Source organism: Lutjanus erythropterus, chromosome 9 (assembly GCF_056507025.1).
Source record: "Lutjanus erythropterus isolate fLutEry1 chromosome 9, fLutEry1.hap2, whole genome shotgun sequence".
Lineage (NCBI taxonomy): Eukaryota > Metazoa > Chordata > Actinopteri > Lutjaniformes > Lutjanidae > Lutjanus > Lutjanus erythropterus.
The window spans coordinates 30,061,149-30,205,327 of NC_139325.1; the positions used below are offsets into that span (position 1 = coordinate 30,061,149).

Sequence of the window (144,179 nt, forward strand, 5' to 3'; positions counted from 1 at the left end):
AAAAGGTCAGTTGAGTTCACCCAAATTATTAAAAAACTGTTTTTCTTAGTTAGGCCTACTTCCATGTCCATGCAGTTTTTATTTCTTAAGGCCTTTATAAACCCACAACCATGCAAATAAATGGAGTGAAATTTAAATGGTCCACTATGTTGAGTGTTTCGAATGTGCTGTTGTCAATAGTAGTCGTTTGATTTGTCAGATGCACACGTCAGAAGTGAAACTTTGGAAAAATCGACCTTGGTCTGACAAAATAAATTCCTTTGTCAATGTGAACACTCACACTGGCTGGATACAGGTTCAAAAAATATATTAATGGAGAATTAATCACATGAAAACATCTGGTGTATAAAAGCCTTTAGTGTTCTGCTATCAGCACTATACTATTGAGGTGAATCAACTTTTGATTGTTGTGTTCAAAGCATTGAACAATCTCCTTCAGAACCAATGTCTTCATATAGGTTACACCAGAAGTGGTACAACAAAATCCATTTGTGCATCCTTGCAAAATATTTGAAGCTTGGTGACTCACAGGTGAAGTACTGTAGCTGGCAAACTAACTTCTACTAATCAGCCAGAGCTAGCACTGTGTTCATGGTGTTGAAAGGTGTGCTCAGTAAGTAGCCTACGCTAAGTGCTGTTTCCTAATGAAAACACCCATAGCAGGTGCATAAGCACATACATGTGTGCATGAATCAATTTATGGAACACTTAAGGGTTCCAAAATGGTTCTTTCAAGACTAAGGGTTCCATTAAAAACACTTTTCATCCAAAAAAAAAAGCTTTTTGGAAGAAGTTTTTGGAAGTTTAGGTCCCTGAAGAACCCTATCTGTTTGTTACATGAACGGTTGTCAGGATCAATATTTTACTGGCCTGAAGACACCATCAAAACTGCTTGTGTTTGCACTGACAAGCTGTCATGGTCTGTCACACTTCTGTTGCCAAACTGTTCACTCAGCTTGCTCATTGCTTACCAACTGTAAAAGGATCTATAGATGATGGTAACTAAACAGTGCATTACAGCTAATAAGCTACTAGAACTTCCTGTCCTGTCAAAATCTGCTGCTTAATGGTGAAATTGAACTTCACATTAAACAATTTACTTTATTTTACACTACTAGGTGTCACACTACAGTATAGCACATTGTATATTATTTAAGCTTTTGGAAAGATGACAAGAAAAAGGGTGTATACCTCACTTCCGGCACACCCATGCAGTGTGCTTGATAGAACGGAGGTTGAGGGAGAGGTCTGTTTGGCATTAGGCGGGAAGCCCAGGGCAGGAAATGGTCCAGGGTTTCATAGACTCCGTCCATCCACGGGGCAGGCAGCGGTCCGACCACCATGAGGGCTAGAATAAGGCTTTAGTGTTCACCCTCACCCCCACCTCGCTCGATGTCACTCGACACAGAGGGGTTGACAGAGACTGAATGAGTGGAGGAATTGCAAAAATTGAGGAGAAGTAAAGGGGTGAGATTACATAAACATCTCAACACCATGGCAACTTGTTATGGCTCTGCCTGCCTCCTCGGTTATACAGTTTCCCTTCCTCCCTACCTCCTCTCCAGCTCTTCCACTTTTCGCCTCACTCAGTTCATGACAGTGAGTTGCCAAAAGTCATGAGGATCCAGGCACTTTAGCTGAACCTCTCACATTCCTCCTGCTCAGCTTATCATGATGATGATCCCGGTGTCAAGTTAGGTGCTATTAAACAGAGTGAGGTTTCATTTATTTAAAATGGTGAACATTCCTCACAAAAAAGGAGACAGTGTGTCTGTAGTCTTGTGTATAGTGTTATTTATTTGAGGCGCTGATAATGCAGGAATGTAGGCCTTTTCTACCACTGCACATGCCAACCATGTTTAGCCATACTAGCAGCATAGCTTTAGGGATGGCGATGTCGGCTGGTTGTTCCACCCACCTCTTTGGTTCAGAGAACTTTTGAATGGGTTGTCATGAAATTTTGCGTGTTCCCCATAGTAACACTCCTAATGACTTTGGTGATCCCGTTTCCTCCAGTGCAACCAGCAGGTTGACATTTGTGGTTAAAGCCAGATTTTGAGCCACACAATTAATTTTAGTGTGAGATCAAATTTCAGCTTCGTCCAGCGTTTAGAGAGTGAAGCATGGACCAATTAACTGCTAACAAAAAATCCTTACAGCGCCTGTGGACTGAGAGTATGTACAATAAAACATAGCTAGCTTACCTCCAATTCTCTCTGGAAAATGAACAAGCCATACTGTCCATATATGTGCCAGCACCGCATTCTTTTTAAAAAAAAAATGTTTTGGCACATCGGGTGGCATAGATGATCAAGGCAGCACCTCTCTGCGTTGTTAGCATTATTTCTAGCAAACCAACTTCTACTTGCCTCTGAGTATTGAAACAAATCTTTACTGATAATTGTCAGTAGCCAAAACAGCCTACAATGGGGTGTTTTATTTATTTCATGTGTACAATGTGAACATTCAGATTATACTGTACAGTGTGAGCACATAAATGGTGACCTTTGGCTTTACAGAAGAATTACTTGTTCCATAGGAGTTGGAATTAAACAACAGCGTTTCTAAAATCATACAGTGTATACCCAGTTTAACCCCTCGTCTAGACTGTAAGCCTCACGTCATCATCACGCTCTTGTGAGGCCTGTGTTCACGCTGCATTTCAACATCTGTACACATAGGCTCCGTATTGTCCACGCATTTCAAAGTGCCCACCAGCAAATGAGCAGTCAATCCTTAAGTACAGTCTGCAGTTTTCCTTCGATATGTCTGAATATCCCTGATCTATTTTCCATCAATATGATGCATATGCACCGCAGCATGTGTGTATGTGTGCGTGCAGTGGATGTGGATGAGAAAAGAGAGGAGAGGAGAGGACTGCTGATGGCTGCAGTCAGGACAGACAGGTGTTGGGGATCAGAGCAGAAGGATTAAAGTTTAGCAGTTAAGTTATCTACCGGCGGTAGACGGTAAATAAACAGTTGACCCACAAAAAAATGCAGAAAAAGTTCAATGTGCTGCTAGGTAAAGTGAAGTGAGAATATGTGGGATTAAACCAAAGCAAAGTGAGCTTATCTGGGGCTCTGCTCTACTTTAGTTACAAAATGTGGCTAAAATATGTCTTCAGTTCCTTTTTAGTGGGCACCAGCCTTGCATTTATGCACATATGGTTGAAAAACTAGACTTCAACAGTAGAAATTGTGGTACCAATGCTGGGGGCTCCAGCCAAAAAACTGAACTGGGTTTTGCTTTGTTGCAACACAATGTCACATCATCTGGAAAAGTGCTGCTTTACTCAGTCACATACATGCCAGTGCACATTCCTGTTAGATAACTTTGTAACAGAACACTTTATTTCCACTGTTCACTATATCACAATCATCCTGATGAAAGATAAAATAGTTGCTGCTGTGATAACTTTCCAGAGTTGTACAATGCTGTCTGTGCAGTGTTTGTCCTCTGATAAGCCTTTAAACAAATTAATCTGTTTCTCAAATTGGATTTCTTGGATTGTGTTCCATTGTCTCAGCGGTACACAGCCCTGTGCATTGTTTTAACACAGGGCTGTCTTCAGTCTGAATCCCCACTAAGTCTTGTTAAATGTAGTGAGGCATAAATGCAAAACATTACACAACTGCATGTTGATTCAAAGGAGGACTGGCATATCACTTAAACAATGTTTCTATTGCTGGAGCCGTGCACATCTGAACAACATTACGAAGAGCGTGCAGGAGCCCACAACTGAAACAGCTCTTTTAGAAATCTGTCGTCCTTTGCATATTTAAGAATAGCTCTTTGTGTGCATGCAAGTATGTACTACTTGGAAACTATGTGACTGGCCAACTTCCTTTGACAGCCTTGAAGTGCGGGATGTGGAGGATACAGTGGTAAAGCCTTGCAGTGAATTCCTCTATAAGCCTAGATTAGGTCCAAAACAACAGGTTTATTAACAGCCAGTCACATTAATTCACCGTCAGTGTGCCTGAAGCACACAGAGTCACATCCAGCAGAGAGAAAAATGGTCAGCTGCAGTCAAAGATAATGAGTAATTATTTCCACCTCTGGCCACTTTCTGCCAGCAGCACCACTCCTAGCAACACTGAAAATCCCCCTCTGTTTACACATGAGGCATAATGATGGGCTTTCTTTTACAGGGAACTGTAAAAGATGCTAAGTATATACCCCAAAATAAACATGAACAATGTTACACTGTGTTTATGGCTTCCTTCATAAAATTGCTGAAACTTGAATGGCGACGCTCGGTCACTGAAACACTAGTTTCCATTTCGAGGCAGAGAGCAAGAACACTGGAGCTGTTCAAATTCCATTAGTTATACTTTTTCACTCATTTATAATACACTAACAAGACGTCACAAGCAGTACTTGTTGTACTAATTAGACAAAAATGATCAATATGTTCTATATTAGACAGTATTAGAGCCTTTATTCGATCGTGATTACAGTTTATTGGAGGGTAAATAGGGACACATTAAAACAGAACTGTGCTGAAAACAAACGTGAAATCATATATCTGCTACGTGATACACATCTTCTTTGGATGGTCCCATACAATGGGCAGAGCAGCTGAGACTCACATTAACTGCCTGCAGTATTATAATAAGTTATGGACAATATATTCGTCTGCCTCTATAATATTACCCACTACTTGGGAGATCACATATTGTTTTACAGTTCTGTTGTGATTTGTTCCCACTTACCCTGTAATAAAGTCTGATAAGGGTCTAAAAGTGGGGAATACAGTGAAGTTTACTGTACAGTTCAGTTGTAATGTGTCCCAAATTACTCTCTAAGAAAGTTTAATAATGGCATAAATGCTACTTAATAAAGAACATATTTCTACTTTTTTCTAATGTGACACAAAGTGCAGCTTGTTATAAGCGTACTGTAAAATAAAGCGGGACCAGTCATTTTATAACAATGGATCATTTTGTTGAAAACAGATGAAAGAGTTGTGTGGTTGCATGTGGTCATCCAGGCTGACGTCTGTCCTCCTTCTAAAGGCCCAGAAAATGACTGGAGGGGAATGTTATAAAATACTTGAACTAAAAAGCATTCAGAACTTTTCCAAAACAGACTTTTATTTTGACAGTTCATGTGACACATGACACTTTTCGGTAGCTCTACTGGACGTCACTGAAATGAAAAGTTGAGCTGCCAAGGCAGGAAAATTGCAGCCAGCATGTTTAGAAGATTACAGCTGTTTTTAGAGAACGGAGGAGAATATTATGGGGCATAACCACGGCCACCAACACTTACACAGTATCAAATTTGAGGCTGACACTAAAAACAGCAAGAGTAGTGATTATGGTTTGATAAAGGCATCAGTCCCAGAGCAAGCTGGAGCCAGTTTGCTCTGGGACACACTCACACAGATAGATAGATAGAGACTCAGCAACATAGAGGAAAAGCAAGAGCAGCTGTTAACTGTCAAAATGACAATGTTGTTTTTTGGCCACCACATTCAGAAAATGCAGCTTCTTTGGCCCCAACCTACAATCTGTAACCCTGCCTCCACCCTTGACCTGGCCTCCAGTTTTGCATTGCCTCTTTGTCAGCTCCAGGATTACAAAACACACACACTTTCCAAACAGTTTGAAGGATGGACTCTTAAGAAAAATAGAAACACAATGACAAATGTGTCAGTGTAACAACTGGCTGAGCAAGAAAAACAGAAAGCAACAAGAAAAATGGACAAGAGAGCAGATTTCTCTGCTGGCCTTTAACATTTTGTGTCATAAATAAATTAACTTTATATACATCATTCAGGGGGCATATTGTAGAAACTGAAACCCGACTAACTCTAAGAATCCTATCTTATCCTCCTTAATCCGATTTTATCTAAGGTTAATCCTAAATACTCAATCTAACATTACTTATCATCTTTTATGTTTGTAACCTCGCAATCCATGCTACTTTTCTCATCTTGCCAAACTTAATTTCTAACTTTTTTTGATTTTCATCATTGGGCATTTTACTTAAGGACAGATGAGTCAGAGGTATGGTTACATATGTAGAGAAATCTGAAACTTAAATTTCTGGGAAATTTACAATAATGCTAACCTGGGAGATAAAAGAAAGAGAGTGGGCTAAGATTATAAGACAAACCTGGCACCCATTGTGTAAAAGCAATAAAGAACAGCCACATGCATTAAACAGTTTGGGAAATTTGGACAATCTAAGTTCTCCTAAAGTTTGGAGAGTTTATTTAAGATTTTGGGAAGTTGTCTAATACACTTTTACTGTCTTAAGTTAGGATAGGAGTGAGACGTAGGAACTTTTCCCCTGTAATGGCTCTTTTCTTAAATCAGGTCCTAACCCTAATTACCATGGTTACCAAACAGTTCAGTTATGATCCGCAAGTTAGGAAGTTTTTATAATAAGGCCCCTGATCACAAAAGGAGTTCATCATTTGCAGTCGACATTGTTGACCGAACTCTCACGTCAGGAGGTGAAAATGATCCCAATCCCCCGACATGGAAACATCAGAGACATCAGAATCTATCGTAGATTTTAGATGCATACTTAACACAAAACATTACATCTTCACTTTCTACCGCTCTCATTCTCCTGTTCCCACCGACGTCCAGACACCAGAACACCACACAGGTTGTGAAGGGAAGCTCCTAACTGCAGTGTAGGTGCCCCAGGGCCTTTCAGAGGTACCAATTTACTTTACACATAAACAATTTGGGCCAACTTACAAGACTGCAATTGACTGTGGCCTGTTCTAAATACTTAACTGTTTCTGGGCCACAATGGACATGAAGATTTATAAAGAAAAGAAGAAAAAATCTGAACAGTTTAGGTGGCTCTCTTGTCTTTATGAGTAGGGAAATGATTTGTTGATGTGAAGAAATAAAAGTTAAATACTATAAAAATCACATATAAATGTTAAAGTACTGCCTTGCACATGTTTCACCAATTTATTATAAATGAGGTGTTGACACTTTGTTACACATCTGCTAAACATTTGTAAGAATAAAGCTGCGTATCCAAAAGTTGCACCTGCATGTTGGATCAACAAGAATGTTTTCCCATCTATTTCTGACTTTTGTCTTTATGATCTCTTTTCATGAATTTTAGTTATACATTTTACAACATAAGTCTGCAAATGACACCATGCTGTGTGTAGTACAAACCAGAGGATGGACTAAGTCATCATTTTACAAATCACAAGTGAGTCTCAAGTCTTTGCACTCAAGTCTAAAGTCAAGACTTACAAGTCTCATTTCAAAAATTTAAACTTTGAGTTTTGAGTCCTAAACAAGTCATGAACCGCTCTTCACCAAATTTAATTTACAACAGAGCCACAACTTTCTGTTCTTTGTGGAACCTCGAAAGTTAAATGGAGTTGGAAGTTGTTGCGTCTTCATCCGACATGTTGCTTTAGTATTACTGAGATGCCAACAGTATGCTTCACAGATTACTTTAATGTTCCAGCTGGTAAAGATGGGGCTAATTTTTAATTACTTCATATAATGCTGCATAGCTTAACCTATAATAATATATCATAATTTAGTAGTTTATTTATATTATATAGCACAAAGCCAGGCACTGCTACACTACAGTATCACATAATATGCTTTATAAAACTTGAAATTTGATTTTTTTTTTTCCTTTATCATTTAAAATGTGTCAATCGGCTTATTGTATTTAATAATTTATTCATGTTTACAAAAAGTTGAATCTGAGTATCATTATTTATTTAACTCCTAATTATGTCAAAGCATTACTATTGTTGCAAAACACACACAAACACAATGCTTACATTATCCAGTTTGTTAGCCACGTCAGATCTTGTGCTGTCATCCAAACTTTCATGCGGACACTTTATCTAAATGTCATCATCAAAGAATTTTGTGTTTTATGGGACCCATTAGAAGAACAGAACCTTCCAGTTAACAAGCTCTCTGGGAAAAAAAAGAAGTTGTTTGGCTTCAAAATTAAAGAGTCACTTGTTTAAGTCCAATGACCTCCCGAAGGCTCTGGCCTAAAATCACGTAACGTATCATCAGTTCTTTCTGGCAAAAATTGCATGATGATACAGAGCTAACGGCACAAACAGACGTCTAATGACTGATTCTGTTCTTCGTGCAGAAAGTTAAGGAGATCGATTTTCTTTCCTCTGGATAGCCGCGTGCAGAAGGGGGTCAATCAGTTCATTGTGAAGTAGTGAGATCTTAAAATGTCTGACTATGAAAATAGACAATATTTCTACCCTCATTCACCCTGCCAGTCTCTCTAGCCAATAGTCACCCTCCTGGGACTCAACCTGCCAATCATGTGCCAAATAAATCCACACAGCCCCCCTCCCCTGTGAGCCCGAGCCCCTATGGTATAGCCTACATCCTGGATGCCCAGGCTCACAGTCATCCTCTTTATCAAAATAGACACTCCTGTCCTTGCATGCACTGCACACACACACACACACACACACAGACACACACACACACACACACACACACACACACACACACACACACACACACACACACACACACACACACACACATGCACACACACACATGCAGTGATAGATAGATAGGCTCTTTTAGAATCAAGCCTGAACTATCCCACAGACATGAACTAAAAATACAAGCCCTCACTGGTATTCATGACTGCTGAGAACAAGTTGAAGTGAAACATCAAGCAGAAATGTGGGGCAGGCCGGCATCTCCGCTGTAAACCACAAGCAATTGTGCAGCCTCGGGAGCACGGTGCTCTCAAAAGCCTGCACATAATGACATAGAAACTGGCATTAATAATATGTCAACAAACAAGCTGTTTCCATTCATGCCTTTCCCACAGTGAAGAGCTGCTACGAATATGAAGATACCACACGCAACGGGCTGTACGGTGCACATACGCTCTGTGAAATTAAGGTGGGCAGAAAAAAATGCTCTTAAGACAAATATGTGTTCGTGTGTTTGAATTGTGTGTTGAGAGTATTTCAGCTGTTTAGACCCTAGACGGGCTATATAGATTGTATTGTATAACATTTACATAATGTATGAATCTAAATGTGTGTTAAAAACTGTGAAGAACACCAATGCTGAAAATCAGTACGTCATTATCAAGACTACAGATCATTAAGAGCACTGATAACAGAGGTAAAAATGGCAAAGAACCCAAACATCATTGCTAAAATCATAAAGAACCCAGAAATCAACACTAAATATTGTAAAGAACCACGATATTGATGCTCAAAATTGCCAACAACCACTAAAATGGATAAGAACCCAGATATTAATGCTAAAAAATCCCTGACACCGGTGCTAAAAATGCTTAAAACCCCAGATTACAGCGATTAAAATAGTTAAGAACTCCAATATCACCACCAAAAATCACACAGAACCCCAATATCACTGCTAAAAATCTGAAAGACCCCAGCTATCACTGCTAAAAATGATTAAGAACCCAGGTATCAACAGTGAAAACCATAAAGAACCCACACATGAATGTATGTACAGTATGTGTGTCCAATGATGCAGGCCAGATCCATTAGATGCTGTCTCTCCTTTCCTCCCTCTCATTAAGGTGGAGCCCAGAGGAGTGTGCTGGAGGAGTGTAATCAAGATAATAACACGGTTGCACACACAGCTGCTGATGGGGACGGCAGAGCTGAGCCAGGTTGGAAGTGAACACTGCTGAAAGTCAGAGTGCAGGTTTACTTTGACAGCACATTTCTGAGGACAGGACCCAACAGGCCAGGAGACAAACAACAGTGGGGAAAGAGAAGAGCAGATGTGAAAGGTGGATGAAGCAGTGCCTCCGCATCAGTTTTTGTGCATGTATAAATGGATATTGCTCAAAAACTCACATACTCACTGGTTGTAGGCTTTAGGATGGATCTGCAGCAGTTAAAGTGAATTCCAATAATGATCAAGAAACACTGCAAAAGCACTTGTTAAAACTTCTTAAACCATTTCTGCAGCATAAACATAAGCATACTTTCCCCACAAATAGCTGAATACCAGACTTCTGTGTCACAATATCACCTCTACATATCTTCGCCAGATGTTGTGTACTGGTCAATTTATCTGCAATGCAAGACTTATTAGGAATATACTGAACATTTAAATAGCTGAGCAGTAGATTTCACTGCAGGATGAGTTTAAAGGCTCATTTATGCTTAATGTTAGATGCGCAAGCGGATATAGACGGAGCCTTCTGTCCACGCTCTGCATCCATTTCATCTGTATTTGTCCACATTTTCTGAAATCTTATGGACATGGACAACATGGAACAGTACCACCATTAGTCTAAAAAGTAGCAGTGTAGTGAAGGAAAAAATCATGCTGCAGTGTATTTAACAGTCAAACAAACTTACGTATCTTACTCAAAAGGGTACATGATTACAGTCTCCTCCAGTGTTGCCATGTTTCTTGCTGTCAGAAACTTTTGACTCTTCTTCTTGTTCTTTGGGGCAGAGTTTGACTCTGAACAGTGCCCTCTAGTGGATGTACTGCTTAACATTCATGCCAGCGTTAAAGAGGGAAAGAATGTGGGCAGTGACAGTTATATTGTTTGAAATGGGCGTATCCATATTAGTACCTAAAGGGGGCATTACTGAGCCTTAAGAAATTTCTGGAGGATGATAATACTGAGAAATACTGAGCTATATCAACATAAAATTTGGAGTGATGAGACTGCTGTAAAATTTCAAAATGACTGAATAGTTTATTCAATTTGTTCATTAGTTGTTCTAATGTGAAAGTCACCAACTTAACTGAACTGAAAAAATGAGTCAGACAAACTTAACAAACAAGAAAAGAAGTAAATTCAGCCAATAAAACCCCTAAAGATTTCATTATATCTACAAGAGTTGTTTGATCTTCAGACATGTTCTTTTGTTAACAAGAAGTTTCAAATCTCATCCCGTGTTGTTTAACGTTTAGAGTATTTGCTGTACTATTACAGCCATATTCAAAATAATTTTAATCTATATACAAAGCATGCTGGGTCATAAAAACTACCTATGTTTCAAAACAACTTCATTTCGTTTACTTAGAGTTAAACAATTTTAAAGTACAAGACTTAAACTCATGATTCTGAATGTGTGTAGATACCAAATACTCAGAACTTTGTTTTCAAGACCAGTGAAGATTAGGCAAGTTAGTCTGCTGATGCATGAAAAAAGCAATGGCTGTTTTTACACGTCATTTGTGTGATTATACAACAATGATTACACAACATGAACAGGCATCTTTATTTGTGCAACCACAGTTAGCACGGATTTCATTCTCAGTATAATAAAGTCCGGACTCTGTCATCAGTCCATGTGTTGTTTGCTTTCTTCTGTACCTCCATGCTGGTATGTCTAAGCACAATGAACAAAAAGCAAACTGTTTTGTTGTTGGAGAATTTTAGAAATGGTGGCTGAAATGAAATCCTGCAAGTATTCAACGAATCAGAAATGTTCAGCGCTGCAAGCGTCCCCAAATTCCTCTATTTTTGGAAATTACTCCCCCGAGCAGGGACTTTTTGAAAGGTGATGTTAACGTAGACCCAGCTGGTCCTGCGGTGGCGACGTGTTCCTCCAAATGTTCCTAGACCCTGGGGAAAGTTCCTGCAGTGGAAATGCAGCTTAAGTTTACTGAGTACATGACAAAACATGAGTTAATTACAATCAATTCAATATGAAATTTTCCAGTGACAGTTTCCATCCTGTGCCAAAGAGCAGGCTGTAAACTATTCAGAGCCATCTTTCAAGCCTATAGCCTTGATAGAAATACAGCAGTCCACACCCACATCAGTGGGTAAACGCCGCTCCCTGTTTTTGCCTCTGAATCATTCGGCTATCCGCTTCCTGTTTGCCCCCTCCCCAGAAGCTTAAGCCCCGTGTAATCGTTCAACACCATTGCACTTCCTCTCCTCTGTCCCTCCATCCTGCCGTCCCCCTCTGCGGGGAACTGTTGACTCATGGTTGACTAAATCAACAGTTTCGGGTTAGAGGCATCCATCTGGACCGTGGTCACCGCTGTGGCCTGCTGGTCATTTACCTCTTCACCGGAACAAACCCCTGCAGTCATTGTCAACACGCACTGACACTTGTGATAACAAGCTGAGCTGCTTTTCATCAGAAAACAAGCACTTTGACACCATCGCACAGTCAGTGGAGCAAAATGGTGTTGAAAAGTGAATAAGCAGCTTGTAATTGTGCCAGGACAAGTTTGTCACAAGTTCTGTTTTCAAGACCCGAGGGGCTTTTAGGAAGCAGATGTATTTTCATGCTCAAAACTTTTTCAGCCTGCAGATACATGTGACCTTTTTTTCTCTGAGCAGAAATAAAAGACAAAAAAAAGGGGAAATCTGTTTGGTTGCAATCCATTGGCTCTGTGTCAGAGTGAAGGAGCTCTCAAAAGTTTTCATCTGTCAGCATCTAGTCTTGATCTCCACTGCATGCATTCACACCTTTCAAGTTAGCAGCTAAAGTACTTAATGATTTACTCCTCCTCCCTCTGAGGAGCTGGAGCAAGAGCTGACATGTACAGGACAAATCTCATCTTTTTGTGCACCGCCAGCCCATATCAAAGCTCCCTTTTTACTGTAAGATATCGCTTCCTTCAGGCGCAGCTGAGAATATATTACTGTCATTCAAAATGTTGAGTTCATGAACCGTTTGTTCAGAGCATGTCTGAACACAGACAGGTCAGACTACAAGATGATACGTTTATGTGGATATCCAATGTACACACACACCTTCAAAATTCAAATTTGATCCTTGATTTATGAAGATTATTGGATGTGGGGTTGTATGAGGTAATTACTGATAGTCGGCTACAGTTGATGCCAGTGGGCAGTTAGGACAAGCGGAGAGGGGCACCAGCAAAGAAGCTACGAACTGCTGGGGACAAGGTCAGCAACAAAAGGTATTTTAGCAGCTTAAATTTTCACTCATTTCATTTCAGTCATTTTCTGCCATCATATAAGCCAAGTATTGTTCTCTTCAAACCTAGTTTACTGCTGCCATGATCTGTTAGTTTGTGTTATTGTGTGACTGGTGAATCCAAACTATCACACAATAACACAAAGAAAACAGATCGAGGCAACAGTAGACCAGAAACTCCCATCTTCTGCAAGGTAAAATTACTTTATTATTATTATTATTATTGCCTGTGGAGTTTGGTTTGTTTGGAGAGGACAATATTTGGCTTGAAAAGGCTGTCTGACAGCAAAATAAACAGTGAAAATATTCCAAATACAGCGTACAGTGATATCAATTTTTTTTAGGATGACCTTTTATAAGCAGTTGAAATACCTTTTTTGCTGACCTTATCCACAACAGTACATTTCTTAGCATCCATGCTGGTACTCCTCTCTGCTTCTCCTAACTGGAGGTGTGCTGACCACCATCTACTGCACTGACTATCGATAAGTACCTCAGACAATCCCACATCAAATAATCCAAACTATTGCTTTAAATCTCTAGGGATTTAAATCTCTGCACATGTGGCAGTGCATGAACAGCCAACCTGATAATCTCTGCTGAATGCTTCTCACAGCCATTATTTTCTGATAGAGGCTTCCCTCAAGAACACTGAATATGTCAACACCTGAGAGTTCAGGGAGTGTAATAAGTTCAAGTTCAACTGTGTGTGTGTGAATATATGTGTGCTTACATATATATGAATGCCCTGTGCATGCATGTGTGCTGCATTGCATTTTTCAGCTCTCCCATGACAGGGGAATGCAAAAACATGACTCCCTTGGAGTGGAAACCATCTGCCTTACGTATAATCAGCTTGTGCAGTGTCAGGGTGTTTACACTGAGGCTGCATGCTTGGAAGAAAACAAACGAGCAAGTCTTCATAAATCAGTTTCCTGTTCAAGCCCCCAGAGGTTATGCAGCCAAAGCGTAGCACGATGCTTATCACTGATGAAATGAGTGACCTGCGATTTGTAAAACAGCCAAAATGCTCTGCCCACATGCGAAAGCTGCTCAATTTACTGGTTCTTTTAAGTCTTCCGGATGTTTGTAGATAGAAATTGAGCAGACTAAAAAACAAGGGTATGGTGTCTAAAGTCCATCAGTCCTTGCTGGTGGCAGCTCCGGTCACATTTCCACAAGAGTCAGTTTAGAGATGAAATTGCCCAGTTCTAAAGATTTTATACTGGAATGGTGCGTGGTTCAGCATCCACGATGCATCTCTCATCAGTTCATCATTCATTTCAAGTTTTGCACAGAATATACCTTACTGATATACTGATGATCAGTAATCCTTTAGGTAACCTGTGTAACAATACTGCACCCAAATGTCAAATCTTATTTAAAACATCAAACAGTCTAGAACTAAATGTGCTTTGATTTTAAATTACCTAATTGTTCGGAACACGAAATGCATGTCATTTTTTCTGGACTGGCAGCAGCTAAGTAGGAGGCCACCTCATTCCCTCATTATCCTTCAACATAATGCATAATGGTGCATATGTATGCAGTGGGTGTGAATGAGGAAAAGAGAAGAAGTTTTATCTAGTGGCAGTAAATGTACAGTTTCCCATGAAAACACTGCAGAAAAAGTTCAACAAGTTACCGTAAAGTGAAGGAAAAGTCTGTGGGATTAAACCAGTGCTCTGAAAAAAAAAAGATTTGAAGTCTAAATAAACATTTCAGATCATGTTTACGCCACACAGGCACAGCTGAGACACGAGACACATGGATTTAGGGTAGACAGCTGCACAGACTGAAATGAGAGTGATTCTGTTTGCAGTCAGTGTAGGTTAGAACTTGGATCCTCTCTTTTTTAAATGGCACTCTCAACAGCTCAAATTAGTTACGTGAGTACACATTAAGTGCCTGGTGCAGAATCCTGGAAAAACACCCTAAATTTCTTGCCTTTAGCTTTCCTAATCCAGTGTGCTTAGATGTGGAGCTGCAACAATTTGTCCATTAATCGATCAAAAGAAAATTAATTGTCAACTATTTTAGTAATTGATCAATCATCTCAGTCATTTTTCAAGCAAAAATGTCAAACATTTGCTCAGTCCAACTTCTTCATTTTAAGGATTTGTAGCTTTTCTTTGTGGTTTATTTCTTTGTGGGTTTGGACTGTTGGCTGGACAAAAGAAGCAATTCAAAGACATCACTTTGGTCTCTGGGAAATTGAGTATTTTTTAAAAATTTTTAAAAATTGTACAATTAATCTATTAATCATGAAAATATCGGCAGATAAAACAGTAATGAAAATAACTGGTAGTTGCATGTTTAGTTCTGTGTGCTTTATCTATTGTGTATGTGTTAAATGTGTGTGTGTGTGTGTGTGTGTGTGTGTGTGTGTGTGTGTTAAGTAGGTTAGGTTATTAATTCCTTACTTAAAGTGTCCCTTCTTTCTCCCTTATTTTTTTTTGGAATCTTACATTTCCTGAAGTCACCACATATTTTTGTTTGGTATAGTTTTCTGAACTGATGAAATTAAATAAATGCTTGCAGAAAAGAAAAAGAGCTGGTGATCATGTTTAATGTTTCACATCACCTCACCCACAGTCACTCCGTGGATATCTTGTTTTTTGCTTCACTGGGTGAAATGTAGCAAACATCTCCTCTGAGAGAATGAAATTCCAGTGCTGCAGCTGTGGCGTCCAACTACAAAGCAAGCAGGGCAAGACTGCATGATACCCCCCCCCCCCCCCCAGACGCTTCACCTCCCTCACAGCACGAAGTCTACACACCACTTGCTTTCAGACCCGACTTCTCCTGGATCCAATCTGCAGCATTAGCTGTAACATGAGGATGAAGCCGGTGTATAAACGGGAAATTAAATGGATGGAGTGAAATGTGCCTTCAGCGTCCAAGAATAATGACTATACCTTGAACATTCCACTATATGGACTCCAAACCAAACAGTTTCCTCTGATTAGGTTTCTGCATTGAATGTTAATTAGATTTAATAATAAAGCCTGTTCATTTAAAACAGAATGTGCAGATTTCTTTTCAAATTCCAGTTGCCTTTTCAGGTTCCAAATGTTCTAAAACAAGATTAAAATCAAAATAGTGTTCTTGGTCAACATCAATGTGTATTTTCTGCATTCTTAGTTCCAGCTGACTCATTGCTGTGTCATTTTCAGGCATCCAGAAATAGAACCAAAGGCTCTGTTTGGTTGGACAGTACAGTATAGGGGGTAATGTTTAGCCTAGAGGCTCAGCGAGGCCAGACCTGCAATCTGGAGAGCTTGACTGTTGAGTTCACCCCAGGACATCTGAGTGGGGAAAATAAACCATTACAGGCTCACAAAATATTCACTGGAAGCAATGGGGCAGTTTCTGTGTGTGTGTGTGTGTGTGTGTGTGTGTGTGTGTGTGTGTGTGTGTGTGTGTGTGTGTGTGTGTGTGTGTGTGCATGCGTGTGAAAGAGATATGATGCATGCAAGTATGTAGTGGGAACAATAAACACAGCTTGAAGCCTTGAACTCTAAACCACAGGTTTGCACCAGTTTTCATACATATTGGAGCACGAACACAGCTGACACCTTGTCAAAGATTAAAAGAAATTCCATTAATTTGATTCTCCCAGCACTGAGGGATCGAGGGAGACACCAGTTAATAGGTAAAACACATCATTATGGTGCAAATATTTATGTTTAAGTGTTGACACGTTAAAACAGAAACTACACTCTAAGAAATAGAGGTTTCAAAAGAGTTCTTCCTCGAGGGCTGAGGTTCTACCCAGAACCAGTTGCTTCTAAAGAACTCTTTTTTTTAAAGAAGGGGATTGTGAAGTCCTCTTTGTAAGAAAGAACCCTTTTTGTAAGAAAGAGTTCTTCAAAGATTGTTGAAATCCTTGAAGAACTTATTAATCCAGGGTTCTTTGTATCATAATATACCTAGAACCACCTAGGTGGGTTTTTAGATAAAAACCCATGGAATATAAAAACGTTCTCTGTACAACTCATGACTGCGTTCTCCTGGGATAAAAAAGGTTCTTGGTAGAACCCCTTGAGTGTGTTCTTGTTAGCACCCTTAGAAGGTGGAAAGGTTCTGGAAAGAACCCCAAGAGAGGGTTCCTGGTGGAAACATTTCACCATAGAAAGGTTCTTTGTAGAACTTCTCATAATGCACTGAAATGAATATAATTGCTAATGTTTAACTTAACATCAGACTGTGTGAACGATAGCTGGTTTTTGATCAGTGAACTTACAAAAACTTAAACAACACAAGTTAACCAATTCATGTGGACACATTATTTGATCACAAACTATAGTTCTGTCTTGAATTAGACTTCTTTCTGAGTCACTGTGACAGTCCCTGTCTCTTTTCTATCATGCAGCAGGTGTCTCAGGTCTAAGTTGCCCAGCTGGAAACACCTGGGCCCAGTGCTTTCCTGCTATATAAACCCTGCCTGCTGAATTAGCGTTTCTCTCTTCCCGTCCACCTCTCCTGTGCATAGGTCCCTTTTCTGTTTGCTGCCACAAAACATCTCCTCACCTCATTAAATTTCACACTCAAGCACACAAACACACCCTCAACACTGATCTCCACACCTCATCTTAACTTTAGTTTATTTTGTGTTCACTCTTTGTTTCGTTGTCTCAATAAATTCATTATTATTTGCCTTCGTTATGTGTCTCTCTTGCATTTCCCACGGCTTTAAAATAGGACTGTGACGAACAGGGGGCTCAACTGCAAGAGGAAAAATCTGGAAAAGATGGTGTGATGTTGGACATACAATACTGAGAGAGACCTAACTTATGTGCTTTTACTGAAATAAGGATAGCAGGTTTAGGAAATGGGCTGTAAGTTGTTAGAATCCAAAAAATAGAAAGCATTACATTATTTCAACTGCTACTAAAGCATACTTTTTTTTTTTTTTTTACACTGCATTAATCTGATCTTCAGAAAGAGGTTTGAGATGTTGCTGGTTCACACTTACCTTTCTGAGTTATCCCTTTTATCCGCTCTGTAACCGAACCTTCACAACTCTCTCCCCGGACATTAATCTCTCCTGTCTGAATCCCCGCTGCTGTTCTCTTCCTGATCCAGGTGTTTGGAATAAAGGCCTCTTAACCTGCAGCTGAGGTGGCCAGTGTGCAGACGACGGAGGAGAGGGATCAGCTGGAGCCTAATAAATAACAGTCAGGCCCTCTTAAAGCCTATTTTACAGTACAGGGGATCATTTACAACGAGAGCACTGCTGCAAATGTATAATCTGGGCTTTGGTGCAAAGCATTTCTACAGATGGAAGAGAAATGACTGTTGTGGTCAAAATGGGGGTCCAGGTTTCATTCTGACTGTGTGGAAAGACTTCAGACATTCTAGTTTCTGTTTCATTCCTGCCTTCCAATTCTTTATTGATCAAGGCAGGGAAAAGCAATTTTGTTTAAGGAAAGATTTTCAAAGTGTTTTACATAAGACATAAAAAGGCATTAAGCATGATTTAAAAGAAGCAGAAGGCGATAAAAAGACACGTACTGTATAAACTCAACAAAAATATGTTGTGTTTTCACTTGTGAGTTAAAAGAAAATATCTAGGATTTCTTCTATGCATACAAAAGGTTTCCTCTCTCAAATCTGTGTTCACAAAATCAGTATTAGTGAGCACAGTGACGGCAGTTTTATCATTTTATGTCTATTTCTCACAGGGTTGCAGATACCAATTGTTTTTCCTCAGTAGGGCAAAGTAATGACCTACCCCACTCTGCCTCTGATTGGCTCACCCTGATATAACCAACCTAACAATGAAGGCAATGAGTGCAAGCCAATCAGAGACAGAATAGGGCAGGTCATGACTTTGCCATCCTAGGAAGAAAAAAAAGAAGCCCTATCTGTTGCCTTATGTGAATGGTTCAGTGCTTAATAAAGGTCTTTTCCCAGATAAAACAGCACAGTGTCCTTTAGTGTTGTGTTTATGTATTTTTGTTGAGAATAAATAATAAATAAATAGAATAAAACCGAATTAAACATAATAAGGTTTTAGGCTATTAAGAAAGCAGAAATTACAATGCAAACAAAACAGTTTTAAAGGAGCAATATGTAACCGTTACACAAACAAAAATGAGCTTTGCAGCTGTAGAAGATATATTAAAAAAACTGAAATCCTATTTAATATATCATCTATGGCTGAAGTGACTTGTTTCCCCCGGCTCCCTCCCCGTCATCCTGGAAGCAAAAACTGCTCTGGGGTTGGAGCTCAGTTACTGCATGCCTCACTGTCAGCCAGACTCCATTAACATATTGCTTAAATTAACCACTCTAAACATCCAGTGAAAATTCAGCATTAACTTGAACTCTAATAATGGACCGAAATAGAAATTTCAAAGGAAAACATTGGAGCTGTAGTGTTGTCAGAGAAGTGAGTATTTCAATTTAGCATCTTTCCTTGATCTCTGATGAAATAGCACGGTCGTTTTATGATTTATGAAAGAAAATATGTGACGGGTTTATCCTTTAAGCCTTCATTTGAAAGAATTATGAGTTGGAGCAAGTTACGTTTTCTGTCAGTTTGATCCAAAAATGTGGTGCACAGAAACTGAATGCTTCTCCACACTTCATTTTGACTCTAGGGATGGTAATCAGACCTGTCCCAGACGACCTGAGAGGTCTGCAGAGTTCATAATGTAGCGGCAGATCACAAATGCCTTTTGGCCCGAAGCTATTCAGCACTTCATGACCCAGCAGTAGTATTTTAAAAGTAATTTAAAGGCTTTTTAGAGAAGCCTATAAAGACACATTTACAGTAGTCAAGCTGACTGCTGAGTCCTTTAATTCGTGATATATTCTTAAGATAATAGTAGGCCAATTTTGTAATTGTCTTAATGTGAAGGTTTAAGTCTGAGTACACAAAGATTTCTACCTTGGAAGCAAAAAAGTGGAGCTGACTTTCTTCTTTCTTCTTTTTCTGTTTGACCGCAGGAAATTTTGGACATTCAATCAATGGTTTGTTTGCTCAGTAATAGATAAAAACTTTTACTAATATCAAACCAATAATTAAAAAATAGTAAGTGTTTGTGTACAGCTCAAATACTCAACAATGGGTGCAGAGTTTAAAGTGTTCCCAGGGTCAAAATGTCTCTTTTGGTATCTGAATTCAATTAACACAGGAAGAGATGTTATCTGTGTAATATTCAGGCTTCTGAAACTGGTCCTTTATCCGTGTTATTTCAGTATACTTCACACAGAACGCTGTGCGTCACTTCCAGAAAAAATAAAATGATATAGCTTTGCTGCCACATTTTTTAAATACGTTCATTTTCTCAGGGGAAATGATAGCCTGTCGGGGTTTTCAGCCACTGCCGCCGTTAAGAAGAGTGGTATGCAGAGGGCAGAACCCGTTTTTAAAAAGGCATGAAGAGAGCAGGTCTTAATTTTCTAAATCTAAAAAGAGCCAAAGTATACACACCCAGCGTGTGCAGTCATTCATGCTGTAATCTATTTCTGTCAAAATAATAAATGGCTTTCAAACATTAGAAACAGTGTGAGCTTCTCATGAATAATACATGTGACACTGCTTGATGCATGTAAGGGAAGTGTTAACATAACTGTGATGTTAGCAGAGCTTGACAGGAAACATATTTCATTACATCTTCAGATAAAGCAGCTGCACAACAAAAACAGAACATTAACACCAGTGGTGGAAAGTAACTAAGTTTATTTACTCAAGTATTGCACTTATGTACAGTTTTAAAGTACTTGAGCTTTACTTGTGTATTTCTATTTTCTGTTATTTTATAGTTCTGCTCCACTACAGTTGTGAAATTTCCTTTGAGACATACTGTGGTACCTAGAGTAAATATGGGAGAAACAGTGTCCCTCTTTTTGGTTATTGTGCTCTGATAAACTGACTCAGCTCAAGTGTCACAGGCCCAAACTGTTACCAGTTACCACTATTTTTCAGATTCACAAATATGTATAAAACATATATGATAACTTCATAGAATACAGCCCATTATTAAAGATAAACTGGTAGTTATCAGCTTTTTTGGTTTGGTTGTGACCCCATGTCACATTTTAGATGTCTATGAGTTGTTTGCAGTCCTACAAAACAGATTTTTTTTTTTTTAATAATAAATCTCTGAGATGATCTCTTTTAAATCAACAGTTTAAAGATCCAGAAAGGAAAAATGATTAAATAACCTATTTTACAAATCATTCAGATTAATGAAAAGCCCTCAGAATGACTACAGAGTTAAAGGGCAACATAGTCAGCATACGCAGAAGGTCAGGTGGTCTGACGGGTCAAACAAACACATCATTTTCACCCAAGAGGCGGGGCTTTGTGTTCTGTATGACACAAAACATGCTACTTAAGGTTTTAAGTGACATAAAATAATGTGCATCATGTGACTTACTTCATGTACGACATGTGCGTAACATATTTATTTTAACCCCAAGCACGATCTTTTCCTAAACCTACCCAAGTACGTTTGTTGCTGTAACCTCACCTAACTGCGGCCATTTCAGAATGTCAAAAACATGTTTATTTTTGTTACTATGACCACAAAGGTCACCTGACTATGGATCTGCTATCCACAGAAGTTCATTGGCTTGTTTGACATGAGCCAGGCCTACAGTGAACTGATCACTGGTGATTGTCACCCAGTGCATGCTGGTTAGATTTGCATCTGACTTGATCCCTTGCTCTGATGTCATGGACACGTGGTCAACGATATCCTCACGAGGTGATGGCAGCTGCAGTTTTTAGAGCCTGGCACTACTGTTGCTCTCTACCAACTGCAAGTCCAAGGGCATGATGGGAAACGCCTGGCTGTCACCTGATCAGAGCAGAGAGAGAGAGAGAATCCTTTTTTTCTGTGTAACTGTAATATTTAACGCTACATATATTAGTCTTATGTTAATCAATAATAATAATTATGTGTCACTTCTCAAAACGAGCAATTAAAAAGTGTTTTACAAGGCAGATGAGAAAAACAAAGGAAAGTGTAAAAGTGAAGGGATCTCCTCTTCTTCAGCCTCATCAGCAATGAAGAATGTGTACTTGATTATTTCACCCACGGCTCTTTCAACATGGTCTGCAAACTAGATGGACAGGATGTAATATTTCTTTGACTTCCTGTATTTTCTTTAAAGGCTGCTGGAAAATGTCCAACTTGACTGCGGCTTTTTGTCACCGACCGCTGCTGCCTGATCTCGTGTTCTTTCCGGGCGAGACACGGTTCATGTCGAACGAGCCTGATGGGAACGACTGGTATCGCCTGCATGCAAAATTGGACTTAGGTGTACTTATTTACACAAGTGTACAGTTGTGTTTTTATGCATGAAGATTGAAGGGAACGGGTTGGATAAACACATTGCTAACTGCATGGAGACTCAGTGACCTGCCATGATAGAGTCCAGACTGATCCTCGACTAACCAAACCTCTGAAATGACCAACAGCAACCACATGACCAAAACCCCAAATAGCACGCTGAGTAAGAACCACCAGGTATCAGACATAGTGCACCTCCAAACATAATCTTTGCTGACGACAGACCTCTGCAGATTTCAGTCCTGTTTCCTGCCACTGTCACAGCCCCACGCTAAAATATGAAACTGCAAAGCAAACCAGCAGCCCGGATGGGACTGATCCAAACCAAAACCCTGAGGAATTCACATCTGGGCCACTACAGCCAGAGTTTGGTCCAGACTTGTTTCTTCTCCGTGGGCGCCTGGCACCACTTGGGGATCCCTGGTTTGGTTTTAGTGAGTGGCACTCCACCCATGCCTCATTGGGGTTGAAGACACGGCCGCAAGAATTACACCCCGAATGAATGTTTGTCACCCAGTGTCTACTAGAAGAACCACTGTGCACCCACTTCACCCCGACTGAGCGAGAATAGACCTGAGCAGTCAGTCAAGCATTACCCTGGGAAGCCTGTAATGACTACCTCCGGCTCTATTTGGCTTTCTGTGGGAAGAATGACAGTTCAGAGAGAAACAGAAACAACAGGGGTTTAAAAAAAAAAAAAAGATCTGTATGACTGTTAGAGGTGGGTTTTTGTTTTCTATTCTTGATTTTCACTTCTTTTTTCTCTCATGCAACAAAGTGAAAGAATATGTGGTGTGGTTGGCAATGCACTTGGTCAGAATGCGCTGTCATCCAGCAGCTGGAAATAAAAGTATGCATACCCCACAAAGGATAAGATAATGACCTAAACTGAAGACACGCTTGCGAGGCTTGAATTAAAGGACTATACCAAGTTTTATCATCCACCAACCAGTGTACACTTTCAACTACAGACAGCTATTTTTCAAATTCGTGCTATAGTTTAACATGTTTGAGTGTTTTCTTTTTCTGTGCAATAATAAAGCTGCAGACTCTTGAAACTTACTGCAGATATTATATTTTTTTTATACTGATATCCTGAGTAGCAATTCAGTTGTAAATGTAGGTTGATTTGAAACATCTTCTCTGCGGCTTGATTTTCATACCGGGGGCAAAACAACAAAACAAAATAAAGCTGACATTATTATACATCTTTCTTATTATCTTTTCTTACAATGTATATGGCACAAACCCATCCATTCCCAGTGAATATGAATTGTTTAATTTTAGGAATTACAGATTTGGTGCACCAGTAGCTATTTACAGCACCAGGATGTTGTATGTTGGATTGACTCAAAATAAACCACAGTGCCCACATTCATCACAGTGAAGAAATAATATTATTGGATTGTAATTATTAAGCGTTCATCACTTTAATGTTGCAGCTGGCAAAGGTAAAGCTAACTTTACGGATACTTTATCTGCTGGGTAGCTTGTGACTTTCTGCCTAGGGTCCATAAAATTTTGTCTTAATCTATAATATTACATCATAATTTATTTGTTGAATATATTTTGTATTATTAATCTGAATCTGCAAAGTAACTAAAGCTATCAAACTACTAAATGAGGGTAACTCAGAATGAAGATCTCCATCTGGCAACCTGAAAAAAATATTTGGATGTAACTCCTGTGTAATCACAAACATTTTCATCAGTAACTGTAATTAAATGACAGGTAACTAGTTACTCCCAACACTGCTTGTAGGTTAACTTAGCTTAAGCTTAGCAGCTGCATGTTGATGACTTGTGGCTCCTATTGGCTGGATAAGAGAAATGAAGAGTCAGCAGTCAGTATAGATTATATATAGGTTTTTCAAAAATTGTGACTCACCATAACCATGAGTGGTCATTGAGCAAACAGTCATAAATGTGCGCAAAGAATTTTAGGCTGATGAGTCCTTTAGGATGCAAAATTAGTTGCAGACAAGCTCCGGCTTGTAAATTTAGTAAAGAGTGCAGTAAAATAGAAACTGCCTATATTGTGTTACAGAGATAATTTGCTTTGATGGATCAAAAAGCTTGTGACAGAATCATTTCTCTGCAAATGCTGTTTAAATTTTTCCAACTGCAGTTATTCTATGACACATTTAGCACAATGAAGAAATATTTCCTTGTTAGGATCATTAATTGTTTTTTTGGTTTTGTCTTTTTTCCCCTGAGACTTGTGGTCAATAAGAGAAAAATAATATTTTTATCCTTGCTCTTTAAAATCTGAAATATTCTGCAACATGATCAGAATGGCTGTGGTTCTGATTTGCAACTTGGTTAAATCCAATACATGTATGTCGTGAAGTAAATTGGCTAAAATGTGAAGAATCACCTGTAGGCTCTGTTAACTTTTTCTGAACACAGGACACTGTGGGGCCAAGTGGTAACTATATGATAATGGTACTTTTTTTTTTTTCATTTCCTAAGATTCTCTGGAGTCAGGTGATTTAAAGACGCCATTAAATGACCCAATGTCCTGTCAGAAGCAATGGTGTGGTGGTAAAACCAAAAGTGCATAAAAATCAGGAGAATTCTGTTTTACTCCTGATAAATTTAGCTTTTCATTTGTACGAGTGATTTCTTTCACTTAAAGGCATTGTGTAAATGTAGAGACGTTTCATGCAATACATTGCAATCCATTTATTTATCTGTGAATTGCAGAAATGAAATCATAAAGTCCCTCTTCTTGCAAACACTACTCACTCTAAGTGGAGGAGACGTGCACCAAGTCTCTCTCACTTAACCCATCTGCTTCATCCTGTGCTTTGATGTGTGTCTTCGAGATTAGACCGAGCTCTGAAGCTTGACTCTTTGATTGGAGAAAATATTTACAGCACACACACAGAGAAAGAGACACATCTCAACCACCCACACCAAAGCTTGCTTTTGAAGGGGCAGTGAGAGGAAATCCAAGGGCTGTTTGCCACCAACAGATACAGGATGAAGGAGGCTCTCGAGAAGAGGAGGAGGAGGAGGAGGAGGAGGATGTGAGAGTCAGAATTTATTCAAGGTTTTGGTAAATCTGGTATCTTTACTGGCATCGTGATGAGCATACAGCCTTGTGGTTTCACAGCACAGTGCTGGTGGGCTTTATTTTCCTCCACATTCTTGTACAGAAATCACTCGATTTCTGTAAATGATTCAGCTGTTAGACGCCCACACGACTGATGCCAAAACTCATGAATATCCTCCTGAAATGTTCAGCTGACTAAACTTTGAGGTGCTGAAGTGAAAAGAGTAGTTTCACACTTTTTTAAGGTGCTGAAATTATAAAACCCAAGGCCAAAGCAGACCTATTTTTTTTGAAGCATGAAAGCTCCTCTGTGTTCTGGTCAACAGCTGTCTGTGTCTAAATATGCCACAAATGTTAAAAAAAAAAAGTGCAGTCAGCTGCTTTTTGGGCAAAATTTATTGTTTGCAGGAGCAGCCCCTGGAGATATGTTTTCGAGAAGGTTCCTGACATGACATTACATTTCACAATTTATTCTGTGATGCAGATGGTTCATGAACAAAAACATAAGGATATAAGTAAATAAGAACAGATTATAATTAAATTGTTATGGCACTAAATCGTAGATACCAAGACCAAAAGTCTACAGCTATGCTAGCAGCTGTGAGGCTGTGCGTAGACAACGTGGAGCTTTAAAGGAGAAATCTGTAATTTATGCACTGTAATAAATCATAAAATGACCACGATATGTCATCGGAGATCAAAGCTTTTCGCTTCTCGCTTCTCTGACATCAACGCTGCAGCTGCTGTCCCCCTTTTAAATATCTATTCTGGCCTGGAATTTTGTTTGCCTGTTTCACGTTAATTAGAATTAAAATTAACGCCAAATGTTTGCCGAATGAGTTAGCATCTGTTTATGAGTCATAAGAAATCATCAATAATCTTGTAGAGGCTCTAGCTGTTCAGAACGGTTAAACTGAGCAATATGTTAATGGACTCTGGCAGGCAGTGAGACAGCAGCCACTTAACTCAAAGTCCAGGCTTAGAGACATTTGTGTTATTGTTCGACTTGTGGTGTTTTAAAGGGTTAGAAATTAACTGATCCATGCAGTTTTACACCAGACCATTTTACCTACCACTATTAATTTGACTCTGCAAATAACCAAAACTAATATTTGGCACCCTGGTAGCTCAGTTGGGAGTGCACTGAGATCAAATTCTTGCATGTCTTCTCCCTACTCTGTCTCCCCCTTTCCTGTAATGCATTCAGTTGTTCTGTTCATTTAAGACATAAAAGACCCAAAATACATTTAAACAAAAGTACAATATTTCCCTTTGAAATGTTTTGGATAAGTATAAAGTAGCAGAAAATAGAAATACTTGTACAAGAACCTCAAAATTAATCAGCACTTAAGACACAGTACTAGCTGAGGCTGATGGGATGTCAGTGTTGTTTTGCAGGTAGTTGGTCATGAACCTTATTTGACAAATTAAAAAAAAACTTAAAATGATGTTGAGAGCAGTCAGTGTTTCCTAACCCTGGAGGCTCACCGCCCTGCATGTTCTAAATGTTTCCCCTTTTCCCGCACACCTGACTCAAATCAGTTTGTTATCAAGCCTCTGCAGAGACCTGATAATGACTTGTTCATGTGAATCAGGTGTGTTTGAGCAGGGAAACATTTGACTAGATGGAGGTTTTACAACCCTGTTAAAATGAAAAAGTTGAAACCAACTTACTTCACTATTTTTGAGCCTAATTCAAACTCAGAAGTTTTGGAAAAGTTTAACCAACAAATAGTCTTTTGTTGAGATCATTTACTTTTATTCTTTAGATAAATTTGAGGCTTTAAGTTTCAGAACCCCCCCCCCCCCCCCCCCCCCCAAAAAAAAAATTGTATTTCAAAAATTGTCAAATATATGAATTGAAAGTGAATCATAGTTAATAATTTAATACTTTCAGTCACAACCATTTCATTTTCAAGCTCCCACATAATGACACATCAAGTTCACAGATGATGTTTTGAAATAGTTTTTTTGAGTTTCTAAAACTCAAAAGATTCAACTTCATCGAAGTAGAAAAATACATTATCTTCAAAGATTATAGGTTGGCAGCATTTCTAGTTTATTTCAGAACAAAAGAGTTTGATTCAATACTCAATCTAGTAAAGGCAGTTGTCTTGAAATTATGACTTTTCTCTCTGTATCATCTGTCTCATTCTATATAAGATTTCATGGCAATCCATCCAATAGTTGCTGAGATGTTTCAGTCAGGATCAACAGGACTGACTGTCAGGCCAACATTGTCAGAGCTGTGCCAAGAATTTACAAGAAAAACTTTATTTCAGTATTTTAAAAAGCCAGTTTTCAATAATGCAAAAGAGGTTATGCATTGTATGTGTAGCTGCACATTCCTCTAGTCAAGTGAAACCTTTATTTCCCCAATATGGTCTTCACACTTATACTTACCATCTGTACAGCACAGTACAGTATCTGATTTAATAATATGTCTCGACTGTTTATGTCTGTGTGTCAGAGAGAGAATGTGGTGTGAGCTCAAACATCATTAGACACACAGAGGTGCAGACAGACGGCTGAATTTCCCCCAGTTTTTTCAGTATAGATCGGCAGAGCTGCTGCAGTCGTCTTTCCACTGACTGTGCTGAGTGGGGACAGCTGCGAGAGTCGTAATCACCATCGATGGACAAGCAGCTCTTTTCCCAGCTAACACTCCTGCTACCCACAATTGGTCAGTGTGGGATTGGCGTGAGTGTATTTGGGGTTGTGCACATTCAGATTTTGGTTCAGGAACTGATTCTGCTATACTTCAAATTTGGAATTTGGAAAAAACCAAACAGCTTCTTCATTCAGTCCATGTAAGACTGGATCTATTATTCTCACTTGATTTAACACTGACTGAGTCTTCTTTTTTCAGTGTAAAAGAATACATTATCTCATCATCCTCATCACAATTACATTTTGCTCTCTGGCAGGAAATCTTGCTGCACAGGAACTGTCATATTTCAGATTTTAAACCATGATAATTACAGCAAACTATTAAAAAGACTTTTTTTCTTTACAACCTCCACGTCTAACAGTCACAAAAAAGAAGAAGTTGAGCTGCTTTACATGATTTGGGGCGATGAAGCTCTAAAAGTTCAAACAAACTTTCAACTCATTTGGAAACTCTCTATGTAACCGCAGAACAAAATGTGATTGCATATTTGATGGGTTTAATCCAACGGGCAACTGAAAAATGATCTAAATTCTAAGAATTTTCAGGCCAAGTTCTTCAGCGGTGCTTACTGTCAGACACCGGTTCACAGGTAGGAGGAGTGTACTGTCACTACTTCACCAGCTAACAAGGTGCTCAAGAAACAAAGGACTAAATGTCAAAAACATCAACTCGGCAACACTACCTGGATGACGTTTCACCAAGTCCTCCAAGATGTTTCCTCAGGATGATTTGAATCTCATCAGGGTGATTTAAACCTCAACATACACACAGCTAATGATGCAGAAAGTAGATACAAGCTCGCACACAGGAGGCAGCAATAAATGAGCAGTGAATTCATTAGTCAAGAAGATGCATCAGGTGCAATAACGAACAACAGGATTGGGAATAAATGAAACAGGAGGATCTAAGAAAACTAAGAGAATTAAAGGCTAATATTGGAAGCCTGTGCTTTTCATAATAATAACAATTAAACTGCTGGTTCCTCAACATTTTATGTAACTTAAACATGATTTATGTAGTCTCAAATTTGTGGGTACAGAGGTAGTTAGTATGCCAAAATGTAAAGGGAACAGTTTTGCTTCAGAGAGAGGTCTGCATCTTGATTGTTGTAGGGACTTTCCAGAATGAGAAAGGAGTGGGAGAGGGTCAGTAAAGGGGCAAAAGTAAAAAAAAAGTTTGTCATTTTTACTTTGCCTGAGGGCAGGGTAGTCATTTTGAACATTAGGGGAGAGCAGGGTTTTTTTTTTGTACATCTAAAAAAATCAATATCATTTTAAGTGTACGCTATATTTAGGATATTTTCACTGATCTGCCTTTCTGCCAGGCAGCCTTTTCTTACAGGAAACTGAAGCAATATAAGCCAAATATCACTCTCTCTCACTCAGTCAAACTCCACTGCCAGCTCCTAAATACTATCACATGTGACAGAATATTGAGTATTTCTGGTAAAGTTTAGGATACATTAAAAATAAAGTATTTTGCTTGTTCCTGATGCTTAATTGTGAAATTTTTCGCTGTCTTGATCTTCTTATTGGTTATAGCAGATGATCCTTTTTGATTAATCAATTCAGTGCCTTTTTATTGCTGCCACTAACAAAGCATGTGAAAAAGGGCTCAGTGTGCGTGCAGTAATTTTAATATTTTCAGTTGCCTTTTTCTGTCTTTAATTCCCAGCATCTTTTGCATGACACTCAAAGTGAAGGGATGGGAGCATTTTTTTTCATATGTGTTCTCATCAAATTGATGCGAGCGATAAACAGTAACAGTAAGATGAATACTGTCACGCTAAAAGAACACCTACGATTCACAACTTGAGCTGCTTATTTTGTAGGATTGAAGAAAAATATCCATTTAAATTACAGTAGCTCCTTCCACAAATTTGTGAGTGGTAGCGATGCCTGTTAAACATCATTCCAGTATGAACACTGTCAGTCCACACACACACATTTACAACACACACATGCCTCCTTGTTCACCTTGTGGCAGGCCGTTCTCGTGGTGTTGACAAGGGAGACAAGAGCTCCCATTGACGGGGTCGCCCTCCTCCCTGTAGGACCAGATGTTCGGAGTTAGCGGGCAGTTTGAAAATGACACACTCATTCTTGCGCCATTTTGGATTTCCCACTTTGCTCCTGACGGACGCGTCGGAGAGGTGAGGGAAGGTAGAGGAAGAAGAGAGAATTCAGTCAGACGGAAGTTTTAGCTGTAAAGAAGAAAATAGTTCAGAAATAGTGTAAGAGGGACTGTTGAACAAGTGACAACACAAAATGTGTTTGGACCTTATTGAAAAAAAAACTTGCATTTTTGGTCTCCAATACTCCACCATCTGCTGTCCTGGATCTTCTCAGTGTCGTCCTCTTGAGATTTATGCAAGAGCTATTTCCCAACACTGAATAAAGCCATGTGCAGGCAAAATATGCGAGGACTGGACCGACCATCGCAGCTCTCCTGCATCGCATCAAATGCAAACACGCTGAGGACCTGTGACACAACGTATGAATGTCCCAAGATGTCATCCTAAAAGAGACGAGAACCAGAGGTGTTTCATTCTCTCCCAGAAACAGGACAAGGTCACCAGGAGACACAGAGCAGCTGAAAACAATCTGCTGCTGCACACTGATGGGTTTCAGATGATTATGACTAAGAGGGGTTATTCCCTGGGTCTGCATGAGGCTTTAGTAATAATGCTTTCTGGTAAAATTCATCCCCACAGTATATATCAGATTGATCATGACACCAAAAGAGGATAGAACAATACAATAATAAAAAGCATAATACATTTTGAAAAATATTTTCTTTCTTTTCCAAGAGTTAGATGGGGAGTTCAAAATCACCGTCATGGCTGTGTGTTAAGTTTAGAACTGGTACCAGGAGGCAATTGGTTTAGTTTAGGCCACATCCAATAAAGGGTAAGTCTGTACTTACACTTCATGTTCTGAGTGCACAAGTGTGTTAACACAGACATTTACAGCAAAACGAAGTGAACTGCAAGTACCTGGATGTTGTACACAAGACAGCCAAAAAGCTATCTTGTCTATGCAGATGAAGAGGCAGGGCTACCAAACTTGCGAACATTGTGGCCCAGGTGGCCGCTGCGGTGAACACTGAATTATTAAACTCAAAATGATGTCCTCAAATGTCTTATTTTGTCCACAACCCAAAAATATTCAGTTTACAGTCAGAGTCAAAATATTCACATTTAAGAAGCTGAAATCTGAGTTTAGATTATTATTAGATTATTATTAAAAAATGATTAAAAATGATTAATCAAATAATTAATCTTGTCACTTGAAAAATAGGTCCAAACATGTGGACCTATATTGGACCTAGTCTTGTCTGTAATGATTATTGTCATTATCACTCATTTCCTCCATTGATCAATTTGGTATCTGGTCCATAAATTGTCAGAAAATGGGAAAGTTGATCAAGGTTCGGTGAAAAGTGGTGGGAAAGCTCAATTCCAGTAATATGAAATGATTCACTTGAACGTTTGACACATTGTACATTATATTTTTGCTCTTAAAAAAGGGATATTTAGAGGGCTTAGTGCTGCGAGAAACAGTTCATCGCAGGAAAACAATTATTATCTGTATTAGATTTTATCCTCTGATCGCGTTGCTGTAGGGTCCACCATGTGCACGGTGCCACAACAAAGTCCGCGCCTCTGCTGGCACCAGTTTTCAACCACATTTTAAGTCACCGTCTGATACTGCATTACACTGTGCTCTTTAATGTGGAGTGAATATGAGAACTAGTGGTTTTGTTACGTCATTTGTTTTATTGTTTATAAATGAAGGTAGCATGTTAAAAGACCCTCGACGGTATAACGGAACAAGAGCACTGATTTCAAAGTCACACTGCATTAGTTAAAAGAGAACACCATGTGACTGTAAAGTAAATAAAAACAAGGATAAAACAAGGATATCTCGATACTTCAGAGGACTTACATGTTTTCGTGGTCACACTAACTCTTCACGGTGTGGTTGATGATATTGTAACTGCCATGACATTTTCAGATCCTCTGTTTTATTATCTGTTTTAAAGGCATTCAAATATGAGGAGCGAGACGAGCGAGTCAAAGTAACTTAAAGTAAGTGAGGAAAGACCTTTAACAGATGTTCTCCCTCCTTGCTGCTCATATGGGGACCGTATGCACATTCTGTTTTGTGGCCATGACGGCTTGCCAACAAAAATGGACTTAGTTCAGGATGTCTGTGATTACAAATCATAATGCTGCTAATCTCATCTTTTCTCCTTTATGAGTCTTATAGGGTATAAACTAGAATCAAATTGTTCAGTGTTCTGCCTCTTCAAATAGGATATAGTACAGTGGATGTTAAGGTTTTAGTCCCAGCAGGTGATCAATCTGTCCAACCCTCCAGAGCAGATATCTTTGTCACAATCTCCACAGGCCAAATCCTAATGTTTCTGATGACCCCCAAACCTTTCTGTAGCTTCTCCATCAGGCCAAATTCAAACTTATAGAGAAGAAATATCAGCTTCTAAAAGATAGTTTCACTCTTAAATTGCTCTTGGCCAAAATGTTAAACTTGAAGCCCCTTTCACACATGCAGTCTATCCCTGAAATGTTGAGGAACATTTCCTACATGGGTGACTGGGAGCAGGGATCAATATTCAGGAAAATCTGTACAACCAAAGACCAAGTAGCATTCCAGAAAAAAATACAAGCACAGCTGTGTTGTGAATTAAAGCAGTAACACTGCAGGGACGAGCGTGTAATGAACTACATCCATCTAACGAGAGACACTTTCCCATGGAGCGAGCCAACCAATCACAAGACTGCATCAAAGACTGAAGTCACAACAACTCCAATCATCTGACAATATTTCAGTGTTTCTTCTAATATATCGAATGTGATGTGTGTGAAAGACACACACCAGATGGTTTGTTACACAGAACCATCTGGGAAGTTGTCTCTAGAAACTGTTTGGAAATGGCCAGGCACTTCCACAAAAAACACTTGGCAGGTGATTGGACGAACCATCTGTCTATGACGTTCAACACGAACTAACTTCAACCAGTCAGATCAAAGTCTTGCCGAATGCAGTCTGAGGAAGAGCGAAAGCATATTTTCCATTGAGAGTCAGTGCTCTTCTGATATAACTTATCACAGTATCTTCACTAACCTCTTCAGGACCTGCCATTTTTTGTTTGACACGAGTCACTTCCATGGGCTCTTCTTGCTGTTGTCACACCTAAAACCATTCCTGTAGCTGCCAGTAGTCGCTTCAAGGACACTGACTGGCTTCATGACTTATGGTGCGGACACAAACGGATAACTCTAAGCCTGGAAAAATGGATTCTGGCATGATTTTATGATCTCATGATCTTGAGATCTCACGAATCCAGCTTTCGGCAAGGTAAAATCATAACATCATCAGCTGGAGACAAACATTTTTAGCCACTATTAGATAGTGAACGTTCTCACAGATGATGTGGGAGATGACCCTGCACCTGTAAAAGTGCCAAAGGATGTGGTGAGGAAATATGACCATCATTTCATGCAGAGATGAAAGCAAAATGCAATGAATGTCCTGTTTTTGTTGTGTTATTTTTTTCACATTTATTGAGAAAGGTGGTCCTCAAAAATCTCCCAACAATAATAGGTGGGCCTTAAGGTAGAAAAGGTTGGAAAACCCTCCTCTGGGGGACAAACTCTTTATAAAACATTATAAAACATTAGGTGTACTGTTGAGAGTCTAGGAACAGCTAAATTATCACTACTTTGTTTGGCACATTCAGTGCTTTAATTTTGCAGGGTTTAATGTTCATTCCAACCCCCAAGGGACTTTACAAATTAAATTTTTTTATCATTGAGAGCAGACGAAGCACTATATTGGACAAATGGTACATGTCCGGAGGAGGAACTTCCACCAGCCACTAACCACTCAGTGGCATGAAATCTGATGATTAACCCTTTAAGGCTTAGATCATCTGATTTCATGTGGACTGTGAGCATTATATCTGTTTTTCAGTCACATGTTTTGTTTTGTATTCGTACAACACAGTCTACCATTAGTGTGTGTTTGCCGGAGTGCCTTGTCAGGAGAGGCCATAAAGCCTCGGTATGCTGGACACAGCTGGAGACACATTCACACGCTCTGACAGACGTAAACACATAGAGTAATAACTACAAAGCAGATGCAGCTGTTCACTTCAATCAGCTATTTCTAATACATTTTTAACAATTAAACACACTGCTACCAGTAAAGTACACACACATAAAGCTATGACAATACCGCTTCATACACACATCTGGAAATGTGGATCCCTGTTTATCCTTTGTCATCCGTGTCCAGCTGGATAAAGCCCGCTCTTCTCTGGTGAAACTGAGTATGTAATGCTCTCTAAGGTAATTAGGCAAGAGCATTGCAGATGTCTGACGTAGCCTTTAATGAACAGTCGTTTGTTTGAGACACATATGAATCCAGGATGGACCTCCTCAAGGCCAGCTGGTTGTAGTTTATGGGGACAAAGCATCAGAGGAACTTTGACCTCTGAGACTTTTCCACCCAGCTTGACATGTTGGGAGAGGGGTGTAATGATCCGGAGGAGCGGATGTCACAAGGGTGGGAAAGGTTATTTTGAACTCTGTTATTCTTATTTTGAGTGAGTCAGCACAGCATTTTCCCCTTTGGTAACTATTTATTGACAGAAACTGATCTATAATGAGCAGGTCACAGATATGAGCCCCTAATTTGTCCTTCGATGCCACAGTGATTTAAGATTTAATTCCCTGCAGTGGGAGCTACTCGTGCTCTAAGATCTTACTGGTAAAATGTGGAGTCATAGTGAAGGTGCATATCAGTGGGCAGAGATGGGCACAAATACATCAAAAAGTATCTTGTTAAAAATACTTGCTCAACAAATGTATTACAATAGGACATCCACAGATCAAAAACATATGAATTTCTTCTTACCTGTAGTGCTATTTATCCATCTAGATTGTTTTGCTTTGAGTTTTAGAGATGTCAGCTGTAGAGATTTACGGCCTCTCTCAAATATAATGGAACTAGATGAAACCAGTTTTGTGGTGCTCAAAGCACCAAAAAATGGTCCCTTAAAAGAAAATACATATGTATACATATATTTTGTAATTTGAAAATACAAACATATTCAACAAGGACAAAATACAAATAACAACATATTCAAAACGAATTAAAATCGTATTTTAAATACATTTAATTGAAATACTGCCCATCTCTGTCTTTGGGTTATAAAAATGAACAAAAAGGTACAGTGCTGTGTTCAGGGACTGCTCACGCAACATTTGCTCATGCAATTATCACAGATTTAATCCAATAGGTCTGTCAGGCCTGCGTATGATGAGATCTCCATGTGTATCTGTGTGTACTTTTTGGCAGGCGTGACATGATTTCTAATGGAATTAATGCCTCGCTCAAGAGGTTGTGTGTGCGTTCAAAGGCCTGAGGTGAGGTGGGGGGGATCGGCAGAGCAGCCCACAGGGTCCTGCGGTGCTGTCAGAGCCAGTAGGAGGCTTCCTGTTTGAGCACATCTACCTCAGTCTGGTACCAAACCCGACTCGCCGCAAGACTGAGGCGGTACAGACGCACAGAGACTTCTTTATTATATATTCTGTTCGCTGTTCTGTTCAGCTGACCACATCATGTAAAAGCACACACAGATGGCTGGCACTGTACAGCTGAACATTTTCTGTAGATTGTTTTGTCCACATCTGGTAGAGAAATATGTGGAAGCCAACAAAGAAGAACATTCATCATAAGTGGCGACATTAAATCAACTGCTCCTGCTGCTGGCTTCAGTTTCATTTTTTAAGAAAGTGCTCCACCTACTGGTGAAGATACAAACAAAGGCATGACAAAGTTGAATGTTTCCATATCAAAGTTTATTGCTGACATGCATGTAGAGATCTGATGAAGTAGAAAAATATGTTTTTTATACAAACGTGTTTTTCATCTGTACAATTAACGCAGTTTTCTGTATCTAGATGCCCATTGTCCAACCAAGCAGCTTACAACACATTATCCCATTGGGTTTAAACTACACCACGTCATATCCTACACCAAGTTTCCAGTTGAAACAGTCAGCAATATATTGGTTATATACTGAAGACTTAGGACTTTCAGAAGCAGGGTGAAAATCATTAAAAAAAACTGAATTTGAGAAAATTAAGAATAAAATTTGACTAAATGTCCAATTAAGGGGTATGTCTATTTTGCTTGTAGGACCCAAAGGAGTAAATTAACTTCAAATCTTCCATTGGCACACCTTGCAAGTTTAAAGTCATGCAACAGTCACGTTTTACACAGAGTTTAACCTCACACTATTTCCATGCTTTTCAGTCCACATAGCAGTCTATCAATACAACTCTGTAAAACAAACATTGAATGTGGTACAATCCACTAGCTAGAAGGTGAAACACTTTTTGATTGGGGGGGGGACAGAAAAGAACATCAACCTGTAGTTACTAATCTGTAGTTGGGCGTCATGGAAGATGGCTTAAGACACTTTCCACAGACGATCACTTAATGTTAGCATTCAGCAATGGCTACGGTGTCCATTAAACACCCTTTTCTGATGAACAATCTAGACTACTACAATACTGCTGTATACCCATGGAATTCACATTGAGGCGGGAGAAAGCCAACGGCTCTCTTTACATATTATTTTAGCCTCCAGGTGTGGTGGTCGATGGCCAACGTGGCCCATAATGCACGTCAATCGGCATGTGTTGAAACACAGTTGGTGTCTCACTGGGTGGAACTACATACAATATGACTGGCGCAGTCATGATGGTACATATTTACATACTGACCAGAGAGTGCAGCCTTGTGTGTGGGATTTTAGGGGGTTAAAGGGACAGACACACCCTGATCAAAATACTTATTTATCCTCTTATCTGGAGTGCTTCTCATCCATCTAGCTTGTTTAGGTGAGAACTGCAGAGGTTTTGGTGAGATCAGCCATAAACACGTCTGGCTTCTCTCAAATATACTGGGACTAAACGGCACTGCTTGTGGTGCTCAAAGCATGAAAAAATACAGTTGAAAAATTATAAACTTCTTTCTGCAGTAGAACCTGGAACTAGCGCTGCAACCAACGATTATTTGCATGATCAATTAATCTGTTGACCATTTTCTCAAATAACTGATTAGTTGTTTGGTTAATAATAGTCACTGCAGCTCTAAGTAGAACTACTTTCTTTCTCTTAGAGAGAAAATAGTTCCTGCATGAAACTGCCCACAACAAGGTCTGTGGATTATCTTGAGTAATCGGGTCATGATTTCTGGAAAGAGATGTTGCTCTTCAGTTTTTCAAATGGATTTCTGACACTTTAAGCACCAGAAGCAAAGTGCCATTTAGTCCCATTATACTGGAGAGAAGGCAGATATTTCTACAGCCAGTATCTCCAGAAGTCATCACTCTAGATGGATAAATAGCACTGCAGGTAAGAGGAAAATAGGTAGTTTTGATTTTGGGGTGAACTGCCCCTTAATATATAATAATAGAAAAAAAAAAAAAAACTACAAAAACCCCTTCTGTAAATCAAGATAATGTGTATCATTTTGTACTTTTGTAAAAAATAGAACTATGCAAAAGTCAGTCTCGTTATTAGTGTAGCTTAAGTTAACCACAGATTTTGTGGCGAAATGGCAAGAAAATGATTTAGGAAAAAGGAAAAACACAAAAACAGATGCTACTCTTTCATTAATGTGGCTTACGGGATCAAAATGAGAACCACTGGTGGAGTTAACACTTCTTAAAGCTGAGAGAGCAGAGATTTGGGACCTGTTTTGACAGACTACGATAAATGTCTGTGATACAAGCCCCAGTGGTTTGGAGAGTCGGGGGGGGGGGGGGGGGGCTACACAAGTGAATAAATAAATCAACATGAAATTACAAGGAAAAAAGAAGACGTTTGAAAATATTCCAGAGCCTATGTTCATGCAGTCAGTTTGAATATAAATAGAGAGAAGTCTAGAGAGGCTAAAGCAGGTACCAATACGCAAAGGCAAGTTGCAGTGTACAGATGCCTAACAGTCACTGGTTAGTAGCTTTGCCATGGTTTGAAGAAACCCTTTGATAAAAGAGAAGAATGCATCAGCCAAAAACCCAGCAACTAACCTTAAAACCTATGAGTCTTTCATTTCTCTATGAAATATTACAGTTTTGATTACCAGCCACCAGCTGGTCTCTCTGTATGGAGAGCCAACATGGTGCACTGTTATTTAAAAAAAAAAAAAAAAAAAAAAAAAAGTTAAGAAAACTCAAAATTTCAAGGCTCATAATTTCAATCTTTGAGTTTTAGAAAACTGTAAGATTGTTCACAATGAGTTGTGAACCTTATTTGTCATTATTTGGGTGCCAGAAAAATAAGAAAATTACATGTTGCAATTGAAAATATTAAATTATAATCAATTATTCACTTCAATGAGTCTACTCAACAATTTCTGAAATACATTTTTGGGGGTTTCTAACACTCAAAGAATGAAGTTTATGTAAAGAAGAAAAGTAAATCTCAACAAAAGATTATTGGCTACACCTTTTCAAACCAAGATTTTAAGTTGGGGTCAAAACTCAAGAAACCAGAGTAGTTACCCTGAAATTTTGTGTTTTCTCAACTTTTTCTGTTTTTACAGTGTGAGATAATACAAGCATGTACAAGTTGAGCTAGAGAGAGGGCTTGATGTTGACATTTTCCAAAACTGAGAAAGCATTCATGACAATCGCTAAAACATTTAGTCAAGCCCTGTCTTAGCAAAGCCTGCTCTGTTTTTTTTTTTTCACAGTGTCTGCCACTGAGGCAGGCCAGATAACAGAACACAATGATTGGAGGATAGCTTAAAGAGGTCTGTGACTGTCAGAGGTGAACAGCTCGACCACTCTGCAGACTCTTCGTTTGCCTGGCCCGAAAACACACACATACACACTCATAGATACTGCAGACGTATCAAAGCGTAGAATGACAGTTCACATTCATACTGAAAAAAAAAAAAAAAAAAAAAAAAAAAACCTTGTCCCATGATCTGTCTTGATAAAGAGAAACAGGGAGGTTGGAATACCTGGAAGCCATTTGATTCTGAATGAGGCTGTGGGTACCAGTTTCCTTGGCTAAGAGTAAATTTTAAGACATGATTTTTGGCAATAGAAACATGACAGTGCCTGATCTTCACCATAATGGCACTGAGGAAGCGTTACCATCAATATGCCTTGGCGGGGGAGGATCCAACAGTTTTTCTCATTCAGTTCTTGGCATTGTGACTTCCAGGTACCTCACACTAGCTGCCTAGATGCTAAAAATAGATTTCCACAGGGATGAGCGAAAGCAGGAGACATTGCATTCTGCAAATATCAATGGATGCATGTACGCATACTTTGATATTCAGTATCTTCAATCAAAAGGTAGGGATAAAATGCTACTTATTAATGTAAATATGATAAAAAGCTTATTCAGATTTGTTTTGAAACCACTGGGAAGGTTTCAAAGCGTTATCACTCTGACAGAAAACATTAATGCTTTATGTCATTGGTGGCATCAAGACTCCATTGTTACAATCCCTTGTCTCAGAACAGTGAGCATGGTTTACCAACAGAGAAGAAGAGACAGAGAGGTAGATTGATTTGAAGTCAACAGACAGGACCAGTCTAGATCATTTGAGATACAGGAAAACGGTAGAGAGGAAGAGGAAGGAGTGAGAGGAGGAGGGTGGAATGGAGGTATAGAGAAGTGACATCTGTAATCAGGTGATCTGACTTGAGGCAATACCATTAACCACTAGGAAGAGAAGGGGTTGCTACATGATTCTGGTCCTGTATTGCTCAGGGGATCCAGAGTTGACGGGGAAAGTGTTACAGTAGGAGGAGGAGGAGGGATACGGGGTTAATCGTCTCTTCAACACTTCGGGCAGAGCCTTGCGTTAGCCCCACGTGTGACTGTGCCATCAGGTTGAGTGCACAGTGAGATCTGACTGTGGGTGACCTGAGGGCAAGGAACCTTTGGTTCAGATCTTCCTCCATGTTACACTGGAGGATCCAGACATGAGGAGTGAAGTTCTAAATCGGCAGTTTGTTCTGGTGCCCTCCTCACTCAGGCTCCACCTAGCTTGCCCAAAGCCCACCTACGAAAGGGGCCGTCTGCACCCTGGTTTAGGCTGGGCCTCCTGTATGCAAGTTCAATATGGGGGCTTATCCTCGGCAGTCCTCTCTGGACTCCACAGGAGGAGTCTCCTTGGGGAGGTCAGAGAGGCTAAGATGGGTGGAGGTTGGGGACTACTTCCGGAGAAAACGTTGTGCCAGGATGGCGGCATCTAGTGGGCTGACGGGCTGGGCGTCGTGGCCCAGACGCCTTACAGGTGGGATGCTGCCAAACTGGCGCTTGGTGAGAAAGCTCTTGGCCTCGTGGATAGTGTTCTTCTCTTCAGCCAACAGCAGTTGCTGGCGCATGTAGTTCTCAAACTCGTACTGTGAAGACTCTTCTATCACCTTGGCCTGAGGGAAGAAAATGTGTTCTGTTCAATGTGCTGCAACATCTGAGCTGATGAAATCAATACGAGGATTGATTTTTAACCCCGATTAAATCATGGATTAACTTTAAAATATGTTGCACCAAACTTTAAAACAATCTTTAAAAAGATGACATTTAATCCTCTTTACACTCATTTAAGTTTATTTTGTACTCCAAAATGAGATTAATCTAATGCACCGAAACTTTAATTTAAACTGAGATCAATTTACGCTTGAGGGGGTTTACCTTTTAAAATAGCAGCCTTTTTGAGATGGATTGAGCAAAATCTTCTGCTGAGCTATCATTAGTAGGCTAACCAACTTTTAAGCTACTTTTAAGTTAGCAAACAATGAAAAACCTTAAGATGGCTAGCAAATGATAATTTTTTTTTAGCTTTTAGCTAGCTGCCAAAAATGAATGGCTGACAGCTAGGCCCTGCAGCACTCAAAGTTATTTCTTGTGCAGTTAAATTTTGGCAAGCCAGTATCTCCATATTCATTAAACTCTACTTGATTTCAGTTTACATCACTGAACCTGTATTTACTAACCTGAGATTAGCTTCTTATTGTGCAACAGAGCTCTGCTTAATTTTAAATCTGTATTTACTTATTTAAAATGTAGTTTTGCTAAACTCTGTTAGAACTAATCTTCGACTGGGAAGTGTATCTGAGAAGCAATATAAAAATGAGGAAAAACCACAGGAAATGTCAATAACATCAACGTTTTTCCATTGTTGCACATAAATGCATGTAGGTAACTCTCCATCTTATGTAGCTATATTTAAGCTAGCCTGGATTTATCCAGCAGGCTCCATATTCAGATCTGTGATGTCATGTTTCTCTAATAATTTACCTCTTGCAGATGTTCTGGGTGATTGACCTGATCATCAATATCCGGAACCACCTGCAGGGGGCCACTCAACGATGAAACAGACTGCCTGTGATTAGAAAACACAACAAGGATGATGATCAACATCAACAGTGAGCTTCTCAATCTGCAACGACCCATGTGGAGTCATTGTAATTTTTCAAACATCCAGTAGAGGGGGGCAATTACCATGAGGCAATGATGACACTGAGAGACTCCAGCACCTCTCCTGCAGTCAGCCTCTGCTGAGGGTCCAACACCAGCAGCTTTCGGATCAGGCACACTGTGTTCTCAGAGACACGACCGTCCCTGTAAGGAGGTGGAGGAGAAAAGTTTTATTTGCAAAATGTGACTGTAATTCTCAGCTTAACAGAGCTACTATTGAAAGATTTCCTCAGGTCCAAACTGAATATGAAAATGTGGTTAATTCTCAGCACAAAAAAAGCTTAATCCAGCATGAAGTACGCAAAAATAGTTGGTCTAAACTTGTAAACAATGATTCATTTTGTTTGAGGGGGAAAACTGGCAAACTTTCCCTCAATAAAACCACAGTCAATTTCATGCTGTGTTGCAGAACTATGAAAGAATGAATAGAGAATAAACAGACTACAAACTGTACTTTTAATCTTCTGTGACTATTGTGAGAGCAGTGGATTCGATCACTTTGAATAAATCGGCACCAAAATGGCACATATGCAGGACAAGTACTCACTCTGGGATGGAGTACTCAGCAGCCTTGATCTTACGGAAGAGCTCTTGAGGTATGCTGTCATAAAAGGGGAACTGGCCATACAGCATGGTGAACAGGACCACACCAAGAGCCCACATGTCACTGGGTTTACCGCGGTACGGTCGACCTGGAGACAAAAAGGAGAGGGGGGGGGGTAAGGATGAGATCAACAAATGTGGTGTTTGAAATGCAAAATGCTTCACTACACTGCAAAACAGGGCCCAACTGATACTGCACTTTGAAAGAGGTAAAAAAAAGTCCAATGGACGATCTTCCTCACATAGAGATAAAATTCAATATGACAACAGGGCACCTTAACAGTAAACATTTACTTAATGATAATTATTAATAACTATATTTAAAAAACAAAACATAGCAAACTTGTCTGAAGGAAAATTGTGCACGACTTTCCCCAAAGAACACTGCATAGATGCATACAAAAACAGTCCCTCTAAATTATCACCCATAATCCACTAGAAGCGTAAGGTGGTGCCAGCATCAGAGGCCGTGTCCTCCACCTGTACCTTCTTATTTTCTCATGATCTTGCTGTGCTCAGGACACTTCACATACCCAAAATGTCAGTATTTGACATCCTGGGAGTGAGACTTGACAATCAACGATCTCTCCGGTGTGTTTACAAACTGCAGCTGACAAATTCTACTTATTCTACCTTCAAGTAAATATGAAACTGAAAAAAATAAATTCCATCAGGTTCTGTGAAAAATGTCAGACAATACATATGCCAATTATATCATAGCAAATGCATATGCCAGTATTTATATATTTTTTCAAGCACAAAGTCAGTTTAAGATGTCACACAGGCTTACGCTACTAGAGCAAGTTGCAGCCCCCATCAATATCAACAAAGTGAAACAGATGATATCTCATAAAACCAGCACAATCTGTCAGTACTTTGATCATGAAAATAAAAAAACAGGGTGTTTGTAGGCTGTGCATATCACTAGTCAGCTGTAGCAATGTGCAGACACACTAAGCACAGGCATGTGGACGCTAACCTGCAAGAAGAGCAGGCTGCTGGTGCTAGCCCTGCTGACGTTATCCACATTGTGCGACAACTATGTTATGAGGTCATGACACTGTTTACCTGCAAATTGTGTGTTACTGCTTGGTCTATAAATACAATGCATTTAGTTAGTTGTTATGTTATGTTTTGTATGATAGCATTCAATGTTCACACAAGGCAAAAAATGTGAGACATTCCAGCTGCATTTAATATACCATTTGGTTATTGAAGAATGTGATTAACTGCTTCAAATGACTCTTAATACAGGCAGTTTTTTTCTGGGAATGCAACCTTCTTGACTGATATGTCTTCTGAGTGTTTTCTTACTTTTAGAAGTCAGCTAGTCAAAATTAAAATTTCCATTTAATCGCCAGGGAAATTAGTTGCAAGGAACATCCTTAGTTGAAATCAGCATTTGTGAAGTGCAATGACAGTTTTTGCCCTTTGTGACTCAGCGGTGATCAACCCTTTAACAAGTTCAGTTCACGTTAAGTCACCCGGTCTAATGATTAACGAGATGAGCAAACACAAACAAGCAATGACTCCTCATCCATTTTATTTCCTAGAAATTCCCAGCACATTGCTGACTTTGAAAATGGGAGAGCGGTTTTTATAATTAACCTCCAGCCATTAAATCTGTGATGAATAAACTGGAGCTGGTGTGGGTGGAGCATCATGGCTGTGCATGACCATAGGCAGTGCTGTTATGGCCAGGCAGGCAGTAGCAACAGCAGCAGGCAATTATGTTAAAGCTTGTGAGACACACACACACACACACACACACACACACACACACACACACACACACACACACACACACACACACACACACACAGACACACACACAGACACACACACACAGGCGGGGGATGGGATGGGAGGGGACGGGGGTAGATGGGAGTAGTTTCCCTCCAGTGAGTCATCAGTGCGTGAGTCACTGAAGCTCTGTTTAATTGTGTGCCTGTCACGTTATGCTGATATACACGCCCGGGTTTTATCTACAGTCTGAGTGGATTGAGGTGAATGATTTCTGTTTGAAATGATTCTTCTTAATATGCACTGTCCTGGACGATGTTCTCCAAATCATTGTTTAAATGAATGGAATGGGGTTCTGCCATTCAGGTGCATGGTCAAGCATCAACCTGATTGCTGTGTGGCACTCAGGTCTGCACATTTACTTTGACAAATCAGCATTGTGAAGTTTAGCAATAAAAATGGATTTCTGCTTTTTGCAGAAAAAGAAACTGTTCCACACAGACCGGAAAGTAGCTTCCTCTGCAGACACATACCATGAGAAAATGCAACATCACCCTGACTACACAAAGAAAGACAGAAAAAAAGGCTATTCCAAGCTTATTTCAGCCCCAGATTGCAACATCCTTTCTTTATTCTTGCTTAATAACCGGAAAATCAAACACAAGACGGACTGCTTAATGTTTCGCAATACTCTTTAAAAGAATCCCAGGATCCCATCTGGACCCCAATCAACAAAGGTCACTCTTTTTACCAGAATTCTCTGGTATACCACTTTTTGGAAATAGAGAGAACTCAGTTTCATTTGCAGTTAATACAGTTCACAACACTATTTCATACCTTAAAGTGGTCACTATCAAAGCCAAGGCAGTGAGGAAGATTTTCAAACCTGTGAGTGTTGGGGTGGTCAGCATCACCCTTTCAAAAACAGACAATACATGACTGAATATCAGAAAGGATATGCATCTGAAACGCATCTTATTTACTGTACACTGACTCACAGTAATTTTCCACTGTTATTCTGAATGTGTCAATATTCTGAATTTGGTAACAGTCATGTTAGCATATTTTGTTTGGATTTTCTAAATTAGGCCTCATTCTGAATTCAGGTTTTAGGAAAATTGACATGACATGAATATGTGTCTCAATTGACCCTTCACTAAGCACCTCCCTCCTTAGTTACTGTAGCTAAACCTGCCAAGCTTTCCATTCTTGCACTGCATTTATGCAGTTTACGGTGATAACTGTGGCAGATTTAACATTGTAATTGGGAGTAATTGTTGAAACACTGTGATTCCTTAGAGAAGTAAATAAAAGCAGATTCTCATTTCTAGCTGACGACCGCGGATTTTGTCGGCTAAAATTATGACTCACAAGCAGATTTCATAAATGTAGCTGGCTGATGTAAGCTACTGCTAACTTGATTTGAGTCAGCTGAGAGGTCTCCAGCTGTTTTAATGTTTCAACCGACACGTTTTAAAAAAAGAACCCTGTGAAAGCACATACGTAAAGTTACCTAGCAGCAGTATACATGTTATAAAATCAATGCTAAGACTGAGGACGGTCCAAAGGTGGTCGGATGGCAAAATACGGTACGCATATCTACATGATAGATGACAGAAACTCACTCATTTACATGGAAAAGGGAAGTGCAAGGACTCAAACAGTGCAGCGGACCTTGCTCGATATTTGTGGTTGGAAGGAGAAAACATTTACTTTTAAATATTATGAAAGACTTGGACATCACAGATATCTCAGTGCTGACCTTTGGTGGCTGAACAAATAAAACACGAGCACCAGTGGAAAACTTTGAAAAGAATATTTTGACGTGAAACAGAAAGCAGCCCAAGTGGCTCCAGCCATTCAAGTTTTCCGAAATCCAGCTGCATGTAAATGTGAATATATGTGTTTTGTACACATAAACTCACTGTCTTTTAGAAAGAACATGCATGCAACGTATCTGTTTTTCACTCACCACTTAACACATCAGGGCTGATGTAGGCCGGACTTCCTCTCTGGTCTTTCAGCAGGTCGTCCTCACTCACCAGGTGCTTTCCCAGGCAGAAGTTGGTAATGGTGATTCGATGAGTCCTGTAAGCACACAAACACATTTAACAAAGGTTTTTACACTTAAGATTTTAATCAGAATTAAATTCTTCATCCAATAATGATCCAAATACTACCACTGCTTATGAACAACCCTCAAGTATTCTCCACTCCAGCTTGATCGACCCATGGCAAACTCTTTGTAGCAAACTAGTAGCCAAACAGTGTTACTCATAACAAATGCAAGTTTAGAATGTGAAACACTGCATACCCACAGCTCCAAGCATGAAGTAAACACAGGCTGACAGAGACAGGGAGAACTTGCGAGCATGCCTTGTTGTTTTAATAATCTCATGGTTCACTGGGGCTTAAAAATACATCAGTATCCAAGGACTGCCACATGCAAAGCAGTGCACACAGACCCCCTCTTATTAGAAGAGAATCTCCAATCTAGGCCTACTTATGTTTCATTTGCAGTTGAGACATATGTTCATGTCATGAACTCCACTAAACTCTAAAGCTCTCTGCATTAGGAGTTATTGTAGATACATTTCTCTTTAATGTGTTCTTATCTCTTTCCTGTACTGTTTTGTACCTTTCTCTTAAGCTTCATATAAACTCTAAATCACTGTTTGAGCTGATGGCCATCTTCCTTCATCAGGCCTGAGACATTTTGAGGACAAGACCACTCCAGACACAGTGGCGCTTCAAAGTCTGAGAAGACCCACTAATGTTACCAGCGATGTTTGATTAATTTGGTTTCTGTGGAAACAATGTGGCACTATAGGATTTTTCTCTGAGTCATGAAAGTAAATTTAGTTTGCTTGTGGTGGGGAGAAACAGTATTAAAGCCAGGGGACTATGAACTGTTCTATATCTCTGTTCTTTTAGCAGAGAAAGAGAAAATAAAAAAAGCCGCACTTTGACAAACATATGAGTCAACCTGTGGCTTGGGATAATTGTCTCGATGACTCAGCCTGCATGGTGATGGGTTGGCAAATGAATATATAAAGCTCACGAAGATTTAAAATATGTACACAAACACGCAACTTCAAGTGCACCCACACAATCACTCCCATGGTGAACACACGCACACGAGAAAATGTACTCAGAGGCACATGAGCGCACACAAAAGCCACGGTCTAGAGCCCGGGTCCTCTCTGGATCACGCTCCTCACCCACATCCGCTTTCTAAAAGGCCTGAGGTCAACAGCTTCCCCTATTCTGTCTCACTTTCACACCCTGCTCCATCGCACACATTCACTGCTCCCATTACAGCGTCTGGAGCCAATTCCTGTCAAACACTCAATTTTCAAACAAGTGCTCCAATCTCAATCTTCCCTTTAGAACATGTAGTTCACATAATTTCCAACTACTTATGTGATCCGAACCCTCCAACAGCTTTGGTGATCCAAGTGTCTTCTATAACAGTACAGTGGCCTTGTGATGTGCACAAGGATGGGCCAGAGGAACAGAGTGCAATGCTTCAAGGACCCTTGACATAAAAGCTTCCTTCATGGAGTGAGTCTGTTCCTTTGTCTGTATGCATCACGACCAAGGCTTCTATTCTTGCACCGGAGATTGGGTAAATGAAATTGCATGTTTGCCTCGTGAGGCAAGGGTCCCTGAGGACTGAAGAGAGACCACACAGTCTCTGCTTCCTGGTCATGTGATCCCCGGGTAAGTCAGGAAACCAGAAACCCAAACAGCCCCTTGACTTCTCTCTCTGCCCGCAACTTTTTGCTGAAAATACACCAGCTGACGAGAAAGGAGGTTAAACGCAGGGCAAATTCTACAGAGAGCAGCAAATTTCATTTCTCAGAACTGTTACGAACCAGTGATCTGTGGGGTTATATTAGGACCATAGGTTTACTACAGCCTTTATCCTTGTTTTGAAGGTTGTCTAGTGCTAATCTGATATTCTTGCCAGTTTCAAAAATAGCAAAGCAATATAAAAAATAAAATAAAATCAATGATAATTCCAGGGTGAATTCTACTAAACTACTTGCCTCCTGGAACTCTTGCCAGCTACACTTTTTAAGGATCGCTGCCCGTCCCTGGGCCCTACAATGCTAAATATTGTAAATGTGTAAGTTACAACCAGTACTGTTCCTATTATCTTTAAGACTGCTGTGGTTAAACCTTTACTTAAGAAGCCACACCTCGATCCAGGGTCTCTCAATAACTGCAGACCAGTCCCTAACCTTCCTTTCTTTTTCAAAAGTACTAGAAAGAGTCACAACAACTGTGGGCCCATTTAATTAACAATCTTTTCAGTCAGCTATCAGGGTCTGTCATTCCACTGAAAACCGCAGGGCAAACTCTGCAGAGACCAGCAAACTTAATTTCTCAGTACAGTTGCAAATCAATGATTTTGAGGGTTATACTAGGACTCATGTTCTGTTGCAAATGCTTTTATCCTTATTTCTAAGGTTGGCATTATTAAATCATGGCTACTGCTCAGCTAATACTGTTACATATTTCAAAAACAGTGATGTAATAAAAACTTCAAGGATAGTTCCAGGGTGAATTCTTTTGTGCCAAACAGCATGAAAAAAAACAAAAAACAAAATCAATCATTCTAATTCAGTCCATCCCAGAGACAATACAGTAATCATGTTGATGGACACTAACAGGAGCTCTGTGAAAGAAATAAACAAAAATATGAATGTCCCTTTAGAAATTCAACAAAAATTTCGGAAGTCAGAATGGCTCTGACATACAGCGTCAACGACCCCGCAGATTGATTTATGACATCCTGCTTTCATAACAGCTGGTTCTGCAAGAGGAAATCGCATCATTCTTGCATAAACTGCTGAGCTTGTTGATGGCATCGGTGCATTTCCCAGAGTGACGATGAGCAGCAGCAGGGGAGGAGGAGAGGGGATTTTGGGATCGGTCTGCATCTAAATTGACCATGTCCTTCCCGTGCTGACTGTACATTCATAACACATCCAGGGTGGAGGGACAGAGGAAACATGCAAGCAAGCAAAGTATGATGCATTAAGGAGACGGGAAAAGTGAGAAGAAAAAAGGGATGTGACAAAGGGGATAAAAGAGAAAGACAATGGAAGCAGGAAAAAGATTGGGGTGCAAAAGAAAATAGAGAAAAAGCAGAGTGGAGGGTAAATAAATGATGACTATGTGTGTGTGTGTGTGACGTGCATTGCGGTGTGAGTCAGCTCTGAGCTATGGGGCCTTTGGCAGGCCTCTCCTTTGTCTCCAGCTGGGACGGAGTGTTCCGCTCGTCTGCTCCTCGCCCCGCCACCTTCCTCTCCTGGCCAAAACACTCTCCTGTTTCATCACCACCACCATCACTACTACTACTGCTGCTGCTGCTGCTGCTGCTGCTGGTGGTGGGGGCAATGGGCTCTGACGCCAGAGATACAGAGTGTGTATGTGGTAAAGAGATAAGCTTGCAATGTGACATCTGAATGCACATATTCAGACTTGCACATCATGCATTAGAGGTGACCGAGCATGAGAAACCTCAGAATTACACTCACTTGTATGTGATGCAAGTGTGAAGGTGTGTGTGACCAGCGCAGGAGTTTGTATGCGTGTTGGTGTTAGTCATGTCCCTCCAAATGAGGATGCTGCTTTGTGGAATGATTATCGGTCTCCAATAATATTTGGGCAACTTAGGGATATACAGTTTTATTGGCATGTCATCTGTATCAGTAAATAAAGGCTTTAAAATGAAATATTTGTACAGGCTTGAAATGACAATCTTTCTGCCGATATAACGCTTTAATTATGTGCACATGATGCAAGCATGTCTGTTGTGCTGAGGTTTTTGAAGTGCCCAAAAAGGATAACAGAGTTGCTATTTGAGTGCTCAGTGTTGGTCATATCAGGAGCCAAATCACATTTCTTCAACATTTAATTGGCCATTTTAAGAGCCTGCACAAATTTGTGGTAGAAAGAAAAATATGTCTGCAGTACAGATGAAACGGTATTACTAATCACTGGAGATTTTATCATGCTCTATCAAGAAACCGATTATCTCTTCATGTCTAGTCAGCAGCAGTTTTCTTACGTTGCCCTGCGAATATACACGTACGTTTTGAAAAGCTTTGTATGCCATTATGGTAGAGACATGATGTTCACTTATGTTAGGTGGAAAAATGTGTGCATGTATCAATTAGGGGTTGAGAAAAAAAATCTTAGATGCTTCACAATTTTTTCTTGAAAGATTATGAATCAATCCACAAATGTCAACATTCAAAAATTTAAATTTAAATTCATGACATTATGATTGCCTGTAACAATTGCATAAGACTGGGCTGTAGGTCCGGTACAGCTGAACCAACTGGACAGTGAAACGAGATGGACATAAACATGTGTGAAGTTTTTATGTTCTCAACTAGGCTACTTCTTGAATTTTTGTGAGAATGGCTGAGTGTCAGCAACTGGAGATGGCTGAAATCCAACCAGCAGCCTCTGGCTTGAAAGACAGTATATGGACACATTTTGGCTTCCATGAGGTTTAAGGGTAAAGGGACCTGGACAAAGACCACACTGTATGGAAATTGTGTCAAACTAAACTCATTATGGATTGCAAATATGCTATATTTTGATAATAGCAAGCAGGCACACAGTGAGAAAAAAAATTATCATGTATGGAAATCACAAACTGATGTACCAAGATATATTGACTATCATTTTAGAATTGCATCCCTAATATCAATAACTGCATCTACAATCGGTCAAAATGAGTTGGAAAATGTCAGACATTGACAAAAATTCAATATCAGGCACCCCTAGTGCAGACCTGTCCAGTTCAGAGGCAGCCCTCATTAGGTTCAATGGAAAATGAAGCTGAAACATGTAAACTTGGACAAACTCATAAGAAAAACGTTGGGATGGGTATCACACACACACACGCACACACACACACACACACACACACACACACACACACAAACACAAACACAAACACACACACACACACACACTTCTTTCTCTCTCTCTCTCTCTCTCTCTCTCTAATACACCCTGTGTGTATTGTGTTTGGAGAAGGCTTTACAGATGAGTAGTTTTCCATTCTGCAGGGCCTATCTGAGCTGCAGCATTCTGTGACCTGAGGTGCACTCACCAGGGTCCTATGCGCTATGTAACACTGCTGCTCACACCCATCCCACCCCAAACACTCTCCCACTGAGAACAAAGCAGTGGCATATTCTTTGCTCTGTTTTGAGTCCGGTTCACCCTCCGCTTCCAAAAAATTCAACCATGGGGAATGAATCATCAGCCGTTACTCAACACACAGACACGGGCCAGAGTCAGGCATAAGAGAGTGAGGCTTTAGGATCCTACAACTGATCTCACTCTTAGTCTGAGAATGTGACCCCTGCTAGGGTTTAAAGCCAAATGCACACAGGATACAGGCTGCTGGGGCCTCTCACACACGTGAGCTGAGACAGAATGACTTACTGGCAGGCTAAAATGACTGACCCTTGTATAATGGGAGAGGTTACTGGCCAGCTAACTGATTGACGAGGCCGTGTGAGTCAATTAGTTTCTTCTTACCGTTTGTTCAGCACCATGTTTCCCAGTTTGAGGTCTCTGTGCACAATGTTTTTCTGTAGGCAGGAAAGAGAAAGAAGAGAGGGAAAAATGTTTGGTCAAATCATTGGTACTAAAACAGTTTGTTTCTGAGAGTGGCACACAAGCATGGGATATGAGTAATCAGAGAGGATGTGCAGCTAGCTAACAATAACAAAGCAATTTCTCCTAAAGTTGACAAAAACATTGTAGTATCCCAGCTTTCTTCATTGATGAAACCAGAAAACTCTATGTACATATTTTCTTTCATGCACACTGTCAGGCAGTATGGTGCAAGGTAGGGCGATATGGAGAATATATTCAAGTATGAATTAATGTGGGATAGAGCAGATGGCTATATCGTCATATTTGAGTTTTCAGTGGTTCACCTGGTTGCCGCTGAGGGGTAGTTACATTGCTGTAGTCAACCATAACACATGTAAAGAAGATCAGGTTGCAGTACAATAACAACTGTTGCATGTTGTGCTGTATATGTGTTGTATATGGTGGCAGAGAAATGAATTTCACAAGAGAAAACATGATCAACTGTTTGATAGTGTTCGTTTCTCTAACCACTTCCAGCTCCCAAACGAATCTTGAACACCTGTGGTTTTAGGCTATTTTAATTGTGTTTAGCCTGGCTGGTAGCTGCTAAATACACGGTTCCTACAGCTTTTCTAAATGCAAATCAATGCACTTTTCAAGAGTTTTCACTGTGCATTCTCAAGCTTTTCCAGCACGTTGCAGCTCCAGTCCACTGCATATTTTTATGCCCAAAACTCAAAATGATGATTTCACTTCTTCATCACATTAAATCAGGTGTTACTGTGCTATAAACAACCAAAATTATGTTTTGTGATCGCACTCTTCAAAGGGGTAACACCAAGTTTCATGTTTCAAAATGTGTTGTCTGTCTGCGAATAGACTTGGCATCCTCTATAACCTGGCTGAGCCAATATCTTGTTTTTTTCTTAATCGAAAAAGTGTATTCAGGATTTATTATACCTGTAATGCAACTATAATTTCAAGCACTTTTCAACCCTTGAAAACATCAAGTGTTTCCAGTGCCCGTACGATCTCTGTAACTAGCTTCCTCAATTTCTCAACAAACCCATCTTGATCTGTATTATAGACACATGTTAGCCAGAAGCCTGTGTTCCATATAGGGATAAGCCAGTAAACAGTTGCATTTAGGCTGTGGGTGTGTTAACCAGAGGTGAAAATTACTTAAGTAGAAGTACTAATACCCCACAACAAGTAAAAGGTCTGCAATTCAACAAACCTCCCCAAGGTAAATGTAAGTGTTACAGCAAAATAAACTTTTAAGTACTCATTGTGCAGTATAGTCCCTGTCAACATTACTATCATAAATTATGTTTCTGGATTAATGTTACTGCTTCTTTAATGTGAACATTTCATTTTACTGCTGTAGATGTTTAAGGTCAAGCTAATTTGAACTACTTTATATACTGTTGTGTAGTTTAATCTACATACGTTTGCACCATGAGAAATTTTCGGTATGTTGTATTAGAGAAAACGTGTACACTGACATAGACATCTTCAATCATGGACTAGTCAATAAAGAGATATTATTTTTAAGTCATATCGTTCAGCCATAGTATGATGGGTAAGAAAGATGCATATTTGACTCACCTTATGAAGGGCCTCCACCACACGCACCACATCGTAGAAGATGACGATGGCCTCACGCTCACTCAATCGCTTCTCCTTTATGACATAATGCTGGAGGTTTATTAGATCTGCCGTCTTGTCGCTGAAGTCGTGAGCACACAAGCAGTCCAGCACGAGGCAGATCCGCTTCTTCATCTTGCGCACTTTGTTCGCCTCCATGTCCTCCACAATTTCATAGGCTCGGTCCTGGGAAACAACAACAAAGAGATGTGTGAGCAGCTGTCTCCTGGAAGTCACTCACTTTGTAAGTAGGCAGGAGTTGGTGTAATTTTAGAGACTTTCCACCAGCATCCAATCAATATAAGTCGAGTCATCCATGAATGTATCAAACTGAATGGATTCATGTGCTATCGAGCAGATTCATTCATCTTAAAAAGACACAGATTCAAGCAGGGTAGAGGCCATCACCAGCTTGCATGGAGCTGATGTGAATAAGACACATTTACCCCCCTCCACAGCGGGTGGTGGAGGACGAATAACAAAGGTCATTCCTCTTCTTCCAACTCCCAGTCTTAGCGGAGTCACCACTTCTTATTGATTTCTGTATCAGGTTGTCGTTTTTTTTTTTTAGATGCAGTCAGCACCTCTGAAAGCGTACATTATTAACTGGTTCTCTCACAGTGGAGATGCACTATAATAATCCAATCAATATTGCAGGCCTAAATGAATCAGAGTGCATGGCTCAATGCTGCTATTCTGAGAACACCGGCAGAGTGGAACAGACAGGATGTGAAAGAGAGACAAAGGAGAAAAACACAGAGAGAGGGAGAGAGAAGGCAGATGGAACAATAACAAAGTTAAAGGAGGACGCAGACGGGAAGACAGGTGGGGGGGGGGAGGGTGGGGTGCTCATTGTGAATGGATGGGGCTGTGAATAGAGAATGACTGCAGATAAATATGGCTTTTAATGGTACTCCCACTTCTCTATTGAAACAAACCTGATAAGGAAAATGCAAGCAGCTGGCTGGACTAATGACAAGCTTACCTCTGCTATTACTGAGCTGATAAGAACATGCTGTTACTTGTACATGGTGATGCCATATTCCGATCTGAACAGAAAGTGACACAAACTTCTCCATGGTAATGTTGGTGTATTTATCATGTTCAATCATACAGAATGCTCGCCCACACAGCAATGAGTAATACACCACAGACTATAAGAAACTCTTTTATGCTCATGATATTAATTATTACCCATCTGCAGAAATGTAAATTATTTGATGTGGGGTTGTATGAGGTACTAAGCAATAGTCAATGTCATTACTTAGAGTAGATGCAATGCAGTTCTAATCATAGGCTCTGGATGAGCAATAAAATACTTTTTTAAAATCAATATAATAATTTTTAAATGAATATTTTATGGCAGATTATTTTACTAAAATAAGTAGCCATGTAATAAACAGAATACTGTACAGTGAGTGGGTCAATACTGCAAAAAACCCTGACAGGGTGGTGCAAGACACTTAAACAGATTTTTTCTTTAGGTTGACCTCTTTAAGTGGATAAAATACATTTTGTTGCCAAACCTGTCCACGTGACATTGCTAAGCCTCCATGCTGATACTCCTTGTCATCCACCCAAGTTACTACACTAACTATCAACCTCATACAACCCCACACCAAATAATCCAAACAATCACTTTAATTGCCAAAGTGTGCACATCCCAGTCTACCTGGAAGAGGCCATGGTGGTGGACCACACCATCCTGGTTGTGCAGCAGAGACAGGAGGGAGTACTCTGTGTGCAGCAGCATCTTCCCCTGCCTCTCCTCCTGAGTCTCTCCTGCAGAGTCCACTCGCTCCTCCAGCGTCAGGATCTGCCGTAACCACAAGCACAAGAACAGAGCAAACATTAGAGGTCACAAGACAAGAGCTCATGCAGGATCAGACAACGGAAAGAGAGCTTTAACCATTTAGTATGAAGCTAATCTTCAGTCCTGACACTAAACCTTTTAAATCACTGAAGACATGACATTAAATTACATTTACTAGGCATTTAATGAGAAATTATAATCTGTGCAGTAGAAAGGTACAACAGGGCTGCAGCTTTAAAATAGTAGCTCATATACTAATGTGGAGTAAACAAGCTGTGCAGCAGACACTGAGGCGCTGTAGTCACGGGTATGAAGGGAGGGTCACGCACTGACTCACTACATGGTCGAGGGGGTTAAAAGTTGACATTCCAGGTGGGGCACTACCTTCCGCCCTTCCTTTTCCCCCCTTCTATGGTGCTCTCCCTTGTGTAACAGACATCGGATAGCCCCAATAAACAGATTAACCGGCTGAGGTTTTGTTGTTTGTGCCAGACTAAAACAGGGGGCCATAAAATGAACACCAACAAAGGAAGGTCAAAGGTTCAGATGTCTATTGGGACATCATAGCTTTGTTTTCAATCATATGTTCAATTTTTTTTTTTTATTGAACTGGGTGCCTCACTCGTTGCATTCATAAGAGGGAAAAACACAACTACACGTGCCAACCCTGACAGACTTACTTTGAGCTGATAGAAGTCATCGGTGCCGTCCTTTCTGGCCAGACACTGCACTATGCTGGGCACTGGTGAGTTGCCCAGGCGAGGCCCTGCAAGGATAAGAGGAGGAACAGCTGCATGACCAAAAGGCAGGCTACATGCCGGAGTGTGTGCTCTCGCTGCAGCTCATTAAAAGGCCGCATGTGCACGTACCCATTAACACCCCCAGTGTAATGTTTTCTTTGGCACTCTGCTTTGCAAATAGTGGAGGAGTTGTGTAGGAGAAAACATCCAAGATGGAGAGTATGGGAGAGAAATACATTTTCCAGCAGGAGGAAATAACACAGACTCAGACCTTTCTGGCCGATGTCATGGGGATCAGCAAAATTCCTCACATTCTTGTCTCAGGCGTGCAAGCACAGAGAGACACCCCACGACTCTCACACACAAACCTTTCCCCATTTTCTGCACACAGACAAATCACACATGCTCACAAAAAGTAATGCACTAGACACAATCTCAGCCACACACGTACCTTTCTTACTATTTCCATACTTTTTGGGCAAAAACTAGTAGCTATCTTACCGAGGATGAAGGGCCCGGCTCTCTTGGCATTATTGCCGGATATCCCAGGACATTGCAGCTTGCTGGCCCTGCCTGATGTCTCTCCAGCCCCCCTCTCCGACGACCGCCGCTTGGACATACTGGAGCTCTACAGGGGAATATATCTGATTAGTACACGGAATAAAGATAGTCAAGTTGAAGGCTAAGTGCATACATGTGACTGCAAGGATACAAAATAGCATCAGTAATCTGTAACCCAACAATGGTTTTAAAAATAAGTAGTCTGTTTAAAAATAAAGAGCTTTACCAGTGGTCCTGCAGGCTGCTTGAGAGTGCACTGATTAATGAACAGAAGCAAAAGGAGGTAAACTTCAGGGCAGCTCCTCCCAGCCTATTTTAAATATCCCTCCCACACATTTACCAACACCTCAGTGTGAATGTGAGGCCATTACAGCACCATTCAGAGTGATGGCTGCTGGCGTCAATGGTGACACCTCAAATTCAATCTCCCCAACATGCAATGCGAATGTGCCACAATCTGCAATTTAAGTGGAAGACGCTTCCTTGCACTCTTACAAAATTCTTTAAACAGAATGTTTTTTTATTTTGTATCTTAGCACTGAAGCACATATCCGTCTTTAGCTTTCCTGCTGCAGTGGGCATGGTTTAGAAAATCCTTCCTCTCTTAATCTGCGTGTTTTATCTCAAAATCTGTACAGCCGGCTTATCTGCGCAGACCTTCCTCTGAAAGGACATGCGTGTCCGTACAAGGCTGAAACAAACAAAAAAACAGATGCCAAACCCTTTCACTATGATAAGGAACTAGATTCACATGTCAGAAGAGCCGGTGACACAGTATGACACATCATCATTACACAAACTACTTTAACCGCCACAGCAGATCTACCTCCCAGAATTCAGAGAGTAAGAGGTATGCATTGTTTACAGATACTGAGTTCCAATGTGATGAAACCCCATCTGTTTCCTGTAACAGGGAAGTAGTGCCTTGAACCGAGAGGAATGACTCACCATGCTGTCGTCCCGAGTTTCCATTGGACAGAAATGCTTAAATGTCTAGGTGATGACACCAATAAGAGCGTGAAATGTGCCCTCAAGTCTCTGACATGTGCACCATATCAACTGAAAAAAACTCAGAAGTTAGGCCCACAAGAAAGGCAATACAAAATGGTATATCTGAAAGCGTAAAAAGGTCACTGACTGATAGCAGTGGTGTGCATATTTTACCCAACTCCACAAGAGAGATGATTCAGACTAGTAAAATTCAAAGCGTCTCATGAACTCTAAAGTAGGCATTAAGTGGAGAGCTGACAAACTTACAAAAAAACCCACATCAGAATATGTAACCAGTCTTGCAAGAGGAACAAACTAGAAAAAAAAGAGAAATATTTTTAATGAATTAGACCATCTTCCTGTTTCAAAACTAATCGTGCACCACTCGCCAGTTGGCGTTTTTGGGCAGAGAGAGGAGGCAGGACAGTTGGCAGTCAGTATGGGCTGGTATGAATTCTCACTTCCATGAGGCTTTTTGTGATCCCAGACAGCAGACAGTGTCATCATCATGTCTCTCGCCCATCTGTCTCCATCTCCACTAGTCATCACCCACTGAGTCTGATGAGCTGAGGTTTTCTGACAGCATTTATGGCGCAAACCAGAGTGACACCGAGTCACGCTGCCAATAGTAAGAGAGCATCTTACTCTGGAGCACGCAAGGCAAAGCAATGGATAATCCAGCTGCCAGAGTGGCTGGCAGAATCAACAATCTAAACACAGCTTCCGGTGCTGCCAGATAAATGCATTTAAAATTGCTGGTTGAGTGCTAAGAAGAATGCTAGATAGAATGAAATAAGAAGCAGACAGAGCCAAACCTAATAGGCATTTCATTTGTGGCCAATTCCCACATTTCTAACAAGGTTATCTGTGATTGTACTTTGTATGCATTTGCTTTCTCTCCAAGTACGTAGTCAGTGGCTGCAACTAACTATACTGTCACTGTTGTTTAATCTGTCAATTAGATCTGCAATGATTAATTGATATTCAAAATAACTGGCAATAACAATAACAATAATAATAATAATAATAGATTAGGTGGGTTTTAGTATTTTTTTTTTAAAGGAAAAAGTCAAAACTCCCTAATCCTAGCTTCTAAAATGTTAATATTTTCTGGGTTCTTTATTCCTTTATGACAGTAAACTGAATATCTTTGGGATGCAGGCATAACAAGACATTTGAGGATACCATCTTGGGCTTTGGAGAAACGCTGATTAGCATTTTTCACCACTTTGAGGAATCCAACAACTAATCTACTAATCAAGAAAATGATCAACAAATTGATCGTAATTGTTAGCTGCAGCACTATTGTCGATCATTTTCTCGATCAATTGATTAAGCCTAGTTGTTGGGTCTACACAACATTAGGCTGTAGGAAACACAGATTGACATATTTCACAATTTTCTAGGATGACCTCCCTAAATACTAATCCATGCACCTTGGACTTAACACTAAACTGAGTCATGGACACAAACTTCTGCATAACACACAGCAAATGGACCCAAGGCTATTCATCTACCTACTAAACACCAGCTGCAGTGCTGTGCAGCCAACCTCTGACACATTTAAAAAGCAAAGGTCAATGCAACCAACTAATGCACAGTGACCTAAATGACATCAGTGCGATGACAGCACCCAGCTATCCTTTTCTGACACTGCTGCGCCTCTCTGCACAGCCAGTGATCTGGCAAGCAAGATTGCCTCTGACTGCCTCTGCCTCTGACTGTACCAGAGGGAGGACAAGAACAGATACAGCCTCTGAATCATATCACACAAAAGGAGGAGAGACACGCTGCCGGTGCCCACGAGAAATGTGGGCTCCTGAAATAGTATCAGAACAAAACAACCACGTAGGTGTCTCAAGATCCACCCACCCAGACTCATGCCACTTGTCTGGCTCTGCAAGAACAGCTTGATTTAAAAAAAAAAAAAAATCAAGGTGGTATCAGGATGGACAAAGAAAACAGAAGGACATTCGAGCAGGTAGTAAACATGTAAGTGGATGGATAACAAAACCTGGAGCCAGTAACATAGCATGGGTGTAAAGATTAAAACTGGGTACCGAAATTCAATACTTTTATGGCACCGACTGAACTGCTTCAATACTAGTGAGAACAGAAAAATGCCTTGACCAAATTTCAATGCCTGTTTTGACAGTTATTTAGTATTTAAAGTTTTAGAGTTGGAGCTTTAAAAACTATTTATATTCTTCATATAGTTCAATACTGAACAGATATTCCATCACTTTATTTATTTTAGTCCAGTTATCCGGGTTGAGTATAGTGCTTTGTGTAAAACAGTTTGTCCAACTGCTTTCAAGTCTGAAAAGCTTCTTCCTTGGGTAACTGTGCTGTAATGTGACTCTTTTTTGTTAAAATGGATTTGTCATTGAAAACGTATCAAGGTATCAGTACCATTATCCAAAATTTTATAGCTGATCCCCAGCCCTATCAGACACGCAGCACCATCTGCATGTCTTTATCACAATATCTTAATAGTTTAGTCACAAGGTTTTGGTGAGTTTATATAGATGTAACTGAATGCATTAAAATAAAGACATACCATTAAAAATAAACATACAATATTGTCTGATATCGATTGCAGGCCCCCGAATTAAAATGAAATTGTATCATGCAGACTTTGAGAAACTATTATATAACTACTTGTCCAAAGATTCAATGATAATATTGTATTGTGATGAAACTGGTATACACCTCTTTAAGATAGTATGATCAAAATCACTGAAGCCAAATGCAAATCAAACGCCAAAGTCAGGACAAAGAGGTAAAAAGTACTGGAAGGTCATACACGTTGCTGCTGCTTGAATGAAATGTCAATCATTCATGTCAGCTCATACACACATCTACAGATATGAAGCCTACCTCTGCAGTTACTGACTACATTATTGCAATAACCATCTCCACAACAAGGCTGCCTGTGCATAAGGTCACATTATAAACCACTGGACGACAAATAATTACAAATGCACACAGACTGTCACACATTGTTTGGTGCCATTTTGCGACCACAAGGTCTGGACACGGCTGAGATCTGGCAGCGAGTCGTGGAGTAAAACGCTGACGTTATGCCTCACAACTTGTGCAAAACCACCCCACAGACAGCTCACAACCCGAGTAGCCAGGTGCTAATGTGTTTTGCCCACAACAATGACTATTTGACCACCCGGAGACGGTTTAAAGCACGCACTAAACCGCATTAAACGGCGTGCGTTAATGTAGGCAACGTCTGACTAAGGTGATCATTAAAACGTTAAATAAACACAAACGTACGCATTATTTTAAGATGTGTATTTACATAGGGTTACATAAAACAAAGCTTAAGTGCATTTATAAACTTAGTACAACAACAAAGCTGACTGAATAGCTCGGCTAAAGACGCACACCGGCCACACAAAGGGGCACACAACACAACAAGGAGTTGAGCTTTCGGTGCAAACTACACAGAGGAGCCGTTAGTTAGCTTGCGGCTACTTTAGCACGTATTGCTGTGTGAAGGAGAGTTTTAAATGTGACTGCTGGCGTTAGCTAACACCGAAGCCAGAGGCTCCAGAGAGGCAGCCGGGAGGCCATTTAAACAAAGTAGGTAACATTACAGCTGGCTAGCCTCGCCAGAAAGCTACACAGCAATGTAGTCGCTGCCTCGCTTACCTCGAGCCAAAACCGCCGGGTAAAGTCCGCGTTGTCTGCTTACAACATCGACATTTCTTGGGTAAACGGTGTGGTGGATGTGCGGAGCTTGTCGCTTGAACAGGAGAGACCACAGAGGGGTTGGTTTCGGGTTGTTTAGCCTCTGTTACCGAAATGAGCAATTAAGGAAAAGCCTCCGCTCGTCGCTGATCGCATCTTTCCACAGCGACAGCGCCACCTGACAACGGAAATGACGCACATACTTATTTGATTGACAGCTGCAGTCGACCAATGATATCTCCCGTGTGTTTTTTCCAAGTAAATGGTTACGCACTGATGATGAAATTCTTTGCATAATAAAATTTGCCAAATGAAACACATTACGTCATACTTGTCTGTACGGTAAAAGTTTGAAACAGTAAAATTAACGATAAGCCTATTCAAGTTATGAATTACCAGAAATGCACTCACACAGCAAATATGATACAAGAATTCCCTTTTTAAGAAACTGTTTGCATCCTATTGCCTACCTCCTCTCTTAGGGTATTTTATGTTCTATTTTCTTTTGTCATTTTAGATTTTTTTTTTAATAATATTTACCTCATGCAATGTTAACATGTTGAATAATGAGAAGGAGGACATGCCTGTGCTGTTTTTGATGATGCTTTAAAGGTTTCCATATTATTTGCTATGCCATCACATGCTGCAAGTAATAAATACATATATTTTTTAAAAGATACAGTAAAAAAAAGTGGTATCAAAAAACGCAACATAAATATCAGTGTTTGTTTGCAAATGCCTGGCCCTCATGGATAAGACACTAAAAATACTATTCAAGTGATAAAACATTTGTCAGACAGAACATAACTTCTTACATTTAACATTAGATTGCAAACTAAGAACTATTTCTTCTGTCCTAAACTCTACAAATAAAAGATTTTATAATAATCCAACCAGTGATTATTGAATTATAATATAATACTGCATACACTACATCTTCAACCCCACCAAAATCATGTAAAGCAGCATTTTCTCTTAATGGAAACCATTAAAGTTACCTGTTTCTGTTGTCTACATTTGTGATTTAATGCCACTCTGGAGACGGACAGACTTAGGGTTAGGGTTTGCCATGTGATGTAGGTGAAATTGAGAATGGGGTTAATTTTTTGTTTTGCTGTCATGCCTAAGAGGACTTAAGGGATGCACTTATTCCACTAAAATGTCCTCCATCTATGCTGACTTCTTTTGGCCGGATGATTATGAAAAACTTGAGTTGTAAGCTGCAAGGTTGGGCATTCTGTGCGCATGGCATGAAAATATAAATCAATCAGTAAATATAGTTAAAAGTAATGTCCTTGAATGCAATTGTGCACATATAGATCTCTGACTCCTGGCTAAATTTGTGCCTCATATCAGGCTCTGTACTGTAGTTGCTTTTTGCATAATGCACCTCTCTCAGGTCAACCATATGACTCAGTGAAACTGTGTAACATTGAGTTCATTTAGAATTGATAAGCAGTGAATTTTAAATATCTGTGGCTGGTTGTCCACTCATAAAATTTCTGAGCTGATGCTACTTGTGAGTTGAAATTGCAGTTAGAAAGGGTTTAATTGCCAACACATTCAGCTTGCTAAAAAGCCAAGCTGTTACTCATTTACTCAGCATGCATAGTTTGATGACTGTGACATTTAGTAAAGCCCACCTATGTTCCCAATTTAGACTAATCTTGAATACCACCCACAGCTACCAGTTTCAGACCAGTGGGCAGGTGTGATAGACACAGAGAGGGTAACCTAAATGGCAGAGGTTTATTTGAGTTGCTCTCGTCTTCCTGCCTTGACTCAGCAGAGCATATGCCCCCGGCCACATGAAACATTTGTCAGCCTGTGGCTTTACAGTGTCCTACCCACAGCCTTTAAAGAGGAAACTGAATCATAAGTCGAACTGCAGGGTCTATGAGAGAAACATGGTTTAGTGTCATCTCAGGAAAACCTAAGGTTAACTGGACGTGAAAGACCTTTTTGTTCATAAATTCATATTTTTGTAAAATTACTTGTGGCCCTAAATTTCTTTTCTACCAGTTTTAAAGGAAACATCTTTGAAACAAGTATAATTTAATATCTTACAAATCATACTTATGTCTTTTTTTAATTTATTTACTATGCCACTAAAATAGAATTATCCTGGTGATGAACTAGGCAATTTTGCTTTATGGTGAAATATTGTTTTGATTGACTCCAGTGCACAATCTTGCAGGATGACTATGAGCTCTGGTTTCTGTTTGTTTTGGAGGTAGGTTGTATCCTCAGGGCATGTAGTGTTTCTCGTCTCTCCTTTGCCAGGATTATTGGGAAGACCTCACCAGAATGCTCCACCCCCAGATCAATTCAGAGAAATGTCTCAGCATGTTTTGCCTGTATGGTATGCACCACATTCATGTGTGTGGTTGACTGGGGGAGTACAGATTATCAGAGTCTCACTTTGACCTGTCTGCAGGCAGACTGCACAGAAATATCTTGGGTACAGTTGTAGACATTCTTATTGTAGGTCTATGCTGGAGGACATCAGCCTAATTATAGATTACATTCAGGAATATTGTGTTTAATGTTCTGGTTTGGTGGTTAAATATGTAACTACATATAAATATGATCGAGCACATTTGTTATTTTTAAAGTTCAGCAAATCCTAAATTCCAAAAGCAAGTGAATTAGTTTAAAATGTAGTTTCATGAGTATCACTTTCACATTGTAGTGCATAAAAAAAAGAAAGACAGCTTGCCTGCATAATAAAATTCACTATAGCAATGTATGGTAGTGACTTTGGACAGACCACACGCAGACCATGTTTTAAGAGGTCAGACAGCTCCCCCTGCTGTTACATCTTCTCAACTACAACAATCTGTTACAAGGTTCATGCCATTATTAACACATTATTGCATCAGTACCCAAGTCTATGATATGATTCATACAATAATATGTGTAAAAACATACATTCTTTTCAAGCTATTTATTAAAAATCCTACATTGCACATCCAACGATTTCACTGCAGCAATATACACTTGCCTATACACAGAAAATGATACATTCAAATAAATAAAGTATGTAATAAACATATTTACATATTAGACATTTACTTATATTGCATTTCTCTATATTATAACAACATACTCATCAATGAGCACATTTCTGGGCCATAGCTCATCAAAGGGTCATGAAAAAAGTCTTACAAGTGGCTCCTCATTTGATTTTAAGGTAGTACTGCGCAATGCAAGATAAACACGTTTCTTACCAAAATAGAAATTTGAGGGAATATGAATCACATTAAAAAGAGCACTTGGGTTTTCCTCAGATTCCCCCACAATATCATGTAATCACTGGTTCATTAGAATACAGAAGGTTAACAAACTACATCTTTATCATGTGTAATAAACAGACATGGAATTATGGACTATAAGCCTGAAAATAATCTAAAACTGTGATGCATTATAATCATTTTACAATCCCATTTACAAAAATGTTGGGATGTTGTGTAATGTTGTTGTGGGTTTTTTTTTTTTTTACTTGTTTTGAATGCAATACAAGACAATAATAATACAAGATGTTTCATGTTCAAACTACATTATGTTTTGTACATATACACTCATTCTAAATTGAATGTCTGCAACACGTTTGAAAAAAGTTGGGACAGAAGCAACCAAAGACTGGGAATGTTGTGGAATGCTCAAAACACACCTGTTTGGAACATTTGACAGGTAAACTGGTCAACTGGTAACAGGTAACAGTATCATGTTTGGGTATCAGTCAATTCACAAGCATGGATGGGGTGAAATTCACTACTTTGTGAAAAACTGTGCAACAATCCAAAAGTTTAGAATGTTTCTCAACACAAAACTGCAAAGATTTTATGGACTTTACCATCTACGATCCATATTATCATTAAATAATTCAGAAAATCCAGAGAAATGTCTGCCTGCAAGGGGCACAGCCCAAAACCAACACTGAACTGAATACCTGTGATCATTTATAATGGTATGGGGGTGTGTTAATGCTCATGGCATGGCTAACTGTCATATCTCTGAGGTAAAAGAGGTCAGGTACTAAACTGGCTTAACTGCAGTCACTGCAGTTTTAAAATTTCAACAATCAGTGTCCTATGTTACCTAACGTGTTACTGATGTAACACAGTGGCAGACATGCCCCTGTTGCAACTTTTTTGGAGCATGTTATAAGCATCAAATCCAGAATAAGTGTATATTTACAAAAAAAAACACATAATAAAGTTAATCGGTTTGAACATAAAATATCTTTTCTTTGTACTGTATTCAGTTGAATACAGGTTGAAACATTTTTGCAAATCATTGCATTCTGTTTTTTATTAATACTTTACATAACATCCCAACTTCTTTAGAAATGGAGTTATAGATAAATGATGTGTGAAATTTAAGGAATGTGTATTTTGTGTGCCACAGTGCAGTCTGACTCAGATTTTAAAAGTGCAACATCTTGACATTATACGAACAGATGTTTTTCTATCACCACATACACATGTTCAACACACTGATTTAGGCCTACTGTATGTTTTGATGCACTGAAACTCTTTTCAGTTTACAGCAAACATAATATTACAGTGTATTGCAGCTTAAAGCGTGGCTCACCACATTCTTAGTTGTTAAATTTGCAGTTTGTCAATGGAAACACCTGCACACATCTGCATTTTAAAAGCACCCAGAGAAGAAGGTTTTCCTGCTGCATATCACTGCAGTGTGTTTGCAGGTACAGACAGCAGACTGATCTACAGCAGAGCAGACTGTTGATGATGCATTGTGCCCCACCCAGCGGGGCGTTTCTGTCAGGGTGACCATGTCACAGGCCGTCCATCATGGCCAGAAGGTCGTCTCCTTTGCTGCTGGCGCTGGGAGATTGATCCCCAGACTCTGTGAACTCTCCCATGATCTTGGCTAGCTCTGCGTTGGCTTGCTGGTCCTGAAAGACAATGTTATCCACCAATCACAGTGGCAGAGTTGTCACAGGGACTTACACCTCATTACAGTAAATCCTGTTAGACTGGCAAGACTTCACATCACTGATCAACTGTATAACCTTAAGCCTATTATTGAGATAAGTAAAATTTGGTGTCAAATCATGGGGGTTGGTTATCAAGGCTAAAAGACAGCTGCCTAGTTGTAGAAGGCAGAAGACAGTGCAGATCATTTTTGCCTCAATTTACCTGTTCAACACAAATTTTTCAGATCTGAAATAATATCCTTCATGTGGGCACAAAATCTGCAGTCATGCCCATCACAATGAGTTCTGTGATGTGAGAGACTTACTGTGTGTTTTCACTGACTATCACAATCATTCGCTCCCGTCACAGATCTTTTCTACTAGAGTAATCTTACAATCAATACATCTCATCTGACACCAGTTGTGTAGTTTGTGCACGTCTACATGACGTCTTGTCGTTTTGTGATTTTCAAAGCCTTGTAGTCTGCACTTGGCCTGAGATGACAGATGCATGGTAAGACTTCTTGTCGCTAAATATGTAGTAAAGTTTAGATTTTCATTACACAGATACTGGACATCCAAATCTTTCCTACTGAAAGAAACACTTTATGAAGACAGATAATGAATCTTTACCTTTGTTGCTTGGATTTTTATGACTCCATATGAAAGCTCATCTGGTCTTGATATTAATGCCTCTCTGTGTAAAAGGAGAGTAACAGTGTTAGTTTTGAGTAACAAGTAACAAGTTAAATACTTAGATTTTTTTCCATGAAAGTAAGAGCAGCAGTTCACTCACTCTTCTTCTTCATCAGTAGCAAAAAGACTGACTCGGAAGCCACTGTCTGCATTTCCTGGTTTCTGAACTTCTAACCCTCCCATTAACTTGGCCAACAGATTCAGCTCTTCTTTGGCCAGGGGGTTGGGAGCAGTGTTGACCTGTTGACACACAATGACTAGTTTACTTATGTAAACTCCACCTCTACCTGTTCTCTGCAAGATCCTGTAGGGTATGGCTCTTGACCAGGGTCACTTCACCACATTCCTCGGCATGTTATGGACTGTGGACACAGAAGCAGCTAACCTTAGTGTGCTGAGCGGAATTTTTGGATGTTCCTGACATGTGGGTTTCCACTGGGCGGCTCACACTGTACCTGAATGAAGAGATGAAGAAGAGAGAATGAACACCTATGACCATGCAATATAATGACAAGACATTACAAATGTTTTGTTTACAGTAAATCATTCTTTGCAATGTGTTAGACAATCAAAAACTAATGGTCTTTCTGGTTTACTGTTGAATAAATCTGTCAGGACCATCAGAGGAACTTGACGTGAGCTGGGGAAAATTCTGCACAGGATGTCATCTACCTGTGTCTGGGCCCCTATGTGCTCTCACTTGGCCTTTTTATAACAACAGAACAAACTATTGATTCTTTTTATTATTATTTTCAAAAGAAAAGATCATTCAGACCCTCCTGTGCCACTACAGTCCCAAATGTCTTACAACAATTCAGATGAGGAAACAGCAGGTGATCTAGTCTCGAGGATTTCATGTTCCCATGGCTCAGCTACTTCAAAGAAAGGGATGCCATCTGTTGTATATACTTCTCTTGGTGTCATCCAACATTTGCTGAGAAAACTTTGCCAACTTGATCGCACACTTTAAAAATGAAACATCTCTAAAACACAACAACAGCACGAAACACAGACTATACAGGGACAGAAGGGCTGATGGAGACAGGAATCTACTAAATGATCAGCAGCACATTCTTATTTCTGTAAATTATCCATTTGTTACCAAAGTGTTTTTCAGTAATACAATTAAGACTAAATATGTCAACATCTGGATAACAGAAAATCATCATCAGCACACTGCCATTGCATAAATCAAGTACCACTACATCATGTTCATGTATATCTTTTGATCTTTTGTACTTTGCAGCATCTTACATGTTTGTTCCTAGTTTGGTGACCCTGTCTCCAAATATCTCAAAAGATCCCTCCCGCAGGGCAGCGGTATAGTTTCCTCCATTGTTGAACTGCAGCCTGGTCACCTCTTCACCTGTACAACTGAACATCCTGGAATAACCAGACACAGAACACAAAATATTATGGACGAGCATACTTTCAGTACCCCTTCCATGCACATAAATTACTTTTAAATTTCTTTTTCCTGTGATGAAAGTAGTTCCCTTAGGTGGACCCCTGAAGATCTCTGTCAGTTTGAATAGGTGAACGTTGTAGTTCAGATGGTCTACATGTGAGCTCTTGTTTTCTCAATCTATTAAATGTTTCACTGTGCACATATAATCCTGAAGTAATTTGATCCACGCTAAAGATACAAAGCATCTAAAATTAGAATGCTTGTTCAACAAAACCTCTGTAATGCAATTAGCTGCAGATTGGCCTGCTTAACTTAAGATTACAGTGTCTGGGTGAGATCAGCAAACATATGAACGAGGAAAAGGCAAACATTAAAGATCATCAGAAGGACCAAATGTAAGTTTTACTGTCCAAGCTAATTGTTTAATCTCAGTCTCCATCATTCCTCCGAGACAGGATTGGTTACATCAGAGTGAAAACAGCTGCATACTGTCACTGTGGTACCTTATCAAGCCAGGGACTTGTGTTCCATGAGGCACAGGGCCGCTGGTGGGAAGCACAAAGCGGCCGTTGGAGTTCTGAACTTTGTCCTTGAGGAAAATAGATACCTGGCATAGAAGAAAATAAAGAGACTCCGCTTATCAGAAAAATAAAACACAACTCAAATGACAATCTGTTACTATCCGGGTCATTCTCTCCCTGTGATTAAAATTTGCCAAAATAATGGACTTACTCTTATGTGCATGTCTTGGAAAAAGATAAGAAGAGTTTGTCTGATCAGCTGGAAGTCCCCACTAGACAAGGGTGTATACATCTACAATACAAAAAAACCAATTAAAAATAACTTAGATTACATCAGAACAACAACAACAACAAAAACAAACAAAAAAACACAAAGCAAATAATACAATGTTAAAAGGATTCTTCTATAACATCATAGGTTAGTATATGTATATAACAATCAATATAAAAAAAAACTGTGGCACTTAAAATAACATGTGCAATGATATTGTAACTCAGTGTATGCAACTGTAGAGTAGATTAAACATACTTTAAATATTAACAGCTGTACATTGACTTGAAACAGATTATCCTTGTGTTTTAAATAAGTCACTTGCACTTCAATGCATCTATTAGAGTCGGTATGGAGTTGAGTTGGATTGTTTTCTCTTGCTTAGACTAGTCTGATATGTGGGCCTTTATACTACTCATATGACTGTTTGACATACATAAAAGATATCAAGGCTGATAATTTAGATTATTATTTATTATTTCAATAATGAAATTAAAGCCACTAATATAGTCTTCATATTTACTCACTAAATCTTAGTCTTTGTTGCCCTCAGGTGTATGTAAATTACAGGTCATCTGACTTATTTTTAAAATACAAAAACATAAATTCAATCTTACTGGCTATGAGAAACAGGTAATTATAGGCAATGGATATTGGCTGAAAAAATCCAAATTGTGCATCCCTAAAGACTATGAGACTTTAAATACTGACATGTGTTTTGTCTTCTTTGTCATATAAATTGTACTAACTGCAGTTTCTTAAATCACCTTTGAGGAAAAGCAATGACTTGCAATGTATCACCAGTTATAAGAGCTAAAGTCATATTTATACCCCACAGCTGACTATGTATGACTAAACCACTCACAAAAAAACATTAGTATGTTTTGAACTTAAGTTGTTTCCTTCCACCAATAGCTCAAAGCTCTAACTGCACACGGCAAGAAATCCCAGCAAACCATGTGTAGTGTCACTACTGCCTCCTGTCCATAGCAAAAGACAAGAGAGTGAAGTCACACAAGTCATACCTCTATGAGCTGTTGGTACGTCTCGTCCACCTGGCTGAGAATGCTGGGAGTGTCTTTCACAAAGTCTTTGATTGCATCCATGTGGTTAAAAGACACGAGGAGGATGTCCTTGGGTCGGGGACAGAGAAGCACCTGGTACTTGAAAGCCATGGTCATCAAGTCATAGAGCTATGAGAAAGGACACACGTGCATGACTTCACTGACTCATCCATCAAAACACAATGAATTCTACTGTTGTGTAATAAACAGCAGAGGGAGCCACATACATCAGCATTCAGAGTATAAGACATGAATCTCTCTTCACTTTAGAATCACTCTATGCTTCAGTGCAACAAAATGATCCACTTTACATACGTTGCACATGCTTGACTCTAAAATACTAATCTAGTATGTGTGCTGAAGAGGCTGTAAGACAAACTAGCATCACTTAAAAGCCGATGAGAGGATGTGATGAATGCGAGGATAAACTATGTGTACTGATGAGAAAATTAAAATTAGAATTTAAAAAAATAGAGTGCAATTCAGCAGATGCAGGATACATCACAATATACTGCTGTACAGCAGGAGTACATGTGTATAGATGATGACTTACTTTGTCCATGCTTGCTTGATTGAGTCTCATTATGGAGGCATGGGCCAGCCGGTCAAACACAGTCCGCAGGGCCTTTTTGGAGTAAAGCTCCTGTGGCTTGAAAAGCTCTTCTAGGAACTTTTTGTTGAACATGGTGGTGATGATGTCATTCATAACTAGGCAAACAAACAGTACAACGGAAAAGAGTTAACTGGGGTTAGACACTTTCCACACTGTAGGCTCAGAAGCAGGTAGATGAGCGGTCTATACTATGTTGGCCAAAACCATTTCATCCACAGCCTAACCCAATGGTCCTAATGAAGCAGCAGCATGGAAAGCCACCAGCATGTGCTATTGAGTAGCAGGGCTATAGCCAGGTAGCATTTTTTGGAGTTTCAGCTCCCGTCAGACATATTTTATTTCCTTTGATTACATCTACCAATCACCGTTGTAATTGGCAGACATGATCACACTCACACTTCTGTGACTGTCAGAAGTCAAACCTATCAGGTAACTTCACCTTTTTCCAAACTTTTTAATGGCTCAAGGGTGAGGCGGCAAATAAAGTGGCTTAAATAGTGAGGCTAGGTAGTATTTTTTGCTACTTACCCATAAGGAAGCCATGAAAGTTTAACTACAAAAAAGGAGCTGTGGGAAATGACATATTGCTCTCAGAGCAGGGATAGACTGTTGACATTCTGGTGACCCCTGATGAGCTTCTTATATGCAGAAAAAGAAATACACTTGTTTCCTGAGGTAGAAAACTATTTTATGTGGCCTACTTGACAGCTTGAGATGCTCTTTAAGTTGATTAACAAAATTTGCAGATAGCAATCACTGTTAAAACAACTCCCTTCATTGTTAATGCATCTACACAATAAAGGCCCTTATAACCAGGGCCTGAGCATTTGAGTGACCCATCTAACCACTTACATGATGTTCCTGGGTGCAGACAGAGACCACCATAGTCCATTATTTGTGAGCTGCTCTGTGCATATGAGGTCTCATCTGTTGTTTATTTATCAAGTCCTACTGTTTATTCAGCATGTTGCTTTAGTCTAGGCCAAAGCAGGGCAAAAAAACTACTAATGCATCAGTGCATGATTGTACCAAAGCTCTGTAATAATACCTCTCCTTCTGTCCTCGTCTATCCAGCCAGCTATTGTGGAAACTTTATGAATAAAGAAGACAATGATGATAATGAAATGATGCTCTGAACACCAGATTGTATAATGACATCGCAAGATGTGACCAATGTAATTGTATGCTAAAATTCTCTCTAAAAATATATGTAAATATGTGTACGCATTTTGCATATATATACACTATGTGACTATGAGTATGTTTAGGTTTACATGCACACTAGTATCTTAGGTTTTTGGAGTATCCTTATGTTTTGTAAATGTAAACAACTTATCCCGGTTTCAGAAACCTGGAAACACTAACTGAAGTACTCCAATACAAACCAGGGTACTGTGGCATGTAAACACTTTATCCAGTTTTCTGAACCAACTCATAGTGACTGGGATGGTGAGAAATTGAGACTAACCTACAAGCAGACAAATCCGGAACGTGCATACTGTTATGATCAGTACTTTATCAGTATGTATACAGGAATATGAATAACCAGGTTTTTCATGTTCCCTGTAAACACCACAAAAATATAATCAAAAAGAGGATAAGGCTCAAAATCAGGATACAAATGCAGATGCAAACACCGTCCATATATCATCTGATGTCATATTGTGGCTATGTTTTATAACCTATTTATAATCCCATGTAATGACAATGGAGCATTGGAAATTGCAGATTGAAATGTTCTGGGCTCCTTATTTCAGTCCCCTGTGCAACAGAAACTTGCTTAAGTGAGTTATGATTTTATCAAACTATATGGGTTTACATAAAAAAAAACAACAGTTGACACATTAATGTTGACTGTTGACTTTATATTGATTTTCTATCCATCAACGAAATGTATATAGACATAAATGATCAATTTGCAAACAAATAAACGGACAAATCGATCAAAGTGAATGAGCAGTTCTCGCAGTGTGACGTTTTGCTGCAGGGTGACATCTGTGTTGTTAACTGGATAGCTGCTAAGCTAAGCTAGCTACCTTTCTTAGCTTTGTCAGCGGGGATATTCTGAGCTCGGAGCCGCTGGTCCAGGATGTACAGCATTTCTCCGCCGAGGTTGATGAACAGCAGAGGCAGAGTTCTTGAAGACATAGCGCTGGTTTGGACGGTTGAATCGCTTCAGAAAACGTAAGCTGCTAGCTGTTTTAGCTAGCTCGGATGGTTGTCGACTGTCTGTTTGGTAAAGCCTCTTCTGGTTGCCAGGCCACGAAGCGAACAGCCAATCAGAGTGCTATGAGTTTTATGACGTACAGGGGAAGTGGGAGGGGTCAGGTGGATGTAAAACTTAATTTAACCTCAGGGTGAAGCTGTTAAGGGACACGTTTCTTTTGTGATTTTGCTCATGTTCCCGTAAAATACTTTCACTTCTCCAATGGAAAAGCGGAAAAGGAAAGTACTTTCAACATAATCGAAAATGTTGCAGCCTGCTTACACCTTAAAAATCTTACCAATATTTCACAAATTTGTGACAAATAAATAACAGACCTCTTAAATCAACGACCGTGGAGAGTGGGGCTCTGAAATTTCTTTTGTGTTGCTTGATCTTTTCTCGCTAAATAAGATGTGCTGTTAAAAGGGTAGGCATTAAAACCTGCAGCTGCAGCCTGCACCTTTCTTGGACTGCAGAAGTGTTATGTTAAATTACTTTATTAAAATGTTTTTCACTGCATTATTTAAGTACCTGCCATTTTACTCTGAGAGGCTATTCATTTATGTACACGAATCTGTAAATTTGTACTTGATGTTCTTATTTTTATTTACATACCAAACTAAATTCTAATTTCAAAATTCAGAATTAATAAAATTTTATGATAAAAGGAAGCTCACACCATTTCTCATTGGCCTGTTAATTAAGGTGCTTCTCATATGACACTGTATAGCCCTGTTCTCTTGTTACTACTGTCAATGACAACATTATTATTGAATTAAAATTTTATTATTTTTAGTCTAGCCCCCTCCATGACAGATGTCTCATGCAGTGGTCTCTGCAGGTCTGCCTAGAAAAGTGCAAATATTTAATTATAAAAAAAAGTCAAGTCATTTCAAGTCATCTGTCTCAAGTCATGAATACCAAGTCAAGACCGAGTGGGGTGTTTTAACAGTGTTAGTCAAGTAAGTCTCAAATCCTCAAATTGGTTCCTTAAAGGGACCGTTCACCTTAAAATCAAAATTGCATATTTTTGTTTTCTCTGGTCTGTAGTGGCATTTACACCTCAGGATTGTTGTTTTGGTGTACGTTGCAGAGTTTTGGAGATATCGGCTGTAGAGATATCTGTCGTCTGTCCAGTGTGAAATAAGAAGTCATAAGTCAAACAGATAGGTAATCAGCAGTGTTGGGCAGTAACATATTATTCAGTGATATATAATATTACTTTTTCCAGTAACAAGTAGTGTAAGGGATTACAATTTCTAAAATAGTAATTATGTTTCAGTTACTATTTCAAGTGACTCTGAGATAATAGTGACATTTTTCTACATTAAAAGTCAAATAACATGAAACAATCACATTTTTATTGAAAAGTGTGTGCAAAGTGGTTCATGCTTACATGTAATTAATCATGTTCTGAGTGATTGAACAATGCAATTTATTTACAATAATGCAGATCAGTGCTCGCACTGTGTGCTATACATGAAGATACATACAGTATTAGGCTATACGTGAAATTACATTTAACGTATATAAGTACATAATTCATCAGCCACTCCTTTGATGTCTGCATGAAAGCTAGGCCTGTTACAGGAATAAACAAATCAACTGCCACAATAGCAGGACCATAAAATACTGTGTAGGTCAGAATCCTTTAAGTCTTGTTATGGTGAAACGTCTCCATTCCTGATACGGATTTCTCGCGCCATCCTGCACGTCTCACAGAGTCCACAGAAAAAGGTCATCAAGGCGTCATTGATTATTGTTCCCTGTGGTTAAAAGATTGCAACAAAATCACAACATAGAACATCAACCTCTACATGAGGAAACAAGTTGCAGTTGAGGTTTCTCAATTGGAAGGAACACCCAACATGAAATCTCTCTTTCGCAAGAGTCAAGCTGTTGAAAACAGGTCAGCCTGTCTGCGTGAGAATATGTAAAAATTGGCCACCTGTTGAATTCATATTCCAAACAAATAGGGTACAGAATATCAGCAGAGTAACCGCCAACAGCTAACTGTAGCTGCCATAAACTTGTTAGCTCAGTTAGTTGTGCAGCTAGCATGGTCCTATTAGCTGACTTTAGTCTGAGGTAAAAAGACAGGGCAAGTGGAGGCTAGCCAATTAGCATGCTAACTTCAGTAGATATCACTGCAACACAGTACATAGACGTCTTTTATATAACGTCAAAATGGTTATTTCTTCACATTGCATTGATAATTTTACTTAATTTTTGAATGTTTGACATTAAACATCTTGCACATTGTACCTTTGAAGAGTTTGTAAAATTCTATTTGCGTATTAGTAACATACCTGAATACCATAGGTCAGCCTCATATGAGTCCTAATAGCTGTCATACCTCCCGGCACACAACCCAAGCAGCAGCTTTCTCCATACTTATTCGCTGTGTAGCAACTCAGTGCAATCGGGCAGATGAAACCAAGACAACCTGCACAACAGAATGTATTTCACTGTGAGTATTTGAAAGAGAAAAAGCAAGAAAGTTTGCCTTTGTGTGTCTTTAGTGCATGGACAAAAATATGTCAAATATTATATATATATATATATGTCAAGTATCTTGAATGATACTCACAGACGAACATGTCACTGCAGCAGGAGCACAGGCCGGTGCTCCACTCTCCTGTTTGGACATTTGTCCCATAGCCGCCTGCACCAGGTTGATGGGTGACCACTGGGTTTGACATTTCGGGTTACTGGATCTGCTTGTCGCTTTTGATTTACACTGTAAAAAATCATTCAGGTATTTAGTGGAATCAACCAATGTTTTCTCATTAACTTAATGTAAATATACATATTTTTTTCAAGTTAATTAAACTTAAAATCTCTATTTATTTCTAGAACACTTGAAACACTTAAAAACATGAGTTCTTTGAACTCAGAGTCTTGAGAATTGATATGTTGAGTTGAATGAATGTTGCGTACTAAGTTCAATCACTTCATCAGTTTCCAAAGAAACACGATCAGCGTATTAGCAGACTTCACAGCATGCATTGTTTTAGAGTCAAAGCTCTCCTGAGACCTTTTTCTTTATGGTTTGAAGAAAACATGTCATTAAAACTTGCTGTGCGTCTTTAGTCTTTAGTTTATTGAATATGTTTTCTCAAGTATGACTAAATTAATATCCATTTCATTTGACTAGAACTTCAGAAGCCAACTTAAAATGTTAAGCAGGATGGACATTAACTTTTTTCTTTAAGTTGAAACATTTTGTTTTTACAGTGCAGCTGCTTATTTATAAGACCATATTCAGCTGTTAGCACTGGAATAGAGCGAAAGGTGGAAAAGCTGTAGCAGAAATGACCTGAATTGATCTTTCGGTGCAGCACAATTGTTTTCACATTCTGTCACGTGTACTTACATGTGATGCTATTAAGTAGGAAATATCATAGTTTGACTTTTCATTGAATAAATCAGGGGTATAAGTAAATAAAACACAGGAAAATGTTTTTCATATAGAATGAATCAACATGAATCTGTTTGCAAAGCATGTAAGGTATCAACAACCTTTTCTTGGACCTCTTCATTAAGAACGTGACACTAGTTTGTGGGCTTTGAGAGGTTTTGTGATTTACGCATGAATCAACTTACTTGATACTTTTTTGTATGGTTCTTAATCAGAAATATACCTGTAGTGTAAGAAAATTCATCTCAGCATAACAAACGTATAGCAATTCAGCCTGCCATGTTGTTTTTGTGTCACTTTTGTTGTTTCAGTACTCGTCTTGCAAACTTGAAAGTCCTGATGTGAAAAAATGTAACAAGACTTGCCTTGAAAAATGCACATTCTGTTTTAAAAATACCATAGATGATCCCCTTTTTTGTTTTTTCCTGTGTATATTCTATTGTACAGTTAATTAGGACAATACTAGAATATAATACTGGTATATAAAATTAGGTTGTTACAGGCTGGTAAATGTCATTATAGTAAAGTATGAATGGTCATACTATGTGCCATACATATAAACTATCACATAAAAAAGCCTTGAATATGAAAGCATTACTAAACCTGAAGTTGAAAAGAGCATGTAAAGTTATCTTGTATCAATGCTGTCAGAATGAACTTATTGTGAATGCACAACTTTTAAAATATAAAGTATTCGCAAATAAGGTTAATGACCAATATTAGAGTAATTAAATTAAGAGTGAATTCTTAAGATAGTTTTCTGCGAGAGGAAAAAATGTGTCACACTTACCAGAAGAGTCTGTCAGTGTGCAAACCTCCTGATCACACTGACAAGCAGCAGCACACCACACAGGAAGCTGTGACGACGTTGAGCTGTGAAACACTGGTTTGCCAACAAACTGCAGTTTCTGAGAATGACAAAGATCCGTGGTGATTAAGTAACAAACTCAGGCCATCGACCAGAACGGCTGCTTTGCTTTCAGGCTAATCTCAAACAGCTGCACAGCATCTGTATGTGTTGAGAAGTGGTGGCTTCGATTTAAATTGTCTTCCTATCTCACATTAGATCAGCGCAGTTAAGAGAATTCACGTCAGATTCTTATAGACCCCTTTCACAGAACACCCACAAATGCTGCATGCCTTTTTTTTTTATCATGTAGCGTGACGCAGCTTTTAATCAAACAACATACTACTGTTTTTTGATTGACAGAATCAAAATGTTTATATGGATGTCACCATTATATTCACACAAGACTGCATATGTTAGTATTCTGAGAATTAGGTGTGAAATAACTTCAAATATTAATGTAAATTCACAATATGATAGAGCTTAGAGTTTCAGTGCAGCCAGAAAGTGGTGATGTGGATCTGTGAAATTCAGTTCAATCCAGCATATCGGATATGGATCAGCAGAACAATCTGTGAGGTAAAATGTTTTTGTCAAAAGAGTCTGGTGGCTTTGAAGAGAACAATAGAACGTCTTCAGTTCCCTGTCAGGCAGAGCAGTCTGACAAAGGTTGGTAGGTTTCCTTTTTATAATGTCAGAGGCTAAGAATAACAAGCTGAGCCTGCCAGCGGAGAAGCAAGCACTTTTAGTGGATGTAATTTGTGTAGGATGTAATTTGAAGGTTGTATTTGCCCCCAAGGATTATGTTGCAGCCATTGCACCCTGTTTCACCTGCTCTTAGACACAAAAAAATGTAAAAAATAGGGCCGGTTTTGCTAGATTTTAACTGAAGTCAATGAGAACTGTATGGAAGCAGATGGACAGGCTTGAACTTCTTGTGCCTTTCCACTGGACTTCTGTGTGGACTGATCCTTCACCGATCACATCACCTTTTTTTTTTTTTTGGACAATCATTATTAGGAAATTAGGAAATGCATGTTGAGAAGATTCAAACTGATTTATGTTGGAGGTGTGTACTGGTACCCTACATGCTCATAACAAATGTATGTGCGTAATACGCGTGTACCTCCTACACCACTTTCTTTTTATGTCTGTCCTGCTCTTGCTCACTATAAATAAAAAAAACATAAGGCTGTTTCTTAAAAATACTGGATTACCCTAAACTGTTTTATTAGACTGATGAATGATCAAACAAAAGGACTTTTGCCTTCTACAGCTGATTGGAAAATACCAGCTCTGACATTAAGGCCAATGCAACATAGACATGTGAAACCCACAGAGAGGAGAGCAGCAGTAGTTCTGATATCAGGTTCAGTGTTGTGTCCTTTAAGTTGCAGTGGAGGACAGTTGATATATTTGGCTACTTTATGTAGCTAATTACTTTGTGTTCCTATTAATCTGGTAATCTGAGTTCCCTATTTCAATTAATACCTTGCACAAGTGAGATCAATGGCCACCTCACTTGTTTTGTAGATAAATCTTAACACACAACTAAATGACAGTTATATGTATATTTCAGGACAAATATTTTTTCCAAAGTACAACTGAATACAGCTTTCAGCAAAATTTTATTTCCATTAAATTATGACATTGACTTGACAGCGAAAGCAAGTAATATTGTATGATGGTAACACATGAAAAAGGGAAAGAAGGTAACCACATCTGTAGGTGTAAAATTAAAGATGTGAGTTAAGATAAGCATTTACGATCAGTTTTTGTAATGTACAGTGTAGTATCTTTTACAGGCCCTCAGTGGCTTTCGTCTTGGCTGCGTTGGCGTCTGTGGACGCTAAACTTTGCTTCATCTTCAGCCTCTGCTCTGCTTTCTGCTTCTGCACTTCCTTAAAGACCTGAGAAGAGACACACGTCACCAACTGTCAGTGGGGCACAAAATCACACCTTCGCCATGTTTGTCTGTGAGGTGACTTTACACATCAACCAACAGAAAGTTTGAATATCAGTCTCAGACAAAATGTGCAATACTGCTTCACCAGTATGGAAAGAAAGTCACGTAAACGGTTTGAGGTCTTTAGGTATGAATCTCCAACTGAAAAAATTATTATGTACTGCCAATAAATATTATTATACATAGAAAATACAGACATAAACATGAGAATGGGGTCATTGGTTCACTACCTTAATGCAGAAGGCCTTCTTGGCCAACCAGCGCCGAGTGGCCCGTCTATAGTACTCTGGAGGGAAGGTGTAAGTGATCCCTAGCTGCTCGCACACTCTCTCAAAGGCATCATAGCGAACCAACCGAAGGTTTTTCAAAAGCTTTTTCCTTCGGTCAATGGCCATGAGCATCCGCCTCTTGTTAGCTTTGTCCTGGGGTGAAATAACACATAAAGAAACAAGTGTTGGACTACAGATGTGACTCAAACAGGCTAAAATGAGAGGAAATGAGAACACCAATTGAAACCCAGTATACACACATATATTCGTTTGTAAGAAGATACTTAATTACAAGTGCCGCAGAGAAACATTTGCAACCTCTATTCCCAATGTGTGTCAATTTCAGCAAAAATGTTACAACATATGATGTAAGATGGAAATTTCCGACTGCGACTGTGCTACGCATGTTCTTATTTCATGTGGGGGAGTAAACAGGATATCCTGTAGCATACGCATGCCTCTCACCAGAGGAAGGCAGAGAGGAAATGCGGAGAGACGTTTTCATACATGAAAGTTATAGTGGTGCAAGTCAACTGCCCTCTGACATGCTAAATGATACACGTCATGTGAGAGTTTTGTATAAAATCTGTCTAAAGAAAAAGGCATCCTGTTCAGGTTGCAAGAGAGAAAAAGAACGCAGATTCTAATCCATTCACTCGCCTTGTGATGCTTCTGTAGGTGCTCCTGATAGTTTCGGATTTTTGCAGTCAAAACAGCCACTGAAGGAAAAGATATTAAATCACAAACTGTTAAAGTGCACTTTTATCCTATTTTTGTTTTTCAGTAAAAACACTACATACAGCACTGAGGAAAAGCAATTTACCCTGAACTTCCACTGAGCTGCGGTCGTTCTCATCCCTCTGGACTTTTGCAATCAGCTGTTCCTTTTTCAGTTGTAGCTTTTCACTCTGAAAACATGAACACCGATTATTAAACCAAGCGGTCATGGATATATTACAGAGCCGTGAGAGCGATGAGGAGAATCTCTGAGCTGATCAGTTTAACTTAAATGATCAGTCATGTGAGTTAAATGTTCACTACAACAGAAATTATTCAGAACAAGTGTTTCCATCTCCCATTAATAGCATTATCTCTCTTTCAAAAAAAAACAAAAAACACCTCAAGCGAGCATAAAAACTATTCTGCGTAATTGAGGACATTTTTGTTGAATTTTGTTGTTTCCATCAACCTTTTCTAATACAATACTTCAAAACTAACAATTATTTTCATTGTTGATTTTTCTGTCTATGATTTTCTTGATTAATTTATTAGATCTTTTGTCTATAAAATGTCAGAATTGGTGAAAAACTTTCATTAGTGTTTCCCAAAGCCCAGGATGACATCCCCTCCGTCTTGTTTTGCCCACAACCCTAAAAATCTTCAGTTTACTGTCATAAAGAGGTAAAAAAAAAATCAGAAAATGTTTACATTTGAGAAGCTAGAATCTGAGAATTTTGACTTTTTCATAAAAATTACTCAAACGAATTAATCATCAAAACAGTTATTGATAAACAATCAATTCATAATTGATGAATCGTTGCAGCTCTACTTCAAAATGCACATAAAATAATGCTATGGCACACAGCTAGTTATTGTATAAGAAACTCATTCATTGTTTTCAAAAATATTAGAAAAAAGAAAGCAGCGTAAAACATGACAAGGTGATCTGTGGGGCCAAGAGAACTCACATGATTCGCTAAGTCCAACGAAAGAAGTCTTTTGACAAGATCATCAGTCCTGTTAACAGGAAATACACTAGTGTTAGATGAGTAGATGATTATTGTAGATTTATAATGAATAGTGCATATAAATTGTACTTTTTACTCGTTTCATGTAAGGTACGGTATATATATATGTATAGGTGTACGTTTGAGCGAGGGGTACAGCTGCATAATCCATCTTCAACATTGTTGGAGGAAGATCACTGAGCTGGCTCTGAGGGCCTGGAAGAAACAAAATGTTTGGATGAAAAGCAAAATTTAAAAAATGTCAAAACAATGTTTGGTGACAATGCTTCCTTATAACCTACCCATCTTCTTTTTCTTTGCAGCCCGAGCATAATGTCTCACTGGTGGTAAAACAGCAAAGCTTCCTGCAACTGAGGAGAGAGAGGAAAAGAAAATATAAATATGTAATGAGTGGATGTAAAGACGGAAACATCAAAAGAAAAACAACTTAGACAAAGGGATCAAAGCTATCACAGCTGTGATCAAATGCTGAAAGTAAAAACAAAACATGACATTTGTTAGACACAACAAACTGGCTCAGCAGATGATGAGTGTCTGCCAGTCAAAGCCGAGAATGATCATATGGAAACTTGAAAACCACATAATGCTGAAGTCACGACAGAACTGAATCAGGACATCTGTTTCGACAAAAAAATGCCCATTGTGAACTTCACAGAGCTGGTTTGTACATCAAAACCTCCACAGAGACGTCTCTTGCCCACAGAGATGCATAATGATGAGCACGAAGTTTGATATTCAAAGAGCACCAAAGACGGCATCACTGCTCAGTGACATGCTGTTAAACAAAGCGGTGAATCCATGATGACACTGACTGCCATCTTTTTATGATGTCCAAGGAGAATTTTCTGTGCAGGACTCAAACTTAACTTTTTACTTTTTCCCTGACTGTCCTGAATTCTACTTTCACTTGTCTCAGGCTTAACAACCATTGTTCCAAATCAATATTCTTCTTTTTCATTCTAGGCACCAAGTATAGTTTAATAACTTTGTTTCTGTAACTCGTATCACTTTTGTAAGAGTCACATAAGTACGTCTCATAATTTGGTAAATTTGTTATTACATTTTATTTATGTTCTCATATTATTTAAATGTTCACAATAGTTAATGTACACTTTGAATGTTGTACTCAGCTAAGTTTATGTCTCTTCATAATTTTCTATTATTCAGTGCAAATTGTTAAAATACATTTACTGTTGTAGTTATGTCAGTCATGTTGAACACAAGTCAAAACAAGATACTCTGCTGATTAAGTGAACTAGGAACCTAGAGCATAGTAAAACAGCTACTCCAACTTCACTCACTCTGGTCTGCAGTAGAAGTTCTGCTGTTATTTCTGAATAAAACTTTGAAATCACCCATGGTGTTTGCACACAATCAGTTTTATATAGCCTTTTAGTCATAGGTAGGGTTACTGTTTACTGTTAATTTCTAACTGCTGATTTGAACACCTAACAATTATTCCATGATGCATAAACACGCTGCTTTCTTTCTTGGCAGAGGTTATATATTCTGTGCTTTTTTTTTTTGTATCAGTTTGTCAGCAGGATTACAGAAAAAAACTTCTGACCCTATTTTCATGATGCTTGGCAGAAGGGTGTATTATGGGCCAAAGAAGAATCCATTAAATTTTACAGCAGATCCAAATCACAGGGAGGATACATTCAATTATTTATCACTTTTGTTAACATTGCGAGATGGGGCATTTGGCCTTGGCAGAGGTCTGCGCTCTCCAAGTGCCCTTTTAGTTTGATTTGTGATGACACATTTCTCTACTGTCACAGAATTGTCCCAGACAGTATATCTTTGTGTCCCAGGTGCTATTTTTATTGTCCCCTGGGCAATGGGGCATCCTTAATTTTGAGTGCTGTTTCAGTGGATATATAATATACAAGCAGAGGCAAATAAATAAGTAAATAAATCACAGAGGCCTATATTCCAAGCTGATGCTGCCCTTTGTAGATATCCACCTCACACTTTTTCAAAGAACCTGAGACTATCCTTAATTGAACATCATTGTTAATAGGAATAGACCTGTTCTAAAAAAATAGTGATGACATTTGACACTTTAAAACATAAAAGGCAGCAAAAGTTCTAATATAAACTGTATGTACAAGTTCTTGAAGTTTGGGATTACTTCATAGCAGAGACCAAGGGGACAACATATCGATAGAGGTGTCTGAGAACGTTTTTTTTGAGAAAAAACTCTTAGTTCTGATCAGAAGTAAGATGTGCGTGATCACCACTTAGCATGGATGTGATTCTCTCTCTACTGCTGCATGTGAGAATTTTTATTCTGTACTGTGAAAGGAAAGTTACAGGATGATTGTGCAACAGACCGACAAGTTTAAGTTGCATGTTTTGAAGAGGACAACCAAGATAATCTGGATAACATGACTGTTGCAAACTGCAGATAAAACACAACTACGCACATATTAGCCTAGATTGTGAGATTACAGCGGTTTTTAATATCATTACCATCAAATCATGAAATTTTGTCATTTCCCCAAAAGCTCTTTATGTCTTATATTTCCAGTGATTTAGTTTTTATTAGAAGGCGATGTGTATGCGTTTAATTTCCCGAAAACTAGCAGCTGTGTTCCCAACCAAATGAATTATGATATTAGGTTTAAAAAAATTATTCATAAACATGTGACTCATGTTTCGCAGCATTTGTCAGTGAGTCAACGAGAGAAGTGGTCTACAAGAAGAAACCACCTTGCTCCTAGGCGGGGCTGTTAATGAAGGTTTGGCACATCTGTGGTTGTCAGCGAGCTGAAAATAGGATGCAACAGTGTGAAAACAAGTTTTCACATTCTAGAAGACTTGAGGAGGGAAATGAAAGCATAGCTGCTCTAGATATGATCATAATGAGGTGAGATGAGGCACCAGATTGAGCCACCAAAGAAATACACATAAATAGTGTGAACAAAGTTGCAAACCTGTTGCAGAGAAGGGTCATATTGGATTAAGGACATTTATCTACCCTAATGCCCTTGCTGGGATAGTACTTATAGGGTTCCTACACCGTTTCGCAAGTCAAATTCAAACATTTTTCATGCATTTTCAAGCTTTTCCAGCACCTTACAGATAGGGTCAATTATATATTTATAAACTAAAAATGATTATATCACTTTTTTTTATCACTTTAAATCAGATTAGAGCTGCAAATTTATCAGTTATTAACTGACTATTAAATAAACTGCCAACTATACTGATTATCAAGTAATCCTTTTAAGTTATTTTTGAATAAAAAAAAAAGTCCAGATTCTCTGATTGCAGCTTCTTAAATATGAATATTTTCTGGTTTATTTACTCTTCAGTGACAGTAAACTGAATATCTTTGGGTTGTGGACAAAACGAAACATTTGCAGATACCATCTTGGGCTTTGGGAACCACTTATCAAGATTTGTCACCATTTTTCTGACATTTTATAAACAAGATGAAACAAGAAAATAACTTTCAGGTTGACTGACAATGAAAATAATGGTTAGTTGCAGCTCTAAATCAGACTTTATTGTGCTATGAATAACCAAAATTAAGTAAATTATGCAGATAGAATCCAATGCTACAGCAGGGTGACAAAGAAAAACACAACAAATGTTAATGTTTCTAAATGTGTCGCCTTTTGAGACTCAAGCAGAGTTGTCTTCATTTTGTACAAAAGGCAAAAGCAATCACACTCTACAACGTCATCTATTTCATTATCTAAAAAGTGAAGTATTTAGTCAGATGGTGTTTTATTATGAAAGTAATGAAATTACAGCTTCAACCTGTTTCAAACACTTTCAAACCAAACAATTCCATTAAAATTCAAGGATTTCCAGCACCCTTAAGAACCCTGTACTTATTATAGCTGTTTGGTAATTTATTAACATAGCTTTTCTGTGGTCAGTTTACCACTAACCAAGCTGGTACCTATATTAGCTGTCTGAGTCCTATATGTTGCTAATACAATATTTTATGCATTTTGACTTACTGTTGGACTAACTGTTACGTATTTATCTCTTTATTCTTCCCTTTCTCTCTTGTGTACTCTTGTGTATATTTACTAGATTAATTACCTCGTTCTATAGTACTGCTTCTCTCGTGGTCCTGACCCCCACTAGAGGTCGCCAACCCTTCACATGGGGGTCACAAAGCCCTCTTCATATTAAGGAGTGTACGAAAACTTACTATAAAAATATATAACGTAAGCCTGTATCTCAGCATTTCATTAATTTCTGTGAGAAAAAACTCGATGACTTGCAGGGCCATTTTTATGCCTTTATTGGCAGCAGTCAACAACTAATAATTTCATTAGGAATAGACCTGCCTGACCTGTCTGTAGCTGAATAAGACAGGCCAATGCTACTGTATTTTAACAGAAGTCATAATGGTCGGACTTGGAGAGCCGAATATTTTCTGAGGTGGTACTTTGTGTAAAAAGTTTGAGAAAGACTGTTCTATAAGATATGTTTACATAATTTGAAAATTAACTAGAAATTATTTTAGATGTGTATATGTGTATATCTAATTGTACATGCTGTATATAGTTAAAAAATATTGAGATTAGGGACACGTAATATAGATTTTTTTTTCTGATGATATGACAATCGATAATTAGTTGCCTCTAACCAGTGCTGATAACTGACAACTTCACATTATCATCTTCATCATATATTTCAAAAAGAAGTACGTATGACGTGTAGTTTATGCACACCTGAGCATAATAAAGGCTGAAATAGGGAGCAAAAATTAATGATTGATGAATTAACATTTGTCAGTGGTAACCCAAAGAAAGCGGTAAAAATTCAAGGGCAACTAACGATTATTGCCACTGTTGAATAATGTTTCTATTATTTTCTCGATTAATCGAAGAGTTGTTGGTTTGGTCCATAAAGTATCAGAAAATGGTGAAAAATGTTGATCAATGTTTCGCAAAGCGCAAGATGACGTCCTCAAATGTCATGTTTTGCTAAAAAACTTGTTTTCTGGGAAAAAGAAAAAAGTTTTATGTAATATTCTTGCCATGCTGTCATGCTTCTCTCCACCCCTGCAGCTCACTATCAAAACTGCCCACTACTGTTGGTGTTGGTGTTAGCTAACACGCTAGCTAACACTGACGCTACTATGTTGTCAGACGGGCCGTGTTATACACTATACACAGCCGAGTATAATAAAATGTGTTATGAAGGTATTTTCTAAATACATTTGACCAGGTTCCTCTGGTTCTTCTTGTCCCTTAACACTTACCACAGCTGACAGTCGGTCCTGATAGTAACGCCGAGCTGCATGTCCAGGGTTTAGCGGACAGAGCGGAGCACAGAGCGCCGCTTTCTCTCAAAACACCCGCCGACGATTTGACAACAGCCCGCAGAGCTATGCTTGCGAACATGGCTGTCAGGACAGCTAACAATATAAAATATAAACGGCCTAAAATTGATGAAAATGTGACAGATAATCACACTCGACCCCTACAAGAGTCTCGCCATTTTTACTAGACCAAACTAGCTGAGTGTGGATGGTGGGTGAATGTTTTGTTAGGCTAAGCTAACGATCACAGAACACATCGATAGGACAAACGGAGAAACCTTCTGGGAGTCTTTTTTTGTACTACTTCTTTTCTGTACCATTAAAGACAGTTTCCTAAGTGATAAAATCATAACATTTATTATATTTAAGATTTTTTTTCTCCGAGCATTTATTAATTTGTTAGTGACAATGGGGTTTCAGGTCGGATGTGTTTCTTAGTATAAAAACAACTCACAGCATTAAATCAGTGCATCAGAATACCTGAACACTAATGATTTGTCCATTAATAGTTAATAGCGACTTGATTAAACATATAAATGTGCAAATAAATGTGCGGTAACTTATGTCTTACATTAATTAGCCTATAAAATGGCAAATAAAAGAGGAGGATAAGAGAGAAGACAAATGAAGGGGATTTTTTTTAAATTAAATCTTGTAGTCTATTAATCAAACAAACAAACAAACAAACAAACAAACAAACAAAAAACAGTCTGGGTTACAATGAAATTTTTAAGTAAATATAAGTCATAAGAATAAGTATCTCATTTTTTGTATGGACTAAAACAATTTGCCGAAAAGTGTTTAAATTTACCTGAAATCAGGAGTGATGATTTCACTTACAGTTTACAGTTGTACATTTTACAGCTTTCACTGAAAATTGTACATTACTCTGTTTTCACTTTTAATCACAGATAACTTTTTTGGCAAGCAAGATGTAGTGGTAAATGATCAGTCTGTGGGAACACAATTTTTGTTCTGTCTTTATTGAGTTTATTTATATTTTTTTTCATTCAAATAAACAGTGTGTACTTGGCATACAAGTACATAATTTTGAGAAAGTTCACATCTAATCAAAAACAATGACATCTTAACAATATAATTTTTTTCTTCAGTAAAAAAAGTTAGTTTTTTAAAGAGGTTACATACAGAGTGTAGGACAGAAAAAGCATAGACATCATAATCATTAAATATCAAAGTGAATTTAGGATTAAATCTGGCATGCATTTACAGCTATGTTGTATACTGGATCAGCTTATCACAATTGGCTCATTTCACAAAATATAAACATCTTACAAAGCATTTACTCTCATAATCTGCAAAGTACTTTTAGTCTTTTTCAGCATCATTCATGGCTAAAGCTCGAAGAAAAGGAAAGTCGTTCCACAGACTGTCTGGGTCTGCCGTTTCTTCAGGCACACAATCATGACATGACCCAAAAAAACACTGCTCCCTCTGCACCCCATCAGTTGTCATGTTCTGGTAGCACTTTGGACTGAAGGACTCCTCAGTCTCCAGGAGGGGCTGTGTGGACTCAGAGCGCAGGTAGACGTGAGGGGTTTTAGCTGAAGGGCTGCTGAAGGGACCGGAGAAGATCACAGTGGCATAAGGGACAGAGTCGCTGTTTGAACCCGAGTAGCCGGGAATGAACGGTGAACCACAAATGGACTCTCCCAGGTCACTGGTGTCCTCTGCATTGTTTAACCACGGGTCGTCGTCCTCTTTGCTGCGGTTCATAGGGAGGTCCAGGAAGCTGAGATGGGACAGGTACATGGGATTGGGCTCCTCACTCTCTGAGGCAAAATGGGTATCCTGCAAAAGGAAAAATAAATTAGTAATTAATCCTTAAAAAGAAACACTCTATTTTGATTTCAATGACAGTGGTTTAAAACATAAAACTCTACTGAATAGTCCTTAGCAGAGGGCAGTGAAGTACAACATAAAGCTGTACAACACTGGAGTCCATCTCTGCAGAAAAATCTTCATTTAAAGCTTTGCTGACATATATTACATTGTCCTGACTTGTTTAAGTCTGTGAGACCTCATGACAAAGTATAGGGCATGTATCTTGTTGTGTATAGTGTTAGTTAAAGCAGTATTAATGATTTTTTTTTATTACTTGGGGGCTATTGAACAAGCTCTAAACAATACACCAGGTCTAATAAATTATTGTTTAGAAGAGCCAGATTTGAAAAAAGTACAGCTAAGTTACAGTTAATAATTTAAATGAGTGAAACAATGCAACATTTTATCTTTTACTCTCCACTTTATCAGTTTTTAAACATTTAGTACAAAAACACAGAAAAAACAGTGGACCGTTAAAATCCTAGATTATAAGTAGTTTGTTGTTTTAATAAACATAATATTACATTTAACATTTTTTCTTCATTCTGTCTGACTCTCCCCCTTTTCAACAATTGATTGATTAATGTTATTTGACAGTTTAAAAAATTAAATAAATACAGGATATAATTTCCATTTGTAGCAGATTTAAAACAACCTCTCAATCTATTTCCTTGAGTTTTGGTAATTTCTTCAGTAAAATAGCAGCTGAGTGTAAAAATATCTTGTCAGCAAGTGTCTTAAATCTGTAGGGTACAAAGTCAGTTGAGCTCCTCCTAGTGGCATAACTGTGGTCGTCCCCATGCTGGCAAAAATAGGTACTTAAGCATTTAGGCATATCTTTTTTTAAACATACACCACTTGATCTGGTCCACCCTGTCTTGTACCCAAAGCCAATGAAATATCTCAAAATGAGGGGGATCCAAGTGATTGAGTTCAGAAAATTAGCCTGATGTTATAAATGTTAAAAGGGCAGGGGTGAGGTTGTCGGAGGGCTGCATTCAGCTCATCGGCCTCCAATTGAATAGGCCTGCACTATGAGGAAATATAAATATATTATTAATGTGTTAGCAAACAGTTCCTTCTGTACAGATTTTGCAGAATCAACAGAATCATTCATTCAGAGTTGTGGTTGTGGCCACCTGGTGAGTCCAGTACTAAGTCCAATATTTCCCTTCCCTTTAGCTCTGATTTGGTCGTAAATGTTCCACTGTGTTCACCAGCTAGCTGTTAACTTTAACTGCCTGCCTTTTGGTGCTGGTCATGTAGTGTACAGAAGATTTATCATAGCCTTTTTCCTGAAAACAGTTGCCTACTGTGGCTGGAAAGCAGAGCAATGAGATTGTACCAAAATAGAACAGCTGCAGGATGTAAACAACAAGCTGAAAGATGCTAAAACGTGCCGTAGAGAAGCATTTATGTAAATGAGATTGCATAAAGGCATTTTTATCTTGCACATTCTCAATACCTGTGTTGATTCTGATGTCCATCTCTTAATACTGCTGTTTGCCGGATCTGGAACAACCGGCCAGAAGCGCCCCTTCAGCCTGTCAAAACAAAGAAATTTGTTTTGAGCATAAATTACATAGGGGGTCTTCAACACTTTCCAGGCAATGGACCCCTTATGATTCACAAGAGCGTGTTTAGGCTACACTTGGAATAATAATACAGGTATTTGGTCAATATGTTTCACTAATAGCTAACTATTTCACTGTTATGGATGGATGCTGCACAGTGATTTAGCATGTTAGCTAACACACATTGTTGCACAAAAGATTAATTGGTAGCCTTTAGCCAGTTATGTAAAAATAAATTTAAAGTTTTAGGTTTTCTTTGCAAGTAAGCAGATTTTCCTTTGCTAGAAATATGTTGGATTCATGTTAATGTGTATTTTCATAATTTAATTTCGGAAAAAAAACATTATCAAGCAATAATTTGGCAGCTGTAACCCTAATGACCCTGCAGGGGTTGTGGACCCCCTGTTGAAGACCCATGAATTACAACATAGTGTGGGAAGATATGGTGACAATGATCTCACCTTCTTTGGTTGGAGAAAAAAGTTACGACAATGAAGATAATCATCAACGACAGTCCGACACCAGATGCAGTTACGATCATCACAACTGTAACCGCATCTGTGGAAAGATAAATACATATTGTGAATGAAACATCTGCTGTGGGAACACACGCTCTGTTGATCTCTCATCATGTTTCTGGAGCTTAATGATAACACCAACCGAAGGGCTCAATTTCAAAATGAATTGTTGACCCGTTCAGGCTCCCACCAGCCGTGGTAACCATCATGAAAGCTTCATACAGAGGAGCAGTGCTGAGGTCTTTCAGGACCACCCTCCTCTCTTCAGGGTCAGCGTTCACAACTGAAGGAAAAGTCAGACATCAGATAGCATCAACTACTCAACAAAAATGTTTTAGAACAGTAAAATTAAGGTCTTCAACCCACCGTTAATGTGTCTCTTCTCATCCCAGTAGAAGACTTTGTAGCTCTGGATGATCCCGTTCCTTTGGTCCAGCGGTATCTCATCCCAGGTGAGTTCAATATGTGACTGCCAGGTCTTTTTATTAATCCGTAGTTTTGGAGCCATGGATGGAGCTTTAAAAGGAAATATCATCATTAATGAAGGGTTGAATTGGCTACAAAGCTACATAGGAAACCACCAACATTTTGCACAGATAGGTGACTACAAAATCATTTTGGAAATCATAAAATACATAAACAACTACTAATTATGATAGACAATGTTATCATAGAAAGAGTAAATGAAAATACATTTCTGAGTGTGACTTAAGACCACAAAATCTGCTTGAAACCTCATATAAAATATGTACAAGCAAAGTCGGCAGGGAGCGTGACAGAAAGAAACTATTTCAGAATACAAAACATTTCACACTCTGCATTGTGCATTTGTATCACCACATTTTAACTATCGTGTAGAAGTATGTATAAAAGCACCTTACAACCTTCATACATAATACAAAAAAGAGTCATAAGGCCAGTAAACAATGTAGGACATTAAGAACAAACTAATTATCTGTTTTTGCATTGAAATTCAGTGATCTGCTGTGATTTAAGAATGCACAATGTGCAAAGCAAGAAATATCTTACTTCCTGAGAGCATATGTTTTTAGACAGAAACTTAGAAGAGGGAAATTCATTAAAACACAACAAGCAATACTGTTTTCACACCTATCTTAAAACTATATGCATATGAAACATTTTTGCCGAGTTTTGTTTCTGTTTAGTTTGAATGAGGTGCAGTTTGTACTGTTTTTGTAGTCGGGGTCTTGGCTGGAGCCATGGGTGATCTGGGATCTTACTCTTTAACCAAAAAGTCTTTTTGCAGTTCATTTCATGGCTGATGGCTTCTACAGTCTCACTGAATATAACCCAAACCTGCACTGTTTTAAAGGTCAATACTACAGATTTGATTAATTATACCTAGAAAATGGCATAGCTCTTTAAGAAAAAGCATGTACATATCAATTTGTGGTGATTTTGTGGAATGGACTGGGGATGAAATCAAACAAAGTAAAAAAGGACAAAGGACAAAGATAATGGTTTATTTGAGTATTTATTTTTCTCTGAAAAACTCTTACTTTTACTCCCTTCATTCTAACACACATATCTGTACTTAATACTCTTTATATTATAGGATCATGGTTGTAATGCATTTGAGTGGAATTATTGATTGTGATTATTCTGCATGCCCCCTTCCCCAAATCAAGACTGTTTTCAATGTAAATGGAAGGGACAATAACATAGAAAAGACAGTTTCTTGGTGTATCCATCAAAACAACAAGACAAAAAATAACATGAAAGATGCAACAAGACAAAAGTATGAACAAAACGGGAAAAAACATGAAAGACGAAACAAGACAAAAAAGATATAACAAGATGAAAAAATAACAAGATGAAAAAGACTTAACACTAAAAACTTTGTAAAAGTTGAGACAAGACCAAAAAGTTGTGACAAGATGAAACAGACAAGAGACCAGTGAAAACACTGAGCTTCAGTTAGATTTGCACAGAAAGAGCTAATAACTTTTAACTTTTATATCTGTACATTTTCACTTTTACTGGCGTTGAATCAGAGCTTCTACTTTTACCAGTCTTTTTTTTTTTTCTTTTTACAAAATTATCTGTACTTCTACTTGAGTGTACATTTACCTCTGTTTAGTTGTGCAGATAGATGCTGGGGAGGGGGTAGATTTATTTGATTGATTGTTTATTGATAGATTAGTATAATAGGGGTAGGACTAGAAAACCATGCTACTGTTTTGTTTTTTGTTTTTTTCATATTGCAAAACCTCTTGATGGAAATTTGTGATGCTGGACTGTATAAATAAATTTGATTAGACTTGATGTGACTCTTTCAAACCAGGAAAAAAAAAATTACTCATGTCCACAAGAGGGCATTATTTCATCACGTATCAGCTGTTTCTGATGGATTGCACAATATATATATATATATTTTTACTCATGTGGCAAACTCTTTTCCCACTTCTTCAAAGTTAAGGCAGCCTGACTCTCACACCTCTGCCTGCTCTTTGTGTGATCCTCTTTGTGTCTTTGGTGACTTACCCTTTTGTCTCGAGTAGGCATTAACAGTCTGAGGAAGGCCTATCCCATCCTTAAACCTAGGATACACAGAGATCCCATAGGGCTTGTAGGGCTCAAAGCTGCCTATTGATGAGAGTGAAGAAGTTAGAATGTATCAGCGCCTGTAAGCTCCTAACAGTGTGTACAGGCAGGTCGTACGGAGGAAAAAAAAGGACGTGCATAAAACAGAATTCTTGTGGTAAAAGAGGAACGCCAGATTAGGGAAACCAAACAAAAGGTGGAGCTGAAAACCTGCAATACAAATACTATAAAATATACCTGTTATAAGAAGGCTGGTCTGGTTTCTGTCTATTTTTTCAAACTGGGTGAAAGAGAGGTCGGTTTCTAACAAAGGTCTCCATTCCACCACAAAACCAGTGGGACTAGAAGAAGCCAGGCTGCTCCACTGGACCAGTAGAGATCTGTCATCATGAGGAGTGACTGTGAGGTCTGACATCACTGCAGAAGCTGCAGACACAAAACACATCATACATGTTAAGGGAAGAATGTATTAAACTATATCAAACCTGAGACATTTGTAAACCAGTTAAAGCAGATTTAACTGGATTATTTTAAGTGGGGTTGTTTGAGGTACGTATTGACAGTGTATTACCTGCAGTTTATGCAGGACCTAGGATTGCACTCTGAGTTAAACAGGATGCAACATGCGAGACTCTGGCAGGACAAAAAAAGGGAGGGGGACTGTGTTTTTATATGGATTATGCTTTATGCTTAAACACAGTTGCAGTTGGTAGGTACTACTTCCCCAAATTGGAGATGTGCTTACCAGCATTTACTGTAGACAACAAACTGACTATCATCAAGTACCTCATACAACCTGCATCCAAACTATCCCTTCAAGGTTCAATGTTACCTTTAGGTCTGTAAATCCAAACTTCAGTAGGGGCCGATTTCCCTGCTGCATTTACAGCAGTCAGATACACTTTGTTTGCTCCTCTGGGAAGCAGGAAAGTACAGTAATTCCCCCTTGTGGAGCACACCTTTCCCTTTACACCTGGTGGTTTTTGCACCGAGACAACGTATGACACGTTCTGGCCGTTGGCGTGGAATTGTTTTGATGGCTTAGAAAAAAAACAAAAAAGGGAGAAAGCATTTTAAAGGCAGACCTCACACATTCAACCAGAGCTATAACAGAAAATACATCAGTTTGTGACAGGTGTCAAGCAACATGTGTGATTTGTCTACCTTCCAAAACAAGTGTACGTTAAGTTGTTTGTGCATATGATCCCCTGATACCTTCATCCACCAGTCGAGACGTCCAGTGGGAACTGAAAAGAAAGAGACGGCTGTCAGGTTAACGGCTCGTCAAAAGCACTTCTTTTCTCACTCTTTAAAAAAAACCCAACTTTTTCTATACAAGACAGGTCTATGGATCTGATGCCGCGTCGAGTGTGTGGCAGAACTCGATACATCAATTCGGCCTGAGCTATGGAGCAAAGCAATGGGAGATGTAGAACATGGCATTAGCATATATTGAAAAGAGCAGGAAATGGAAGAAAAGGCAATAGATTGGACAACGTTAGAGTGACTGATTGTGTCACTCGGAATTGATCTAAGTGCTACCGCTTTCCAAGGTGACTCCAGACTGGCTGCTGCTCCATTCGCTCCAGGGGCTCTGCTGGTATCTGACTCGAATCTGAGCGAGATACCGGGTCCCATGGAGGAGACGACACTGGTCCACAGGTCTGGTTTGTCTGACCCGGCTCACTGGGATCTAACACAAAACTTACAGGTATGACTGCAGGCACATTACGAATTTAAAGCAGGCTATACTACTGTATGGTTGCCTGTAGCTACTGCATCAGAAGTTAATCAACTAAGTTTTCAGTTTATATTGACACAATAATGAGTTGTACTCACTGGTTCAATCCATTGGCTGCTGTCAACAGTCTTAAGACGGACTTCCAGGTTCAGGCGGCAGTTTTGCATCCAGGCCTGCTGCTGTGATAACCTCCAGGTCAGCCTTAGACAGCCGTACCTTTTAGGCACTGCTTGAACCTTCAAAATCGTTGGTGGGTCAAACTTAGCTGAAATAAAACAGCCCAGAGGTTGGTTCAACTTAATATGTTAGGCATATTGAACATTTTTTTTCAACTTTGGTTGACTTAACTCAGTTGGTTTTGCAAAACTCAAATAAAACTTTTGACTGTTGAACATAAAGGCCCCAACTTTTAGCTAGAGCCTTTGCTATTGTCTCAAAAGGTCGAATGCGCAGAAAAAGCATTATGAGGCACATCAAACTGCCTCAGTGCACCTACTCTGACCTTGTTTTAATTTTGCACTGTGAAATAAGGACCAAAGCTTTTTTCTGCAGCCTCATTACCTGTTTGGAGAGAGCTAAAAGGAATAAAGAAGGCATGGACATGAGAAGTGAATGCTGACGGGGCCGTAGCACCACCTAAAACCTGATGCGTACGCAGCAGAGACAGAGGAAGGGAGTGTATTAACAGTGACAAAGAGACAGATTGATCTATGTCTCTCCTATGAGACGTGTCACTGGGCTGCGATATTGTAAAGTTGAAGTTTGCTGTGCGCTGTTGTGTAAAACTTTCTGAAACTGTTGCAAAGTGTTGTTGATAACTAATTTATTTTGGTCATTCAAATTAATACAAAAACACGAATATTGTGAGGTAGCTGGATTCACAACATCACAAGAGGTTGTTCTGTGTAACAAACCATCTGGTGTGTCAGATTATGAATATCACACACCATTTAGTCATTATATAGACTGATACGAAAAAAGGTAAGGATGTTTTTATCCTAGAAGACAATATTGTATTTGAGAAATAAATTATTATGAATAATAAAAATACTAAACAAATAAACAGACACATATAATCACAACCTTTTCCTACTTAAGTTGAACCAGCTCAAGATTATTTCCTGTACACATTAAAATTTCTGTGTGCAAACGGTTTATAATAAACTTATAAGCTGAGTGAGCGAATTGGCATTTACAGTGAAAAACTCTGCATTAGACTGATCCCAGTTTGTGCCTCTCATGTATTACGATTACTTCTGAGCCAGAGCTGAGCAGCGGTTCTTCTGAAAAAAGAAGTACCCAGGGATCTTTGAAAAATTCTTTGACAAAGGTCATTAAACAACACTCAGAGCTGGTCTGAAGGTATTTCAAGAATCCTCAAAGACTCTTTTAACTGTGTGGATAAGAAATATTCTGTCTGCTGCACAGCTCTGTGAAGCAGATTTTTAAACCATTTCTCAAGTTGCATCATTTCATTTACATTGCATTTTTTTTATATATATATTTCCAGTAAAATAATGTTCTATTTTTTGTTTGTTGAACAAAATACATGTTTCAACTTGGTAAACCGGTTAAAAATCTTTTTATCATGCAGTGTACATAATATTTTTTCATCCAGATGGTTAAAAATGATGAACATTCTGGAAATACCTTCAAAACAGCAGTCAGTGTGTGTGACCTTCTGGATTTTTCAAAGCTGGACAGTATTTATTCTTTGAAAAAACTGACTCTTAGATTGCTGACTCAAATGTAATGGAAATACATGTACAAGGACAAACTGGGGCTACATTAGATTATGAAGGAAAAAAAGAGGAGTAGAATAAATAGAGCACTGCACCAAGTTTTTCAAGCATTGCACTCCTATAACATTGTAGGACTCACAATGGTTTACAAAAAAAGGATCATAATTGATACAGCAGAACCAGAGATACCTTTTTTTATTCCATGCATTCTTTATCTCTGTCAAGATCTACATTACCCATGGTGCAACTTGACCGCTAATGGTCCAGTCATGTCTAGTGGTGGCTAATGTAGCCTTGAGCCGCTAGCCTCAAGCAGAGATGAGGAGTTGGCCACAGAGGTCGGCTAACCTCACTTCTTTCAAACTCCACACCCCCAGATTTTTTTCATTTTCAAACTTGTATTCCTCAGGTCCAACCATTGCTGACTCAAGTGACATCATCTGAGGCAACTCACACAGTTCCAAGGCTTTATGCAAAGCCTTTGATGGGAATCCCCCTTTCAGGATTGTCAGGGTATTATAATGACTTTAATACATTATAATGTTACAATGTGGATTTTATTATTTAAATACAGGAAAATGGCTGGTAAATGACACTTTGATGGAGGTTATTGCCCGCTCACAACGAAGCAATCAAAGAAAACTTTATTTCTTACCTGCACTGATGGGTTCCAGAGTGATAGGCACTGAGGTTGCTTCTCCAAGTTCATTCACCGCCTTCACATAGATCTCCATTTCTGAGAACAGGACGAAGTCAGAGCGAGGGATGGTGTAGCGGTGGACTCCTCGTGGCAGCTCGTAAGTGTGGTTCTCTTTTGAGTCCCTGAAATGAGGAAATCACAGTGTGGGAAACACAGTTGCAAAACCTCGAAAACATATTTGGTAAATGACTCTTTAAACATTCTCGACACCCAAAGCATGTATGCTTTCTGATAGCTGTTTCTCTGCATTCCTGGTAGATGTTGTTAACAGGCAGCAGATTACCATATCTCGGTGTGGAGGGTGTACTTTGTGAGCAGGTGGGTCTCCTGCTGCCCAGGGTCCCATCTACAGGTCAGGGTGTTCGGGGTGGTGAGATTTGTCTGACAGCTGAGGTTCTGTGGTGCTTCTGGTGGGTCTAGAGGTAAAACAACAAGGTAAGGAGGATTAAAAAAAAAAAAAAGAGTTGTTTAGAGAAGTGCTCTTCATTCACTTTACTTGCAACAATTTAAAATGATATATTTATAGTTAATGTTATAGTTTTCAGTGTGGAATTTCTGCTTATTCTAAAAAAAAGTGTATTCCTGCAAACTGGGGTCTCTGAACAGTACTGGAATATCATAAATTTGCCGTGACTGGAAAGCTGAGACTCTTGTTCAATGGGTCCAATTGTATTCATGTGTGATGATGTTCCTCCCCATAGCAGCCATCTAATTGTAGTGGGACCATTTTTTGAAAATTGAACACGAATGTGGTTACTCGTCAGAATTAAATTCAGTTTCCGGAGGCAATCTAATCATCTCTATGCCAAAACATGAACCTTTTGATGAGCCACAACTTCCACTGGGACATGCAGGCTCCGATTGGTGAACAGACAACATAAAGTATGAATTATTCAGAATTTCAGCTTTTGTAATGATTCAAATATACAACAAAATGTTCAAAATAAGTAGCAATGATTACATTTAAAAGTCTGGACTTATCATCCTGTCTATTGTTTCCTTGTTAAGTTTATGCAGTTACCCAGGATGCTTGATTACAAAACCAATTTACTTTTCTATGCATCTTAAGAAATCATTTTTCTACACACTCTTCTAGTGTTCATTTTTGAACAATGTTTGCAGTTTTTGAAATGTAGTTTCCTTAACTAATATCTAGGTGAAAAAATTTTAAGGAATTAAAAAGTGCAGCTTCTTTTTGAGGTGAAGTTTTAATCTTCTGATAAAATCTTTGCTGCTTTAGCTGTAAACCTCTGAAACATGTATCCATTTAAATATCTATTGAAATGTACCAGGTCTGTTAGATGATTAAAAGAGCTACAAGCAACCTTAAAGTTCATTATAATGTTTAGTATTGAAGTTTTATTTTCAGACATTTTATGTGTGAGCTCAACCCAACACATTAACAGTTCCTCTTTTCTCTTTTTTTTTACACTGCCACTTTTTCTGTTTTAGTTTTCACTAGTGAGACATAAAGAAGCAGAGTAGACAAGTTAATCTGATTATTTATGAACAAACAAGAAGTACAAGAGTTTCTCACATCCAGCTCTGATCTCCACTCCTCCCACTACTTGAAGAGTAGAAGCCCCGACACAGCAGGTGAGAAACGCCCTGGTGTGATTGAAGCTCGGTATAACAACCTCAGAAAACCCGCCGCTCTCATTGGCCACAGGGCTGCTGAGGAGAAGGCGATCGTCGAGGCGCCACTCCATATGCTGAGCCTGTCCAATGAGCAGAGGGCAGGAGTCTCTGATGACACAGGTGGCTGTTAAAGCTGACCCCAGAGGCACCACTAAGCTGGACGCTTGGACCTTTGCGCAGGGCTGTATGTCATCCTCTAACAATGAGAAAATGAATTTATTAGTGGCATGTCAAAGAGTCTTACAATCCCTGATTCCAAAAACAGTTGGGACGTTGCATAAAATGTAAATAAAAACAGACTTCAGTGATTTGCAAATCCTGTTTTACCTATATTTGACTGAACACAGAACAAAGTATTTAATGTTAAAACTGATAAACCTTTTGTAAATATACCCTTTTTCTGGCTTCGAGGCCTACGACAGTTTTTCATGAAATGTTTAATGCAGTGCCTGAGAGGTCGAAGGTCACAGGCATTCAGTGTTTGTTTTTGGCCCTGCCCCTTTCGAGCAGAATTTCTCCAGATTTTCTGAGTCATATTTTGGATTGAAGATGGTGAAATCTTTGAATTCCTTCCAGTTTTGTGTCGAGAAACATTGTTCTTAAACTGTTGGACTATTTGCTGACACAGTTTTTCACAAAGTGATCAATGATCATGATACTATCACCTGTTACCAATTAGCTTGTTTACTAAACAGCTGTTTTTTGAGCTCTCCCAGTCTTTTCTTCCCCTTCTCTTCACTTTTTTTTGAGTACATAGTTTATCAGTTTGTTAAATATCTTGTCTTTGTACTGTATTCAGGTGTTTTTATTTCAGGAATCAGGGTAATTACAAAAGCACAGCATTTTATAAATGATTACCATTGCAAGAAAAGTTTGCACAGAATCTCCAGGCAAAGGAAGGAAAAGCGTTACAACAATTGTCTCCATAACTGCTGGTTAGGTATTTCCATTTAGATCTGCTATTTCATTCTGAGAGCAACACTCACCATTCCTGGCTCCATTCACAAACGCCACCAGCATGACAATCACTGACACCCATGTGGATATCATGATGATAAAACCTGTTAGGCAGACAAAATGAAATGTGTTATTCTTAAATTACAAACTTATATGCCCTGTACAGGCGATATCTGAATTGCCATTCCTTCCGAGCGACATGCCGCATTGTGTGAGGTGAGAGTGACAACGTCTGTCGCTTCAAAATACATAATCAGCGCCGGGTTTCAAGTGTTTCGGTATGGCGGCCTGATGTGAACAAGGATGTGATCTCTATAATGCATAATATTTCAATATAAACAGACAGCTAGAGAATGCATCCACTGCTTCCTAACACAGTAGAGGAGAATATTCTGCAGTGCTGTGTGTCTAAAATGTTTGCAGAGCGTATACAGAACAAACTCTAAATACTGACACATGACACACCCGTGCATAAAAATCCATGACAACATGGGTCCACATTTACGCAACATGATTATACACAGGATGTGACATTTAAAGCTCTGCTAGCTGTGAGAAAGTTATATTTAAATTCTCTGTAGAGTCAGTGTATCTGTATCTCTCCTCTTCCGCAATTCTATTAGAGGTATAAAACTTCTCTGAACAGACAGGGAGATTGTAATTGCCAGTTGTTAGAAGGTAACCAGCCTCGCTGGGCATGTGCTCCACAGCTGATTGGTCATGTATAACAATGAGCAGAAGAGCTTGGAAGCTCAGCAGATGGGAGCGCTTCTCCAGCATATTGTACCTCTAATATTAAGTCAACAACCTCTTTCTTCAAATCAGGACTCAGCTGGGACCTCATATTACAAGCACAGGTGTTATAAAAATGAATATTTGAAATACTCACTGATACACAACCATGAGAGGTTATAATTCACTGAACACTGGCTGTCGGCTCAAAAACCAACACCAAGACGGCTCAGACATGCCTTCACTGCATCTCTGTGTCTCCCGGTGCTGGAGTGGAGGGGGAGAAAGCAGTTATTAGTCTGAAATAATGCTGAAACAATCAGATGAATAAGTTAATTAGAACAAGTCATTTTCAGGTATTTCACATGTAAAAGATTCCACATGAAAGCAAAAATTGCAACTGTAATATCACATGTGAACCAGCATTTCATGTAAAATATATATATTCACATGGACACATGGCTTATCACAAGTGAAACAATATTGAGATGAACCACACATTTGAACATGTGATTTTTAGACACCTCACAATACAGCATATTTATCTTCAACAAGGAAGTTATGGTTTGTTTGTTTGTTTGTTTGTTTGTTTGTCTGTCTGCAGGATTACAGAAAAACTACTTTCACAAAACTTGGTGGAATGCGTGCCGGTGTAAAATTGTCGTCTGTGGAAAAATAAACTGAATTCCTCACACACGCGTGAACTCGTCATTGACTGAACATACAATAAAACATAACAGCTCCCTCAAACATTACTGTAGTAACAAATGCAGTAGGTATTTACGAAATAAGTGATGTGTAAATTACCCTTACAGTTTTTTCAAGTGCCCTTCTAATTCACAGAAATTATTAAAGGGATAGTTTGGATACTTTTAAGTGGGATAGCCAGTGTATTAGCCACAGTAGATGGAGGTCGGCCATGTGGAGTTTGTAGAAGCAGAACTGAAGCTAAGCAAAGTACCGCTGTGAACAGGATGAGCAGCAAAATGTATTTTAACCACTTTAAAAAAGGTCCACCAAAGTTCACACTGCAGTTAAAATAATTTCACCACTTTGTTTTGCCAGCAGACAGGCTTTTCAGATGGGAATCTACTATAATAGGTCTCTCCAAACCAACCAAACTCCATGGGTGAAATCAGTCATTTTACCTTGCAGAACATGGGAATTGTAGGTCTACCACTGACTTGATCTGTTAGTTTGTTTGTGTTAAAATTCCACTTAAACTAACTAGAATCAGCAGTGTCCTGCAAGGTAAAATAACTGATTTTGTCCATGGGGTTTGATTGGTTTGGAGAGAGTGATATTTAACTCATATAACTGCCAGAAAATGCCATTTGACAGCAAAGTAAAGCAGTGAAAATATTTTAAATATAGCATACACTGAAAATATGGACTTTTTTAGGCTGGCCTTTTTTAAACAGCCAAAAAAATCTTTTGTGGCTGACCCTGTCCACAGCAGTTCATTGCTCAGCTAACGTGCAGGTCCTCCCTCTGTGCTTCTCCAAACTGTGGACGTGCCGAACGGCATCTACTGTTTATAACACACTGACTTCTGATAAGTACCTTATCAAATAATCCCAGCTATCTCTGTAAGGCTCTTTTTTCTAAGATCAATTGTTTCAAAGATTTATTTTGGTTTCTGCTTCTAAATCTGAGGATTTCCCACCTAACACATTTGTAAATGTAACATTTAAATTTTAGCAGTTTAAAGGAATGTAAAATCTTTTTGGTCTAGGAAATTATAATAAACCTCTCTATGAACCAGACAATAAGTAGAAAATAATCATCACATTGCTTGCTTATGAAAATCCTCAAAGTTGCAGCTGATGAACGGCAGAAAGGATATCAGGTGAAATATGTCAATTCCAGCATTCGAAGTGCCATTTCATGTATGGACCAAAGTACCATTTATTATTTTTTTTAAAAGTTGAACTTGTTCATTCACTTCAGATGATATAATTAGCAACTCATGATTAAGTGGTACTAGTTTTTAACTGGTAATTAAAGACTCAGCAGGGAGGAAAGCTCTCATGTGTTATCTGACAGTGTAGCATGACTGATTTCTCCACCAGACATACACACGTATATACAAAGCCAGTAACTGAGCCCACAGCGTTAAGAAACTTCCTGTGGTCTCGTAACACTCGGCCTTGGTCTCTCTGACTGATGCTGGCTAAAAATTGAAGAATCTGAAGCCCATTGTTCCTCAGGCCAAAACATATTGGCAACATCTGCATGTTAATTGTCAACAGACTTCAACTTCTTCTTCACTGGCAAAAAGCAACAAATTGGGATGATTTATTTCCATTAATTCTGCCTCCATGTTTTTCTGGCGTGGAGGATCTCAACCTTTGGGCAGAAACTGTATGTCTGGACTGTCAAATTGCGAGCAACCTCATAAGACGAGGAGGTATTGCTTTAATAATTTGTGACTATCACTCAAACTCACAGTCAGATCACTGCCCTCAGTTGGCAAAAACCTAATACTTGGAGAAGTCTGCAGTAAAGCGATGTGAGAGAAATGGAATTTCTCCCTGTTTCTTATCAGTTGTGTGCATAAAGGCCTCTATTTTCCCTTCTGCTTTTCTTTTTAGAATTTCTGCTTACTGCTAAAAGGTAATTGCCTGTGGCTCTGACAAAAGGCAATCGAGGGAGGGAGAAGGAGAGATACGCTGTTAAATTTGGAGTGTATTTTCTCAACAAACACAATTTGATATGGCTAAAATAAAGACAGTGTAAAATAAAAATGGCTGTGTATTGCCTAATTATGTTTACACTGTAAAAAAATCATACAGGAATTTAGTGGAATTAGTTCATCTTTTCTCATTAACTTAATGTCAGTTTTATTTATTTAAATTAATTAAACTTAAAATTTTCTAGTATTTGCTTTGTGAACCTGTAAACATGTGATCTTCTAATATTAAGGTTTTTGACTTGAAATGATGCATTAAATGAATGTAATGTTCAATCTACTCATGAAATCAAGGGTCACACTTTATTTGAAGGGTTGTGCATAAGACATGTCATTGCACTGTTATAGCTATGTCATGACACCTGTCATGAACATGAATGTTTATGACTGTTGTCATTAAGTACCATTCGGCCAATTATATCATGATGTCTTTGTTATGACAAGTTGGCGTTGATCAAGCCAGTTATGTCTTTGTTATGAGTTGACATGTTAAAACTTACAGCGACTGTTTAGCTTCATGTTTGAACATTACATTATACTGTCATAAGTGACTGGTTTTGACCGTCATGCAACCATTATAACTCTGTAAGCTAAATCACACTGGTATGTACTCTGCTGTCAAAATTGTAAAATGTACCACTTTACTTAAGGTCAAGAAAAATATCTATGACGCACTTATGATGGTCTCATTACGGGCCAGTGTCAAAACTACATATGACATATTTGATGTGATGTTATAACATACAACTAAACAGTTTCTTAGTTTTAATGGTAAGTTGTCATAACAAAGAAAAACAAAACAAAAAAAAAAGTCAACTTTGGTTTAAAAATGACATAATTAACCGAATGACACTTAATGACAACAGTCAGTATTCATAAAGTCTCCTTCATGTTCATGACAGCGTTACAAAATTAAACTTACAAAGAACTATGATCAGCGTACTTCCCAGCATGCATTGTTAAAGAATTAAAACTCTTCTGAGAACCTTTTCTTTTTATAATTAGAACATATATAATGAAAATTTTTCATAATAATCAAATTCAGTCAACTTAAAATTTTAAGGCAGCCCAGACACAAACGTTTTTAGGTTTTTATTTTTACAGTGATGTCTAGATTCATTTACGTGTCTGAGTGAGTCATGTCGCTGTGCGTAGAAGATTTGGCTATAGCCACCGTATGTTTCCTTTCCCGTTGCTGCTGGGGGTTACAAAACGCCCACTTTCAGGATTTGGCAATATCCTTGGCACACGGCGTAATGACAAACATACCACTGTTTCCCCTTTTTGCCCCTATTTCTCACGCTTATAACTGTGCTTTAAATAAATAATTGGAGAAGAATTGAAGAATCAAATTTGATTTTTTTGGGCGTTTGAACATTTATTAATTACACAACAGTTTCTTCAAGCTCAGACATGGTGACCTTCTGTGTCAGCAGCTGTAAAAGTCCATGAAGTTAGAAAGGAGGAAAACAATCTGTTTCATATCCTCTTTTTTTTTCATGGATGACCAGAACATGTTTTCCAGACCTTAACACGCTAACATTACTCCCATAGTGACAGTGTGACCATTTGGAAGAATGCCAAACTCACAAAATGATTTTTTGTCTAAAAATAAAGTTAAAACTATACATTTTCTAGCTTAAAACCCTTTAAGAAGTTTTAATCTTGTGCATTTTGATGATTAAACTTCAAGTATATTACTTTAAAAGGATTATCTTGTCTTAGAATTCCTTTTTAAATAAATGCTTGAAGGTCCTCTACAGCTGTAGTTCCTCATGTTTGTTAAAAATGTACTGGCATTATTAGACAGGAAACTACAAAGGATGATAAATGGCATGACTACAATACAGAGCAGCTAGGAAACATCTGATTAACTGAGTGTTTTTAAATGAAATTAAGCTGAGCTGTCCATGAGCTGGACCAGGATGCAACTCTCCAGCGTGAACCTGTGTCGTTCAGACACAAATTTTTGTGAAGTTTCCCTTTTCAATCTGGCACAAGCATCAAAATGAAAGGACCAGCAAATCGCTTGATGTGAGGATAAAGGAGAGCCATCAGAGACGCTTGCCACTCACCACACAGCAGCTGCAGCAGACCCAGAAAGACGAGAGGCTCTCATCAGCCCTGATAGCACCAGATGAAACAGTGTGTCTCAAAGCAGCTCAGATTGGACGACATATGTGTGTGTTAGGCAAGCGGCAGCAGCAGCCGAGACGGCAGCAACGACGTCCTTGTTGTGAATTTGTGAAACTTCACTATTTTCCAGGAAGAAACACATGACTGATGGGGCCCAGTTATGGGAAGAAAAGTGAGGTGTTTAAATTCAAAGAAAGGAGGTGAACAGTTCAACTAAAAATAAGCAAATCTGGAACAACTTCAATGATTCTTTATTTATTGTCACAATGTATTAAATTTGCGATTGCTGACAAAGTAATAAGAACGTACACCTCAGTCTCTGAACAGGTGAGATGTTTGCTTCACTTATACACAAACATGGAGGTATTTCAACTTTATTTGAAGGCTGGCATGGGATGTAAAAGAGTACAAATACTTTGTGACTGTTTTCATGTGTCTATACATGAGTATTCACTTTTTACTTTTACCCCCTACAGTTTAAAACAAATATTTGTAACTTCTAAAACAAATGAAAAGTTAGCAAATATAATAATAATATATACATTTATTTTGCTCTATTTGTACTTTTATATTTATAGATGTTCACAATTATTAAAAATTTGAATAAAAAATTTAAAGTTTACTGTTTCAGTGCCCTGATATCATTCTGGACATTAAAGCTGGTTGTTAAACTACATAATAGCCCGCAATAGCTATTGCAAATTTTTTGTTTCTTTCAAATTTAGACATATTCTGTATATTGTATTACGTCTAAAGAATACTGGTCAGTATATTGGTATCAGAATTTTTTTACTCTCAAATATCGGTACACTGCACAGAAAGTGTTGCTGCTTATTTGCTGCTTACACTTTGAAATGTTCGAACAACATGGATCCTGACGCTTCAGATGATGATGTCATCATGTGAGTGTGATGCTGACGTCATGCTTGCAGTCTAGAAAATGGGTAGTTCACACGTGACAGAGTGATAGAGTGCAGAGAGTGATATTTTCCTTTCATAATGGCAGTGCCCTGTCACAGCAGTGCACTTAAACTGTGTTTTGGTGTATTTTTTTTGCGGTTAAAATACATTCTGCTGGTGATCCCGTCCATATTGCTTACCTTTGGTACTGATGCTCCTCTCTGCTTCTTAAAACTGGGGGCAGTTGAACTGGCGTCTACTGCAGGCAATACAAGGACTACTACTCAAATAATCCGAACTATCCCTTTAAGGATAAAAAAATAGAAACAGCCATTCTTGCTGATGGTCTCCTTTGCTTATGTAGGTCATACAGAGGCATCAGTATAAATTAAGACTGTTTCATAACCTGTTAAAAACTGTAGTAGGTTTAAATAGAAGATCTGAGAACTTATTCCATCGCTTTTTGATGGTCTATTTCCACAAGGTGTTACTACAGCAGCTGTCAAATGCCCTACAATATGACACCAGGGAGCCGTCTTAAAGAATGCAATAAGTCTGGTTCAGGCTGACCCGTCTGTGTCGAGAACGACCTCTGAAGTAGCAGATCTGCTGTATCACCGAGGCAGCCTCAAAATCGCAGTCATCTCCCTCTCTGAGCCTGTCCAGGCCTTTGTCAGCATGGTAATAGAACAAGCTCTTAAATGGGATTGTAAACTGTGCCTTGACCCCCCAAGGGCACTCGAAACTACTTGCCATATCACGTTTATTAGCTTATTAAATTGTAAAATGATTCTCTGGCTGAGGCCTCATTTCAAATGGTGCACGAGGCGAGCCAGTGAGCTCACCCACTCAACTTTTAATCTAACAGCTGCATCCCTGCTCGGTCACTCCGCCGCCGCCCTCAACAACATAATGGAAGCTAACTGTTAATCAAGAGGCCGCTGGAGGAGGAATTAAATGCACACAGTGGTAGGTTTCTGAATAGGAATCAACAGGAGCGAAGAAAAGCAGCCACTAATTAAAAATACATTAACTGGTTATCATGCGTTGACATATTTTGCTTGATCTTTTTTCCTAATCAGCAATAATGAACGAAGTGTTCTCCATCCACTGGGTATTACATGCTACGTTTCACTGAGCAGTAAAATTAGCTGAGGGCCCCGAAGCTAAGTTGAACTGATGAAGCTTTGCTAGGTTTGATTACGGCTCTTGTACTGTACTTAATAGAACGCTGTCTCGTCTTTAGATTCTTATTCACATTAGAGATGTGACTAGCCCCAAATTAGCCACCGCTGGAAATATCCTCTCATATCTATCCACTATTATACAGAGAATTACAGTAGTTAACTGCAATCACAACTGCTGTAATCACAGCTTCTGCTAATCATGGTTGCTCACATTCAAATCTAAAAATATTTTAGGCCCAGTGCCTTCTGTTGAAACAATGCCATACTACAGTTGCACCACTCCACTCAACCCTGCAAGTCGAAATCAATATACTGTACTCTGGGTTGAAGAACAAAGCACATTACAGATTGCATCTATTGTTTGTCAACAAGTCCTGAAAGTGTTCTCAACCTCAGAACAATGACTCAAAGATATTTATGTGCTATTAAATACTCAAACACCTGCCTCAAAGCTGTCATTACTGATGCCAGACCTGCTAGAACCAGACTGGAAAGTATTAATGTTTGAATGTACAGTATAATTTAGTGTGTTATAAGGTGAGTGAGCCTTGCTGAGAAAAATTGGTCATCACATCAACAAATGTTAATGGAATACAGTGAGGAAAAATTGCAGGGATGCAGAGTAATAATCATGTTTCATAAGGTGGTGAACTTTGCCTGTTTTCATACCCAGCCATGATACTATCACCTGTGACCTGAGTTACCTGTTGAGAACACGAAATATATTATTGTCACTGCACTGGTTTCAACTGAGTATATGTCATAAAGGATTAGCAAATTATTGCATTCTGCTTTTTTCATGTTTTACACAACATATCATTATGAGTGTGTTGTCCAAGTGGTAACATTTTATTTGAAAGGGTGTGCATGAAACCATTATTACAATGTCATAACCATGTCATGATACCTGTCATGAACATGAAGGAGTCTTTATAGAATGTCTGTTGTCATTATTCATCATTGTGCCAAGCTATTCAATAGTTGTTGAGATATTTCAGTCTGGTCCAAAGTATATTTTTACAGACTTGTGAAACTGAAACTGTATGTATTCTGCAGTGACAGTTCAGATATGTGCTGTTCTCACTACCCACTTCATCAAAACTCCCAGATGGAGTGATCATATGTTCTGAGAAGTGTCAATGTTGAAGGTGCATGTGGTTTATTCTGTTTCTGCCGTCACTGTGAATGTGAATGGGTGCTGTTTGCATGTGGACTGAAGAAAGCGTCCTTTCATATGCATTTAATACACACAAATAGAACGTCTCTGCTGTAATCCGTCTGCATCAGTTAAACAAGTTAGTTTCCCTGTGTGTTCATGTATTGGGCAGATAATATTGATTCTGATTCAGTTCTAATCACAATCATTTGTCATATTCAACATTCACACTAGATGATGCTTAATGTGATTACATATCTGGGCTGTTGTACGCAGAGGAGCGTGGCCTATTGCACTGTTTGCTGTTTCCACCCGTGAGGCTTGGTCGAGAGAGACAGTGAGACACAGCGAGAAGGAGAGAGAGGGTCAGGCGTGCTCTGACTCACGCTCGTGCTCCTAACATGCACCCAATCCACTCCTATCTAGTACCTGTCACACGCTGGCTGCAAAATGGAATTGACTATTGATTTCCCCCTTACCACAGGTCAGCTGTGCTGGCAGGCTATAGTGGGCTCACTGAGAGCGTCGTGTGGGACGACGAGAGGAGAAGAACACGAAACACACGCACACATTACAGAATGCACACAGACATACGTGCACAAGTACACATTCTTAATAACTACCGTTCTCTGAGATTGCGTAAAGGAAGACAATGGAGGCTGCTTTGAAAGAGGTGTGTGTTACAACATGTGTAGTGTAACACACTGAGGACATGGTGGAGTTTTAATAAAACTGTGGTGGGATTTGTTTTGTTAGGCAGAAAAAGTTAAATAAAAAGATATATGAAACAGATTTTGGTGCACTGAAACAGAGCAGCGATATTTTATGTTATGTGACCCAGTGTGTAGGATTTAGTGGCATCTAGCAGTGAGATTGCAGACTGCAAATACTGCGCATCACACTCTGGAAGAAACTATGGTGGCCATGAAGCCAAATAGCTTAAAAGCAACATGTTTTTCTTATTTTTATGCATTTCAACCTTAGAATCTGTATTCACAGCCGGTCAAATTAGAGTGGTTGCTTTCAGCCAAAAAGGGGCGATGGTATGACTCAGAAGCAAAGCTCTCCACAGAGTCACAGAGTTCAGTTTACCAGTTCTGGGCTACTGTTGAAACATGTTGGTGCAACATGGTGGACTCTATGGAAGAGGAGCCAAACCCTCTGTAGATATAAATGGCTCATTTTAAGGTAACAAAACACAACAATTCTTATTTTCAGGTGATTATACACCAATTAAAACAAATGTATGAATATTATATTTCACGTCTGCCTTGTTCTGCCAATAAATCTCCATAAATCTTAAACACTGGGCCTTTAAAATAAAGCAATGTCTGCTTGTGACAGGTTGTGACTGTGGACAGCTTGGCAGAAATTTTGCCATCTGAAGCGAAGAAGTGAAAGTATGCAGTATTACACAAGAAAGAGCAGAGAAAAGAGAAGTCAGAAAAATTAACCAAATTGTGTGTAACAATTATTTTCATAATTCAGTGGTCTGTCGGATTTATCTCTGGACTCCTTGTAAGGTCCTAACCTCAGGCTGGGAAACACTGAAACAGAGGATTGTGAAAAAAAAAACTGTTTTGTTCAACAGGTATTTATTCAGCCTCTACTTTGTTGTTGATTGTCAGGGTCTCAAGTGCTGTTTTTTTTAATATCAGAAAACAAGAGGAGGCGGGTTTCACCACACTGTGGCAGCCTGGTTTAATTCTGCTGATACACACTAATATACTCTGACATTAACAGATGGTGGAGATTGCCACTGATATTTGTCAGCCCACACAATAGATTTTTAAAGTGACAAAGGCACTTTCCTGCCTCTCAGAACAAGTCTGTCAGAGCTGCATTGGGCTTGAACCCAAGGATACATGTTGGAAAACAGTAATAACAACAGCTTGGGTGGTTATCCTTGAAGAATTGAGCGGTACAATTACAACTTAGAGTAGTACGTAGTATTTACACCCATAAAGACCTCCTTTGTTGTGTTGGACCTGTTGCTGACTTGTACTTGCCAAGTATACCAATATGGGTACCTATTAGCTTAGCATTAGGTTAAGTTAGGTTATTTGATGAAAGGGATTGTAAGTCTTGTAAGTTTACTATCCATTTGTCATTTGTAATGTTTGATTAGGTATTTATTGTTAATAATTATTAAGTATTAATTGTTTGTAGTACAATGTTGCCAAGTCCCCTGGACCCCTGTGTATTTCTGGGTATGTTATAGTTTGCATGACTTGAAATGGGGTTGTATGAGGTTCTTATCTATAGTCAGTGTATTACCAACAGCAGATGCCAGTCAGCACGCCCACAGATTGGAGAAGCAGAGAAGAGAACCAGCCCGGAAGCCAATGAACTGCTGTGGAAAGGGTCAGCAGCAAAACATATTTTAGCCACCTAAAATAATCTTACTTTAAAGACATAATATGAAACATTTTCCTTAAAAAAAAGAAAAAAGTCGTTGTATAGATTCATTGTTTTCAGTCATCACTTATGAAATGTGTGGTGGTGGGTGTACCTGCAGAGACCGTGCCCTCTGCCTGCATTTCCTTATTTTCTCATTATTTTTAGGTGCTTTACCAACCCAAAATGTCAGTATTTGATGTTCCGTGAAGTTTGACAATCAATGCTCTTTCTAGTGCCTTTACGAACATCTCTGTTCAGTTCCTGCTGATTCTACCTTTAAGTGCACACTATTATCAGAAAATTTTCACCACTTTTCTTGGTCGTCAGAGAGCCTTTTTGTATAACCAGAATCCTTTTGCAAAAACAGTCATTTTAACTTGCAGAGCACTGAAATTGCTGGTCTACAGCTGCCTTGATGTGTTAGTTTGTTTGCGTTGTTGTGTGAACTTGGTGAATGTGAACTAACATTTTAAAACACAGAAGTCGCACAGTAACACAAGCAAACTACCAGATTGAAGCAGAGGTAGCTTGGGAACCTCTGTGAAATTAGTTATTGTGAGTCCTGAGTTTCGTTGGTTTGAAAAGAGTCAAATCAGCCCTTTAAGGATCACAGTGGGAAAACTCTTTATTATGTCATCCCTGATGTTTTCCTAGTTGTGTGTCTGTTGCGAAATGTTTTTTTACATTCCGTTCTCATCACACCCTGAACACAGTCTTTTTATCTGATCTTGACTCATGTCTGCACAAACCGCTCACCCCATCTGCTTTGTAACCAATCTTGACATTTACCTGTCTCCTTGTCCATGTCTTGTCTCAAGTTTTATTTAATTTTTTTGTACATATTCCTATGTGTTTCATTAAACTTTAGAGCATTGTTGAACTGAACTCTGCCCTGTGTCACTGTGCTGCTTGCTGCTTCCATAAATCAACAGTAGTCTTCTACTTGCACGCACCACCACAGAAAACAAAACAGTCTCTGTTCTTAATCACCATGATAAAGTATGCATGTGGTGTCTTTGTGCACATGGATTAACTTATAACGTTCACATCCCAACGTTCAGACGACATTTAAGAAAACACTTGTAAAACTTTGTAGCCTGAAGCCAACAACATGAGCAGCACAAGCTCCACTGGCTACCAAGTTGAGTGGCACGACTTCCTCTGCAGGCTCTATAAACTTTTACTGTGTGTTGGTCTGTGGACAATGATCCGACTGACATCAAAACTAAACTGGTCCATGGAGCGTTTTGTTGAATTCTGTTGGGGATGCCAGCACACAGGCAGTGCCAGTCTGTGAAACCAGACGATTTAAAACTTTATTCAAGTGATAAACTGCAAGAACAGCAACCAGAGGGCTGTGAGTGTTGGTGTGGCCTTTGTTTGTGTGGTCTGCAGTGTTATTTATTATTTACGGCTGCTCATTTCTAAATGTGCCCGCTATAGCTGCTAACTTGGCTACTGAGCGATTTTGGCACTGTTCATTTTTTCATTTCCTTTTCTTCAAACTGCACGAAAGTACCCATTGTTCAGGTTTGTGAAAGAATAAGCAGTCTAAATGTTTGCACATTTTTTAGGGAAGCATAAATATTTTCAGGAGGCAGACATGATAAAGGGCACAGACTTACAGTCAGGTATACACAATCACTTACCAAGCTAAGCTTGCAGAAAAAAAAACCTCTTGCACAATCTATAGTGTACAGCCAGAGAGAAAAAGACTGTGAATACAGCTGAAAAACAAATGATACCTGTTTAGGGTTTGTTCATCATCATGGAGCTGTTGATTTCAGTCTATCTTAGGGCACAAATACCTCACAATATGATGCAAAAGAACAGAGAGATTTTAGTTAGTTTGTCCTACAGGTGGACAAAATAGAAGGTTGTGATGGTGATTTACAAAAATAGGTAACAAGGACAGAAATGATTGGGGGCAGCAGGGTCCGGACCTCACAATTTCTGGGAAAAACAATATATCATCGTAAATACCTTCTAATTAATATAATAATATACATTTAAAGCGCTTGCACTAATTATGGACGTGTCAGTCAATCAGGGCCTTTCACAGTTTCCATTCACAGCTCTCTCTGAGACTTGTCAACCACTATATCTGACTCTATGCAAAAGTTAAACTATATTCCAAGGTAGAGGTTCTGATAAAAAGCCACGCAATGTCAGACTTATTTGTCAGTTACTTTATGCTAATAGACCTTCTGTTTTGCACATTTTGTAACATCAAACTGGTGTGCTGCTGGCGATATGCACTTGGTGCATTAAAGATAGTCCAGGTTCATCTTAAGTTGCCACAGCCCACATGTTGTTTATACGCAGTCAATTCTCCTACCTGCTCTGACTTTTGGCCTCTCTTCTCAAACTGTACAAGGGGTCATTAAGTCATTGATTGAGGGTTAGGAGGCGAACCACTGCAGGGTATCATAGCAGAATCAGCCAAGTGGCAAGAGCGCACAAGGAATCCAGCTTGTTTAAATGATGGTGAGTAGAGATGATACATTTATATGAATTAAATGCATATGGCAGGATACAGGCACATGGCAATGGCCGTGCATGTAAATGCTGCAGTTGAGAGCTCCTTCAAATTTTGCTGCTTTTCTCCTTAAATCAGTTATTTTTTGCTGAACCATGTGTCCCCCGTGACAGAAAAGTACTTTTAGGCATTAAGAAAAGGAAGAACGGGGTTTGCATTAAAGAGCAGCGGAGATTAAAACAAGCAACAATGTGCATGCAGCGTCTTTCAAACGCCAAGCCAGATCACCTGGACACACTGCTGCGGACCATGCAATGAAGAGTGGAGGAGAGTGGGGATAAGAGCCATGATCACCTAGCTTAGATGTAAAGCTGCTCCTGAATAATGTCTGGTGAGGAAAATAAAACGGATGAAAATGAAGGCCGGCAAAGCAGCGGGAAACTAGAGGCTGTTGTGCCCACACAGAGCCCTGCTCCACCAGAACATCCTCCATCAAGCTGTTGCACTTGACGGGCAGACCGCATTCAAGCTGACGTGACGCGCCACGCAAGAATCTGGCAGGAGGAGGACTCTGTGTTTACATCGATGATACTTTGTGCACAAACACGGTGAAAGCTGCTGAACAATGTTTCCCACATACTGCTTTACTTTAATTTGATCTCATATTTTTATCCTATACTGTTCCGAATGTAATAAATATGTGTGTGTAGCACGAAAGAACTATAACTCTCATTTTGTTGTGCAACTCTGTGTTGACCATTTTATTTTACACTTTTGCTTTGTTATCCTCTGCCCTTACACAAAACATAGTGCCTATATAGATCCATAATGAAAAAAATAAGTTTTCTGTTACAATTTCATTAAAAACAAAACATAGATATTTATTTACATTATTGATCAATTACCTTACTTCATTTAAAGAAAACCCATCTTGTTTTTTAAACAACTTTTGATTCTTACTGATTTTGTAGGTTTCCTTTTCCATACTATACATGTCATCTACTGTTTCCAGCCACTTGTTTACCTTTGGAAGTTCCATTTTTTCCAGCCTGAAGTGCTGGAATTGTCAAAATCTAAAAAAAAGATAGTAGGTCCTCCTTTTGTATACTTTCGGGATGTTTTCCCAGGAGTATATAGTGTTTTTTAGATACAGTACCTTCTCTAACATCTGTTTTATTGTGTCGAACACATTTAACCAATAGTTTTGTATTTTTTTTTTGTATGAAAAATGTGTATGGTCGATATTGTTTTCAACTTTCAACTTCAGTTGTTTATCTTATGCTTGATGGCGTTCTAAAATACCTTATATTAATTTTCCAGGCATATTCTTGCCAATTAGGTGATCTTATGTCGAGGAACATATCTTTGAAAGCTTTGATTGTACTCATTGTCAGGTATAGTTCTTTTTAAATCTCCTCCCATGTATCTTGATTATATAATAGATATATATTTGGTACATTTACCATGATTGATACCTTGATAGTTTAGTACATATGCAAACAGCATCCATCCACATGGTGTGATTCTAACAGTGATGACAGGAACAGAGTGTGAAGCACATGCACCGTCCACATTGCTTCTTTTCAGGACATATGGTTCCTCCATCAAGTATTTGCAGCGATCTACAAATACAATCTACTTCTAGGTTTTGGATTTCCTCAAATTTGTGGTTTCCAATTGGGCTTCAAACTGGCTGCCTGCTGCTGTCGAACGTCCTCTTTTTCCACCCAAGCTGCTGACATCCTGTATGATGTATGGCCACTCTTCACTGCCTTCCTTCCCGCTCCCCATAAACAGTTGATTGCTTTACTTTGTTCTGTCGCTCATTTCCCTATTCGTGTTCTGGATGAGTGCTCATAACTGACTCACTTTCTGGCTCCTGATTGATTGATTTATGGGTCAATCATTGGATAACCTCACCCGCCGACCATTTCCCACACTCAAAATGTCTTTCAGCGAGGAATCAAAGCCAGGGGGTTGACATAATGAGCTTTACTTCAATTAATCTTGCTTAGAAAACCCACTTGTGCTTTTAGCTCCTGCTTGCCTTTGGAAAAAGAACACGTGTGGGGGATAAATATTCAATGTTTGCTGACAGTTATCCAAATTTAAAATCTTAAGGCGGCATTTTAACACCTCATTTTCTCTATCACAAATGCCAGACCACCATTGAAACATGCCATCACTGAAAGAGCAAGGTTATTTGGAGAAATTAGCATAACCACTAGTAGTACTTGCAAACAACAGATTGTAAACAGATTATGGGATTTGTCAAAGGCTGACCTTCTGTTAAGCAGCACCTGTGTACAACAATGTGAGCCAAAAGGATATGTACCCATTAGAACCAACAGATGGCACTCTGGTAACATGTTGGAGGGGGGGAAAAAGGAAGAGAGGCACTGAAAATTATAATCATTTATATTTTTATGTTTATTTTTATGATGAGACTTGTTTTAGAGCCACAGGTGAGGACAAATCAGGAGCTTGTACACTGATGAGTTGGACATCGTTTATTTCAGTAAAGGTTAGGGAAAACCAGACAAATAGCTTCTGAAATCACATTGTTTTTCCTTCACAAAATGCTTGCCTGTTAACTTGAAGAACTCCTCACAGGGACACAATTTGACAAGACAGCTAAGCTATGTGTCAGACCCCTTTAGCTTGCTGACTTATTCTAATCGGACCTGATTTGGATTTTGTCATATGTCTAAGAGCAGGGCTACCTTGAAAAAACTGTGACATCAAGGCTTCTGTGCGAAGGCTGAGCAAGATGGCCAGGGAACCTAATCCTCGTCTGTCTACCGAGAGCAGGAGCTCGACTCATCATTGCTTTGACGTGGCCTTTGTTGGTGAAGCCGAGGACAGGGACTTGTCTTCGTAGGTCGTACCCAGCTAGACCCCTCTGGTAAGTGCCGCGACCCCGGCTTTGGGGCAGGGGGAGCCCACTCAGAGACCCGCCACGTCTATTTGGGACAGACGCATCAACTGCAAGGTCACGGTCACTGTAGACAAACGCGAGTGGTTTGTTGTGACCTTGAGGATCCCAATTCACAGGGTCAGTCCGGCCCGGGGCTTCAGCCAGAGTTGGAGGGGCAACATGCTTGACCTCCTTAAAATTGGACTTGCGGTTAATAACTGACTGTCCTCTGGGAAGCATTTGGTCGGTGGTGTATTCACTTTGAACTGGGTCGTAAGCGCCGTGGCTCAGTAGAAATGTAGATTCATAACTCCTGGGGTGAGCTTGTATTCTGCCATTATTGGATCCCACGCTGGAGGACGCCATATAGGATTCTCTCTCAGCTGATTCACCATCATCGCTGTTGTAAGGTTCAGGCCAGAACGGCATTGCGTCGGGGTGCATCCCATCATGAGCTGGTCCGTAGAGATCAGCGGCTCCATGGACTCCAGGATAATCCAAACCCAAGGCAGCTGCACGGGCTACAGCAGAACAACATGCACAAGTATTAACACCTCTGGAAATGTGTCTTTAAATAGTGAAAATGCACGTACATATAATACAGTGATGAACCACTTATATGGATCAAATGTGTTTTTTTGCATTTATTTAATAGAACAGATGAAGATAAATAGGAAAGGTAAGAAAGCGAGGAGGAATGACACATAGCAAAGGGGCACACACTGGAATCGAATCAGGGAAACTGCTGAGGAATTTGGTTGTTTACAAAGAGGGAATTTAGTTAAACTGAATGAAAAAAGATGTAACACTGCAACACTGTATTTATTAATACAAGCTACTACTCATCTAGGATTACAGAAGTGCATTGCTTTTTCTGTACATAACGTTTCTTTTCCTATTGTGAAAACTAATAAAAATGGAGAAAATAAAATGGCGCCTTGTTTTACACAAAGGTCAGACATAGAAAATATAGAAATCCGGTCCCTTGGCACTTCAACCTTCTTTTAAAATCTGTCCCCTTTAAAAAAGTAATTGAATAGGCCTGGCATAGAAAGCTTCAGTTCCCCATAAGAAAGGATTCTCTGATGGCAAAGTAAAGCGGCCAAATAGCCTGAATATGGCATACACATAAAACAACATAAATTCACTGTTTTTTTATCAAAGGAGTCTGGAGCAAGATGATGGCCTCAGTTCCCCGTTGTTGAGTTGGCTGACACTGAAAGAAACAGATAAAATGGGAGGAGAGAGGTTTTTGTTGCACTCATTTGCTGGGACAACTGATGTGGATTTTTTGTGATTAGTTCAGAGAATCAATGGTATAATTTTCATAATAATGTCTAAGCCTAATTATGCCCAATTCAAACCTAATATCAGGAAAGTGTACATAAACTTAAATAAGCAATATTAGAAATTCATTAAAACTAATTTCCAATACATTTTAGGTGTTCAGTATTGTAGGACCCTAATTGCATAGTGAGAAGGCTATTGTGGATTTTGGTTTCAAGTGGCTTTAACAAGCTCTATTCATTTCTCTCTGTGTGGTTTCATTATTCTAAAATGTCAAATATACCCACTAATTGGTAATTATAAGAAAAGTAGTAACATCAATCAAAGCACACTACATACCTCTCGCTGTTTTGGCACAATACACACCTCCAGCTGACACGGAGTGAAGCACAACGGAGCTGCTCAAGACAACAAACACTGTCAAACAGCACAGCACTGAACAAATACAACTGTTTTTTTTGTTTTTTTTTTGACCACAGGAAACATTCATGTTTAAAATACCTGAGAAACACCACCAGAGGTACACACATCCCTGCAGTTATGTCAGCAAAAACTTCATAGCAAGGCAACACGTGCCACTCTTGACTTCTTCTGCAGCCACTCTCAGTGCCCGAAACCTCACCCTGGCTTGATTTACTAATTACAGACAGCTGGTTGTCATAGAGACCAAAACTCAACCAGTGAATCCAGTCAGCCACCGGCAAATTGCTTCATTACAGGCAATTAGTTAAAATGCTTGCTAGCAGCAGAATTCGACAAAACAAGACACTTGCGTTTATTTTTCATCTTAGTGAAGTGAAACACACATTTAAAACATGGCAGTGGGAGCAGTGGGGGGAAAAGTCAAGCAAATATTTATGGTTCAGTGCAATTTTGACCAAACTTGTAATTCTGTAATCTCTTATTTCCACACAACAGCCATGGAAATGTCTGTGTAAAATAAGCATGAGAAGAATCCTTTGCTCTCATTTTATTATTGACTATTTTGCAATGCAAACATAATTAAAGGGATAGTTTGGATTATTTGATGTAGGGTTGTGAGCAGAGCAGAGAGGAGTACCAGCATGGAAGCTAAGCAATCAGCAGCTGCTGACAAGGTCAGCAACAAAAGGTATTTTAGCCGCTTAAAAAAAGTTCTACCTACAAAATCAATATCAGTTGAAGTGTATCCTATATTAAGAATATTTTCAGGGCTTTATTTTGCCCTCAGACTGCCTTTTCTGACAGGAAACCATTATATAAGCCAAATAGTGCTCACCAACCAAATTCCATTGCCTTACAAAGCATGGGAATTGCTGGTCTTACACTGCCTCGACTGGTTTGTCAGTTTGTGTTTCTGTGTGACACAAGGTTTTGAAAGGATACTTCGGATTCACCAAAGTCACACAATAACAGAAACTAACTTATGGAGGCACCAGGAGATCAGCAGCTCCTGTGTTCTGTGAGGTAAAATTACTGATTTTGCCCACAGAGTTTGGCTGGTTTGGAGAGAGTGATAGTTTTCTTATATAACGATGGTTTCCCATCAGAAAAGGCTGTCTCACGGCAAAGTAAAGTGGTGAAAATATTATAAATCTAGCATGCACTAAATACCTTTTGTTGCTGAACCTGTCAACAGCAGCTCCCTGCTTAGCTTCCATGCTGGTACCCCTCTCTGCTTCTCTAAACTGGGGGTCTGCTGCAGACATCTACTGTAACTAACACACTGACTATATAAGCACCTCATAGACCCCCACATCAAAATTATCCCTTTAAATTACCTGAACACTTATCTAATTAAAACTTCTAATTCACTAGACCAGAAATACATGATAATGACATATAATTGATTACCATAACCACCAGAAATCTAAAATGATCTCATTAAGCTTGACTTTATTAAATGGTTCAAAGAACACAGAAAACATTTGGGGGCTTACATGCAACAATAACTGTGTGTATTTTTTTCTTTGTTTATTATAAACATGTAGAGTTCAAGACTAATTGAGAATAGTGACAGGTAATCGCTGACTGTACCGTAAAAGCAGGAGAAAGCTGGGATTCTTGCAGCTGGGTATGTCTTAGCCGACAATGAAGCGGCTGAGAGCGGTGGAAGCATTTAATAATTCACTCAAATTATTTCTGTCAGAACTGACAAGCTAAACGGGGGCTTGATTTAATTCTGTAATTGCACGTTCACCTTTACCCTGAACCCATACTTTGGTAATTAATAGGCCCGAGCTTTATTTGAAGTGTGGCAAGGCAAGTAATGGAATTTAAATTGCAGGTGATGTGAAACCAAAGATGTGAATGCCCACTTGGCCAAGGAGATCATGTTATTTTCCCACCACGGTGTCACCCCAGGGGAGAGCGATGCCAAAAAGTGGCACCAACCCTCAATCAACCTACAGACCTCATCCTGAGCTCCTGGACTTCACAGACCATCTGTCTGTTGTTAAGGACGGACTGGACTTGTCCTGAACTTTGAACTTTGGGTTCCTATACAGATAAACACCCAGAGCCACACATTCAAACTGTGTAATACACACCTGTGGTGAGGACTGCTACTACTTTTGAAATAAAGGTACAAACTAGAACCATAAAGGGATCTTTTGCTCCTCCCCATAGAAGAACATGTTTTGGTTTCTGATAAAACCGTTTCAAAAGGTTCCACATGCAATTCTTATGGACAGTTGTACCTAGAACCCAGCATAAGGAATTATACCTACAACCATTTGTGAAAGATTCCCCCAGAAGCTCCTGCAAGAGGTTCTACAGAGAACCCTTCTATGGTGTCATGGTTCCATCTAGAACCCTGCATGACAATTCTATCAAGAACCTTTCCACCTTCTAAGAGTAGTAACAAGAAACCACCCATATGGTGCTACAGAGAACCTTTAATATTCTAAGTGTTTTATCTAGAACCCACCCAGAGGGTTCTACTGAGAATCCCTTTATATTCCTATGGTTTATCTTGAATCCACCCTAGGGCTTCTGTTGAGAACCTATTTATATCCCAAGGGTTTTATCTAGCATACCCTGGGGGGTTCTACTGAGAACCCTTTTATATCACAAGGGTTTTATCTAGAATCCAACCAGGGGGTTTTATGTTACGGTACAGAGAGAGTGGGGCAAACCCTTGACAAAAGAGTTCTTTGACGATCTTAACAATCCTTGAAGAACTCTCTCTTTCAAAAAGGTTTATTTGGTTGAAAATGTTCTTAATGGAATCTTTAGTTTTACAAAGAACCCTAATCAAACCCTTTCTTCTTCTTCAAAAAAAAAGGGTTCTTCTGAGGCAAATGATTCTGGGTAGAACATCAGCCCTTCAAGAAGAACCCTTTTGGAACTCTTGTGTCTAGTTGGAGTGTAACATATCTGAAGCAGACCTATATCCCACGTGGATGAGGTTGAATCGTTTGACACACACCCTCTGGAGGCAGGTTATGGTATACGAGGTCAACAACAGAGGATCGGCGCTCCACCTCTGAACCTCCGGGTGACGACGAGCCCCTCGCTCAGCTGCCATCATCCCCACTGGGCCTCATTTGCGATGAGCGGGAGGTCTGCGGTGTCATTTCCACAAGATGTTGACACAGACGCAGCCTCACCAGACTGCCAAATGACCAGTGAACTCTGACACCGTGGCGACACGATGTTCCAGTAATGGCTGTTTGAACCGAAGCGCTATTAGGTCCATGATGAAACCACTCGCATTTGTTTTGGACTAATTTTCTAAACTCGTGTAAATATGTATCAGAATCAATTAGGCCTAATAATATACAGTCCTTAGAGGATTCACATCAAAGCACATAAGCACACAATCCAATTAAGAGTGTTTACTGTTTAGATTGAAATGCTCAGCGTTCCGGTCTTAAACCCAATCCGCATATCAGTAAACAGTATTTGCTGGAGTGTCTTTTCCACTGGTTATGTGTGGGTGTATGCGTGTGTGTGTGTGTGTGTGTGTGTGTGTGTGTGTGTGTGTGCGCATTAGTTTGTATGTACAAGTCGAGAGAGAGATAAAGAGTGAGAGTACATGCAGCTTTGCAATCTTTAATATGTGGTTGTGCTTTTGCTGGTGTATCTCCAGGACTCTATCTCCAGCAGTAAAGTTGCAGATGACAAGAGAATTGGATCTATAGATATTTTATTAGCTGTTTAAAAGCACTAAAGTGAATTTGGTGTGTAGGCAAAAACAGCTAAAGGCAATGTGCATACATTAGTACCAGAGCATTTTTGTCATCTCTGATACAAGAGCATATATCCAAGACAATAAAACAACATCCATAATTTATTGGTATTTATAATATATATACACTGTAGAAAAATCATAGGGGAATTTAGTGAAATCAACTAATCTTTTTTCATTAACTTAATGCAAATATACAAGTTTTATTTATTCGAGTTGAATACATTTTTCTACTATTTACTTTCAGAACACTTCAGAACTCATAAACATGAGTTTAACTTCTACAGTTCTGCCAGTAGCAGTCTCTCATATGGTAAAATAATAAAAGACATAATTTCATGACAGTGTGGGATCATGGGAGTTGTTATCTTCACTGGTAAACAACCACCATAGCTGATAAAAATCTATCTAACATGACTCAGGCAGAAATCTTGTTAATGGATGAGTCAATACTAAAGTTTTATTTTCAACACAGTAGTCACATGTGGCGACTTCCTGCCTCACTAATGTAAGTGCACAACTCAACAAAATATGCAGTTGAGGACAAAATTATTAGCCACCCCCCCTATAAAATTTAAAGTTTTTTTCAAAATTTTCCCAGGTGCTTTTTTAACAGAGCAATGAATTTTCAACATAGCATTTCTAAACACACTAGTTTTCTTTAGAAAGCATAAAGTATTTCTGTTTGCACACAATAACAGAATTATTTCAGAAAAAACAAAAATTACCAGGGTCAATATTATTAGCTCCATTAAGAACTGGCTTTTTTATTGAGCCATAGCACAAACCACTGTTGTCAAGTTAAAACTGAGGGTTATCTTCCAATTTAGACACAGTATAAAAACTTCAGTAAGGGTTTGAGCTGTCACTTGAGAAAGCATCATGCCAAAAACAAAGTAAATCAATTTAGACTAGAGAAAAAGAATTGTTGATGCTCACAAAGCAGGAGAAGGATATACAAAGTTATCACATCGTTTCCAAATGTCAAGAACTGGAGTGAGAAGTATCATCAAGAAATTCAAAGAGAGCCAAACAGTACAGAACAAGCCTGGCAGAGGTACGAAGATTTCAAAGACTCTGGAAAGAAAACAAGTGAGAGGAGCATCTAAAGACCTCAGAACAACTGACAAGACACTAGTGAATGACTGAGCCAAGTCGGGAATTGTAGTTTCAAAGAAGACAATCACTAGAGCCCTGCACAGGAATGGACTGCGAGGCTGCAGACCAAATAAAACTCCACTTCTGCAGAAGAGAGACCTTCAAGCCAGACTGGCCAGACTTTGGCCACAGAGATGTTGCTTATGTTTGGAGAAAGAAGGGAGAGATGTATAACCCAAAGAACACCGTCCCCACAGTGAAACACGGCGGTGCAGTATTATGTTGTGGGGATGCCTCAGTGTGTCTGGAACTGGGAATTTCATCAAGGTGGAAGGAATCATGAAGAAAGGATAGGTAAAGATTTTGAAAGAAAACTTCAAGCAGTCAGCAGCAAAACTGGGTCTGAGACGTCGCTTTGTCTTCCAACATGACAACGACCCAAAACATACGGCGCTCCTGATGAAGAACTACCTCCAGAAGACCAGAGTGAATGTTACTGACTGGCCTGCACAAAGCCCTGCCTGGAATCCCACTGAAAATCTGTGGGGTGAACTGAAGACCAAGGCCCATGCCAGAAGACCATCAAATCTGGAGGAGCTTGAAAGATTCACCAAAGAAGAACGGGCTGGGATTCTTCAGGCTAATAATTTTGACCCTGGTAGTTTTTGGTTTTTGTGAAATAATTTTACTTCTGTGTGCAAAGTAAAATAATGTAAGCATCCAAAATAAAACTAGGATGTTTGGAAAAGCTGTGTTAAAAGGTAAGTATTGAATTAGTTAATTAAAAGTTAGAAGGTAAGTAATTAAATGCAAATGTTTGTCAGTGTGACTGAAGAGTCGTCGGTTTAATATCTTAAGCTCACTGATATCATGTTTGTTTGTCTCAAAAAGTTTCTTTTGAATCATTACAAAATTACCTGTCTTGTCTTTCAAAATTCAGTGAACTTTAAGTTTTAAGGCAGCCTGGACACTAACTTCTTAAAGGTAAGAATTGTTTAGTTTTTCAGTTTCTGCAATATGATATAGATGATGATCTGTCAGATAGAGGACCTGAAGTGGGCGTGGTTTACATTGGAAGTCACATTAAGGCAAAGTCAGGCAAATGTTTTATTTTCTAACCCGATATTCATTGGCAATTCAATTTCTGAGCCTACAAAGCCTTGACTTGATTTAATAATGGCATATATTTAATTCTGAAATATATGTTCAATCTTTTTACTGTACTTTTCATCTTTTTTTTTTTATGCTAATTTTTAACTTAACTGAATTTTATAAACTGAACTCCACTTCCTCCCCTGGGGACACTGAACAATCAGATCAGAATCAAAAGTTTTATAAATCGAAAGATTCCTTTTACTCTGGAAGAGTAAGAACTCTTTACAGTGACGACGAAGGGAAGGTATTAATCTTAAATTGTAATGATGCTGCGTGCATGTTTCTTGATCTCACTGCATTTCACAGTAGAAGAATATTCTACTCAGATAAAATTAAGCAATTGGGTAAAAATGTATGCATACATACACATTTTTTCTAAATATTAACATGCATATTTAGATTGAAGAAATGTCTGTTTCAATCATATTATTTGTGCTTTCCTGAATACATATATGTATATTTTCAGGTGCATCTCTAGTGGGTACCCATAGTACATTGCTCCCATGCCATTATGGTACTTAAGAGTATGAATAACACAGACAAAGCACACTACTGAGGCTTGAGGCTGTGAGGAGACACATGAGTGTATTATACTGTAATACTGCTTGAGAAAAATAATACAGTAAGTTTATATGTGATAAAGATTGACAGTGAAAATGGTAGCTTACACACAGTGTGTTGTTTTTCTCTTGTTACCTCTAGCAACCTCATGTTTCAGATGGATAAGAGCACAGGGTTCTGGCAACCCTCATTCTCATGAAAATGATCGATAATTAGATGAATACGCCGGCATTTAGCCAGTGTTGTACTGAATTTCAGGCTTCTTTTCCTCCTGCTCTCCTACCGCTGCTTCCTCATTCTCCCTCTCACCGCTGTAGACAACAGATACTGAACTCTTTGAGCTCTAGGGCTCAGGCTGCCTCCAAAGCACGCATAGCAATCAGCAGAGGGAGCGAGGGAAAGGAGAGGAGGAACAGAGACACACACACACACACACACACACACACAGACAAGGAGCAACAGTTTCTGTGCAAAAGAAATGGTCAAAATACACACCGAGTGAGATCTAGAAAAAATGACGGAGAGTGATTATGTGCGAGAGGAAGCAAACCATTTGTTTCCACACAACCAAATAAGAAATCCATCTCCTGTTCACACAGCTTTCATCATGGAGGCTTGCCTGCATCAGGTATGCTGAGCCGGCGATTTGAGACAATTAATTTAGTCTTTTTTTGGATTCCGCCTTCTCATCTTTTCACCAACTGAACATAGACCGTTGCTTGCAATCTGTCCCTCTCTCCAGGACTTCCGTAACACAAGAAGAAAAAACAGCAACAACAAGATGGTGTAATGCCTAAAGTATAATTAACAATGACACCATCAGGATGGCTCCTCTTAAAGTCCATGCCAATTAGGATAAAGGAGCAGTCAGCAGATACCGCTAGTGATATCCTAAACAAATGCCTGTTGTGGCTAGTTCCAGTGGGGACACAGTCACCTGTCAGGCCTCATTTGGATGTAGGGGTGGACTCCACGTTGCATGGTGTTGTCCCGTACCATCTCCCCACGCTCGGCTCAGTGTCAGGGATTAATTAGCGATGTCTGGTTTCACAGAGGACGGGAAACCCAAGTGAGCTAGTCAAGAGAAAAGGAGGGAAAAGAGCAATGATGAATCAACTGTGGTGTCTTCCTGACTGTGTTTTTGCTACCTAAGCAAAGGCAATAACCCTAATTCCCACGATGCTCAGCAGCAAATTCTGACAAGCTGAAATGTAGCAGCAAATCAACGTGCGCCAAATCCACTATAAGTCTGGTGAGTTAATTATGCAAGTCAGTATATAGTTTGACAAAGACCCTGCTACATGCTCTCTTCAATTCAACTTATTAGTGTTTTTTTGCCACAGCTTATTACCTGTAAACACACTGCATGTTTTCCTGTCTTTTTTTCCGACACCACATCCTGTGTGAGTCCCTAATTACATTTCCTGGAAGGCAAAAATTCAACTAAGCCAGCTTCCAGTGCCTGAGCCTCGTGTTGTTTCACAAATAACGGCTCTGTCATTATTTTCACAACAATATTAATGACGATAATAACCCTAATAACAAATAAGGCAGGAGTCACTGAAGGAACAAGGTGATTTCAGTTCCTCTTCCTCAAATTAGTTTTATTTTCTGTACTATTTTAGGATTTCATTTTATTTTCAGTTTCACCCATTAGTTTTATGAGCTCCACATGGCAGGATCCAGATTATCATTCAAGGATCTGTCTTTTCAGTATTTTTGAGCGCATCTTTATCGAGACAGCTGCTGTGGATGTTGAGATTTGTTTCCATTTAAAAAACCCCGAGCATTAACTTGTGTTTCAAAATTATCAGCCTAAAATTAAACAGCTGCATAAAAATGACCAAATGGAATAAAATATAGAAAGGTTACATTCTTATTAAATGCCAGTTACCCTGATTTGCAGTTTAGTCACCATTGAAATGGATGAGCTGTTTCACTTTAGCAAACAAGTTGGCTTTATGGCAGTTGTACACAGTCAGGTAAAATATTCTAAAACTGGTTGGCTCAGGAGGAATACTGTAGTATATTTCAATTCTTCATGGGTTTAACACAGACAAGACTTTAAAGTACAACTGAAATCACATTTATTCATCCCTTTTTGTAGCCAAATGTTTTTAAATGTGTTAATTATTTTATTGGTTTAAAGAGGTTGTCGAGAAAATATCAGAAATCATCATTTTCACCTCAGCTGGCCGGATGGATGTGTGTATTTGAGGAATCTCTAAAACGTTAGTGTTTTGCCCAGATGAGCGTGATTTTCCAGGATGTAGCAGCAAACGCTTTTTCAAGCTCCCTGATCATCTCAGTCTGTGCTCTGAGTACATGTATACGTTTATTTAATGCATGTCAAGTATGAAGGCATACAGAATATATTACTCACGTTTTCCTATAATTTGTATTCTTGATCTCACTCAAATGTTCTTGGAAATTGATAGTCTGCCTTGTAAGCTCATTTGGCCTCGGCACATAACAGAACCCCCCATCTGAGTAGAATTTTGTTGTTGGACATAATTAAGTCAATATCATTTAGCACTTATTTCCAGTTCAACGTGAGAATTAATCAACAGTTGGGTAAAAATAATTTGAAAATCTGCAGAGAAGTGTAGTCGGTTGCAGTCTTGTATGTTCGATGTTGGGGTTAAGGCAAAGACTAAGTTAATAAAAAACTTTTTGTCCCAGTTTTGCTCGCTTATCCAAAAAGTAACAAGATGACCCAATGCAAGCCAATGAGAACAGACATCAGGCTCTAAACACTCGACCCACACCCAGTTGAAATACCAAGTTTTTAGGCTTAGTGTCTGATTGGCAGTGGTTGCAGGCTGCCAGAGTGTTCGTGTTACACCATAGGGAGGGAGAGACAAAATAAACTTGCACTGTGACCTAGTACATGTCATGGGCAGACAGCGTGTTGTTAGTGGCATTGAAGTGTGAGGACCACACCAGCTTTTAACTGTACAGAAAAGACATTTGCAGATACATTTACATGCTGTTCAATGTGATGCAGCTGAGCAGCTGATTAGCTATCTGATAGCGGTGCATTTTTCTCCGGTGACTGTTTGTTTGGAGGCTCGTTCAACAAACTCAGGCACAGGACAAGACGTGTGTTCATCTTTGTAAGCAAGATAAGAAAGGGACTTTAGCAGGAAATCTGATGTGAGCTTGTTTTTCAAAGTCAAAACGCTCTTGAGTTGTGTAGCAGGCAGCTGTCTGTCTCACTGTGACTGTCAACCTAGATACCTATAAACTCCTGTATCGTTTCCCATGATGGTCCGACTTTTTCAACTTGCCGTCGCAGCTCGCTGTGACCATGGCAACCACAGAAAACACAGCTCGCTGTGACAGCAAGTTGAAAAAGTAGACCCATCATCAGCTCAGACATCAGCAGCAAATAGTTGTGTGAGAGCTGTAGCTACCTTCCCTCTTCTTGATGTCATGTTTACACTGAAAATAATGAACGCGGTGGCGGCAACTTTATGCTGTCTGAAAGTACCTTCACAGTAGCTGGTTTGGCGAGTAACAGAATAAATGTAACAGAGTGTTAAGAAAAGTCTTATGGCTTTCTTATAATTGTTCATAGCAGCATCACAAACATTTATTGAGTTTAACTTATCTATTATGTCATTGTTAAACCTCCACTATGCGTTTGTTGTTGCTTTTTCAAGATTTCTATATACTTTATTATGCATTTATTAGCAGTTAACTATGCACGTATTAACAGTTAATTATACATGTATGGGGAACAAGATCAAAAGTGTGAACAGTGCCTACTAAGGCTAATAAATCCTTTATTAAGTATTTATTAACAGATAACTATGCATTTTGGGGTTACCAAAAATAAGCAGTGGTCACACTTTAGATCCGGTACCCCATAAAATGGATTATTAACTATTAATAAACACTTAATAAAGGATTAACACTTTGGACCAGTTATATTTAGATGTTAACTATTAACTGATGTTAACCGATCATTATGTATAGTATCATTAGAATGATAAGAGATCTTAATATAGCAACAACAAAAGCTAAATAAAGGTTTGACAACGACAAAATTTACGTTAGACTCAATAAAATGTATTTATGATGCTACTATGAACAATTAGACAATAAGAATCTCATTAGGCTTTTAATAACATTCTTAAGCAATCTATGAACTATTAACAAGTGTCTTATAATGTCACAGTAAACATGTTTATCATGCTATTATTAACACTTATACACTTATTAACACATATTAATGTTAAAAAGCACCATATAAGATCCTTATTACTAGGGTTTATTACAAGAAAGTGTTAAATTTCAATTAATAAATTCAAGAACTAAAAAAACCTTTATATTAGTCCAAATAGCTTTACCATATTTGGTATTTAGGTACTTCAAAAGAAACAGAAAGTAATGAAGTTACATTATTTTATTTATTAATTAGTGATTGTATCAGAGCACATTTAGGTAGTCCCTCCCAACCCTGCCCATCAGATTAATGAGTATACATGCACATACACTGAATGACTCTGTGTCTCTCGCTGAACTAATACAGCCCACAGTCCTCTTGTATGGGAACCCTGGTTCATCACTGTAATATTTACTGTTTCATGTTCTCCGTGTACCCACCCTGAGCCATTTCATCTGTGTGTTTGTTGGGTATGACAGATGGTGACAGGCGTTTCTCCTCCACAAAAGACATCAGTAATGAACACTGCAAGTGGTCATAGTTGAGTCATGTCTTGGCACTGAATTAATCACAGCCATGAAACAAATAATATGATGATTTTCTAATTTACCATCTGTAAAACTCAAGGCAAGGCTCAGGGATGAATCCCATTTTGGGTATTTCAGAGGAGGCGATGAACTACTGCGAACGAGTCAGCAGGGTGGAAGTTACTTGGATCTTGTTCAGCTTCAAATGCCCTATAACTGGGAAGCCAGGAACATGTATTAGCTGGCTGTGACACCCTGTGAATCAGCTAAATGTCTGTGGGTGTAGGGCCTGCTGGTAACGCCGGTTTAATCCACTGCACATCTGGACATCCCCTGCAGTAATAGCCAGGCTGCTGGTGTGGTAGGTGGTAAAGTTGCTTTTACAATGGTGCAATGGAGAGGGGACAAGGAGAGGAAGCCTAGAAAAGATTAAAAAGTACTAGAAAAGAAGAGAGAAAACTGAAATATTAAGGTGTTAAATGCACAAATCTGACGTTAAGCATAAGTGAGCCTTTAGGTTAGGCTGATATACAGTATGATACGATTCCTCCATCATATCTTGCCGAAAACCTGACAAATGCTTCTTTTGCTTGGAAAGAAAGACTGAATTTCTCTTTCTTTTCTTTTTTTTAATCCGCCATGACAAAAGTGAAGTAGTGGAAAATCAAGGTCGAGCACTCCTTCCGTTGTCTCCTTCTTGCCCTGCAGACAAGAAGTGTGCCATTAATGAAGGCGTGGAAGATTGTCCGGGCGGTGATTGGCCTCTGCCTCATTAGTGAGAGGTAGACAGCAGTTGTAGAGGACAACACATCGACTGTATTGATCGTATCAAGAGAAGCATGCACCACAAATAACAGCGCTCACATTTTGCTTTTCTGAATTGTTACGTACCCCCTTTATCTTCACAGGAAGGAAGTATTCAGGTATCACCTCGCAGTCTTTGATACTGCAGGGAAATATATGATTGTCTAACAAGCTTCACTGATTCACTTATTATACAGAATTAGATGTTTTCAACAGAGGGACTCTCAGTATGAATCGGGATGCGATTTAGCGTGTCTTCTGAGAACGCCTAACTTGGTTGCCATTGTTACAAAAATAGATATTCAAATTCTCCACTTGCTATCACAGCTTTAGTGCCTGTTTTTCACAGAGCTGCTGTGCGGCAGGAAAAGAGGATGAGATGATGGCGGGTGGAGAAGGGTGGAGGGATTTTTCAGCTGTACTCCATATGTTGTGTCATTTGGGGCCTCGCTGGTGTCTGTGTATGCTTGGCAGGTCTTGGCTCCTTCCCTCTGTTCATGGTGTCTGTGCACCCGTCTCTGTCAGCACCCACCTGCCCCTCTGCCTCCAGACCTGGCACCGCATGGCGTTTTACTGCTCAGACACCATGAAAGTGAAATGAACTTGAAAACAGAATTTCCCAATAAAACTGTAGATGTGATACACTTTCTTGGGTCCTGGTCATGTAGAAATTCTGTATAAACTGTCTATTAGTTTACTTTCCTTCACTGATTTGGCATTGTACTCCCACACCAGCACCAATAATGCAACTAAACCACTGAAAGTTCGGTTGGAAATTCGGGTATTTTATGTTAGTTAACAGCTAGTGTTGCCTTGAGCTGCTTGCCTCAAGCAGAGATGACGAGAGGGCTTCAGAGGAGGAGAGGCTTCTTTCTAATGGCCTGGATGTTGTTATCAGCAAAGTGGGACATATGACATTTTGTAAAACCAGGGCAGTTTGGCATTTTTTTTAACTAAAAAATGAAAATAAGGTTGTACGTAGGCTGTGTCAGAATAGATGACATACAGCCATTTGATTGGAGCAATGAGTAACCACGTTCAGCAAAGGCATGTGGATATTAACCTGCAAGCAGAGCAGAGTTGTCATGTTCTGTAGGATAATATGCAATGTTCATAATGCACAGCCACACATTTCAGTGGCATGATTTGGTTATTGAAAATGTGATTAATGTCTTTAAATGGCTCTTAAAACAGCAATTTATACATTGTGCTAACTTATGATTGTTAATTGAGTGTTTTCTTACTTTTAGACCAGTCAAGTAGTGTTACACACTGTTAGTTTAAGTCTCTTCATCTCCTGGCAAATTAATATAACAGTTGAAGAAACAGGCAGCTAATCTTGCTGTGGTGAGAGCAACAAGTTAGGGGATTGTCAAGTGGGACGGTCTGGTGTGTTGTGTTTCCTGAGTATTTTCTGTCCTAATGACATTGTTTGCATATGGCATGTCTGTCTGCTGTCTTTTCTCTCTGAAATCCAAAATATTATGTGCATGTGTTTGGAAACACTTAGACAGAAACTGTGACACTGATGTGCCATGTGAATTTCAAAATAAAAGCACATCTTGAAGATGATGATGGGGATTTCACATATGAAATGTTGCCTCATGTGACATCACTTGAGACAATTAATCAGATTTCACAGTTACCACTGGAGCCACAAAAGGCTTTATTCTACTTTATACATCATGTTCAGTGTACTCTCCAAGCCCTGTAGACTTTGATGTGTAAAATCAGTGGAGTTAACCCTAACCCTTTAATTCAAGAGTATTATTTTAATAAAACATTTCTAAAACACTGACCAAGTGTTACTCATGTATTGTAACAAAATGTTATAGTCATGTTTTCCTTAGAAATAGTTCCACAATAATGCTTAGTAAATATCATCTGTGACTAGTGTAATTTTTTGCAGCAATAGTCACATCCTCCCCTGTGGTGCATTAAACAGATCTGCCGACCATCTGGAAGCTAACCCCTAAACTTTTCAGAGGAAGTTAAGTCCTCCACACTGTAGGCTTCTGCACAGCAGTCAACAGTCATTTGGTTTTGCTGAACAACACAGATTTTGAGCTTTTAATTGGCCAGCATCCTTGCGGTGAAAGGAGACAGTACTGCAAATACAGCGGAAATCTACTCCAGGAAGAACCACAGCTTCATGGGGCAATGTCTCATCTGTGCTGATAGGAAATGTCAATGCTGTTGAAAGACTTGTGCCAAAAGTTGCTCTGAAGGACCGATGTTCTTTAAAACAACAATAACACAATACACATTCCTCAGCATAAACATAGGTCCAATGTATGTTTGCTGCTTAGAGTATGGGGAATTTAAAGGGAGCATGTCTCTAACTCGCTGGCCAACATGGCTCAGTCTGCCCACTGGGGGCAGTTTGACAAGTAAAAAAGTAATGAAACAGGAAGCGGCAACAATACTTCATGCTGTGGGGTTGGCAAGACTGTATAGCCCCTTTTGCACTGGACAAAAAATAAACACTAACACCCACTAATGTCTGGCTTTTGTCTTCAGTGGGAAAGGGCACAATTGGCAGCCACTGCTGAGTCAAACAACTCTGCAGTAGTCACGGGTTTTTATTAATAACTCATTTTCATCCCTTTTCAGCAGAGGCCATGAGGGCTTGCCATGTCCGGTGGTAACTACAGCAACTCTTTTGCTCCTTTTTCATACACGTGTGCTGCTTGGCTTGACTCGACTTGTTGCATCAGCCCAGCACAGTGGATTTTACACCCACGTGTATAACTGATATGCATTCAGCGTTAGTCGAGTGCCTGAACGGTGGGTAAACGTATTTCCTCTAAATTCTTCATGATAAAAGTCCCCTGTTATTTTGTTATCTGCAAGTTTTCATTATGAAGCAGTAAATTCAGCAAAAGTTTCGTCAGCTGTAACTTAACAGGATTTCTATCCAGCTCAAAGCGAATATGATAAATAAGGCAGATATGCAAACGTATAAACAGTGATGCAGGAGATAAACTAAACTTCAAACCACAGAAGTTCAGTTAGAAGCTACAACAGTCTGGAGAGTTCAACACAAAGATGCATTTAAAAATGTATTACTGTCTGCTCTCCTGTACACTCATGTGTTGCGTTTCTGCTTTTCAGTGCATATAAGAGAAAAAAAAGGCAAACTTACTGGAAAGTTTAGCAGGCGTAGTTGTGTTTACAAACCCTGTGTACACACGGTAGTTTTGATGTAAAAACAGTATCACTCACTCACCACGATAGGTCAGGTTTGACGGGTCAAAGAGCCACAGAACAGGATGTTAGAACAAAGCTTCACGCTGTTAGGTTGGAAGGACTGTACTTTACAAATGGGTTTGACTTTTTGCCTCCTCTGACAGCTCCACCCCCACCTTGGTATAATATCTACTGTCTGGGGGACCAGGGAGATCCCCTCCAGGTGAGGCTCCAGGTGCAAGGTCAACGAAAATGTGTGAAACATGGCCCGCGCAGGAAATCTGGCCGTAACCACGAGGTCATCTAAATGGAGTGATTTAATTCCCTGATGGCCTAGAGACTCAAGAGCCTTGTCCACAGAGAAACCCTCTCCAACCCTCTCATGCAAATTTCAAAATGCTGCTGTTAGAGTGGGCAAGCCTATGGCGCCTGCTAGAGACTGTGCTCATAGCGCTATGGTTTTGGTCTCCTTTCATATGCTAAAATTTAAAACACAACATCATATTTGTTTACTGAAGCATTTGACTCAATTTGAATTTCCATAAGCAAAGATGCAGGAAAAGAGAAATATAACCTGAGAGAAAAAGAAAAGGAACATAATACGGCACATTGAGCCACACCTTTTGATACCAACAATAATAGACAGAAAATGTGTGTGGCCACAGTCCCCCAATCAGAAAACTGTGGGAAACACAATGACATTAATTAAAATTTAAATGGCCGAAACAAGTTACTCCACTACAATACTCCCACATGCCTCTCATTTGTAATCAGGTGTTTGTTGTGGTAAATTGCCTCAGCCTTAAAAAAAAAAAAAAAAGAAAAACACAAAACCCCCTGTCAGAAAAAAACCCCAAACATTTAAAATCAGCACTTCAATATGGCAACTTGTTCAGCACAAGCTTGTATTTGAAGAAACAAACAAAAGAGGCTAGCTAAAAAAAAGAAAAGAAAAAGACACCAAAGACAAAGACGGAGTAGACCTTGATTGTTGAGCGGACACCTTATGTATGATGCCTTAAAGCGGAGCCTAATCACAGCTGCCACTTTGGCAGTCACTGTCAAAAAAAGAATGATGTCGATTGCTTTTCATTATTCAGCCGTATTGCAAACTGCACAACTGTTCATTTGGCAAAGCACAAATTATCCTGGGTAGTTTGAATGGACTCATATGTTCTGAATGAAAAGTGAATGCTGATGACAAGAGGGACTTGAGGACGAACATAATTATGACATTTAAGGGGGATTTGCTTCACAGTCTGACAACTTCATACCCTGTAGATTAACTTGATGATAAAATACTGATTATCGAAAATGATCTCCCAAAGAATTTTTGTTTTCTTACAACTTGAGTTTTATTTTTTAGTTTTAGCTGTCATTAACTTAATTGTAGAGCTACACTACATGCACATGACTAAAAGATTATACGCACAATACACACACATACAAACAAACAGGGGTAACAGTGACTTACAACAACTACTAGTTATTTAGACTGAAAAAAATTGGAGAAACAGAAACCACTTTCAGTTGAATGCCTGCCATTGATAATGCATTAAACATCGACGGTTAATAGGTAACTAATACTCTGAGCAGTGTTTGACGTTATTTAGGTATTCAGAGGAAATTCGTTCTGCATCATGGACATACAATGCTGTGGTAATGAGAGGAAATAGTGCCACAAACTATGAAATGATACCCAGGATGTAAAAACAAAACTACAGTCATGCTAGCAGCTCTGTGTGGCTGTACTGTGAGCTAAATGCTAGATCAGCCTGCTAACGTGTTTATAATGACAATGCTAACATGCTGATGTTTATCAGGTTTACCATGTTCACCATCTTCAAGTGTGTTCGCACGCTAAAATGTGCTAATAGACCTTGTCATGACAGCCATATTGGGATGAAACAGTAGGGTGTTACCAGTCATTATAATAAAGGTCCTGTTCCATTTGGTGTAGCAGAGTCTTTCCAATGAATCGACAAGGTCTATTAGTATTTAAATAGTGAATTACAGCTGGGTTTGCAGGCAAGTATTTTGATTTGATGATGTTTCATCCTTAATACCACACTGCTACAGTGGCTAGAAACTGAATGTTCCTTTAAAATCAGCAGTAAAAATTATTCGCAGTGTTTCTTTGCTATGCAGAATATCAATCCACATTCGTCTTTCAAAGTCATAAGTTGTCATTGGAGACTTCACAAGTTTTGATGTTCCTATTCTGGGTTACAGCCTGAGTACGACAGCACACCACGCTTCACTTCAAGATGTTCTGTGCATTTGTGTTTCATTAACAAGTGAATAACAAACTCCAAACAAACAAATCAAACAACTGTGGATCTGTGCGCCTGGAGATTTCATCAGAGGAATGATGGAAAGGTGTTTAGCACACAGACATTAGTATGCAAACCCAGCGTGAGCATGTGTGTGTGTGTGTGTTACAAGTTAGTCGGAGAATGGAGAACCAGTGACATTGGCTTCAAGTGGACTTAATGCTGAATATTTCAGCTAGTCTTTTTACACTGCAGAGCGGGCTTCCCTGGAGACTGGCGGTGATGTGCTCTGATTCAGAATGGCTACACCTGCACTTTCACATCAAGGTAAGTATGAGAAGCATTGATCTAAGAATGAATCAATCTCACTTATAAAGTCTGTTAGTGTATTATTCATCAATTCATCTGTCAGTCTGTTTATCCAGCCATATATCCGGTTATCAAAGGGCCTTCCCTGTCACTAATTGAAATCATCTTGAATTTTTCATTCGCTGTTGCCTTTCTTTCCTGATGACCCCACAGATCAAGCAGGTGTAACATGGACATGATAACCCTTGCTCAGGTCCCCTTTCTCATTGTGAGACTAAGTTAACCTTATTGAGCTCAACCATGCAGAAAAATTAATTATAGTGGCTCTACTATAATGATACTAAAACCTGAAAAAATACCTAATAATGGTTTTTAAGTAGTGATCAATAAATAACACAATTAATAGTTAATAATGTGGTTTTAGCAGCTGTTTGTTTCTGCAGATCAGCGGAAATATATGTCTGAAAGTCTGATCACACGTTATTTAATGTAAAGCATCTTAAGTAAAATGGATCCATTTGTTAAGATATGTTACCATGATAGCAATGCTCATTTCCATTAGCCAACAATGGGAATTTACATTATATGTTAGCATCGAGCTAACACACTAAGCACTAGTTATTTATATATTTAAAATAATCGGTTCAGAAATCCAGAAACTGACTGAAAAAGAATCACAATACTTTAGAAAATATTTTTTTCTCCCGCCCCTAGTAGTCTGGGGACAGTTGCAACAGAGAATGGTTGCAAGTCTTATCACTCCAATCATCATCTCATGCTGCACATGCTCAGTTAGAGCCCATTTATTAGAAAAAAAATTTTTGTGAAGGTATGCCAGTATTTTTTTTTTTATGAGCTGTATTGTTATCATACTATCCTGACCTTTTGTCTGAATTAATTGAAACATACTTAGTATTAACCATTGTTTTGTTGACTTTAGCATTCTAAACATGTCACTTAAGTATAACTAGCACATGATGTTCTGTCATGGCTGTGGGTGGGGACGGTTGCGAGACGCTCCCAAAATTAAGCAGCCATATCAAAACAGACCACACAAAAGTCTTTTTCTACAAACACAAGTCATTGTGTGGCACAAGAAAGGATAGTTTACCCAAATAAAAATGTATTATATGTATTTAATAAAAGTTTGTTGCATTGCAAATTGTTCCATTCTACTTGTCTCACACAGAAATACAGAGAAAATGAATCTGCACATTTGCTCACAGTAGAACTGTGTTCTCTGCTTCAAGGGACAATAACTGTTATTTGATAAATAAGACTAAATAAATAAATAATACAGTAATATTATTAAAAAAACATTGCATATTTGCTTACTGAGATAAAAATAATAGTCAAGAATAATTGTCTTCGGCATCAACTGGAACTCAGACCATCCTGCAGATCAGGCGTGACTGATTTTATTGATGACTGATCCAAGGAGAGAAGTTTTTTAATATATATATATATTTTTTCTTCTTCTTCTTTTTTAAATTTTTTTTTTATTTAAAATTATTGCACTTATATTCACATTAATCTTGTTTGAGTTTGGCAGGCAAACAAAACAACTGGTGCCCTACATTTCTCACAATGCTGTACTCGTTTTTGAAACATTTTTGTCTTTACTTGTTAACTTTACAAACTTTTTGGACGCCTAAAAACAGGTCTGATTCAGTAAACCCCAATCATCTGCTACTCCTACTAACAAACCTCCAAAACACTAAAAATATGCAAATACTATTTGACCCGGGTGTAATTAACATGCCACGCTGCATACATATTCATAAAGTCCTCCTCGCTTAAAGGCGCAATAACTAAGATATTTATTGTCTGATAGAATTAAATGACCATAATATATCTGCAGGGCTGATGCTTTGCCAGCTGGTGATGTCTGGCTTTTAGACCTTATTTGTTTTGGAACAAAAACACCACTTCAGCCGCTCAAGTTTTCATCTGCTCAGCGATGCCAGACTGTGCTACAAGTGAATGACCTGCATGGCAACACGTGTTCTGAAACCGTAAAACCACACACATTATTATTTATTTAAAAACATTGTTATTAATAGACTATATTTCATTGTGCCATATTGCTTCTTCACTATAATTTGTCTTGAATTTCCATAGTAATTAGCTATATTTCACTCTTATGAAAATTAAATCAATTAGATGTGAGATTAAGTTCTACAAATCTACATTTTCAATCAACGTCTGAAAGAAAAGGAAATAAAGAGCCACTTGTTCAGTGATAAACTAGACCGACTGTGTGTCACAATGCACTGGGGAGACGTGTCCAGCCTCAGTCAAACACACCTTTCAAGTGGACTTGGGGAGAATTAAACAAGCTCCAGTCCAACAGAGGATTGTTATTTATTAATGTAGCATGTTGTCACCTGCTGAGGAGCGCTCTGCCTCACACTCGCGGGAGCGGCCACTCTTTCATGTGGCTGGATGCGAAGTAAAACATTGATTAGGAGCCAAGGCAGTTAGCAATCAAAAAGGAAATTACTTTTCCTATGAATGAATAGCATATCAGGATCAATTAATCCAGTGGTGTCTTAATTAACTCACAACAGATGATAAATGAATGAACGTGGTGGAGGGGAAACCTGACGCATGGAGTCCTTACTGGGCACGGGAGGAGAACTGATGCAGAATATAATGAAAACAGACATTTTTTTTTTCAAAAAAATTATAGCAGAGCTCAATCTTGCAGAGTAACCCATGTAACTTTTAAAGGGGAAATCTGTAATATATTTACTGTACTAAATCATAAAATGACCATGAGATGTCATTGGAGAGTAAGGAAACATGTTAAGTTTCCATTCCAGTCAGGAACAATGTCTGCCTGCTTCGCATTTATTAATGACTTGCTTGAATCATAGACTGTATATTAAATAGGGATTCAACCAATTTAACATATTGTCTACGGCTCCAACTGGCTATTTGGACTGCAGCACTAATTTCTAAACTCTAGCGTCTTACATATTGCTCCTTTAATTCCTCCTGGAATATTCAGTTCTAACCAGTTTAGAAACTTTTTTTTTTTATGGGAGCAGACCGGTTAAAATACATTTTACCCTGGATTTCATGTCTGCCAAAAAGATTAGATTTTCTGTTGCAAGGAGATGCTACCATTTAGAGTAAGCACAGTGAGAAAAGGAAAAACAGCTCAGAAAATGCTTTCAGCAGAAGAACGTGAAGAGAAAATGTGAATGAGCTGCTGATTATCAGCCACTTCAAGTGTAAAAAACAGTGAGTTGTTAAAATTGTGCTTCCTCTTTAAATGCAATCATTAAAACATGTTTTTTTATATATAAATTTAATGTTTGTGTTGCTGAATACTTTTCATTATTTAACCAGTTTTTTAATAAATAAAAACATAAAATCTCTGAATGAAGAGCCCTTGTGTGATGTATGTATTAAGTCCAGCCTGTGTTATTCTGGCTCTTTTCCATGTTGATTTACAGGGAAACAAAACCCCACATCAGTTTTAATCTACAACTGGATTCAGTTTGTTAGATGAAAGCTTTGCCATATGGTGCACATTGTGAGTGAGCCTGTAAAAACTTTTCTTTTCCTATAATAGAAGTTGCTTTAATCTGATCTATCCTAATTAGATACAATTAAAATAAGTTATTACACACAGTGAAATGACATCTTGAAATGTTGATATACAAGCTGACTGAAAGTGAGCGTTCTGACACAGCGGAACCGGTTCTCCATGTTTTTGCTCCCATTCCTGCCTCTGTGACACCAGGCAGTTGCCCAGTCAGAGTGGTAATGCGTCCAGGGCTCATGTTGCTGAGCTGATGCTCCCTCTGCCCACCTGCTCACAGCGTGCTCTCCAGAGGAAGGCCTCCCATTGACACTGTGCACGCACCTCCATGATTTATGAGCCATCTGTCGCGTCTGATGTTCCTGTCGCCTAAGACAGGATGTTCCCGGCTGGCATTCTGCACAGCTCTGCGTGGGCACTGCCTGGGCATGCCAAGGTCCACTGTAATTAAATTACACCAAGTGGGAACAGAGCGGTCCCCATAATGCGAAAAACCTTCAACAGAAGACACAGCGAAGAATCAAAGAACAGTTTTATGTTTGCATGAATTACATGTCTGGAGCTGTACTGTACAATGGAGGGATTACAGCTATGATACGTAACATTTCTGCTCTGAAATATCTGAAAATGCTAAACATATGTTATATATTCTGTTCAGTTATGTACTTGCATTATCCCAGATGCTTCCAGCAGTGGTCAAAGACAAATATGTTTCCTACTAGCCTGCTAGTTGTTGTAACTTCTGTGAAAAGGTGGGACACATCAGATACATCACAGAGTGAGGAGGTCGGCAAACGTGACTTAACGTAACGTGAAAACTTAACACACTAACTGATCCATAAATGTGATTTCTGCATGAGTCATGTCTGTTAGATTTTCATCTGCAATGAAGAAAACAGTCCCCATTTTGTTATAGTTTTAATTTTAGCTTTTAAATAAAGATCATCAAAACTGTTTTCCTCTCTCAAATATGGACGAAAAAGGCCAAACAAAAAGAAATATTTCCACTTAAGCTATCTTTGGTCAGACACAGAGCTTGCTTGAATTTTTCTGCAGTTTACTGCTGAGGAACCCTGGTGTGTCCTCCTATAGGAGGCAGAGAGATGCATCAGCATGCACAACATGACAGCTAAAGAAACACAGATTGGAGAACACAAATCCCAGAGAAAAACAAATACTGATACACATTGCACTGGAAGTACAGCATTGCCAGCTACCCTTCTCAAACTGTTGTTTTTTTTAACCTGCTGTGGCACAATATAACCAGGCAAAAGCTAGTAGTGAAACTGGGATAGCTGCTTCTGAGGCAGCTGCAACTGACAGCGTCCACAGTCAGCAATCAAAGGAAAGAAACACATTAAAATGTGCAACGGTCTGTTGTGTCCCAGTCCTGTCTTGTGACATCCCAGCATGTCCTGTCCCATCCTGCTCAGTGATGCAGTGTGTTTTGACCTGTTATGTACCTGTCTTGCCCTGTCTTGTCTTGTCATGTCCTTTCCTGTGCTGTGTATTCCTGCCATGCGTGGAATTAACCTGGCCTGATCTCTGACACCAGTGTTACTTTACCTCCAAGGTTGATGTATTGATGTTTTGTACACCGTGAGCTTAGTTGTGGTAGAACAGGTGAATTTGCACTCATGTTTTGGTATTGCCACAAATGATGTGAAGGTTGAAAGTAGGGCTGCATGATATGGTTAACAAAAAAGTCATATTGTGATTATTTTGACATATTCTGAAAGCAACATGATTCACAATTAGTGGGAATAATCATTTTCACACCACAATTTTTCATGTTGACTGACAAAAACTATTAGAAATCATGAGGATGTGACATTTGTTGGATCTGTACCAAGCAAACATGTTTTCTTACATCTGGAGAACAGATTTGTGGGCCACACGATCTCTGCAGCACCACAGTACTTCATTATAATGCAATCTGGATATTGCACTTAGTCACAAGCCATATTGTGCAACCCAATTCCTGTATAAATTTCATACGTGTTGGACAAAATAAATTCTACATCTGTGAGACTTGGTACTGATCAGCCATTAAATAATCACCATTAATTGGGTTAAACATAATTCAGGGAGCACTGAGCACTTTATTCTTATATATTAGTGAAGTGATGATGGGTTCCCCCTTACCTGTTTTTTTTTTTTTTAAACTCTATTTACAAGCCAATTTATTCAGTACACCTACTGACACTAACACAGTCTGATACACAATTAATTCACAATTTTGTGTATCAGAAACTTGATTTAATGTCATTTTTCTGTTCTGTTTTGTACATATGAAATCTTCTGCACATCTGCCCATCCTGGGAGGAGGATCCTTCCTGCGTAGCTCTCCCTGAGGTTTCTTCCGTTTTTTTTTTACCCTTTTAAGGTTATGTTTTTTTGAAGAGCTTTTCCTCACCCAATTAAGGACAATAGCGTTGAATACTGTGCAGGTTATACAGACTGGGGCGACTGTGATTTGTGATATTGGGCTATATAAATTAAATTTGACTTAACACTCCAGCAATAAATCTTTCTGAATAATGCCATACAGATCAACAACACCAAAAACTCTCTAAATCAGTTTCAACAAAAACTGAGCATTATAACCTTTATAAAAGACAAAAAAAAACTACAACAATATATCTTTATATCTGTCCTTTTGATAAAAGTAAAAAAAATAAAAAACCCAAGTTGTGGATGAGGGTGGCTAACATCTGGAAATCATGTAAACAGGCATTAGATTGAAAGCTCCACCTGTGCACAGTCGAACATAATTCTCTTAGGAAAACCTCAGTTAGACTTCAACAGCTTTTCCTGTGAAACTAGCTGGCATGGCTCTGGCTGTTTGTTTGCTTTCTCATCAAAATGCCATGTGGCTACTTTGCTGTTATCCATCCAAAACATCTTCAAGTTAACATTTATGCTGCAATGGCTGTTAACCTGCTTAACAGTTTTAGTGTCTCTGTTTGAAAACTGTCAGATGTGATTGGATACATGAGTTCATAAATCTTTTAGCAAAGGGTATTTCATTACATTTTGGCTGGACCAGGCTACTTTAAGATTTTAGCAGAATTCTTCCCGAAGCAAAGTTTATTTCCACAACACAGTGAGATTTTCTTTCTTATAATTGAAGCCTCAAAAATTGATACAAGATATTTGTGGCGGTACATTAAGTGCACCTTTGCGAGAGAGGTTAAACATTTTTCTACAGAAGCGGAGGAGCTCATGAAAGGCTCCTTCACAGAGCTGTGCAAAGGAGCGCAAAGATAGGTTAAGCTTTAGAAAGGGATTGAGTCTGAGAGGAACGGCCTTCACCAGCAGCTGCGGCGCCTGGCATCAGATCCACCCTCTCTGCCCTGCTTATTCCCTGAATGACACCCCATTCATCTAAGATCACTGAGTCTTCAGGTGGAGTTGCTTCATTCTCCTCACCCAAAACACCAGACAGGCTCTCTATTGATGCTAAATTTATAAGGAGGCAGTTGCAGAGTGAAAAAGGATGATGTGCCTCAGGTCTCCTTACCTGCGCTGTGTCAACCCACAAGTTCCCATAAGCACAAGAACTGATATGAACTGCTGCTTTGATTAACATCGACATGCATCATGTTATTGTAACAAGTGTGATTGTATGTCAGAATGGGTGCCATACAATATTAATGCTGTATATACTAACGAGAGAAACTTGGCATGAAGGGTGAAGAGCAGCACATTGTTCTGACCTTGTCAATACTCACTTTTGTTGTCTGTGGGTTCAACTCATCTCTGTCAAGTACTGTTGCAGGCAAAACTTCACAAGTTGAAGGAAGATACAAGCCTCAGCAGACCATCCATTCATTCATCCATCCATCCATCCGCCCATGCCAACTGACTATGCACTGAAGCTGCTGTTGCATGATGATCACAGATTGCAACACGCAGCAGCCATATGGTGTATTTAGTTCTCTCTCTGTAAAAAGTTTGTAGTTATTGGATTAAAAAAAAAATTCTGACACATTTTGCAGTGTAAAAGGTTCAATATGCTTAAACAAACTCGGGGAAAGAAGGGAGAGAGACAATTGTGAACGTCGGTCATGCACTTTCAGACGGGCTCTTTTCAAACACATTTGTGGTGTTGCACTTGGATTTACACATGAAAAGAACGTGAACAATGAGGAAGATAGCTGTTTGCAGAGTGAAAAAGCACTAAGTAAAGATAAGGTCAAACTCAAATACTTCAAATACTTTCTCAGTCATTGTGTGAAGAGGGCATGTTTGAGTGGTGGTTTCAGAAACAGAAAAAAAAAACATGATGCCTTACTGCAGAACATTACACAGACTTCATTTGGTATAAAAACCCATGCATGTTGTATTCACATTATTAATTAATTTGCACTATAAATGTTAATTACAGTTCATACTATCATTCAACATGCTCTCATCCCAGCTTGTCAACTACTTTGGCAGCTCACACTGATGCACTTCAGTGGTTGTATGAGATGCTGCCAGAAAGCCTGTTTAACATGTGATTAAAGTTATTAAACTGTCATAATTTGCCTAAGTTTAGACGCCAAATCTACTTGAGTAGGCTTAACAAAAGACTATGTTTGGGTTAAAATAAATATGTCACATTACACATTATGTTAGGGAATATAAATGAAGGACATTGCAAGACAAAAGTCACATGACACAAGTCATATGATGCACGTTACATCATTTACCTTCAAACGTTTAATAACATTTTTGTGTTTGACACATCCGTCTCCTCCGTCTTCTCCATACTTCTCTCATACAGTCATGGAGGCACGTACACTGAAGTCACTTAAAAGCTGTGCGTGTCTTTTTCAGCTGCTAAAGGGTACCATGTGCATCTGTATGAGCAGCAGAGGGGCGTGACGAAAAGTCGGTAATTGACAAGTTGGGAATGAGAATGGCTGTATCATTACAGTTCTTGTTCTCTGTCTGTGCCTATTATTGTGATATACCCCTAGTTTAACTTGTAATTATTTATATTCTTGGTGCTTTTTTTCTCTCA

At 39.0% G+C, this 144,179-nt stretch overlaps 5 protein-coding genes and 1 pseudogene across 6 annotated transcripts; all 6 read right to left on the reverse strand.

Moving 5' to 3' along the window:
* Positions 1 to 38,547: 38,547 nt before the first annotated feature.
* Positions 38,548 to 61,103, reverse strand: stk40 (serine/threonine kinase 40). The gene is made up of 11 exons (XM_084727074.1): positions 60,888 to 61,103; positions 56,172 to 56,298; positions 55,611 to 55,696; positions 54,790 to 54,933; positions 53,079 to 53,303; positions 51,411 to 51,463; positions 45,808 to 45,923; positions 42,037 to 42,181; positions 41,514 to 41,633; positions 41,310 to 41,394; positions 38,548 to 40,441 (listed from the first exon to the last, which is right to left on the reverse strand). The coding sequence occupies exons 2-11, from the start codon at positions 56,287 to 56,289 to the stop codon at positions 40,223 to 40,225; spliced, it is 1,311 nt and encodes a 436-aa protein (XP_084583200.1). The 5' UTR covers positions 56,290 to 56,298; positions 60,888 to 61,103; the 3' UTR covers positions 38,548 to 40,222.
* Positions 61,104 to 65,230: 4,127 nt separating this feature from the next.
* On the reverse strand, positions 65,231 to 72,698 carry oscp1b (organic solute carrier partner 1b). Its single transcript, XM_084725738.1, has 10 exons — positions 72,481 to 72,698; positions 70,385 to 70,539; positions 69,793 to 69,960; positions 68,708 to 68,788; positions 68,479 to 68,582; positions 67,822 to 67,950; positions 66,953 to 67,022; positions 66,668 to 66,807; positions 66,505 to 66,568; positions 65,231 to 65,850 (listed from the first exon to the last, which is right to left on the reverse strand). The coding sequence occupies exons 1-10, from the start codon at positions 72,590 to 72,592 to the stop codon at positions 65,731 to 65,733; spliced, it is 1,143 nt and encodes a 380-aa protein (XP_084581864.1). The 5' UTR covers positions 72,593 to 72,698; the 3' UTR covers positions 65,231 to 65,730.
* Positions 72,699 to 74,000: 1,302 nt separating this feature from the next.
* On the reverse strand, positions 74,001 to 77,055 carry LOC146321796 (cornifelin homolog). The gene is made up of 4 exons (XM_084725740.1): positions 76,862 to 77,055; positions 75,241 to 75,390; positions 74,960 to 75,096; positions 74,001 to 74,416 (listed from the first exon to the last, which is right to left on the reverse strand). The coding sequence occupies exons 2-4, from the start codon at positions 75,350 to 75,352 to the stop codon at positions 74,312 to 74,314; spliced, it is 354 nt and encodes a 117-aa protein (XP_084581866.1). The 5' UTR covers positions 75,353 to 75,390; positions 76,862 to 77,055; the 3' UTR covers positions 74,001 to 74,311.
* A 1,472-nt stretch (positions 77,056 to 78,527) lies between these two features.
* mrps15 (mitochondrial ribosomal protein S15) lies at positions 78,528 to 86,393 on the reverse strand. The gene is made up of 8 exons (XM_084727075.1): positions 86,135 to 86,393; positions 81,183 to 81,251; positions 81,021 to 81,096; positions 80,842 to 80,890; positions 79,977 to 80,061; positions 79,814 to 79,872; positions 79,115 to 79,306; positions 78,528 to 78,828 (listed from the first exon to the last, which is right to left on the reverse strand). The coding sequence occupies exons 1-8, from the start codon at positions 86,274 to 86,276 to the stop codon at positions 78,718 to 78,720; spliced, it is 783 nt and encodes a 260-aa protein (XP_084583201.1). The 5' UTR covers positions 86,277 to 86,393; the 3' UTR covers positions 78,528 to 78,717.
* Positions 86,394 to 87,156: 763 nt separating this feature from the next.
* Positions 87,157 to 105,124, reverse strand: csf3r (colony stimulating factor 3 receptor). The gene is made up of 17 exons (XM_084727076.1): positions 104,971 to 105,124; positions 100,361 to 100,470; positions 99,501 to 99,575; positions 98,414 to 98,710; positions 97,160 to 97,292; positions 96,832 to 96,998; positions 94,533 to 94,699; positions 94,236 to 94,386; positions 93,858 to 93,940; positions 93,526 to 93,733; positions 92,931 to 93,119; positions 92,634 to 92,735; positions 90,495 to 90,644; positions 90,271 to 90,411; positions 90,072 to 90,168; positions 89,502 to 89,580; positions 87,157 to 88,003 (listed from the first exon to the last, which is right to left on the reverse strand). The coding sequence occupies exons 3-17, from the start codon at positions 99,562 to 99,564 to the stop codon at positions 87,521 to 87,523; spliced, it is 2,511 nt and encodes an 836-aa protein (XP_084583202.1). The 5' UTR covers positions 99,565 to 99,575; positions 100,361 to 100,470; positions 104,971 to 105,124; the 3' UTR covers positions 87,157 to 87,520.
* A 10,524-nt stretch (positions 105,125 to 115,648) lies between these two features.
* LOC146321799 (uncharacterized) lies at positions 115,649 to 117,919 on the reverse strand (annotated as a pseudogene). The gene is made up of 3 exons (XR_014771366.1): positions 117,859 to 117,919; positions 117,697 to 117,755; positions 115,649 to 116,591 (listed from the first exon to the last, which is right to left on the reverse strand). The product of XR_014771366.1 is annotated as an uncharacterized LOC146321799 (transcript).
* Between the last annotated feature and the right edge of the window lie 26,260 nt (positions 117,920 to 144,179).

What these genes read in the sequence shown, in the direction of transcription:
- stk40 (XM_084727074.1), bottom strand. Translation starts at nt 56,289, where the DNA reads ATGTCCAAGCGGCGGTCGTCGGAGAGGGGGGCTGGAGAGACATCAGGC. An exon ending in ATGACTTCTATCAGCTCAAA is followed by an intron (nt 54,934 to 55,610) that starts GTAAGTCTGTCA and finishes TGGTTACGGCAG; the next exon opens with ATCCTGACGCTGGAGGAGCG. An exon ending in ACCACCATGGCCTCTTCCAG is followed by an intron (nt 53,304 to 54,789) that starts GTAGACTGGGAT and finishes GTTGTTTCCCAG; the next exon opens with GACCGAGCCTATGAAATTGT.
- oscp1b (XM_084725738.1), bottom strand. Translation starts at nt 72,592, where the DNA reads ATGTCTTCAAGAACTCTGCCTCTGCTGTTCATCAACCTCGGCGGAGAA. An exon ending in TCCAAGACATGCACATAAGA is followed by an intron (nt 68,583 to 68,707) that starts GTAAGTCCATTA and finishes CTTCTATGCCAG; the next exon opens with GTATCTATTTTCCTCAAGGA. An exon ending in GCTACTGATGAAGAAGAAGA is followed by an intron (nt 66,569 to 66,667) that starts GTGAGTGAACTG and finishes CCTTTTACACAG; the next exon opens with AGAGGCATTAATATCAAGAC.
- LOC146321796 (XM_084725740.1), bottom strand. Translation starts at nt 75,352, where the DNA reads ATGTCAAACCCAGTGGTCACCCATCAACCTGGTGCAGGCGGCTATGGG. An exon ending in CTGCAGTGACATGTTCGTCT is followed by an intron (nt 75,097 to 75,240) that starts GTGAGTATCATT and finishes TCTGTTGTGCAG; the next exon opens with GTTGTCTTGGTTTCATCTGC. An exon ending in GGCTGACCTATGGTATTCAG is followed by an intron (nt 74,417 to 74,959) that starts GTATGTTACTAA and finishes TTTTAACCACAG; the next exon opens with GGAACAATAATCAATGACGC.
- mrps15 (XM_084727075.1), bottom strand. Translation starts at nt 86,276, where the DNA reads ATGTTCGCAAGCATAGCTCTGCGGGCTGTTGTCAAATCGTCGGCGGGT. An exon ending in TGCAAAGAAAAAGAAGATGG is followed by an intron (nt 81,097 to 81,182) that starts GTAGGTTATAAG and finishes TGTTTCTTCCAG; the next exon opens with GCCCTCAGAGCCAGCTCAGT. An exon ending in GCTGTACCCCTCGCTCAAAC is followed by an intron (nt 80,891 to 81,020) that starts GTACACCTATAC and finishes TCCTGTTAACAG; the next exon opens with GACTGATGATCTTGTCAAAA.
- csf3r (XM_084727076.1), bottom strand. Translation starts at nt 99,564, where the DNA reads ATGATATCCACATGGGTGTCAGTGATTGTCATGCTGGTGGCGTTTGTG. An exon ending in GACCAGCCTTCTTATAACAG is followed by an intron (nt 92,736 to 92,930) that starts GTATATTTTATA and finishes TCTCATCAATAG; the next exon opens with GCAGCTTTGAGCCCTACAAG. An exon ending in GGACATCAGAATCAACACAG is followed by an intron (nt 88,004 to 89,501) that starts GTATTGAGAATG and finishes TTCCTTTTGCAG; the next exon opens with GATACCCATTTTGCCTCAGA.